This window comes from Poecilia reticulata, linkage group LG16 (genome assembly GCF_000633615.1).
Source record: "Poecilia reticulata strain Guanapo linkage group LG16, Guppy_female_1.0+MT, whole genome shotgun sequence".
In the NCBI taxonomy this organism is placed as follows: Eukaryota; Metazoa; Chordata; class Actinopteri; order Cyprinodontiformes; family Poeciliidae; genus Poecilia; species Poecilia reticulata.
In genome coordinates this window covers 10,440,844-10,572,615 of record NC_024346.1, presented here as the reverse complement: position 1 = coordinate 10,572,615, position 131,772 = coordinate 10,440,844, and the positions used below count along the sequence as shown (strand labels likewise).

General features: G+C 38.5%; 1 protein-coding gene across 2 annotated transcripts; it reads left to right on the top strand.

Annotated features, from left to right (window-relative positions):
- The first annotated feature begins 11,045 nt into the window (after positions 1-11,045).
- On the top strand, positions 11,046-130,333 carry iglon5 (IgLON family member 5). 2 transcript variants are annotated; one of them, XM_017309609.1, is made up of 4 exons: positions 11,046-11,318; positions 122,569-122,647; positions 127,553-127,785; positions 130,146-130,333. In XM_017309609.1, exons 1-4 carry the CDS (start codon positions 11,258-11,260, stop codon positions 130,316-130,318), a joined length of 546 nt encoding a protein of 181 aa, XP_017165098.1. In that variant the 5' UTR covers positions 11,046-11,257; the 3' UTR covers positions 130,319-130,333. The 2 variants fall into 2 exon arrangements, with proteins under 2 accessions (XP_017165098.1, XP_017165099.1); XM_017309610.1 differs by lacking the exon at positions 11,046-11,318 and adding an exon at positions 75,299-75,371.
- The last annotated feature ends 1,439 nt before the right edge of the window (positions 130,334-131,772 follow it).

The window sequence follows — 131,772 nt, the reverse complement described above, 5'->3', positions numbered from 1 at the left end:
TGCCTGCCACTTGGTTATGTCGTTCCATGTACGATTTCCCTGCCAGCATCTTGCACCCTGCTATTATGTGCTGGACTGTCTCAGGGGCCTCCTTGCACAACCTACACCTTGGGTCTTCTCTGGTGTGGTAGATCTGAGCCTCTATTGCTCTGGTGTTTAGGGCCTGTTCCTGGGCGGCCAGGATGAGAGCCTCTGTGCTGTCCTTGAGTCCAGCTTTCTCCAGCCATTGGTAGGTTTTCCTGACATCAGCCATATATATATATATATATATATATATAGATCAACTTAGGTTGCAATAAGTTTTGTAAAATGTATTGTAGTTAGAATTAATCATTTAAATGGCATAATTTCAATAACCCTCTGAGAAATAGGTGGAATGTGAAATAACTAAAAAAAAAATATATGGCAAGAAAACATCCTCACTGGATCTTTTTTTTTATTTTCTAATGTAGCGGTTCTCAACGTGGGCGGTACCGCCCCGCCCCGGGGGGCGTTCAGAGGATGGCAGGGGGCGCTGGCGGAAATTTTTAGAAAAGGGGGGCGCTGGGATGCCTTTGGGGGGCGTTTACTCAAAGGTAAACTTTACACCTTAAATGCACAGCAATGCATTTGAGCAACTTGGTAAAACTGTATTGTGTAACATTAAAACATGATTGGCTGCAACTGTATCAATGGCAGCTCCTCTTCTATTCAGTGGTTGTAGCTTATTGGCGCAGCTCTGCTCCTGCTAGTAGCTTCACCGGCACATCAGTTCAGCGTTACACTGGTTGATGATGTTGCTGAGATTAACTTTGTCTGGTATTTTTGTACATATGTTTTGGCAGTTCTGTGATCATGTTAAGCAGCAACTTATATTAAAAAGTGTTTTATTTCCGTTTGAAAGCTGCCCGCTACCATGGAAGGACAACAGAAAATCGCTCTTATAAACATGTAATTACTAAAATCACGATACTCTTTCTTTGTATCCCTCTGAAAAATGAACCCATTTAAATAAAGAAATCCCTCCATGGGTGATACCACGATAGAGAGCGTTTATTTTATAGCGTTTACACCAGTGCTGTAAGTGGTCCGGTATGAAACGGGTGTGATAGAACAACGGTGCCACAGCACTTTTAAATTTCAATAATCAGAATACCGAAATTGTTTCCGTTGTTTTAAAAGGTTTGTCAGTCTGCCTTTTCCCCATCGATACGCTTCCCAAACGCTGCACACAATAGGGGGTTAAAAAAAAAACTACGCGCACATTGTGCAAAACTCAGACACAGGAGAAGCGGGACATAAAACGGAGTGAGATGTGAATTATGGCATAAAAACATAGAATCCAATGCTGAACAGTGAAAAATCAACACATGATGTGCCTACCAATTTTAAGTTGAATGTTCATTGCATTTTTCATAGACACCTGTGAAAATAATTTCTATTCCCATGGCTTTTTTTGTTCTCTGGGAAATAATTTTTGATGATGAATACAGAAACAATCATAGAAATAAAAACATCAACAATAGTGATAGTAATATTAATAATAAAACAATAATCAGTGCAAAGTAGCCTAAAAATTCTTTGGTGGAGGGCGGTGAGGGACCTGGATAAAGGCAAGGGGGGCGCTGGGCTGAAAAAGGTTGAGAAACGCTGCTGTAATGCATCTAAAGGATAATTAACATGTTCATTAGCACACTTGTACATGGCCTGTACATTAGCCTTCTATTGCAACAGGCTGCAAGATCTCCATTATTATGTTACCAAAGGTGTTTCTAGTGAATGTGACCCCAGCTGGTTCAGATCATTAGCAAGCTTCTCTTGTGTTTATCCCTCACCTTTCTCATGATCTTTCTCACCCCATGAAGCGAGACAGTGAATAGAGCTCCGGACTGAGAGCTATTGGTGGCCATTTCATGTTTAGCTTCTCTCCCAGGTTCTTGCTGATGGTCCCCTGATTCATTCCAGCTTTGTGCAGATCAATTATCTTGTACCTGACGTCCTCTAACAGCTCTTTGGTGTTGCCCATGGTTGTGAACAGCTTGGAATGGAAAACACTGGCAAACTTTTTAGACATCACAAGTTACGGATAGCCTGTCTCGCCTCACTTAATTGAAGCCACAATAAAAATCAGAGGCTTTGTAAGTGAGCAAACTCACAAAATCAACAGGGAATCTCATAATTATTTCAGTATTCTGAACCGAAAGCTTTCTGTTTGCATAAAACTATGGATATAACCGCCACAAAGGCCTGAGAGCAAGTAATGTTGGTTACCATCCATCAAACTGGCCTTTCTGCTTCTACCTCTGATGAGTAATGATGCATTCAGTTCCACTGTGTCCAGTCACACTCGGCTATTGTATACATGGCCGTTATCTGAAGGTACCAAACAAGAGATTAGGTACTTGGTGGTCAAACAAAAGCATCAACAAACACAGCCAGGTGAATAAAGAATGACCAGAAGTTCAAAATCCACAAACCTGAATATATCAGCTTTGTTAAATTATGGTTTTATTGTATGGCTAAAATTGATTAATACCAACTTCTTTAAAAATATCACAGCTATATTTCATCATGAAAATATGCAAGTTATCCTGCAAACTACTGTCCAGACTCTGCAACCAGTTAATTAAACCACAATTTTCTTTCACAAAACTCTTCCAAAAATGTAATTCTCTCTTTTACATGTGTGGATCTGCCTTCTTGGTGTGAATTGCAAAGCTTTTTGCTTTTTTTTTCCCAGTGGTTTTGTTTTCTTTCATGAGCATGGCTATTAGTTATACTGTTTAGAGATTTTACCACCTGAGCTGTGGCTCTCTATTGCTCCTCCTGAGCAAACAAGGGCATCTTGGCTACTTCTCTAAGTAAAAATGTTATAAAGCGACTTCCTAAAGTAGCAGGTTTAAAAGAATTTTATTTGGGGATTTTGGAGTAATGTAGTAGAAATGCACACAATGCTGGTCTGAAGTCTCGTATGTGAAGGTAAAAATTAAACATCTTTTTTTTCACATGCACAATTAAAGAATAATTGCATTGTGTTATTGCCAGCTAACGGTGCATAAATAAACCTTGTACTTGTACCACTAACAGGTTTACGTCTTTGAATGTGTCAGCCAAATGCTATATGGGTCCTTTCTTTGATCAACATTTTGAATTTACTGTCAGTGCGGCAGGATTTGCCAGTGCTGATTGCAACATAGGTGGGTTTATGGTCCTTTTAAAACATCAACTATGGAAGAAACTATATCAAGGTAATTGGCTTGAGCATATTGGCTCCGTAGAAGCATCACTCGGACTGATAAGAGCTTCGCAAGACCAAATATATGCATTTTTTAAATTGCCAATATGCCTATTTCTACATCAAGGGCCGTTTGGAATGATGCACAGAAAGTTGATTCACATGAACATTTTTAAAAGTTTTAAGAGTGAGAACGCAAAGTATTTCTTTTATGAAATCGTGATTTCCTTTTCATTTTGATTTCATAGTAATCATAAACATCCTTGGTACTCAAAAGCAGATTATTAAATTTGGTTAAATACAGAAACATTTTGAGAAGTGTCTCTTCTGTATATCTGAGAAATGACTCGAGTACTATGCCAAAGAAGTGAAAATCAATCCAAAAATGAAGGAAATAATTTTTTCACAGTAAACATTCAAATCATAGAGAATTTATAGATCTGTTTTCTTCAAAAAATGTGACTACTTTGTTTTAATAGAACATTTGCTTTAGTTTGTTTTTTATACATTTCTGTTAATGAATAGATTTATAATTTAGAACCTTAGGATTTTTGTATAAAACCTGTATACAAATCTGTATTTTTTCAGAAGATACCAAGGCGTTCCTAAACATTGTGTTTCTAAGAAATTACCACATGGTAATTAATACCTTGTTTTTGATTGGACAGCTTTGGGTTTTTGGTCTGGTGATTATAATTTATTAGTTTAAGTGACAAAAAATTGTCAACATTTTGTTGCATTTTTTTTTTTAATTGCATTTTTTGATTTTTGAATATCACTTTTGTTTCTACTAATAACAACAGATCGTTACTGCGTTTCAACAGACGCCCAAACCTTGACATTTGATTTTTAGGCCGCATTAGTTAACAAGTCCACATTTTTGTGACTCTGTCTGCTCACAGCAAGGAAGCTGAAGAAAATTTCGAAAAGCCTTCTACATCTTTTCAGCTTGCGCTATGACAACACCATGAAGCTTGTTAACTCTGTTCAAAAATAGCCGGAAAATGGTAATTCACTGAAGTAATGACACACATAGATGTTGATAGGATAACCTTTCTGAAGTATGACTAAGATTAAGTCAGAAGTTTAGTTACAATAATTGGTCAGTGCAGTTAAAAGGAGCCTCACTAAAAAAGAATGTTGCTGAAGGTAAAAGAAATGTGCAAAAAGGTTTAGTCCCTGACACTGCAGCGCTAATTAGTGCTACCATGGAAGACGATGAAGTTCTCAATTTTTGAAAAATCTCTCCTCTTCTGTGAGTAGCTGGGTTTTTTGGGGGCCTTTCTTCAGCAGTACTGTTTTCTTTAAATAGAAGCTGTCCTGTCAGCTGTCTGTTATGATCCAGCAGAGCCTTGTCTGCTTCCCCCTGTCCTTTAGTAACCAACGGGGTTGGTGGATTTGGAGGACACAAATGCAGGCAATTGAGACAGAAGGTGAGCAAAAATAAATCTGATTAATAACGCAAAACGACAACTTTTAAAAAGTTCAGTGGTCAAAAACACGAACATGTCACTAACTAAATTTAAAAACGAACTACGGAGGAAACATTGGAGATTTTTTTTCATAGGATAGATTACAACAGGATTTAGCAACAGAGAGCAATAAAAACCAGTGATGCTGTGTTCCAGTAATTTGTTCAATTTAAGAGTAGCAGGTGCCACATGTAACATTTTTACAAGTGTGTCTCATAAAATGAACATGTTTCCATCATAGTTTATCACTATTGATGTGAGGAGTGGCCATATTGAAACACAAAATCTGTAACTGGGCATAGTTGGAGTTGCTCCCCTTTCTCAATGGGAAATCCAACATCGGAGGGTGGTGTCCCTTCCCAAATGGGGAGCTGGAATTTCCCAGTTCCCACTACAACTGGAATGCAGCATAAGCTTGCATGCTGAGGGAAAAGTGGGGAATTGCATTGAATGCAGGTGTGTTAATCGGTGATTAGGTATTGCTCTGGAGGAGAGCAAATGGGTAAACTGAGGGATGATGAATAATGAACTCAAAGTAACCTGAAGTAGGCAAATACAAACCATGGGGAAAGTAACTAAACACTGGTCTAAGAGAGTTAAATCCAAATGCACAAAGAACAGAACACAAGAACAAACGGAAACCAAATATAATACAATTAATATGGCACAACCACAATGGCAATAACAACTGAATGTGGGAAGACATTTTCTAACGATAATAAACCCAGAAAGTGGAATGCAGAAGAAAACACACAAACACTCCATCAAGTATTGTCACTCTGTTTATGTACAAATTTACCCTTCTTCACCAAACTTCTATTTCACTCTCCTGCTTTATGGAAATGCTGCAACCTCCTGGACATTTATGAGCACATTTCCATAAAGCTGTGTTTGTAGAGGACTATTTATTCCCTTTGTGGCAATAGAACATAAGCACTATTGTGCTTCAAGCAAAGAATTTGCAAACAAAAGTTGAGAAAAATAACAAAAAATAAATAAATAGCAAAGAAAACAAATATATATGTACTTTGTAAGCCTGGGGACAGCAGTAAGGAACCCTAAAATATCTTGTTCCCAATTTTAAGCCAAGGTAGTAGAAATCCAATATCATTTTTTAAAAACTGCTTCAGACCAGACTTTCCTAACTTGTGAACCTGCCTCCTGTCTGCTCACTCGCGTTCATCGTGCTCGGGTTGTCACACAGCTTGATGGGAGCCGGTGAGGTTTGAGGGTAATTGCCTTTTGTAAAAAATCTGAGTCAAAATGCAAATTTGTGTCAACATTTTTTCAGGTGTTCCTATTTTTTGCAGAATAACTGGCAACAACCGATTACAAACAAAGTCTGACATATGACAGGTGTATAAATAATATTTGCAAGTACAACAGGGCCCAGCTGAATCACTGATTGCAATAATGGGAGCCATTAATGAAAGCCGCCCAAGTGCAAATACCATATCTTTTGTTTGGATCTCGGTTCTCAGCGTCACACCAAGCCAATATTTCTATGTTAATGTGGGAGCTGTCCTGCGGCATTTGAGTGGAAATACTGAACTACATTTGTACCGAAAACAAGGAGGAGGGGAGGGGGGGAGGATATGCTGATTAGAGGAACAGCATACCATACTGTGCTTGGAGTTTAAAGAAATGGCATGCAGTTAAGCCAATTTTGAAACGGGGTTTCCCTCTGGCCAAAGACCTGCTGTCTTTACTCTAGATAATGTTGTTTTTATTGTTCAAATTAGCACCTTTCTGCATTCATAAATACAGGAATGTGATATTGTAATCATCCTTACAACAGGCATATAAAGTGCTTTGGAAAAAAAAATACATTTTTATTTTGTTTGTTTGTCACATTTAGATGTTGAATTCCTTAAGAAAAAAATACCAGGCAAAGATTATCTGAGTGAATCCCAAATTTCAAGTTTTAAAAAATGATTTCATGTACTATGGGAAAATGAGAACAGATAACTTGGTTAGGGCCATGCCACAGCATCTCAGTCACATTATCGTCTGGACTTTGACTGGGCATCTTCAAAGCCTTAATTTTTCTATGCATTTATAGTTGGTCTTGCTGGTTGGCTACTGATTACTGCATAAGCCAAGTCTGATTGAGTTTAAGGTCACAAAATGTTGGTTGGATAATAACTTCTTTGAGAGCAACATTTTCTCTTCTGTCAATGTCCATTTTTTGTATTTAGAACTTTTAAAAACGGGTTTAAAACTGCACCAAACTGATATACAAAAATGATAACACAATAAATAAATTATGTCAATAACTGCAAGTTTAAATGTAGTTAATCACAATGAATTTGTGTTAAGAATGGAACTAGTTTTTCAAATAGGGCCAGATTTTTTTTTTTAACCTTAATAAATTAAAAGTCCTCTAATTAGAATTTTTATATACTTACGTTTTTGAGGTCATATATAAAAATAATTTTGATGACCTGAAACGTTAAGGTGTGCAAAAATAAAAGCAAATACAGATGAAAGCTCCAAAGGAAAAATATTTTTTTCCACAACACTGAACTCTCCATGTTCTTTCAGGAAATCACACCAAGATGGATAACAAAACCCTTTCCTCCCGTTTTATAATCTACAACCAGTAAAGGTCAATTGCAAAAGAAAAAAAATATATTTTTTTTCACCTCACCCAAAATAAAACTGTTTAATTACGTGTGTGTTAGCCCTTAGAAGAGGAATAATTATAAGAAATGACCACAGATGAAACCAGTGCGCCTTCACTTACTCTTGTATTGAATGTAACAAACAGAACACAGAAATCTCTTTTTATACAATTCTTAACCTAAGTACAAGTCGACACCATATTTTTCTTTAAAGGAAATCAAGTATTTCACATTAGTTACTTAACAATACTTAAAACATTTCACTCTGAATTAATGTTATGGTCCTGTCAGAAGTAAATTAATAAAGAAAAAAATAGAAATATTTCCTATCAAAATGAACAGTACATTACTTCTACTACTTCATAAAAATCACAAATTATTATTCCCATTTAAACAAATCAAACCGCCGGATGCCGAACGGAACATGTTGCTAACGGCTTACTGCCGTTAGGAGCAGAGCTAAGTAGCTAGCCGAACACTTCGCACATCACATTAAACCAGATAACTCATCCGTCACGCAAAACAAACTAAATGCATACAAACTCGCACATACACACATTCATCCATATCATTCTCCTGAAAGATTAATCAAATTTCTTACCTTATAAGAGAGACAATTATAAGAGAAGAAATGACCACAGATGAAACCAGTGCGCCTTCACTTACTCTTGTATTGAATGTAAAGAGCGCACGAGTCCCCCTAGTGGACTCTTTTGACTATGGCGCCAACACCAAGGACCCAACTACATTCCTTGCACACACCAAAATCAAACCAAATGAATGCAGATAATCAAACAATTGGATCTAATATTAACAAGGTCAAATGGATATACCCTGCAACATGTGCACACTTAAATTATTAAAAGGCTCACTCATTTTGGCTAAGACTCGATCAGCACAGTAAATCTTAACTGTGTACATTTTTTAAAAAAATAGTATGCTTTCAGGTCTAACACCTGGCTGGTTTATTCTAATACAGAAAGCTTCCTCAGGTGTTGATTTAGATTTTTTTTTCTTCATCTTGAGTTTCCTTGAAAAAGCTTTGGGGCTTTATGCCAACATTGACTTTTATTTTGTACTTCTGCACAATGTAGCCTGGTTTGAACCTTTTACTTCATATGTAAAGGTTTTTCTCCTTCCATCCTACATCATATCCCAGATATATGAAGAATACAGTTGTTCCCTGGTCTATTTAAAACCCTAAAAGATTATTCTGCTCTCTTTCACTGACTTATATCTTTCAGCAATGAACTCCTTCTGATTCTTTGGAGGCTCAATGTTGTGTGTGACTCAGAAAATGTTGAGGGGAAAAAAAACAACTGAACTTTATTTGGGGTTAACCATTAGTGAGTATTCATTTTATATCAGACAAGTAAACAGTTATGTTATAAATAGTGTCCTAATGAGTGACTTCAGATGTTCTCTGCTGCGCCAGAGCTAATTATAAGGAATAATATAAATTTCCGGGCAAATCATTCACAGTTTGTAGCTCATTCCAACAACGACCTCACTAATCAGTCCTTAGTTTTATTAATATTGGCCTATTCCTCTTCCTACATTTTTCATCAGAGCCAGAGATGCACTTTGTTTATCCCCAACTGTATTTGTTCTAATTTTGTCTGAATAACATAAATCAGCCAGCACTGCTGTATTACTTATGTACTCAGCAGTTATAAACCATTAATTGGCTATTCTGGGAATAAAAACAAAGCAGTACTCAAAAATGAAAAAAAAAAAAAAAAACACAAAATATGGAAATAACCTATTTAGGGATACTGTATATAGAACGGAAAGGCCACTGTGAGCTAAATAACAAGGACTATGTGATGTTTTACGGCTGTAATGAGCTGTCAGGTGTTTGTAATCTTAGCATAAATATGCGACACAAACTTTTCTGCATTTACCTTCCTGCCTGTGGTTGGCATCACGCTTTTCAATAAGATTACCTGCTCACTGTGGCCCCCTTACTAAGAGCAACTGCCTCTTATGTAATTAGCACCAGATGCAGCAGAGACAAAGAGACTAACATGCCTACAAATGGCTCATTAGTTGTCTACTTCTGCATAAATTGAAGATGTCTAAGTAAATGGGTTTATGTTGGCATCTGTTAGAATCAGATCGTTACAGACACAAGTCAGTCTATGCTCACACACATAAGATATCCATTTTTTTTTTCTCCCACTCACCTTTTGATTGCTGACATTCAACATTTGAGTCATGTCGGGTTGAACTTCATGCATCAATCGTGCAAAGGATTATGACCACTGACTGAGGTGAATAACGTAGATTATCTTGGCACCTGTCGGAGCGAAGGGATATATAAGGCAGCTAGGAAATGTTTTGTCCACCAAGTTGATGTGCTAGGAGAGGAACAAATTGTCAAGCATGAGGAAGTTTGACAAGAGCCAAACTGTGATGGCTGGGTCTGAGCTTCTCCAGCATGAAGATGTTGGACACAAACAACGGCCGGTGTGTAACGTTTATCTGATAGGAATTTGCTTTCTTTTACAACGGTAACATAAAGCAAAAAAAAAAAAAAAAAATGCTGATGTTCATGGATCATTTTAAATTACTGCATAGTTTGCTAATATATTCTGCTAGTATTCTAGAGAAATGCAGGAGCTGATCACAGCAGCAGATATGATGCAGAAATTGCAATTGCGCCTGAATGCTGCAAAAACATTAGCTTTATGAATTACAATATTTGTCACGAACATGCATTTTTTACTATGGTGAATAACATGAAAAAAAAATCACCAAAAAGAAAACATAAGCTCTCCCTAAATCCTTTTAGGGTGGAAGTTTGTTAAGCTACTCTGACATTTCCCCTTGGCTTCCTCCACCTCACCAGAAAAATATCCACATAAATCTTCACATTATGAACTTAAATTCAAGCTGGAAACCTTAGAATGATTACTTTTGTCTTTGGTGGCTGAAGAGCTATACATAGATCCCAGAGAAACATAACATGATTGTTCCTCATCTTTTACTTCAAAACACTAATGAAGGTGGTCATAATGTTCTGCCTAGTCTGCTACAATATGGCTTTTCATCCAGGTTGACCACTGATGTGGGGACTCCACCTGCTCCTGACTCCATCCTCCTCCTCTGTCCCTGTAGTTATCGCGGCTGCCCGCCTGTCCCCCCCAGTGGACTACCGTCTCTGAGTACTGCAGCAACACCAAACTGCCTATAAATCACATTGCATTATCACCGCGCCGCGCTTTGCCTCTCTATCCTCCCCGCCCACCCCGCGCTTCCCATTGGCCTGCTCGGCTCCTCGGTCTGCCTTTCTCTGCGGGACATCGGTGCAATCGTACATCCCGCCTCCTTCCTTGGGGCCAGCGATTGGGGGAGAGGGCCTCTCCTTGAGCTGCCAATCACGCTCCGCGCTGTGCGCCTCGCGCTCAACGCTGCTCTCTGCGACGCGCCGAGTGCGGAGCGAGGAGACGCGCTGCATACCAACAGAGACACATACGGAGCGGCTCGAGGTTTTCTGGCCAGGACGCCACATCCTGCTCCCTGAGAAAAACATTTTCAAATCAAGATTATCGGACGGTGTGAATGTTTACCTTTCGGTTCTCGTGCGTTTTTAGAGACATTTTGCCTGTTCTTCAAGGCACTGAGAGCCAAACTAAGTCTGTCTGGGATATTTGGGCTTTCTGCTGTAATATTTTTTTTCTGACAGACAGAGACATTTAAGAAAATCTCACTCTCTTTTTTTTTTCCTATCTTTTGCGCTCTGTCTCTCTTTCTCTCTCTCTCCTCTCTCTCTCTCTCTCTCTCTCTCTGACGGGACTTATTTAAAAAAGTCGGATGTAGAAGAGTTGGACTTATTTCTGCTCAGATTCATCCAGTGGGTCGTTTTTACACACACAATTCCCGCAGCGGTTCCATAAGGAAGGAATACCGTAACATTTGAGCAGAAAATCAATCAGAACTCCATCATGGGCTGCCCTCTTTTGCGGAACACATTGGCTGGTTTGATCCTGGTTCTTCTGTCTAAAGGTAAGTTTCTTCAGTGAGCTTTTGCTTTTTAATATTTTGTTAATGGTTATGAGGAGGGAATACTAATGGTGATGAGGAGGAGGAGGAGGCTGGGGGTCCAAGCCTGCATGTGGATCACGCGTGTCCGCTGTTTTCCGTTTGCTTACACACACAAGACGTCAAGAAATGCCGTTTGTACGCGTGCACGCAGAGCGCGTGCGTGCGAGCGCAGAGCAGTGTGTAGCTACTAGTAGACGTCGTGGCTTAGCGTGGGCATCGACTGATGCATGTTGAGATGTTTACAGAAGAGGGGAGGAATAGACTCCTGTCCCTCGGTTCTCGGTGAACATTCCTTTACTACGTGACTTGAATGGGCCGGCGGCATCCCCACGCGCACGACGCATTTTGTGTGCAGGAGGGAGGGAGGGATGGGGGGGGGAGCTGGATGGAGTTAATGTGAGTACGGGTCGGAGCAATGCAGAGAGACGATGTTTTTGTTCTTTCCTCAAACCAAGGTCGAGGGAGAATGAGAGATGGATGGAAGGTTTTGGGATGTTAAAGTGAGCTGCCTGGGTTTCCTCTTTTAAGGCTGGCATTAAACATTTTAATTCAGCTCGTCGCAGGAGGCAAGCGCACTTTAGGAACATGCGCCAAAAATTCGTGCCCCTCTAAGAGAGATACGATGGTCACTTAGCATTTTAACAAGGTTCCTACACGTTCTTACTCAATATTACAGAGTTTCCCAGATTCACATTTTCTGAGTTTTTCGTCAGTTTTGCCTATTTTAAAGTTGACCAATGTGTTGGATACAAATAATTCTGTCAGTGGCGCTTGTGCAAGAATTGTGAAAATGGATGATTAGTTGGATGGATTGACACATGGATGTATTGATGGGTGACACAAACAAGGCTGGCTGGATTGATGGATGAATGAATAAATTCATGGGTCAAATTGTGGTGGCCAGACAACGACTAGGGCATCTCCAAAATCTGCAGCTCTTATAGGGTTTGCAGAGGTCAGAATCATTGGTGAACAGGATAGGCTGTTACACATCCACTCACATTAATTCCAACAAGTAGCTACTGAGCCTCAAATTGGTGAAGAAGTTGAAGCCGGTTCTGACAAAAAAAAAAAAAAAGGCATCTAAATCTACAGTGTAGCTTGTTTGCAGACCAGTCAGGGTGTCCATTTCCAAAAGTGCAATCAGTTGGCATGCGAGTATGGAACATAGTCCATGAAGCAGTGGATGAAGGAGGCCTGGTCTGATGAATGACGCTTCATTTTTCAACACATGGATGATGCATTTGCATTCCTTCCCTGAGGGAACACCTGGAACAAAGAGATGCCATTGGAAGGACAGTTAATGCAATGGGTGATGTTCTGTTGAAATGCAGGTGGATTTTTCTCTCACCCACATCATCTACCTAAACATTGACCAAACACACCCTTTAATGGAAAGGATATTGATTAATGGCTATATCCTCAACATATCAGAAATATTTCATGATTGGTTTTAGGTGGGAAAAGTTTGGATTCAAAATTTCCCTAATCTCAATTTAATTCATCATATCCAACCTCCATCATGCTGCTTGCAGGACTTAAAGGATCTGCTGCTAACATCTTTGTGCCAGAAATCACTACACTCCTTTGGGATTCTAATGGAGTACATGCATACATTTAAAAGTCAGAGCTGTTGTGGAAGCAAAAGAGCACCAACACATAATTAAAGAGGTGGTCATAATGTTGTGCCTTATTGGTGCATTTTTTAAAAAAAAAATCAAAATCATCCAGTACGTTCTCACTTTACAGCTGGGCGATCCACGACTCACTAGCTGTGCACACACCATTCTCACCATATCCTCTTATTTCCCTTGGCCCATCAAGCTCAAATCCTCACACCTGTCTCAATTAGTCCTGCCTTAGTCTGGTGGGAAATCAGTATATAAATAAATTACTCTGGCCGCTTAATAACAATAATTGATGTGTCAGTGCAATGCGATATGAGGTTAACAATCTGCAGATACAGACAGGCCTGTACCCTCCTGCTCCTGACTTTCTTGTGGGCAATGAAAGCCCAGCCGGTCATGCTTGGCTTCCTGCAGCAAGCTCCCCGTATCCAGCCCAGGCAGACAGCAGACGGACAGCCCTGCAGGACGTACACACAGCACACAAAACCACAGCAGGCTACGGTGTCACACAAACCCAACCCCACGACAAAAAAAGTGAGCCTCATTTCAGATATCATTTGTCTGAATTTGAAACCTGTGGCATTCTTTTGCGATATGAAGGTGCGATCAATCATCTCAGGCACAGCTGAGGAGTGATTGGACGCTGATGTAAGCACATTGCCTTACATGTGAATCAGAACCATCTCTGAGAGCGATGCTGCCTTCTACTGCAAGGTGCTGTAAGGCCTTTCGCATGTCCATCTATTTAAGGTGGAAAGCATGCATTATAAAGGAAGAACAGAACTGTTAAAAGGCTGCAGCTCAATGCTTTATAAATCATGCAGCAGCAGAACAATCCTTCATATCTGTGGCCCCAGGAGACGTGTGCACACTGTGATTGCCTAAATACTTCACCGACACTGTTTAGCAGATTGCATGTGAGTTATCATTTGCTGTTTAATGATGTAGAAGACACATTTCTCTACATTGTAGAACTATTTCCACTGAATTCTGTTTATTTACTGTAATATTTAATTCTCTCATTCTCAAAGCAGAAATGCGTTACAAGAGTTGCGCGTGTTTTGCACACGCACTCAGAAACAGTAAAATATGATTCAGACCTGCACAATGGCATGCCTGCCAGAGGATTTTTCTGAGCTGCAAAACACCATTAAGCTATTCAAAGGTTTCCCACAGACTTGGCCTGCGAATGCACAAACCACACCACGCATGTGGTATCCAGGTCCTGGCATGCCATCATACCTTTCTCTTTCTCATTTATTTGCCCTTATTACGTGAAATACACAAGTATGGTTAGTCTGGATGAATGGCCAAGCGCCTCCTGAAATTCACGGCAAACTATCTGCACATTCCTGGCACGCACACCGCCTGGGATTACTCAAAACCTGTTTCATTACTGAAATCAGACCAGGCACTGGACATTATGGCTGGAATATATCCATACAAATATACATATGAAATTAGAGAGACTTCTGTTGTAATAGAATACTTTAAATATTTAATGTAGATACTGATTCCATTGCTTATTCAGGAAAAAATGGAGGTAAGAAGATAATTTGTTCAAGATGCAACAAAGATCCCAGCAGAAAAAAGCAGGAAGGGGGGACGTCCGCGGCATCATAGTGGACGTCTTTTGTGGAAGTGTTTCCCAGTGCTCTGCATGTTTTAGATGTTTCCCTGCTTCACTACACCTGATTCAGCTGATTGTAGTTAAGCAAACACCTGTCAATTGGAATCACCTGGGCAGGGAAACACCTGAAACATGCAGGACAGTGTGCCTTGGGTTGGGAAACACTGTTCTATGGGGCCTGTTCGTGTTAAATGGAAGCTTCAGTGTGAAAGAAATATTGTTATGATTTCATGCTCCCTAAAATAGAACACATCCATTCCCAGCACTGCCAGTTTTAGTTTTGGTCTAGAATGAATGTCTGTACTAAAAGCTTATTCATCCTCAGAGTTTATTTCATTCATTGTACAAAGTGTCTCGGGGTAACATTTTTCTTAACTTTTCCTAATTATGGTTAGCGATCATAGTGGTTGTTTCCCCTTGGATTCTGAAGACCTGATTTGTAGCTTCTGATTCAGCAGCTGGGTTAAGGGGTCTTACTTGCTTAACTTCTGAACTCGGATCTTCAAAACAGGATAATTACTCCAGCATTGTGTTTTCCACTTAAAGTAGTTAGGAGTTTACCAGATGAACCACTGCCTTGCAAATCTCTTGCGAGGCAAAATATAAAACAGTATCTCCTTCAAAGAAAGACCCCCAGCAAGCAACGGATCTCAATTTAGACATGATCATATCCAGTAGTTTACATTTTGTTGCAGCTAGATGACAACCAAAATATTATATTTGAATTCATTTAGTTTTATTTATTGTGAACAGCATGCGCCTGTCTTTGCTTTGTTTTGCAGTCAGCTTGATGTGTTCATTTCCGTCTTCTGGTCCTTTTTATTAAGTCTGCCACAACCAAAAAAAAAACTGCATAAAGGGAATGAAAATTATTTTTAAATTACATAACAATTGTCGCCCATACTGGACAGAACAAGACGCACTTAAGATCAAGCTTTTCACCAATATCCTATAATAATCTAATATCTTTAAATGTGTGACTTATGAATTGACATCTTTTATCTATTTGGTGTTACAACTTGAAGAGGAAGTGGGATGAAATTGTGAATGGTTCTTTTTTTTTTTTTTTTCCCCCAAGACAATAGCTGACAGATGAAATTATAGGACCATTTCATAATTGCTAGTAAGAAATAATGATTTTGGATGCAGTATGCTATTGATTTTTTTAGGCAGTTTTGCATAAAAACAATTGGTAGGTGAAATGATGTCTATAAGTTTTGCATTGAATTACTGGATTGTAAATAATTCATAATATTTTCTTCAAATAGACAGGAAAAAGTCGACACCCTCAATAGTTAAGTTATAATTCCATTGGCTGTTGGTTGAAAAAAAGTGTTTAAAATCAGATAATTGTATTTTGGTTCTAATTTTAGAATGAACCTGTTTTCGCTTGTTCACAAATGCCCTAAAATTCCAGTTTCACACCTACATATACAGAGATCATATTACATACATATTGTACTGAACCAGTGCAACAGACGGGTTTTCCTAGCAGCATACTGGAAGCTTCGGTAAGAGGAAGTGTAGAAGGTAGGAACGCAGGTGAAAACACGAGAGGTCGTTTTGTAGCCCACCATCCTTCTTGTTTCAGCAACATATGGAGGCCAAGTGGGGTCAATGAGTATTGCAAATGTTAGCACATAGACATCCCTCTTCATCCTGGATGCTCAATCACACATGCATGCATAAACACACACACACACGCGCACACACACAAGTCCTCCACTGGATCAACAGTCTTGGCTTGGAGATGAAGAGAAGAGAGTTGCCAGCATCAACAGATGCCTCACGCTCCTATTCTGGAGGGGCTTCTGGTTTTTCTCCCTCCCTTTGCAATCCACGGTCTCTGTGAGCTGTTGTTCTCCATGTTTGGCTTAGAAATGCTCTGCTGGTTTGGCAGATTTTTATTTATCTGCCAGTGTTCAAGTGAGAGGGCTATGATTGGTTGTGAAGAGCCTCGGGGACAAGGGTGGAAGGTATAACCAGAACTGAGAGGGCCTGTGGTCTGAAAATTCTCCCCAGGGTTTCTTTTTTTTTTTTTTTTTGGTCTCCCTCTCTTTCTCTGCTGTTGTGTGGTGGTGTGCCACATTTGCTGCCTTTACAGTGAATTTGTTGCTGCACCATTCAGCAGATCAGACCTCAAAATTCTACTGTTTCACAGCAGAGAGATGGGTTGGGAGATGGAAAATAAAGTGAATTTCGTTAATCTTAATTCAAGCAATGTTTAAAAAAATATATTAATTACGTTAAAACACACTAAAGCTGAATAAAATGGCATATTGTGAAGAAGAGGGTTGACTTCCCTCAGATTCTGATGTTTTATGCTTCTTTTCAAAATAACTACAATGATGAACCAATTTGACACAAGTTTTAAGGTTTCCCGTTAGCTGTTGCTGCATATTTTCTACATTTTAAGACACCTCTCAGATGAGGTAGTAAAAAAAATATTCATACCTCTTGAACTTTTTCCTATTTTGTCACATTTCAACCTGAAACTTTTGTGCATTTTATTAAGATTTTATTTGATCAACACACAATAGTCCATGTTTGTAAAGCGGAAGGGGCAAGATATGGTTTCCATACTTTTTTATCTTTAGTAAATAATCATAATGAAAAACAAATTAAAGGTGTTCAGCATTACTTCTCCACATCGTCGTGAAGTTGAAACAAGTTGATTTCTGTATCATGTTGTGGAAATTTTTTTTTCTTTATTAGGGATAGGGAAGCTGGTAAGAGTTGAGAAAATTATTGGAGGGGTAATTCTGGAAGAAAATCTGCAAGAGGCTACTAAACACTTGAAACTGGGGCAGAGGTTACCATTGACTGAATACATATGGATGCCACACCTTTCAGATTTTTGGGGGTAAAACATCTTAACCTTTTCTACTACAGTATTATGCACCAGAGTGTCTATTAGTTAAAAGTTTGGTAAAATACATTTACGTTTATGACTGTTATGTGGTCATATATGAAAAAGTTTAAGATATATGCATACTTTATAAAGCACTGCATTCAGCTCAGGATATAGTGGGTACGATTATTTAAAAGTAACACTGATCACTTGTCTATGAACATATGAGGCACACAGGATTTAAACTCTTTATAGAAATAACACATTTGCAGTCTGAATAATAATAAAGAAATATATAAAAAAAAATTCTAACTTTTTTACTCAGTTTTAGCATCAGTCTTGTGTGTGTCTTGCTCTCTGAATCGGCTTGTGTGTCTGAGCAGACAGCTTCAAGGGTTCTGCTGTCATCCTCAAAAATCGCTCTGCTGCGACTGTCCTGAAGGCCAGAAAAGCTGAGTCGCTTTGAATGGATTACCCCAAAAAATATTTCACTGAAGTCTCAGAGCAGATCTGGATCTGAATGAGGCGTTTGGGTCTGGATCTTGACGGTCTAGAAATTGGTGACCTTGGATTTAGTAAAAATGAAATCAAAGCTCCACGAAAGCCCGGAATCGATGTTAAGGTTGTGTTACTGTGTGCAGGGGTCGGAAAACTTTCAGACTCTTCTGCACATTACTATAACTTTGTGTAAGGATAGATGGGATATATTTGCCATGAGCTTGTAAGAGACTCTCACAGTGTGTAAACCTTGAGTAAAAATACCTGTGTTTTCACAAAAATGTTAGTAAAAAAATTATATGATCTAATCACATGTAAAATAAGAAATGCAAAAATAATTTATCATAATTATTAATACAATTTTAAAACGTATAATAAACACCATCTAAATTTAGAGATGATTTCCTTATCTGTTCTTCAAAGAGTAGCATAACTATTTCAACATGACATTTCCTGGATGATTATCTGAGGTAGCTGGTTTATGCAGAATGCAAAACAATGTTACATTAGTAGAAGTGATGTGTGGTGCTCCTTTAGTTTCCATGCCATGAATGTTGAAGGTTTTTTGCAACTCTAAATATTTCAAAACAGTTAAATTTGTCCCTTTTTTTAGCAAGGGAAAAATGTAGAAACCTTTCAGTCAGCTGACTGGCAGTTGCAGCAAAACATGAGGGGTGCAGCGCTCTGCTACTCAAAACCTCATACGGCTGGAGTAATTTTAGCATTTCCTCTGGTGTGCTAAATGGCACATGCATGTTTTATGGGCTTTGAAACATTAAAAAAAAGGATTGACCTTAATGATGGAAACTACCCCAGGGATTAATATGAAATTAAAGTTACATAAAGCAAATTTCTACATTAAGCAAATTTCTACATAAAGGTTGGCAGGATTCATGTTTCACAAATTGATTTGCCAAGTTAGAACAACTAAAAGTAGTCGAGCGCCATTATTTCAGCGAGAGCTTCATTAAATGGAACAAAGCAAAAACATCCCACCATTTTAATCTTTTTAAACGCATCAACCTTCAAATGGTGCTTTGGGGTTGAACAATGGTTGGATGTTTATAAGTTTAGTCCTTTGAAATGAAGAATTTCAATTTAATAAAGTCAGATCGGGGCCTGAAAACTTGAGTGTTTTTATTAATTGATACTGAGCTATTGTTTCCTATTTTATTGGATGTTTTTTCAGTATTTCTCACAATTTGCATATTGAACACAAAAAGATAGAATGACATAGGTTTGATGTTACCACGGCAACTCTTAAGTAGAAAAGTATTCAGGTCAGTGTGCCTGAAAAAAGAGAGCAAACTTATGATTTGCTTCTTTTTACGTAGGGATAAGATTTTGTAAACTCAAAGGTTCTTGAAACGAGTCCCTGTTACACACCAAAGATTGTGCAGAGTCATTTGAATGATCAGTTTTAAATTACGGCTCAATCATTCAGGTGTGAAGTGGCTATTGTACCTTGACTTTGGTCTTGCGAATGCAGTCCAAGGAATATCAGTAGAGTTGGCAACCTTTGGCAGAGTCTCTATTGAATTTCGGGAAGTCACAGAAGCACATCAGCAGAAGGCAAAAAAAAAAAAAAACCTTAACTGACCAGGCAAGTCTGGTCAGTTAAATGATAAACATAGTAAGACAACAAAACATTTGTTTTTCCATCCAGTCATCCTACAAACCAACATTGAATGAAAAAATCTTTTCTTTAAAAACATATATTCATATATATTCATTGTAGCGTTTGTTGTACATATTCCAAAGAAGTACATCATATCCTCCTAAAAGTATTTTAGTAAGCAGTAGTAAGGATTTCTACTTATTTGTTTGACAGAGATAAAAAACCAATGATCCAGTGACCCTGTGAAATGTCAAGTTAAAGCTGAACTCTGCCCCCAACGATTATGGTGTTAGCAGCTATCGGACTAGAACAGAGAGTGAGAGGTCACAGGTTAAAATCCCCTTAGGATGGTTATCCCCAGTGCCTCTGTGCATAATAGGCACTGGAGCACTGTCTTGATACCGCTGAGATTCCTTTAGTTGGTTTTGATGACCGCTCCAATTGGGCTTCACACATTGGGTTTAGGAGCTTAGCAATTACTCATTATGTCACTGTCGTATTCAGTCATATGAAGAATAATGTCAGTTATTATTCAGATATCAGTTATGATGTATGAATAATAAAACACTTGCTAGTAGTTATGATATATGGAGAAAGGTATAAGTAAAAGTAAATAAATCTTGTGCACACTCTGAAAACATCCATCAATCCCGCCTGCCCGACTTCTAGCTTTGTGTGTGTTTGTGCTGATGACACAACAGGAACAAAGCAACTTTTCACAGATTTTAGTGTAAATCAATGGATGTTGCACAAACAAATGTGGTTGGCAATGCAGGGGTAACAACAACAATGATGCTCTGCAGAACCTTAGCTGGTATGAATTAGCATAAATTCCTGTTTTTGTTTTCTACTTGAATGGTTTTTGTGCATATTTGCCACTCTTGAGTAAATTTCACATTTTGAATGTCTCACCCTAAAGTCTGTAATTTGGCAGTAGATTGTTGCTGTATGCAGTCTGGAATGACTTCTCTCTTTTAGACTGCCGAGTGATCTTGGATTTTTTTATATATATTTTTTTAACTCTTCCCTCTGGGAGTTGGCAGGAGTAATGCTGATGGTACAGGCTGTGCTGCAGGTGCATGCATGGTGGGGCTAACTGCTTGGATTGGGCTGATTATTGGTTTTCCTCTCGGCGATCATTTTCCCTGGGAGTAGCAGGCTATGCAGCAGTTCTGCAGAAAACAGTTGGGACTTGAAAATCATCTTAGTGCAATGCATCGTCCAAATCATGTGGTTTTCATACGTGGATGACTCAAAACGATTGCTGAAACCAGTCGCTTTTCCTAAAGACTTGAAATTGCTCTGATGTTTGATGCTCTGATGTTGGTCCAGCTTTAGAGAATACAAGTAAACACAGCAGAAGGAGGAAACAGACAAGATAGGTCAAATGAAAGATGAATGCAAAAACGTGTACTGATGATATAAGATAAGATGGATGAATTACAATGTTCTCTCATGGAATGAAATCTGGTTAACCTCATGCCTAATATGATGTCACCAGATGCATGTGCATGTGGAACCTTGGTTTTGAGAGAGTAAATTTTATCCTGAGCAAATAATCTTCAGGAATGACATGACGCTCCACAGGCAACACTAAATCTAATAAAGTAGGCTTGATATTTAGACCTCTAGAAATTTAGCCCAATTAAATTAGACTGTAGTCTTGTTGCGACCTTCTTTCGTCCTTCCTGTCTGTTATGTTCAGCAGAAGGACCTGTATGGATTTTTGGCATGACTACAAACATTGTTTGAGTGTTTTTACTATTGCAAACTGAAAATTATAATCTATTATTAATGATGAGGGATGGATATTTTATGAGGGAAAATTAATTCTGGTCAAGGAAGCAATAAGTAATGCCTCAGCCATCTCATTTAAAACAGGCGCACACAGTCTGAGACAGAACAGCATACTTTTGCCTAAATACACACTGAATAATAATTTATTTGGGCTACGGGGAATATGAATTGCACCAATTTCCTCTGAAGCTGTAAGCGGTAAATCAGTGGAAATTCAATAGTAAGTGAATGTCTATGATAGTATTAATCAACCTAAAAATTTTAGGATGTAAAAATATCCTTAACGACTACCTTACTCTGTGAATTATTGATGAGGTGAAACTTTACCTCTTTTGCTCTGAAAATTACCTGCTGACATTTTGAAGCTAGTAACGATTACACGCAAAGTATTGAAACACTAAACCCCAGTCATGTTAATTTGCCAATTTTTTTTTTTTTAAAGAAAACTTGATTACCACAAGCATAAAAATATATATCAGCTTCAGTAAAAATGCACTAAACCACTTGATGATGTAATATAAGCATCTCATTGATGAAAAGTCAGGATATTTCTCTGTGGTCTGCACCAGAATTAAATTTACTATTTTTTTTGTCAAAATATTGAACTTCTCTAAATTTGTGCTAAAGATTCAACCCTGTTCTTTTAAGAAGTAATTTTGTTATATTTCTACAGAAACCTCACTCTGATTAAGATGCCTACTTTATAAAATGTGCAATTCCAGTTTTACTTTTATTTTAAAAATCTAAGTAAATATGCAGAATGCAACACAGCACTAGCTCACATTTTGATTGAAACAAGAGAAGCAGAACATTTAAAAGAATTGCATACACAATGTTCCAAAATGTGTGAAAAGTCTTATAATATTTTTGTTTATTGCAGTTGCATAATATCCCACTAAAAACTTTACAATCATGCAACCTTTGACCTCAGTTAATTTATTCAGTAATGCAATGCGACACAAAATCAATTTGTTGTTTCCATCATTAAAATAGTAAAAACAAGACATGCTGTTTGATTACATCAGAATGTTTTGGCCTTCAAACATCATGAAATTGCGACAAATTTCTGACCCAAAAGAATCAGAACAGTATCTGTGTTTATTATAAACTGCAGCAAAGATGATGGAAAGGTTTGCAAATGTCCAAAGTTCACTGTGAAAGATCTGTAGTGAGACGTGGCATTTCCTCACCATCTCATGCTACATCAAAGACAGATATTTTCTGTTCTACATTCATAAATGTAAATAAGTGGAGTTTGCTTGAAGCCGCTGTCGTTTTAACTGAAACTGTGTACTTTAGTCAGACGGGACTAATAGTGAGCTGTGAGGCAAGCAGTATTACAGATGCTGGTTGTAAAACAAGATAAATGTGTGGAAAATAACCTGATGTCCCCTGTTAAGCATGGTGGAGGATGTGTAATGCTGTGAGACTGTTCCTCTAAAGGCCCTGGAAACCTTGTTAGAGGGCATGGCATCATGGCTTTTTAATTTTGTTTAAAAATGTTCCTGTCTTAAATGTTTTAGAAAATACTTCTAATAATTTATTTCTAAGTGCATTCCTACTAAGTTAAACGTAAATCCTCCCTTTGTTTTACTCTGCAGATGAAGATATTCTACAAACAAGAAGAATAAAACACAAAAAGAGATGTTTCATTTTTTGGCGATGTGTAGAACGTTGCATACACTTTGGAGGAGTGAATTTTACTAGACGGAGCGCTCCGTGTGATTTTCTTTCCTCTATTCCTCATGCCTCTGGTCTTCTTTTTTTAGTGCCGGGGAGTTAGGATCATTCGAAACACAATTCAGATTAGTGCGGGCGGCTTTTCCTGAGGGAGCCTGGAGGGACGAGGGTCTTGCTTTTCTCCCTGTCCTCATTACCAAAAGACAAGGCGCTCTCCAGCAAATCAATGGACAAAGCTCAGGCGCTAATGCAGCCCATGTCTGGTGAAGGGATTCAGCCTTGTATTCATGTGTGTTTTCCATGTCCCATGTGCTGCGTTCGAGGACAAACCTCCCTTCTCTGTGTTGAGATTTTAATAATTTAAATCGTTTTCCTTTGCAGAGGAGAAAACATTTATTTCAGCCAACTTTTGAATCTGTGTAAAATTGTGTGCTTCCCGTGGTTTCATGTTTGGCTCAATCTAAAAACATCCAAAAAATAGAACAAAAGTGTAGAATATGAAAGATTGGTCAAATAAATTTGACCATTCTACATAAACAGATTTGTAAATAGAACTAGAAAATGCAATTGCACTTTATTTAATCTCTGTATCAACTTCACTGTCATTCACAGGCTGCAGTGTACAGCCATATTTTCTTACACTCTTAACAACGTAGACAAGTGCTCTCTAGTCCCCATTGACTTAAGTTCAGTTCAATTCAGTTTATTTCCATAGCACCAATTCAGAACACATGTCACCTCAAGGCACTTTATAAAAAGGTGATTCAGTCCAAGCATACATATCAGATGGGAGAAAACTTATCCGCAGTGGTTCTCCCCCTCCTGGCTTCCCTCAGGCCATGCCGCCCCGGGCAAAAAGCCACTTCATCCATATCAAAATCGGCACTGACAGCACTAACTTTGTTGCTCTTGTAATTATAATTGCTAAGGGCATTGTTGCCATGACTATTTCCACCTCAATAGCCAGTGGTTTTCTACAACTTCCTTTGCACAGACCAAAAAAAAAAAAAAAAAAGAAGAAGAAAAAAGAGCAGCATCAGTGTTTCCTGTCAACAACTCCATGAAGCAGATGCCGGCACCAAAACGCGCCGAACGGCCCACCTGTCTCACGACTCAATCCATGCCAAAGCTGCTGTTCCAGCTGGAGTCGACGCTGCCATGTTTTTTCTCCCTCACATTTTCAGCCTCCATCCCACGCTCGCGCCTCTCATTTTCTGTTTACACAGGTGAAACCGCTGGGTGCAACAAATGCTAAATAATAGTTTTATGTTGTGGATTTTCAGCCTCTCCCGCTGCCTCTGCCGTCTCGTGGCGCTGGAGGTGTTTCTGGGTCTTTGCAGACGGGATGGGAGAGCAACAGGAAGAGAGGGAAATAAATAAAACTGAGGGAAACGGATCAATAAATATTTCAGCATCTGCTCCCTTCACAGAGTTCTCCTGTAAGCCATAAGAATGGAGAGGCTGACACGCAGAGAGAGGGGAGGGATGGATAAAGCGGGGGGAAAAAAGAGAGAGAAAGCGAGAACAGGGGTTATTGTGTTCCAGACTCTTATTCACAGCGAGCTCAGAGGGAGATGGAGGGTGAAAGAGACCAACAGAGAATGGGGATAATTTGGTCCCAGACTTTAATAGACAGAGGGAAGAGGCATGAGTGAGGAGTGAGAAAGAGACACGGCGTGCTAACGAGCAGCACATACCAACATTGTCCTCCAAGGGAACCCAAAAAAGCCATAAGAGATGGCTGCGGTCTGAAAGTTTGGCTCACTATAACAATGACTGTAAGAGTCTGTCCCTTGCTGACTTTCACTTAATTTTAATTCCTGTCAGGAGTTAGCGGCAGACTGTGTGGGAGTGTAGTTTGTGCACCAAGCACTTCGAAATGATAATGAGTCGCTCAACAGCTGAGATGGCCAACGTGTCGCCGTGCGTCGTCGGTGCCAATCATCAGCTGATGCGTACTGAAATTTGCTCGTCCAGGAAACGCGCTACACGCTGCACCAGAAGCGAGGTGCATGTATTTAATGCATGGAGCAGAAACAGCATGAGAGGGGGAAAAAAAGATAGGGGAAGCATATGAGAATGGACAGGCCGCAGAGATGGAGGAGTTATGAAAAAATGATTGAAGGAGGGCTGCGGGGAGACGGAGTGAGGGAAGAGAGACAGATGGCGTGAGGGAGGACGGGGAGGAGGGATGCAAAGACCCGCAACAGGCGGTGATCGAGATGGATTCATTTCGCAGGCAGATGATTAGGTGGAGGCAAAAAAAAAGAAAAAAAATACATGGCAGGTTTATCCTGCCAATGAAAGGCGAGTTTGGTAATATTGCTGCTTGAGTGGGAGCGGTGAAACCTTTTCAGGGTCACTTGTTGTGTGATATTGCGGTGTTAAGGAGCTGGTGCTAATGCGATATGCTGCTGGTTAGGGAGTCATTCCAGCCAGGCAGCGCACCTCTAATAAGACAGTAATGCAGTGCGCCCACATAATAAGCTGTTTAGAGCTTGTCAAGAATCCACAGGTTACACACGTTATTATATTTAGACAGTATGTAAAACCAATGACACATCATAAAAATACTAATATAACATGATCTGCTGTTGGTATATAGAAAGTTACATAATTGGAACAAAAATGTCAAGATTATGAAAGTCATTGCCTTTAGCCTGTGATCATGATACTCTCATCTGCCACTTTATTAGGTACAGCTTACGCCATCTAGTTCCAAGCTGAATGCTCCTTTGTCTTCAGATCTACCTCAACACAGTGTCAGAAATAGTCCATATGAATCTTGGTTGAAATTGACAAAGCATCACACAGTTGCTGCAGATATGTAGGCAGTGAATCTCCTGTTCCATCACAGCCTAAAGGCGCCCAGTGACCTGATTAAAAAAATCAGCTTAAGATGATTGGACCTCTGACATGATAATAGTCTTGGTGAATGCTGGAATGATTATACAGCCTCATGTCATTGAAAAAGTTACGTGTTTTTGTTTTGGTGATCTAATAACCTAGTTGTATTTTCAGAATAATTTTACTAGAACATCTTCAAACATTTATTTTTATTTTTGCTTCGTAATGGAATCCATATGTTTAGCCAACAGTTATTGCTGTCCAAACTGTTCTTTGCAATATTGATGTCGCCTACAGTGATAATAACAGTATGTTGTGCATAATTTATGTTCTCCAGGACTTGCATTGTCTCCCATATAAATTGTGGCATATGTTTTCAAAAAATAGGGACTGGGATTGCTGTGCAAAGACTAAGTATGCAGAGGTGTTTGAATTTATCTGTTGTCACGGATGGCCAAGATCTGCAACAATATTTAGGTAGTGTGGTCTTGCGTGTTTGTTTTGTGCTGTTTATCACAAATTCTGACTAACATCTGTCTATCATGATTCATGTCAACATTTCCTGTTTGTTGTCCATTTTTGTTGAACAAAAAGTACAAATCCTGCTCAGTTGATCATTTCTTTATTTTGCACATTCTCTGTAAACCTGAAACATAGTGGCATCGGTGAAAATCTCATATTTGTAGCTTTTTTTTCTCTTTTTTTTTTAGAAATACAACAGCCTGTTTATCACCAACAACCATGTTGGGGGAAAAAAAAAAAAAAAAAAAAAAACTCTTTCTACCCTTTACTTGATTTGAACTTTCAGCCACTTGCCTTCACCTGTAAATGTTTGTCAAGTGCATGTAAAGCCAGCAACACAAACTCAAACACTACTCCATCATCTGCCGTTGATGTGATGAAAGCTGGGTAATTAGAAAGAAATGTCAATGATGTGTGGAACCTATTGCTTTTATCATTTGTATTCATCCACGCTGTGATTATAGATGTATCACAATTCTCCCGTCGTCAATACAGACACACGTCTCCAGCTCAAGCAGTGAAAATGCCGGTGGGAGTTCTTGTAATAAAGTGTCCATGTTAGCATGACATTCTGACAGAAAAGACTCTGTTAGCAAGGATTTGGATGCGTCAACCCATAAATACATCTACAGTTCTGCAGCATCTTGAAAAGTTGTGATTCTGCTCACCCTGGCTTCTACGTATTAGGTATTGAAAAATTCTTGCACAGATTTTGAGACAGGAATAGTCTTGGGGAAAGACTAGCAAAAGTGTACGGATGTGTTGAAATGTTTGTTTCCATCAAGTATTTTTTTTGCTGTTGCAGACATTTAGCAGGGTTTAGAAGATGATGCAGTTGTATTGAACTGATAGATATTTATGTGTGCAGTTAGATAACGCTAAAAGCTTTTACTGCTCTTTTGCGACTCGAGGAGCCGAATCCTATTATTGGTTGAACTTGAGAACAGTATTTGAATGAGATCATTTTAAAAATTTCAAGGATGTGCTCTGCTTTTAAATGGGACTACAATCTAATTTTCCTGCCTTTATGAATGACAGATATGAATGGATGGCGCAGTCAAATTTATTGAGTAATATTATTCCAAGGATGTAGCTTTTTAATTCCTTTCTAAAAATCAGTTTCTGATGAAACTTTAAGACTGATGTGAATGCATGATAAAAACCTAATCTTCATTACTTTCCTCTACCATCTTGCGTTTGAGCACCAATACATTAAAAGAATCTTGTTGAAAATGGGCTTGTCAAAATGCATGACATTCACCAGATTTCTTCAATTTATTGTTTTCATTTAGTGGCTGTTGGGTCCCAGTTGCGACAGTAGCAGAGCAAATGCTGGGTGTATGAAGAAAATGCAGAGGTGAAATGTTAAAATAAATGTACCAGCTCAAAGGAAATATCTTGGCAAACTTTCCCTACCAAAAGGTTTTATAAAATCAATTTGTCAAAGTAAAAGAACACACTCCTGCCAGTCCTCCAGTCTACCCCAGCTACACATGTAGCAAAGCACCTCATCCCCACTGCTAAGTATGACGGAGGACCTGTGATGCTGTGGGTCCCCTTCTCTTGCAAAGGCCATTATCAAAACAATTGCAAAATAACAAAACTTGAATTGAATATCAAAGTGTATCTGCAAGCAGGTAACTCAGCAGTATATTAGAGGTTTATGAATATTGGTTGTGAATACATAAATTGTTGATCAGCTACATACCATATCATTTGTTCATACTGGTTTTAATAGTGGGAATTACTATTTATATTTAAAGCTAAAATGCATTGTAAATATTTCGAAGGGGCTTATTTTTCACTCGGAAAAATTATAGTTAATGTTTTTATTTCAAGTATATAATTTTAAAAAATCTATATGTGGATGGGACTGATAGTTTTGCATGATTATATAAGCATTTTAAGTCTTTTTTTTTACATAGTAGGAATTGGAAATCACAGATGATGGATGTTGGAGGAGCATCACATTTCTTAGTGGGATATTTTACTCACTACCTGAATCGGGTGCCTAAGTCGAAGGGCACTTAATTCTCTGTTTCAACTAAATAGCAAAGTCTGGACAAAGGACTGGGAATGATCTAGAGTGATTGTATCCTCCAAACTTGTGAAATGTTATAGGAGATGACTAAGGCCTGTCCTATTGACGAAAAAAAGGTTGGAGTTCCAGTGGTACTCTTATTAAAGAAGAAATTGTCTTAACGTTGAATACCCAACTTTACGATAATGCAGTCCTGGAATGTTATGTGAGATACTGTCAGATATTTATACTGTTGTATTAGTGTGCCATAGATCTAAAGCTATTGATGGGTCAGTCAAAAGGCTTGACTGAAATACTAAAAGTAATTGTAGTACATAAAAGCTAATGTCTCAGCATCTCCCATCCCAGAAATGACTTTTTCAAACCGCTTTGTCAAGCCAGCAGAACATCTTCTTTCCTGCTATCAAGGGGGCACAGCCTGTATTGATGTGACCTTTCTCTGGCCAGCAGACCTCCAATTCCATTAAGAAATAATGAAGGTGTCAGAAAAGGGCAATTAGCTGCTTAATGTTGGGAAACAGTACTTTAATGCAACATGCATTTGCTGACAAGTCAGTATAATCCCCCCTTGATGACGCAGATCCACAGACATGTCGTAAGAATGTTTTACAACAGATTTGTTCAGTTTCACAAGGACTCCTTCTGCTGCAGTCAGCAGCTTAGTACAGGTGATTAAAATGAAAATGTTATAAATGTGATGAAATGAAACCCAGGCTAAAGAAAAAAAAAATCATAATGAGGCTATTGCCAGGCTCGTGAAGATTGAAATCTGATGTGAAGAGACATTATCTCAGCCACAGAAGACAAACAGCCCAATTCATGGCTTGTTATTAAAGCCTCATGTATCGTAAACATCTGCTTCATCACATCTTCAGATACCTTTGTTTGTTATTTTGAACGTGACAGCTGTAATCAAAATTGATCTGTATGCTACAGGGAGGCTGCTAAAACTGACATGACAAATGTTGGGCAGAGCGTGCAGGTGTTTTCTGAATCAGACCGACGTGATTGATCCTCCCTTGAATCCATCATGATGAAGCCATATTGACAGTGAGCTTCTATTAAGATTTTCTTTTGACAGTTGAGAGAAAAAGAAAGATGGGTGCTAATCGACTGCAGCGTGGAAAGGTTTGGCTAAAAGCTGCATTGTCATTGGACAGTAGGGAACAGTTATTAGTCTAAAAATGTTAGGGGGAATTCTGCTGCTTGTGCCGGTGCTATTGATTTTCCGTTAATTAGACTTTGTTCCACAGTGTTTTTGCATGGTAAATTAATTTGAAGACCTCAGATTCTGGGTGAACACTTGCTCTTATTATTTCAGCCTGCTAAAGCAATTGCGCAACCTACAGTGCGAAACATATTTGGCTTAACTAAGACCTGATTTAAGTGCCTTACAAAAGTATTCATGCACCTTGAACTGTTTTTGCATTTGTCAAACTGCAACCACAAACTTCAGCATATTTTACTGCGACAATGTGTGGTAGACAAAATCATGAGGTTGGGGGATAGGTTTCACGGTTTTCAACATTTTTACATGCAGATATCTTAAAGATATAATTTGTAGTTGTATTCAGACCTATTTACTCAAATACCACTTAACAGAATATACCTCAATGTCAATACAGCTGTTCTCTGAAGGCCTCAGAAGGCTGTGAGAAAACATTAGTGAACACACATGAAGATCAAGAAACCTATCAGGCAGGTCAGGAGGAAAGGGGGAGAAGCTTTAAAGCGCGGTTAGATTATAAAAGGATATTTCAATTTCACTCTCTAAATGTGTAAAGATGACACTCTCAACAGCAGTTGCAATGGTAAGCAAAAGGTGAGCCTACAAAACTTTGAATTTTCACTATGTCCGAATAGATTTTTGCAAGAAATCATGACAATTATACTTCATTTCTCTTTGATTTCACTCAGATGCAACACTAGGTGTTATTTTCATAAAGCGTCAATGAGATACACAAGTGTTTGTGATTACAATGTAACAAAGTGTGCAGAAGCTCGATGGGTGTAAATAATATAGAAAAGCTGTAAAACGTACTTAGGAAAAACGGTTTGATATTATGAGCTAAATAATAGGTTCTTCAGCCACTCCCTTCTCATTTAAAACCTCATTTCACTGCGTCTTAGTGAGGTTTTTCCTCTCAAGCACATATACATGTCTGCTCTCCTGATTTTGACAGTGGCTTTTGATGTAGCGCAGTAGTTCTTTTTTTCTCTCTCTTTTTCCTAAAGACGGGACTTCTAACCAAGAAACGTTTCTATACAAGTGTGCAGCTCAGGCTGAAAGCAAAGATGGCGTAACGCAAATTGTCAGAGCATATAGACTGACTGGCTTTGAAATGCAGCGCCTTTGAAACTGCAACATTTCAATTCAGAGAACAGCAATTACACAGTCAAACATGGAAGGGGATGGAATTGCATTACAGCACTGTCACATTTATTATAATTCAGTCAGTTTTTTGCTCTGTGCTTAGTGCTCAGCCCTGGGGACCCCACAGGCCTTCTGACTGTGCCCACTCACCCGTTCTTGCTTCCTGCTCTCAGCTCACACTTCAAGACACGAGCGCACAACCTAAGGCCATCTGTTTGCCTTTTCTGAGGCCGCTCGATGCCTATAGGGATGTGGGCATATGTGGCAAAAAAAAAAAAAAAAAGCACCAGCAGACCTGTCAGCCCTGCTGTGTCTGTGCTGATTACCTGGGGACCAAACCACATCCTCTCAACCTTTAATAAAAGCTGTATTTCCCCTGCTGCGGCGGATATTAATGGCCTCATTCATGGCTAATTCCATCAAAGTGGCTGAAAATGGCAAATATTCTCCTCAGACAGGCTGATCGTTCAGGGCGGGGTTTTCTGGCACTTAACAGAATGACAGCAACAAACACATTTTTTGGTGGTTTTAGTTACAGAAGTTTGCAAATAAACACAGAATAATCACTAACTTTTTGCTAAAGCTAATGTTAAACAAAGATTGAACCCAGGTTTAGTGTGGTACAATTACAGTTTTAGCTGTTTTTTATGTCTTAGGTAGCTTCTATGCATAGCTTTGATTTTATAGCATGCCTTACTAGCAGTGCAGTAAAAAAACGTATATGGCCTCAGGCATGTTGTGAACTTTGCACGAGCTAAATAAACAACATGTTAGGAATTGTTAATTAAGGAGGTTTAGAATTAATTACTGCCTTCTGTTTTATCTGCTTCTATTTTTCACTTACATAATCTAAGGACATTCCTTTTTAAAAACAAAACAATAGCTGTGTCTCTCTTCACTATATTTTCTACAAAAGTGATGCGTTCCAGAACTATATTTATGACTTCACTTGTCAACCCACCGTTTCATCCACAGAATAGAACATTTAAATTTAATACTTATCTGCCTTGCTAAGACTGTCTTTAAAAAAGTTGCAATGTTCTTCTTTGTTCATGAGCACTTAGACTAATTGGTGTTAGCATCATAAAAAGAGAAACTTGCATTACATGGATTTAAATGTGCGGAAATTAAGGAGATTTTGTGGAAAGAGTCACGTTATGTAAGGTCGTGTTTGATTTTCTCTCGTGTCGTGTCCATACAGTATACCATCATGTCCTAACCGGGTAAGTAATTTTTCAGTGACATCACAGTCTCGTTGGGTGTGCATATAGATGCATACGCCCCAAGTGGTGGTTTAAGTTTCATCTTCAGTTTCAAACATCCCATGCCAGAAGCCAGTGAAGTATTAGCATAGTGTAGTATGAGATTAATCAACATTATTATTGGGTCATGGTTGGGCTATTTGAGTCGCATTGATTGTGGCAGTAGTGCACATTTGCTGTTTGCATGATGTGGGAGTGCCTCAGCCCTCAAGTGGCATCCAAAATATCTGTGGTAGACTTGCTTCTACAATGGCGATCAGATTGTGCATTCGGGTGATAAACGCACATGAACGTTTGGGCATTATTTTTCGTACGTCATCGTGCCTTGCAATGTCATTTTAAAAACCTGACAGTGTGACCAGGGTTTTCCAGTGTGCTTAAAGATTTTGAGTTCACAGTTTTTTGCGAATCAGAAGTAAGCCTCCAGTTACCTAGAATGAGCTTAATATTAGGTGAAATGTGTCTTTATGAATTAGGCCTCCCTACAAGATCAGGGAGGTGTAGGATAGTTTTTCTGTAGAGTAAAAAAAAAATTATATTGGAAGTGATTTTATTTTCATGTCCTCTCACCCTCCTGATTCCTTGGATTGGTTGTTCACTACTGTCCAACCTACATGCCTGTTTAAGTTGAGGGATTCTTACATTCCCTTGCTTTTCGTAGTCTTCGTGTTCCCAGGACTAGATTCTAATGCAGCCTCCACCCTGTGCTTTCTTAACTTAGTTGTTGGCTATTTCTCCTTACCATTTCTTTTTTCTTTAAGTCCAACTCTTATGTTATTTGGATCCTCTACTCAAGACTGAAATTTAAACTATTTTCTGTTGTTTTAATTTTTGTAGAAATTTCTACAACGTGCCCATTGGGCCAGTAGGAATTGTACTTTGTCTTCCTCTCACAGTGCAAAATTATCCATGTTAGGTTTATTGATCGCTCTAAATTGTTTTTACTGTGCAGCCTGTGTCTTTATGTTACCACGTATAGGACTGGAAACTCACCCAAGGTGTACCCATCTCCTCGTCACTGCTGGTGACAGACACCAGCTCTCCTGCAGTGCTACTGGGATGAGCTATAATGAACGGATAAATAGATTATCCGACCACCTGCTGGGCACCAACTGCGTAGAGCATTGAACTTTTAGTTTAAGACGGTCAGGCTGCATCACAGCAAAAATGTACCAATTTACTCTTTTCTTACACAGTAACACTAATTTATAAATCCTTCATTACAATTCACACAATTTATGTAATTTACGCGTGCAGCACAAACTATACACAAACTGAAGTCTGAACAGTGTCACACAACATCTTCAGCAGATTAGGTTTTGTGCTCAACTGTTGATTTCCTTGTACAAACGATGCCAAAGGACACAGTCTGGTTTTATGCAATGCAGTGATTAAAACTGCAATGTCATTTGTGCTACTCTGTGTTTCTATCATGTAGTAAATAAAATCCCTGTACCAGATAAGCCTTCTGCACCAAATTTAATAGCATATATAGACATATATTTTATTATTACTCGGTTGAAGTAGGAAGCACTCATCCTGATTATGCTGAAAATAAAGTGAATCAGTTTTAGAATCAAGTGTGTATGTATGATTATGGGTATGTTTACTGAACAGATGCCTATTATGAAGTTATTTCCAAAGCAAATTATGTTGTCAACTGATGTGAAACTGGTAATTTATCATATGGTCATATAGTCCTTGAATTTTCCAGTACAAAATCAAAATGTGTGTGTTTGTTCATGACTGTAGAATGAAAACAATACAAAGCACCATGTTTTATTTCACTATCAAGCAGCTTAATGCACTTTCTACAGGGCACCTGGGCCCCATGCTGTAAAACCAGGGTGTCACTGAATGGTTCCCTAATGCATTAGACCTATTAAACTCATGAATCTTCCTTGCCTGTAGTTCAAGAAGATAGCGGAACCTGTTCTGGCTGTCTCATTTGGGGAAGTGCAAGATGAGAGGAGAAACCAGGCTGGAGTATATAAGACCCCTCCTTGGATAGACTGTGTATTGCACAAAGGATGGATAGCGGCAGATTGAGATGGAAGCGGACCATATGGAGGGCTGTGTCCAGCTGTAGTCGGTTGTTTTATTTATTAGCCCTGCCAGGTTGGTTGCAACATTAATTTCATGCCTGTGTTGCCACACCTGCATCTTGAGCTGAGGTTGCTGACTTCAGATAACGCAAAATAAAGAAGCATGGGCTCCCTCTCATACAGCAGGAAAGCTACATGAAGTGATTAATAACGTTTTAAATGTCTTGGGTTCTGCTCTAATCGCTTAAAGCTCACAATGGCATTTTTATCTCACTCCATATTCTCTCACTCTGAGCTAAATATTTTTGTCACATAATCACAAATCCTCATATGAACTACAAGGACACAAGATGTTAAGATGACAAATTAGCTGAGCATTCACCCGGCTTGTCACCTACTTGAATCATGTTCTCTGACCTGCTAGGTTTCCTTTTTCATTTCTCACCAGTGTTGTTTGTAGTCGGTCTTCATAATGTCAGTCACCTGAGTGTTGACTTACAGAGGGAGAACTTGTTCGAGGGAAAATATATTGAATATCACAATCTCAAAAATGACAAAGGAAATAAACGTCTGCTCAACTTGAGGTGCATACGAACCAACTCATAACATTCACCTTTGTTACAAATTGGGTGTGTGTGGGTACAGCTGTGGCTAAAATGGTGAATTGTTTCTGAATTACTGGCAGCAGATTAGACTGAAGAGTGGAAAAGAATCAAGAGGAAGGTCCTCTTGAACCATAATTAAAAGCATGCTCAGATTTGGAAGCTTTACATTTTAAAAACAAAATTTTAGAGGAAAAAAAAAATCAAGTCAGAAATAAGTCTTAGTGGAATGCGCAACATTCTTTACTGTTTCTCAAATAAATTTAGCATGCAAAACATTTGAAGGTGGCACTGTTTAAATATCCACAATACTTGTTACTTTTCGACTCCTATAAAATCTTGAGCTTTGAGTGGTTATTGACAGCAAAAACTGCTCTGTTCTTGGGCTCCAATTCTGAAAATCAATTGACCTAGATATTCACAAAATAAACTTTGATAGCAGTGAGAGAGAGGCCTCTGACTATCGTCTGTGACAGATAACTGCAGACTGATGATAAGTAAAAAGCTAAAAATGGTGCTGTCATTCACTGATTTTTTTTTTCTAAAATGCCAAAATGTGTCTTATAAATTAAGCGGCATATTTTAAGAATATTGCTAGGTCTTTTGCATTCTTTTTGAGTTAATTTCAGTATAAAAAAATATTTCTCATACATCCATCCATCCAAAATAATTTGGTTGTGGTTCTCTGCAATTAAAGCATCTACATGTAAACATCCTTATTTTAACTCTTGAGATTTTCAAAAAGTTGTGATCAGGACCAAATCCATCATGTTCCATAAAAGACAGAGGTTGACCTTTGTTGTCTTAAAACCTATGGAAAATGTAAGAGCTTTGAAATTGACAAGCCAGCTGATTTTGATCAAAACTTTCCTCTGCCCAAAAAAAGTATATAAATGTGAAACAAATATAGTACCAGTGAGTCTCCCAGTGTTTGAAGATAATACGTTAGGTTTATTGACCATTGTAAATTGCTTTTAGGACAGAGTGAGTGCGTGCTCCATTCTCTAAGCGGTGTATCTCTGTGTTACCGCTGGCGACCTGTTCAGGGTGTATCCTCAATCTACAGACTGCTAACAATAGACACCAACCCTCCTGTAAGACTGCTGGGATGTGTTTGTATAGACAATGGATGAATAACCGGATTACTGGACCACCTGCAGGACACCAACTTCAGAGAGCAGAGGTCTTCAAATCCAGCCCTCAGGTGCTGGTGTCCTGCAACTTTTAAATGTCTCTCTGTTTTAACACACCTGCATCTAATAATTAGGTCAATAGCAGGACTCTGGAAAACTTGACTGAATATTGAGGAGATAATTCAGCCATTTGATTTATGGACCCCAGTTATAAAGCAACAAACCAAGATAGAGAGGCAAAATCACTGCAGATACACTGCAGATATTCTGTCCTTTTTAGGTAGCAATTTTATGCTCTTCATTTCAATAAGTTCAATATACAGTATGCAACAGGTATATTTTTTTATACCTGAATGGACCTAAGGTTTTAGAAAATGTGTTTTATATTTAAACCCATGAAAAAGCATTTCTATAGATTTAAAGACACGTGTAGAAAGTTAGGAAGCAGTTTAGGTTTTGTACTTAATTTCTGATTTTCTTGTGCAAATGTTGCACAAGGACACAATTCAGATATTCGTTTTGGTAGAAATGCTAATGCTAAAATAGCAATGTCTTATCTTTTCATAACAATTTTAAGGGCATGAAATTCAACTGTTACCCACTGCTAAATCGAAAGAAGCAAGAAAGGTGATGTTATGTTAGGTACATAACAACTTCACTTTTCTAGATGTGCAGATATGAAAACATTTTTTTTTGCATTGAACTAAGTATTGAGTGTATAGCTGAACTTTGTGCAGCCTGATTAAACAGCTCCATAAAAGAAATGCTATATACAGTTTTGCTACTGCATCTTGCAGAAATTATTCTGTGTGAAGTCTGTCCATTGGATTCTTTTATCCTCTGAGTGATAATTAATGTGAGGTTGGTTGCTGCTCAGGGCAACAAGCAGAAGAATATTTTTCTAGGCAAAAGCTTGCATCAGTGAGAAAGGCATGCTAAGTGCAATGACTTGGCCAGGACAAAAGTTGGTTTGTTTTGAAAATCACAACAGCTGTTAAGTGCCGCACTTTAAAATTCAGAAACGTCTGAGAGGAAATGTATATGCTTGTTAAATTTTTTATAATAACATTAGCTACCAAGCAAAAACAAAACAGAAGGATGTGTGTGTCTTTTTAGGCAGCCACAATATTTGTCAAGAACTTTTTATTCTGCACTCAGAAACTATTGTTTCCCCTCGACAGATTTCCATAAATAAGACATGAACCCGACTGGCCTCTTTTTGTGTCTGCATCAGGATGACCCACCTGTCTGAAAGATTGTATGAGATCGTGATTGAGGTGCTCAGCCTGAGACTCTGAGACCTGGTGGTTCATCAAAACCCTCTGGGGAACAATTCTCCTCTTCCTTTATTTCTCTTTCTTTCCTCCATATCACAAAGACAGACACTGCTAAAAGATTCATGCATGTGGACTTTAGGGTCATTAAAGAATGATCCACTGCAAAGCTGTTTTTTCACCCTCATAATGAAATCCAATATTCATGAAATGGATTTTTTTTCTGCCCGCCAAGTCATTCTAGTCACAGATGTGTGTTTGCTGGTGTATTTGGACTATGTTTGCTCAGACTTGTTAGGCTCGCACAGGTTAATGGTATCCTTAAGGCGCATTTTCAGACCACCCAGTTAATTACATATGGTTGACTGATGACCTCACCCACATTACCTGTGTAAAGCAATGTAGAGTTGGGGCCCATCTGGGCTTTTCTGAGATTGAGGTCAGAGTGAAGACCAGTTAATCATAGCTTTGTTTACAGAAGTATTCTGCTAACCACACAGGGCTTCCAGGTAGACTGTGTAATCTGATTGGCACATCTGAAACCAATGATATGCAAATGTTGACATTATAGGCCTACCAGGCAGAGAAGCATCAACATTTGCTGATGTAACAAAGTTTTTCATACTTTCTTGTGGTTGTGATTAAGAGCCATAATTTGGCATTGGCAATTTAGCAAGTCATTTATTTTTGTTATTACTACAACACTATAAACTGCATTAATACCTGAGGAAAGAATGTGAAGTCAAGAAAATGCACCAGGAATTCACACTATTGCTATATATATATATATATATATATATATATATATATTTTTTTTTTTTTATGGTCTTTATTTGAAAGTGGTCAGACAAGAAAGTGGGTAAATGATAGAGGGGGAAGACATGCAGCAAAGGTTGTCAGGCTGGGATTCGAACCTGTGACTTTCATGTCAAGGGCTAATGCCTCCTTACATGGTTTGTACTTTGCCCCTGCGCCACCCTGCACCACCTGTTTTGATTTCATAAATATAACCAAGGTCTTTATCAGCGGATACAATAAAACTTGGGGAAACAAATACAAAAAAAAATACCTCAAAGCTTATTTGGCCATCTGATTTTATACATATGGTTAATTCTCGTGGGGATCATGGGTGGCTGTCAATAAACAGTAGATGGGTTACACAATGAACAGGTAGTCTGTCATGTGTGCATAAACTCATACCTCACGGCAGTTTGGTGTGGCCAATTAACCTGATGTGCATGATTCTAGACAGTGTAGCGAAACAACCAATATTACACATAAAAGATTCACATAACAACAGCGAGAATTTGAAAACTACACTAAAAGACAGGGGCGTGATGGATACCACTAATATTGCTGTTTCTCAACTAATTTCATGATTCCAGCTTGTTTTTCTGTAAGTTTATGCTCCCTAGGTAAGACAACAAAGTACATGCATTCGTAAATATCCGAATTTGATTTTAAAATTAGATAAATAGTGTGAAACCACTACAATTGTTGGTATAAAACAAAACCTCTCTTGGCTATCAGATTTAAGATTTATATTTTGCTGTAATAAAAGCAGCAGCAGCAGATTTTACTCTACTTGAAAGAGCATCTTGCCAAGGGCCATCTACCATCTGTGACTTGGATGTGTTGTTTTGCACTTAAGAGACTCAAATCATTCAACAAGAGAAAAAATTTAAAAGAAATTTGTTTATTCAGGTGAAGACATCCAAATGTAATTCTCCCATACAACCAAGACCCAAGTAAAGAATATGCCTTTATTCAGCATACTGATTTGCATTTAACAGTTAGATAGGTTTTTGATTAAGAAAAATGCAGCTATTTTTGAATCATGTATGTCTCAGATTTATTTATTTTTCTTTGTTTTCTCGCCCTTAGGCATATTACCTTATCAGTATGCGTGACAAGAGCTGGGTAGTACCTTCACTCACTGAAGGGAGAGGATTGAAAAGCTTAAAAGCTTTTCTTCTCTGGATATAAATGGCCTATGTAGGCCTAATTTAATTTTTAGTGTCAGTAGTCATACTAGATTTTAAATAAAAGCAAGTGAGTGACACTAGTGTTGACACCCCAGGGCAGTATTTGTAGTTGAATATTCATAAAGTCATATGGGGTGCTGTGTTCTGCAATGATGGGAAAAAATAAAAACCCAAAAGGAATTATGTGAAGCATAACAGCTTCTTGCTGCACTGAATTATGCCAGAATATATGAAATCAGATATCAGTGTGATTAAAATTCTGCCAACAAAAATACCCACTATCATCATTGGCATCAGTAGCAATTTTAATCAAGTCATCTTTTTTTGTCATATCATCAAGATATTATGCCACATTTAATCTTCACCACCTTCATTATGATAACCACCAACACCGTTATCATCAACACCGATAATCATCTCAATCTGTCCTCCCCATCGTCTCTCTGTTATCTCCATCTTTATTGCTGCTGTTAATTCCCTGCATCGCACTTGGCTTTCTGCTGCACAATTGTGTTTTGTTGTTGCAGCTACTCAGTGTCTTTTTTTTTTTTTGCTACAATTACATACTCCACTGAAGCAAAAGAGGTAATCCGTTCTCCCACTTTGATTATATTTTGTTGCTCTGTTCTTCAACCCAGAACCACCCAATGAACTCATACTTCTCACAAATTTCATCCATGCAATTTAATAATTTGTGGCATCCGAGCAATGTGAACATTTCTCTTGGGTACTTAAATTCATATTTAACTCTAAATCATTCTTGTCGGGGGGAAAAAATAAATAAATCTGTCTTCTGGTGTCTTCCATCGAAAATCTTTATTTTGAATGTGAAAACTTCTTTCGAGTTTTAGTTTACCAGAACTCTTTTATTGACCCAGCTAGAGGCTAAGACGTAACACTATGTTTACAGCAAGGATGCTCAAATCCAGTCCTCGAGAGCCACCATCCGACAACTTTTAGATTCATTCCTGCTTCAAAATGACTGAGTCAAAAGGCCGAATTCCCTCACCAGCAGCAATTGAGCTGTGCAGAGGCCTGGTAATGAGCCATTTATTTGACCCAGATGTGTTAGATAAGGGATGCATCTAAAAGTTGCAGGGTGGTAGCGCTCAAGGACTGGACCTGACCTTAATGCTCTGTATTTAAAGGGAAGATTGTATGTCACCATGGTGCACATATAATATGAATATTACAGAAATACTCTTTCAAATAAGTGAATCCAGGTGTTAAAATCATCATCATGACCCAATGTGTATACAATCCAACAGGTAGGCAAGACTGCTTGTAATTTGGTTGTGCTTGTAATAACAGATTGAGGCATGAATGTGGTGCGTAATGTAAGATCACGCCAAAGCACATAATGCAGAGAGATAGTGGAGACATGCTTGACAGTACCAGACTGACTGAATAAAAGCAGAAGAGTCTTTCTCAGGATTTTTTCTTGACCCCATAGTTCCAACAATGGAGCCAAAAAATATTTGGGGAAATACCATATTCTCTACTGTGTGGGATCAGTTGAAGGATGGCTGCTTCCAGTTCCAACGTGACTAATCGGAAGTTCGCAAAAGCAAAATAGGAAAGCAAAGGCACCGATGAGCGAATTTGGCTGTGAAGAAATTTGATCGATCAGAAAGAGTTCTGGCAAAATCCCCCAGAGAAAATTTGGGGTAAACTGGAGTGGAGTCAAACGGTCTTCTCCTGTTTGAGAGCCTCGCCTTCACAAACGCTCTTCCAGAAGAAAGAGCTAGTATTTCTTTAAAGACTATTCTAAACCTTGTGGAAAGCCTTTGGGCCATCAGATGAGGGCGGATTTTCTTCTAAAGCCTTTCTTTCAATACTGAGATGTCTTAAGATTCATGCATGAGTTTAAAAGCAATTGACTCAATACATTTGGCAATGTGGCTTTAGTCAGTCCGAATACCTAGAGAAATGACAGCTGTCAGGACGGCCATGCATTAGTAAACATACTTTGGGTTTAACAGATGTGTGTGCAGCATGTGAGCACAGCTTCCTCTGCTCTCATAGGTTTTTCATGAGAAGACCAAGAGATGTTTGTGATACCTGAAGGATGAGCTCTTATAAGGAGGAAAGGTGAATATGTCAAACACTTTTATAAACATTAAGTTACAGCAAGAAGTGGATGCGCACTCAGCCCCAGATGGGACCTCCACCCACATCTGCACCTCAATTTTTGTGACGGTAAAACAATAATTTCTTAGGAGGATCTGTCTACACAGAACAGGAAGCTCATGATGAGGATATCAGTTTATGTTCACTGCTTTGGTTGAACGGCTTAATCTTCTGCTGGCTTGGCTTTGTTTGTATTTGACCGCATTGCTGACTTTCTCCTCTAAACTTCTCCATCATATCATCATGTATATTGATCCTTCTGGCTATATCTTCTTCGTCTCTTCTATCCCCCATTTATGTTGTCTCTTTGCCTTGGCTGTGTGTGTGACGAGCAAGGTAAAGAGCTGCCTTTGCTGATCTTAGCATCTTCATACTCTGTTGTGGTTTCTAGTAATGCCTGTTTCCTCCTAGGAAAGGCATTACTTGGAGCTCCCACGTCTTTTATTCGTGTTTCAAAACCATAGAGCTGACACCTCAAGTACCAAACATATAAAAGTTTGAAATCTTCATCTTAACAGCCGGGGAAAAAAATGAAGTCACACATAGATGATTTCAGGAAGGAAGACATTGCCTCATTAACAAGTGTTTTCTAATTGGCTTTGAGCACAGACAGTCATGCAAAAGTGAGCTTTCTATAAATACGAGCTCTTTTTTGACTCATCCTGAAAGTTCAATAAGATGAATGGGCACATTCACACATGGCACGAGAGACACAAACAACTGAATAAATGGCATGAATAAATTGCGAGATCTTGATATATTTTTCGCCCCCTTTTACCGTTTCCCTTTGCTATTGCTGCCTTCTTGATCTTTCAGCCTCAACAGGGAAAGAGAAATTGAATTAAAAGGCACTTTTGATATCTCCTCCTTGCTGAAGATAAATAAAATGATCAGACTCTGTCAACAGGATGACTTCCGCCCCTCTTTCACCCGTCTCCGCCTCCTGCCGAACACACCCTCATCCTTCTATCTCCTCACCCCCACTCCTCTCCTCTGATTGGAATCTGGAAACCCATTTGCTATCTTGCTCTCAGACCTAACTCAGACCTTGTCAGGTAGTCTGCTCACGTCCCTCTCGCCTTTTTTCTCTCTTTTGCTCTCTCCTTTCGTCTTTATCCCCTCACCGTCTGCTGCGGGCTCTGTGGAGAATTTGCCCAAATTACCTGTCATACTGGCAGCTACGTGTAAATAAGCCAGGAAAGTGTGTAGTTTTTTTTCTATGTCCCCCCCTTCCTTACTTCTGTCTCCCCCCCCCCCCCCCCCCACACCATTCCTTAAAGGCATCTTGTCTCTCTTAAAACTACGAATACCCCTCTTTTCAACCCATCACTTTTTTCCTTACTTCTTCTTCTTTTTTTTTTTTTTCATGCCCTCAACCTCAATCTTCCCATGCTGGTTCCCTGTTTTTCTATTCTGTCTTACCGTTTGCCATCAGGACTGCGGCGAGGTTTTCCAAGCTCTCATGTCTCTTTTTTTTGTAGAGAAAATGAGTTCATTGTGGACTCTGTGGGAGATGTAGCATGTGGAGAATCAGACTTCATCACCATTATTTGTCGTATAAGCTTTAAATAAGAGCAAAAAAAAATAAATACTGTGCTTCATGTTTTTAATAAAAACCTTGTTAGTGCCTCTAGCAGTAACCTTAAATTAGATATATTTTCTTCAAAAAATAACCCCCCACATTCTATTATTTGGGATTCAACAGGTGGATGCTGCTGCTAAGCAGTGAATAAATGTGTTTTTCAACATTTTCAAATGATAGATGGAGGTGGATGTGTTTGAGTGAGTTGGAGGCCAAACTCTGAGGTCAGTTACAGCTCAAGAAGGGGTAATCATCTCTCACCCAGGGTTACAGGGTGCAAAGACGGTAATTTGATGGGAGGTAGTGAAAAAAAACCTAGGAATGCATGCTGTTGAGCTGCCAGAGGAACGATAAAGAGAGCAGCATGGAGAGGGGTAGTTTTTAGACCCCTGTCCTGCTATCAGAGCGAGGCTCCAACAGACATGCGGTGAGATTTATTGAGACTCCCCCACTCACCTCAGACTATGTCAATAGACATTTATCTTCCTGATAAATGAAGGTCCTTTTAGGTAATCTCTAGACAGTTTTAATGACTCTGACTTGTAGAGTGTTGAATTTTGCATCCCCAACATTCAACATTCTGTGAAATAGGCATGCAGCAAAAAAAAAAACTTTATGTCCACATTAGGACCCATTTACTCCAGATCAGAACCCTGCTGTAGAACGCAGGACCTTCAAAAATGTCCTGAGGTAACAGGCAATCTGTCTAGTACGAAGTCATTAATGACGTTATTGAGCTCACCAAATAGCTTTTTCCTTGCAGCTTTCATGATCATTCTGTCTTGGGAATCACATTAGCAATAAGATGTTTCCTCACAATCTACAATTTCTTTTCATAATTTCCTAAAATATTGATTAGAGTTCATCATTAACTTGACGAGATGCAAGTAAGGGACGGACCCCACATCAAGATTAGGACTAATAACAGTGCAACAGTGCTAACAAGTTCACCACTGTGCAGTCAAGACCTAATTAAATGATACAAAAAAAAAAGCATTTGCACGATTTTAAACAAATGCAGACTGTGTTTCTCATACTTGACCATTCAGGCCAAAATCAAGGTCACCTTGCTTAAAGATGTAAAGATTCGATGTGATGCTTGCAAATTGATAACCGGCCCCCGGAGTATTACATCACAAAAGTTTGGATATGGAAATCCAATGACAACACAGCAGATTCTGAAATTTTGATCCTTAGCTGCTGCAGCCCACTCTCACTTGGAATTTCACACTCTGCCTGTTTTTGGGATCAGATTATTCATACATTTGTTAATCTTTTTCACCTCTTGTGGGGGTTATTGGTGTAAGGAGCTGCTGAAGGTTTGCAAAAATGATAACAGCTGTTAGCTCAGGGGGACTCAATCATGAACAGTCACACATCGGCTCACTGTGATCCCACCATGTAGGAGAGAGCAAGATATGCACACTGAGCAGTAACTGTAGAGAAAGCATGGTGTGAATTTTCTAATCGAAGAGCTGGTGATGTATACGTAGGGAAGGAAATACTAATACTCTTATTCTATAGAGTATGTGTTTCTCTAAAAATTATTCCAAACCCAAGCTTCTAATGCCACATTTAACTGTCAATTATAGCATGCATTCTTGCAATGCAATATGTGCATGTTGGAGCAGTCTCCAGAGATGAGTAATGCATTTTGGAGTGCGCTTTCTGTGCTGTAATGATGGGAAAGAGGAGGAGGTATGGGAAGAAAACAACAGGTGCTGTTTTTTTTCTGCTGGATCACTTTTAAACTTTGCAGCTATTTTTCATAATAGCAACAGAATCTTGCAGGAACTGATAATTCTAACTTGCTGCACCGCCAGGCTTCCTCAGAAAATGATTCCATGTAGCAGCATGTTGCTGTCAGTGTCTTTCTGCTTTTCTTTTAAGGCCACCCTCTATTCACATTAGTGTAGTGACTCTGCCAGTCAATCTGCCAGCGAAAGACTGGGCAGAGAAGCAACAGCAAAGACATTAGGAACTGACAGCAAGCTGAGAGAGAGGCCTTTGATCAGGGTAGATCTGCGACTACAAACAGCCCTATTTACCCCGGCCTTCCTGACACACAGCTGGCCTATTGTCATAAAGCATAGGGAGACTTTAGGACAATCTTCCTCACGTCTTCTATGGCCCACTGTTAGTGTGACAAACTGAGGCCAGGCAGGATGTCTCCCACGGACTGCATGCCAAAAATTGTATCTACAGAACAAAAGCGTAAATTAACATTCCCAATCAAATGAATTCATTAAAACCTGAGAACCAGACAGCTTAAAAAAATCTCTCAGCATACTGTGCACTATTGCAAGCAAGGAGAGGGACATGTTTCTCTAATGAGCTCAGGATAAAATTCCCCACCATGCCATGTTGGCTTTTCATGGCTTGATTTCACATCCATTTATCCTCCCCCTCACAGCAAATGAGCTTGAGAATTTATGCTTTTCTACAACAGTGGCGCTATCAAAGCGGAAAGCTGCCTTTGGACGGGAGAGGAGATAATAAAACGAGTATACGGCTGGATCGATACCACTACCACTCGCTTGTGTTGAGGCGGGAGCATAAAGGTGTAACAGAGATTGAAACGCTTGAGCCAGATGGTGAGGCGACATGGTCTTGTAAAGAAGTTTTGTAGGTTTAATTTTCTTTCTATTCCTTTAAAAGATGAATTTAATTGCAAGCAGGTTCACTCTCCTTACCTTTATTGTGATGCATTTTGTCGTGTATGTATGTTTGTATGTATGTATGTATGTGTCCCTGTCTGTATAGGCAGAGTTAGATTGCAGACAGCTTTAACTCTTTGGATTGACCTCCTTTCAGTGCACCTGAAAGCAAATATGCTTTTTCCAAGGACTGCACAAATATCTGCAAACATTTTGTTGCAGATGAATGCAACAAAATGCAACAAAGTTATTTAACTATAACTTCAGTGTAATAGTTAAACAAGCAAAGATGCTATTCAAGTATATTCAGCTAGATTGTCTGTCTTATTTAAGCTTTTTCAAAGAAGATAAGCATTAGGTTTTTAGTTATTGACTTGGGCATTTATGCGTTATGTTCTTTGTAGGCACAGTTACCACGCAACAACAAGGTCCTGGGTTTAAATCCTGAAAATAGACTTTCTGCGTGGAGTTTGCATGTTCTCTCTCTGTGCATATTTTCTGAAACATGTTGGGTTAATTAACTACTTAGGTGTGAATGTGATGGGAGTGGTGACCTGTCCAGGGTACATCTTTACCACCTCTTTCTTATTGCTCCTTGTGACCCGGTGTAAAATGAGCATGTATAGTACAGACATGAATGACAATGCTTTGTAAATGTTAAAATAAGCAGTAACTAGATAAAACTCCAACTGCTCAGAACCTCAAATCAAAATATCATATCAAGGACTACTTGGATGTTAATATCATACATTCATGCCATGGACGTCAAGATCTTTTGCAACTGGAAGGCTTAAAACCTGCATTTTATCAAGGTTTTTTTTTTTTTTCTATAGTGACAGTGGTAAGGACATTGTTGATGAAAACGAGAAGAATGAGGAAAATGTCAGGTAATTGCAAAAATTGCTTGTTCGATAAAACTCTCTGGTATAATAGCGTTTTAATTCCAGTTTTCCTCTGTTACTTTAGTTGAACAAAGATGCAGAAAAGATAGTGAAATCCTTTAGGTATGAAATGGATTTTTACTCCTCGGTAGAAGGAGAGGTTTATACATATTTCTGCATATGTACAACCTTGAGATGGAAAGATAACAGCTGTTTACCCTGAGGACGAGACTTCTTTTAAAACAAACTCAAAAGGAAAGCAACATGTTTGCGCCTTGGCGTAAGAAATGTCTTTAAGCAACAAAGACCTATACTCAAATTTGCTCTACAGGCTAACCACGTATTTGTATTTACTGGAAAGATCCTTAATAATGGGCTGTCAGTGGGATATTACATCTGTAATTCCTGTTATTAGGTTCAAATTATAGATGATAAAATAAATTTTGCAGCAGGCAGAGCAGGTGCATGCAAATGCAAATCTACTGTGAAAATCTAAGCAGAATCCATGCGCAACTGCTCGATGACAATGTTTAGTGTATGAATAAATAAATAAATGAGCAATCTTTCAAGTAATACACTGCAAAGTAACATATTAAAGTGCTAACAAGGTTATTTCTTTAGCTCCACCTAGAATGGTGGTGTGTTACTTTCAGATTCTAGTCACTGGCCTTGCTTTGTCAGTATATCAGCTGGCAGTTTACATTATCACTTCATCTTTTCCCGTCACAAAACATCTAAAGCGGGAAAAGATCAAAACGGAGAAAATTCTTATGGGCACATAGTGGCTTATTTTTGCCTGTCTGCAGGAACCCAGGCTTTCACATACAGCCATGTGAAAAAGTAGGACAGTCCATTAAAATTGTTCTTTCACAAGCGGTGTTGACGTATCAGTGTTTACTTTGTTTATCTCTGAAACAAAACTCATGTAATAACAGGTAAGCACTTATAAGATTAAAAATATATTTTCTAACCAACTTTTCTTTAAAGGGGAGATAAGCAAAATTAGCTTTTTTTCTTTGTTTAGCTTTATTTCATGTGATGTCATGAAATAACATCACATGAAATGTTATTTCATGTGATGTTATGAGTCAAAGTTTTGCGTCAAAGTTTTGCTTTGACTCATTTGAAACTCCAGCATCACACAAATACATGCAGCTCTATTAGACTAGCGGCAGCGACAATTAGCAAACAACTGGTGAAGCTGCACGTCTCCTGAGCTTGTAGACGACATTAATAAATGACATGGAGGAGCATTGTTGTCATGACATGCTGAAGTAGGAGTGTCAGAAAGGGTAGAAACCTTACTAAAGTTTTTTAACAAATGACATTTTACAATTAACTAACTTTGGTAGGAATGTAGATAAACAAACCAGTGTATATCATTTGAATGCATTTGGATAAATTGGACTGATCTATATATCTCTACATCATTGGATATGAATTGAACCTGTTCAGCTTTTAGTGTGCCCTAAGATTTGATTTGTTGCTTGTGCTTTATACATTAACTTCAGTTACAAACAAGAAAATGTGTTTCATACAAGGACGTTTTTTGTTGAACGCAACATTGTAGCATCACTTGTTACTTTTTGAAGGCTGTAGTCCATCCTCTTTTTCACATTTACATTTCAAAGTAGTGTCATTCCACACTGGAAATGAGCACACAGTGGTTATCCCCGTGATGTGTTTTCATTCAATTAATCCACTACCTACTAAGATGCTGGCTCAATATGTTGGCAGTGCAATGACTGGGGAGTAAACGGACACTCTCACATTGGGATTGATTTAGCAAGGCACATCACTGCAGTGCCTCTTATCCACTAGTGTTTCGTTGAATACCAAATTATCTGGAAAACACAAGGAGATTAATGCTAATATCTATTTTAGAAGGTTTGCTGTCCAAAAAAATAGACATGCATGGTAACTTGGAGTGAAATTCTTCGAATAGCAACAATCGCAATTCTCTCTTGGATTTAATGAGAATTAGTCTCTCAAAAGGGTATGCATCATCAAGCCCTGCTAGTCATTTTTCAAATTCTATCTAAACCATTAATGACCCTTAACACAATTTATTTGATATAATTGCTCTGCAGAGCCGTAGAGAGTGGAAACCTTCAGAGCCTCCATTGGATTTAAGAGGAGTTGCCGATGTGCCAAGATGAATGCAATTCGGACGGAACAACTGTGCATTATTGGAGACTAAATTACAAGAAATAAGGAGGCAAAAAATAAAACATTGTCTGAGTCAAAACTAAAATGAGTTTTTTGTTCAAATCGAGATGAGAAATAATGGAAGTGTCAAAGAAACTGGTTGAAAGTGCAAATTGGAGTTACGAGGGGAAGGGAGATTGGTGAGAGAAGATGGTGTCAAAGCTTAAATGATGGACCTATATATTAAATATTTTAAGGGATGTAATGATAAGTCTGGGAAAGGATACCTGCTGCATGTTGTAAAACTCATCACTGCCAAGCAAATGGGCACATTTATATTTGGGATCCACATGGGTTTCTGCAATTAAATCCAAAAGGGTTTCATGTTCATCGCTTGCATAGGTTTGTTGCAGGACAACTCTGTATAAAAACGGGGGTGCCATGTGGGTCCTTTCATGTGGGTTCATTAACTGAATTGTTCCCTATAGCTGGTGCAAAGAAGAATCCCGTTTTGTCATGTCCGCTTCGGAATCATCCAGCCTGATTAAAATCCTTGTAGGCCTCACATACACCACTTGGCTGGATGTCAGAAATGAATAAGAGGATGGCATTGAAGTTGTTAATGCCAATTCTGCAACACAATTGTACCCAGTCTATCAGCCTCTTAAGAATTTAAAGCAGAATATATGCTATCATTCGTCCCATCTTTGCAAACCTTTGCAAATCTTTTTTTATATTTATAAGGGAATAACTGGTATCCCCCTTGGTTAGAGACAGATGAACCCCTAATAAAATGATTGCCATCAACACTCCCACAGAGGATAAACTGCATGTTTACCATGTTGAATGACTTTTACAGGGGAATACAAAATGGTTCTTAGCTGTCCCACTGTCCCCCCACAGGCCAGGGCCTCTCACAGAGGCAATTAGAAATCAAGCAGAGACACAGACGTGTGAAGAGAGGGAGTTGCACGTCTGGCTCCTTGTACCCCTGAGTGAAAACCAGTGTCTGTGACCTTGAGCAAGGTACGCAATTTTCAGTCACTGAGGATGCGACAAGTGCAGCAGTTGCATTGAACAGAGGGTCGTATTGGTTTGAGAGACGTCTCATCAAGCTGACATGCAGATAATATAATGGCTGAAAGAAAAGAAAGATAGAATGCTTTAGGAGAATAAATCTTTTGCCTCAGCACGATTCTCTGCTGACAAGCTCACGTCCTTGGCCCCCGCTCATAGATTTAGCTCATAGTTTTGTGAATTCTTTACAAATGCATGTGTGCATGGAATATAATCAACAATGTGTCTCAATTGTATTTTTGTGCCAGCCAGAGAGAGTTTGCCAGCAAGTGATCTGTGGTCAGAGCCATCCCCCAGGTGTCTGATATCTGATCGCCTGGATTGATCGTCCCAAGGAGAGCATGACATTCAGCTCGTACTATTAGGCCACAAGCTCACCCAACAAAAGGTCTGTGGAGAAACACAGGTAGAGACTTTTGATCTAGGAAGTTCATTAGATCCACCTAAATCAAGTAGATCTAAAGTAAAAAAGAAAACGGGTAAACTTCAAAGATATACAATGATTTTCCAGCTGCAGATGGGTGCCCCCATACTGTGTGTGTGTGTGTGCATATACTGTGTATGTGTGTGTAGTCAGTGCTGGAGTTCCTGTCATTTGTAAAGTGAGTCCCTGGGAATGCCAGCTTCTTCTTTAGATGTGCCACATAGTCTTTTATGAAGACTCCAGCCAGCACAAGTAGATATTCTTATTTATATTAATCCTATAGTGGGTCATAAGGAATACCACTGGTGGAGTGGAAAGCCCTTTGACTTGGCTGTGGTACTTTATGATCACACAGGAGAGGCTTCGCAGCATTACTGTCAATAAGCCTTCACGTTTAATGGAAGCTGCACAAACTGCTGATTCAACTAATGGAATTTAATGACCAAAGTACTTTGTTTGTACACTACCATTTACCATACTGAATGCATCACTGCTTTTCTCAAGTCTCAGCAATTACTCTCAGGATGGTATGAACTTACAAATACTTGCTGATTTCTATATATTTATGTTGTTTCAGCCTGAAATGGATCTGGGTTTTTTCCATACGATACCTATGATAGGTGTTCCATTTTGTCTTCAAACATTTTATCTTCTCTGTCAGTATCCATTACACAACCTGAGCTCTTAGCCTCAGTGCAGTATTTTCAAGGTGTTTTTTTCCCCTTTCCTGATGTCTAACATAAAGAATAAACTAAACTACCAAGTAAGATTTTGTGAAATTGATCCTGGGATAGTTCTATGCTTTATTAGAACTGTTGATACTGATCTTTGTGAATCTGTTCAACGTGATACTTCCCTGTTTTGGAATGCTTTTCCAAATTAAATACAGTGCTGGAAACGGTGTGTGACCTTAATTTGGAAGGTGGTTTTGTTTTAATGGTATGCAGAGGCTACTATGGTGTCAAAATAAAAACATTATTATCTATGCCTACCCCCCATTGCATACAAATATGCTACCATATCATTTCTTTTTACATCCATTGTGCACCAGTAAACAAATAGTTTTGTACCCAGGTACTTAAGCGCATTTAATTTTATTCACAATTTTAGTTGGGTACTTTTGATAGATTGTTGTTTTTATTAATTTTTCTGATCTCTGAGAGACCTATAGTCCAAAAACTACTTTGTAGTTTGATTTGAGTCTTAGGTTGTCATGGATAAGTATTGCAGTTCTCAATTTTCATGTTTAAAATGGTGCGATTTAACAGTTTTAATTAAAACTAATTGATTTTAATCCTAACATATCAGTAATACTAGGACTGCATGGTGCACAGAGTTTAGTATTGCCCTTCTAATTTGAGCATGGACAAAAGAAAGTTTGAAGGACATGCATTTTCATGGAGTGCATCTCTGTAGCCTCTCCCTCTCTGATTAGACTTGATGATGAGAAATTACTACAGTTCAGCTTTGAGCCTCCTACTCAAAATGACTCTCTGTACTGCTCAGCCTAGAATTATTAAAACATACTATTTTGTGAAAATGATTAATTTAATTATGTGCTTTATTGAAGCAAAAATGTATGGTATTTTAATCTGTTTAAGCAACAGGATTCTACCTTATGAAATATTTTTTTTGATGCCGTAGCATAAGCCTGGTTATGTTTGTGTTTATGCTCCGTGCCCTTTCCTCCTGTACTTGTTGGAACCTATTTGCCCTAATTCTGTAAAACTGTGATGACTCACAATTTAAGTTGTTTCAACCGGTGTTCAGATACATAAACAAGTGTTGGTCTTTGGTAGAGTTCAAAGCTTTCAGTAGACTTCAATAATTTAAATAAACCTTTATTTAACCAGGGAGACATCATTGAGATTAAGAATATCTTAAGGCGTACTTGGAAGGCTCCCATCTCTCTCAGTTGGCACCATATAGTCCACAAAAGATTGGTTGTTGTCTTTTGCATCTGTCATAGTGCACTTGACATTGTCTTCCATGATTCAATGAACTTGTAATGTCCAAAGACATGTATTATTGCTACATTTCTTACAAGTCCACAGGCCCAAACAGGAATCAGAACCATAATGGACAGAAACAGGGTGCAGCATAACATCTTCAGTGAATAATATGTGACTACATTAAAATTAAATAGGTTTTAGACTTCTTTAGAATTTTATAACTACTGGCATATCAACTGGTAGGCTGTCTTTACAGATCCAAAAGGGAAGTAGGTTGTAACAAATTGGCAGCATGTGATTATAAAGAATTAGCAAAGGGGTACATTGGCTTTTTCAGATGTTGATGACGCCATGACCACTTGAGAACAATGTGCTCATTGTGTCACTGACCCATCGATTTTAATAATGGCAACATAAATATCAGCTGTAAAATAGACTTTACAATGAGATGAAGGTTACTGAAATGGGAAGAGGTGAGACTGATTAACCAAATGTGGAACAGATGTGGGGGAGCGTAAGCTGACAAAAACTGAGTGGAGAAATGGCAAAAATGAAAGGAGAATATCAGTACAACAGTAGCTAAGCCATGAAAAAAACACCAACAAGAAATGCACTGCAAAAAGACAGTGACTCAGCAACAGGCATAAAAAATGGATGTAAATTAAATAAAGTGAACATTAACAGCAAGATTACAAAATAAAACTGGAAATACAATTTAAAACGGTACCAAAAACAGCACATGAACAAGCTCAAGTATGGAATGAAACATCAAAATGAACAACTCTCAGGGGTATTAGACAACAGTGGCAAGACGGGTTTCCATCTGTTTCTAAAGATATAAACCTTAAAGAATTCAATTCAGCATCAGTAAGTTAAATGTGTGCGTTCATCATTTTGTGATAAAGGCCATCATGGGACTTTGTTACTGTGGCTGAGGTAGGATTTACTGTGATTTAGTGTTACAGCTGTGGTTATGGACTAAAGTGATAAAAGGGTGGTTCAGAGGAAAGACCGTGCCTAAGTCATCAATTTAATGAATGGTCTTTACTTATGTGGTCACTTTTTCACAGTGGAGCTCTGGGACACAATGACAGCACTCACACATTCAGCCGAACATTTTGTTTCCCATTTCTTGTTCAATGAAATTCCCCTGCCAGAGCTCTCTCAGTATCTGCCAACTGGAAAACAGGTCTGGAGAGGACCAGAGCGCTGATAATTTGACATGATATATAATCATCTTATGATATTTTTAATGAAGAGTTTCATTCTGTAAAAGAGGAGCTAATGGTAGGAAATATCAGAGAGCTTTGTACTAGCGCAGGAAGACTCAGTGGACCCCTCCGGGCCTGCATCGGGAGTCCTGGTAGAGGATCCCACAAGACTTCATTAATAGTATCTCTGTTAGCTGACTGATGGGACAGATTCTCTTAATATCAGACTCTGAGCAATCCCCAGATGGCAAAACCTCTTTAAAATGTCAAACCAAAGCAAAGTCATTACTGAAGAATTGTGGGAATACAGGCTAAGTGAAAGAAGACAAAGAATTATATGAATAACTGATGATGCATTGTGTTGCTTTTGTTTCCGTGTGAATGTTCCTTGGTGCCAGTAATGGTATTTTTTTGGCTGGCACTGCCATCCCTTGATACAGCTGATAATGCTGCTTCTATGTTGTGCATTTTTCTGGCCAGCAGCCACAGTCATCAGTGGTAGTTATGCTTGTTTTTGATCATCAGCTGGGAGGGCAGAGCTTCACACTTCACAGCACCTGGTTTCCTCACACCCCCTTGTATCATATACTGCACCCATCTTCCCTGCAGTCTGCTGTGTCCTTCCAAGCTTCTTTATCCACTGTCGCATTCCAGATGTCCAAAAATACAGAAATGTATGACAGACTTGGGTGTGAGTTTTTAGCGGATCAACTTGCCTGGTTGTCTAAATGCTGTAGCGTAACATCTGAGAAACTCTTCAGAATATTCATTGTGAACTGGCCATGGTGTTTCTGACACTATAGGTTAGGCTTGGATCCCCTAAAACGGTAAAAGGTCCTGTTTTATATATGTTAATATAGTCATAATAAATGTGTTCAATGTAAATATATGGAAATCTTGATCCAGACCCCCATGAAGAGGACTTTGCAAATTGTGAATTGGTTACTTTACATTCCTACAGCTGACATATCAAGTTGTCAAATGATTGACATCAGAACTGAGATAAAAGCTATATGAGATAAATGTTAGCTGGTCTAACATTTGTTATTGTAAAAAATCAATAAATGAACTTGCCTTCAATCCTGTTTTAAGGCAATCTTCATACATATTGATAATTTTGATATATAGTGACATTTGAACCCACCAGAAAGAACAGAAAAACTCTGGTTTGTCAATGTCAGAAAAATCCAAGCGATGCCAAAATCAGCCCTTGGAAAAGGATAGCAGCTTTGGATTTCCAGAAGTAATTACCTAAAAATAAAGTAATTTGTTCACAGAAAGAAAAAGCTTTAAATAGGGACCAAGGATTTCACATAGCTTGCTTCTTTCAATGATTGTGAAATGAGGAGATTTCCATTAACAAGAGACAAATGAGGTAATAAAGACACTGTCAAAGCATAATGTAAAGAAATCTCTTCTCTAGAAATGCAAATAAAATATTCCTCATTTCTGCCAACAGCATTCTGTGAAACCTCGCCGTCTTAGATTTAGTGGAGTCGTCTTGACCTTAAATCACACCCAGGTTTTTGTTCAAGGTTATTGCATTTTTCATTATTTTAAGTATTGTTATTGGAAACTGTCAACAATGTAGGGATAAATAAAATGCTGAATCTGAGATATGTAATATAAATAAAAAAGATAATATTCTAGCCTGGTGCTTACAGGTAGGGAAATTTTAACTAACTAACTTTAAGTGGAAACTGTAATTTCCACTAAAGAGAAATTCCTTGCTTCCCAACTTAAACAATGTTGGAGATATGCAGACGACAAATTCCGTGCAGCTCTAATTACCGGATAGAAGTAAGAAGCAAAGAAGCAGAAGGTTCAGAACGAGATGAATAATTTTGTGTTGAGCCACACTGTCTGTGACACGGGTGGACACACAGTCTCAGATGTTTCTCCCTCACCAATGTAATTGCATATGTTTTAGTCAGTACTTATTTAGTCCGCACAGATCAAAAGCCATGGCTGACATTTTCTTAATATGTGTGTGTGTATGTGTTTAGTGAGGTCGCCGTGTCCTTTTCTTCCCTTTCATTACATGCAGAGCACCTACTAAACCTTTCATAATTTGCTAATGTAGCATTTCAGCTCTGGGGTCAGCTGGAATAACACATTTCTCTAAAACGTTTAGTTTTATCCGGGGTTTTGCATGAAAAGCTCTATTTGTGTCCCATTCCAATTTATTATTGGTAAACACAGCAAAATTGCATGAGTCAACAGCTTCAATGAAGACCTGATTTGCATGTCTTCCTCTTGAAAAAGCATCCTCCCTCCTAAAGCGTGTTTTAGTCTGCACCATCTGGTCTTCAGTTCAGTGTCGTATTAAGCGTTGGATCATCTCTCCCGCCCCGAACGGAAGGTTTCAATTTTCATCTCAGTAGTATGTAACGTTTAGCTTCAGAAACCAAGCACGGTAAATTATATGATGCACAGCTACATTTCATCTACTGTGCCGAGCAAATCTTAATGACTGTTTTACAGACGGACCAACATCTATCTTCAGATTTCTGATCCATGTCTTTTAGTTTTCGTAGGAAGAGTGTTTATTTTTCTCATTTTGAAATGCCAGACTGCACAGGCTATAAAATTCTGTGCCACGCAGCAGTCGCAGCAAATATATCTAATGTGTATTTTTATCACGCCTTTGAAAATGGTTGGCTGCCAAGTGGCAGGATAATAAGATGTGGAACGTGCGGGTGAATTTTAAAACAATTCCAATTTTGCCCTCCTTTCGCATTATCATAATCTTCAAAGATGCTTGTCTTGTTCATTTTGCTCATGACCCTGGCAAGTAAGTCATTGAATTTCCTGAAATAACTGCAAATAGGAGAGCCATCATTAAGATCCCCTGTGTGCATGAGTGATAGGGCAGCAGAGACTTCAGATATGAAAGGACATCCAGTTGATGGCTTTGCAAATGATCAAAACTTCACTCATGACATGAATGTAAATCTGTCAAGTTTTTCCTCTTCATTCTGCATTGCTGACTGACCCTCATATTTTGGTCCGTGCTGAGAGTTCTGCTCAGCTGGTGACAACACTGATGTGGGATCAACTGAACCGTTATCAAACCTGGTTGAAAAGGCTGTAAAACAAACTGATAGGACTGTGGTAGCTTGAATTGCCTTTGTGCTGTCGAATCCCACAGGATTACTGTTTTGTGAAAAACATGAGCTTTTGTAATCTATCATTTCTAACCTTTGGGATTCTGGTGTCAATATTAGCTTTTTACAGCTGAGACCTTTTATAAACTACACATGCTAATGTGTGTTATATAGACATTCATGCTAATATACTGCACTTGGTTTTCACCAAAGTTAGCCTTGAGAATTAGGCAGGACCATCTATAATTTTACATTTGTTTGGAGAAGATTGTTACCGATAGTTTATGAAGATTACATTTTAAAACACTGACTGAGATATTTGTGGGAAATGTAAGATGTAGACCACATTATTTTTATAACTTCATTTTACTGTCTGCTTGTGTAAAACAAGAGTTCTCTTAGCCTGGTAAAAACCAGCCTCTTGTTCTACTTCATGCAGTAGGTCTGGACCCTCAGGTATTGAGAAACGATTGCTTGCTGGAGTTTTAACTGTTAAATGGCGTTTTAACTAAAACTCTGAGGTGTGAGACGTTTAACTGAAGTCCTACAAGGGGTGCGGGTTTTAATGTTTTTATCTTGTTTAACCTTTTTTCTTTTGCTTTAAAAAAATAAAATAAAATTCTCTTTGTCTTTCTAACTGTTCATTCAATGTCACATGCTGTTTTTATTTTAATTATGCAAAGCACTTTGAAATGCCTTGCTGCTGAAATGTGCTATACAAATAAAATTTGATTGATTGATTGATTGATTGTAGGCGTGAACTCAGATGAAGTCTGAAATTTTACCCAATCACTAATGTTTCCCTTGCAAAGTATGTAACATGTCAGACTGATGCGATTTAAGCTTACTAGAAATTGCCTGTGCTATAAACAACCAACATGAACTGAAAGACTTTGTTGTCTTCCTCTGCTGCCATTGCTAAAACTGCAGGCAGATTACAATTTTAAAACCGCAGAAAATCAATGTCGTCGTTCACAACTTGTCCTTCTGTTTGCTGATTGCTCCAGTTGAAATTGTAACTGAAAAATCCACTTCAATGGGAGAAAGGCCAGATATAAAAGTGAAGAGAGATTAAAGCCAAATTTTTGAAGGTAATGGATAGGCTAGTTCACCAATAAGTTTTATGTAGCAATCCATGATTGTTTGAGTTGATTTGACGGTTCAGCTACCTGTAAATATGTCTTGCACTTTTTTTAAGATTACCGTTGGTAAGGAGAAATACGACCTTCTTGGTAATACAAAAGAGAGTACAGTTAACTGAAGAATCCTCAGTTAAATTCTCATAAGAATGTTTATGTAAGATTTATTAATAATACAGCAGAAAAAGATAATCAAACCTTATATTATGTTACATTGTTATTCCCTCATCAAGAACATGTCTGGAGTGCTGTTTTGATTATTTCATGCATGTTTGAAAAATCATGGAATCTCCTGTGTCAACCATTCAGAAGGACCTAAACGCTTGCTAATGCAAAGCTCCTCCTTGAAGCTGCAGCCGAACCTCAGCCTCCCAGAACACCCCTCCCTCACGGCTACAGCAATTAGCACCAATTAGCAAACCCCTCACACTCGTAGCTGAATGTTTTCTACTTGTAGTAATAATAATCATTTTAGGATGATGGACTCAGCACTGTTTTGAGAACATATTTCAGATTTATTTTCAACATCTGTTGCTCTAAGATAAATATTGAGCACTTTGTCATCACATTAGCACACACATAATTTTTCCAGAGCTGTAACTAACCAAAATATCTTCTTTTGCTAAATTGGTGGTCACGATTGGTTAATCGGGACCCTTTGATTAGCAGACCCTGGCTGCTGCTTATCTTCCTAGTCTCAATGAAGGGAGCAAGAATGTGCTTGTTTTTTCAACACTACTTCTGTGTTTGTTTGTTTTTTGTTAAATAAAGAGGAGGAAAAAAATCTAATTGGGGACTAATAAAAACCAAAAGAAAACCACAAGGAAAACTAAATCTTAAAATGATTATAGAAGACGTGATTTAGAAAAGCAGAAAAGTTTTTTCTTATTTATAAACTCAAGTATTTATAAAGTAGTGCTTTTTAAGATAATTTTAGCAATACTTGGTTTTGTGTAGTTTTTGCAAAAAAAAAAAAAAAAAAAAAATGACTTAAGGAGAGTAGAAAAAAAAGTATTGCAAAGCTTTGCTTGCAAAATTGAGGTGGAAAGCTGGTTTTATTGTTTCCAGCAAACTGACTGGTTTCCACTTATCCATCCATTGCCTATATGTTTTGTCCTTGTGAGAGATGGTCACCCACATGCACACTATATTGTGAGAGGGGTTCAGATTACCGTACTGTATGCACTCAGATATGACACAGTTTAATATCATAGTTCCTTTAAATTTACAATAAATCTGCTGTTTTTGTTTTTCATTGCCATTTATAGCAAATCCTAATTTTCTACTCTAATTTAATAACTCCCAGCAGGACAATTAGCACCCTCAGTGTTTGTCTCGATGAATCAACTAATATAGAAAGCCATGTTCATTTCCTTTTCCAAACTGATCATGATTAATTAAAATTTGTGAAGCATGCCAGTGTAAACCGTGGGACTGACAGATGTGGTTTCAGGTGAAAATTAAGAGCAGGTGTGTGTGAGAAGATCATGTGACTGGAAAAAGACATCTGTTGAACAGTCACTTTACTGTCGCTTTTACCATAGCGTCATTTTCCTTTTATATGTGTTAAGACTCTGTAAATGACAAAGTCGTTCATCTTAAGTCTTGAAGAACGGAATAGAGTGAATAGTAAAACTCTTAAGGTAAGAGAGGACACAGAAATCACTTCCACTTAATGATTGATCAATTTTGTTTTCTACACTAATATCTGAAGATATAAATGAAACCTTACAGATTTAGTTAATCGCAGTGAATACTTCAAAGTAATTTATTTAGATGCATGTTGTTTTAGTCCACAGAAAACACTAAAACTTTAGTTTGACTGTTATTTGGAAAGTAATATTAATTTCACTTTAACAATACATTTTTGTATTCAAAGTTACACACTCAGGATAATAAAAACCTTTGCAACTGTCTTCTAATTTAAATGTGTTTATAGGAATGAAGTTCCTTTCTAGCTGTAGGAACAACCTATACTATTACTATTTTTTTAATGTTCCTCAAACTGTCTGCATTGCTTTTGGAGGTGTATCAATAGACCCATGTAACAAGACAAGAATTTACACAAAATTGAGAACATACAAGAATATTAACTATGTATGTTGTTGAAATGTAATTATTGCTTTAAATCTAGAAAAATATTGTTTTGCAGGATTCTCAGTGTGTTATTTCTTTCTGAGTAAAAATGGTATTTTTGTTGTTGTTTTTTTTCAAGTCACTCAGTGTTCTTGCTCTCTCAGCGCCCACAAGCTTGGTCTACTGTCTTTGATTTGTTTAAATTCACCATGTCATGTCTTCCAAGCCCATCTTAACTTTACAGCTCATCGTGGTTGTGGGTTACCTCTTGAAGTGGATCCTAATGGTTGGTCAACTCAAACCCATATTCCATGAAGATCTGGGATTATCTGGAATTAAAGTACAATCCAAAGGCTCTAGAGGTTATCTTACATTAAATCAACAAATCTCGACTCCCTTTTCTTTTTTGTCTCCTCCTTATAATTTGACAAACTCTAATGTAGTTGGTAAAATTAGAAAAAAAATTGTCATCTTGTGTTTGTGTGTAGTGCAATAATAATAGTATCAACACAACACTTTGATTTACTGTTTAAATGACCTAAAAGGCTGAAAAATAAATTAATCGGCAAATAATCTTTAGGCTGAATCAATGAGCTGCTGCTACAACATGTTAAGCTATTGTACAAAAATAAAAGGCTGCATGCCTGAGACAATTATTAGATGTCTTTACTGTAATTAACTCACCCACTAGTCTCTTTGTGGGTTGTTCCTGTCGGTCCTTTCAGTTTGAGACCGTTTAATGCTGTCACGGTAAACCCTTTCTAAGAGATACTTGGAAAGCATGTGCACAGCCTGTCAAAATGTAACACGCAAGTTCAGGATTTGTGTTGTGAGATCTGTTAATGAAATATATGCATTTAATCTCTTGTAAAGCTGCTTCCCGCAACACAGCAATGATGCCTTTCCAATTATTTATCCAAAACAAGGAACGCCTTTAATGAAACTGGAGAGAGTGAGGCAGAGTCAAAGCCGAAGCAGCTTACCTTAATACCTGCAAATGTGGTATAAGTTCTGCTTTAGGACTTGGTGAATTACAGTTTGAATTAAAGGACACAGCTTGGGACAAAAGAAGCTCTGACTCACTGCACATAAAGCACAGTTCCACCTTGCGGTGCAAAAGCCTAAAAGTAGAAAAATGCTGTACAGCACTTTGAAGCGTGTCACCGCAATGACAGAAATTGCTGTAGCGGTACAGGAGATAAATAAAACACAAAGTTGCTAGAGCACAAATCAGGTCATAAGATTGTAATTTCACTCAATATCCACACAGAGGACAAGGTAACAGGCATTAAATCCTTCTACACCTGGCAGCGGGGCATGTCCAACTGGCTGCCAGTGGTGTGGCAGCAGCAGCAGCAGACCTGGGAACTAATGCCACATGCTTTTCCTTCCTGCTGGGAACACTGACATCGAGGCTTATTGTTTTATTCTGTCACTTACTCGCTTCATGGCTGCCATAATCTAATGCAATTTAAGCCACTTAAAATTTTCTTACAGTGCACATTTATGAGTTAGTGCTGCCTGAGTTGGCCTGGTTAGGGACCCTCCTGAAGGACATCGTCAATGTCATACTCTCACTGCTTTTATGACTTACACACCACTGTGTTTTGTACTTTCTTGTGCGAGGGTTACTTCGTGTTGGGAATCCACTATATGTGGCTTAAAACCCATTTGCAGGCTTGAGCGTTTGGTACATAAGAATAGATGTTGAAATATTTCAGCTTCTGCCCTGGTGAGCGGCATGTTCTGCTTGGAAACTAATTTGATCCCCTATGGAAAGTCATCTGTGTGTGCATATATAAATATTTACAGTGTCTGACCCTTTCCATATTTCTTCTATTTTTAGTCATATTTCAAGCGTGATTTAATATTAAGTAAAGATATGTTCTAGAGGTTAGACTGTTTTCAGATTTGTGTGGCTAATGACGTTGATCCACAAAAACATGACCAGTCGTGTTGTTTATAAATTCAGTTTTCATTTACGTACAAATAGCTTTTGTGTTTACTCAGGTTGTTGTTGCCTGATATCAACATTTTAATGGTGATCTGCAATATTTAAATCTGAGGAACTCGGTAAACCAATAAGAATAAGAAAACTGTAAGGTTAGTCACATTTCTGTACATATGTGATTATTTCAATTTTTTTTTTGACTAAGCATTAATATTAATGCTTAAATCTAATATTTCACTTAGATTGTATTGACACATTTTGCTAATTTCTTAATTTGACATAAAAAGTACAGGAATGTTTTCTGCTGCTGATGCCTAACAGTATCACAACAGTGATGACTTGAATGGCTCTTTGTAGCCCTTTGTTTTCACAACTTTTGTTTTTCTTGTATTGACTGGACCGTGCAATGCACTACAGGAAAGGAAAGTAAGAAATGGATTGGGAAATGAAGGCACTCATGCTGTCCATTAAATGGCAGAGTTGTGGTTTTGCAGTAACGTCCCACAAGCAGTAGCAGGGAGGTTAGTTATTACCAGTAGTTAAACTGTATTTGTTTTTTGTGAGCTTTCATGGGCTCATTTAGGTTTGATCTATGCGCTGAGCTGTCCTTTACCAATTTATGCAGCTAATTAATTTATAGCAGGGCAGAGTATGAGCAGATATGACTTTGCATTTGCTTATAGGAGTACATAATCAATACGGCAAACTTATAAAGTGACTGTGAACGTGCAGGATAAATCACCTGGTGAGAAAACTTAGCAGCAAAAAAGACAAGGAGCAGAAAACAGATTTATCTGTCCTTTTAGACAGTAAAATGTGATGATGATCTTTACACTATTGCTTTTTCTGGACACTTCTACACATTTTCTTGTTTTATTGCCTCCATCCTCCATCCCAGTGGGCTATCGTACCAATGTAGCGCTTGTCAGGGATGGAAGAGAATATTCTGGCTGCAGAAATTCACATCGATCTACTCACCCTCAGTCCACACACAAAACTGCTGACTTCAAGCAGAAAATAAAGAGACAAAAAAAGAAGAAAAAAAAAGTCAACCCTCAGGTCTTCGTGTCCTGCACCACCCTGTCGTTATCGCAGCCATCAACACCACCGGTCATTCTTTGGTCTCTCGCTCTTCTGCGTGATTATAAATGCAGTTTACGACTGATTTTTAAGCAATTTGCTCAGATCAGATGACAGCCCCTGGCTTTTCTCTCCTGTTCAGCGTTATTTTTTACATCCCTACGTTACCCATGCTATTATCTAGCTTTTTTAAAAAAAGTTTTTCCATCCGTCTGTATATACATTGTAACGTGAGCAAAAATAAAAAGCACAAACTTGCACACATGTGCCCATATATTCCATCAGTATCTCGATCCCCACCATTTTGTGCATATCAGAGGCTCAGTCATCAAGGATTAGCCACAGACTTGATCAGAGTCATAGCTGTTGACACAGCTGATTCTGTCACATGAGGATTTAAAAGCGCCACTTAATAACACACATGTCAAGGCACTGAGCCTGGCGTCATTTTCAGGGCAAACTGAATGCTCACTGCATGGGCCTCTTGGAAAAAAAATTATTATATTTTTTTTTAAGTGATGAAAGCCCCGCACTCTACACATCCTTTCTGCACCGCCAGATAAAACATTTCAACTTGTCATGTGTGATTTACCCGTTGACACATGATCCCATCATCTGCCATTACCTGCTGCCCCTCAGGTGTGACATTATTCCAGTCAGTGGATACAAGTTCCAAAAATACTTTAGTTCATGCAAACTGGAAGCAAAATCTTCACACATCATCCACTATTGCGACGAAAAGATTTTGTCTGTCTATGGGTGTAATGATACATTCAGCTTATGTGATGATTAATGATATCAGTTTTTTGCTTTAAAAAAGTTTTCACAATAATCTGGGGAAAAGTAAGAATCCCAATTTTTTGTCTGTTTCTAGAAATAAAGGTTTCATAAATAAATCACAGGCAGTGTTTTAGGTTGTTTTCATTCCTATGAATATTAATGGCTTTCTTTGCGTTAACATTTCATTCAACACAGCCGTCTCCCTGTAACCCCTTTACTTCACTTTGTCTGTATGTTTATTCGCTCAGTTAAATTGGATGTATGTTGGAATAACCCATCACATATTACAGAAAGTGAATCATTTCTTGATCATAAAAGCTGCCAAATAGCTGATCCACTTCCAGGAGAATTAGCAAAGCAATTAGTGAAATCTTAAGTGTGTAAAAAACCAGAAATTGTGTATTTTAAATTCTCACACTACAAGCAAAGGAGCATTTTCTCCTAAAAAAAAAGCTCCACTCGGCTAATAGCATCCCCTTAAGGAGGTGGTGATAAGTGAGCACATCTAGCACCCTGCGATAAAAACATGTATTAAGTGAAAATAAGAGGATATTACCTTTGAATAAATCAGTTTAAGGCATTAGTCATTCTATCATCTTCTACATTATGCAGCAGTTTAATAAAAACATTCACATCTCATTGATTTTGAAAAGCCCTTCAAACTGGATTCTCCCCTAACACTGTCACGTTTTGCTGAGAGATACGGGTTTTGCATGCAGGAAATATTTTTTTCTGTCTCCTTCATCACTTCTGCACCTGCTAAGTTTGTTGTTGAATTGAGGAGAAGTTCAACCTGACACCAGAACATCGACAAACTGATTGCATTTGCTGAACTTAATGGGTGTGTTTGGAGCTGCATACAAATAGTGCATTCTATTATCCAATTCTGTAGAAATAAAGTCAGCCTGTGCAAAACAGTTGCAAGAACTAGAGGAAACTCCACTACTTTGTAAATTGTCCTCCTGGTATATTTTCCAGGAAGTATGCTAACAGCTTCTACTTTTTGTCAAAAAATTAAATTGTGAAAAAATGTTTATTCCCTAGGATAAAACCATTTACCCAAGTAAGGATTTAATTCACTCTGTTTCAGCAAATAAATCAGTGTTTGCACTTTTAGACAGCAACAGCAGAAGGGTATTCAATGTTATATGCCTTGTATTTGTTTGAACCTGTAGACCGAGGCACTGTGATTTGATGCATTGCAATATTAACTGTTCAATAAGCAAGGCGGGAGCACATTTTACATTTGGTTTTTCATCACACGGACTTAATTTATAGAGCCTTTTCATCAAAGCCTGCACCAAGCTGCAAGATCAATGGGCGTCATGTCTCTTGATGTAGATTGATACCGGACGGCGGGAGGAATGGTAGCTATTCTGCTCGTGTCTGTTTACAGTTTTACATGAATCTAAGCTTTTAGGAGTCGGAGCTTTAACTCTCCCCGGCCGCGCTAAGACACATCTGATCCCCTCCTTCACTTGGCTGATGTCAGTCGTATCATTAGAATAAATGAATCACCATATTGCAGCCTCTCTACTCCTTCACTTCATGCATATGAGAGGAGGCGTCTGTTGGCAGAAACTTGTGCACACTATGTGGTGTTTTATTTCCCATTTATTGACCTCTGCACATGAACACACGCATTTAAGTTATTCAAATGTAGTCCAAATTCACACAAATGAGTGTCTGTGTTCCTGGTTAGGCCTTCCAAACGAGGGCCTAATTAGTTAATTAGCTTGTTACGCCAGTTGCTCCCAGGGCGACCGGTGTGGGCTGGCTGTCATTTACAGCAGGAATAGCAAAAGAAGGGCACCAGTGAGGGACTGGGAAAGGAAGGAGAAGAAAAATGTGGTGGCTACTTGTTGATTTATCAGAGTGTGTCGACATTTCATGCTGTGATGGTCGCCGTTCCACCCTCCCACCCCCCCCCCGACCTCAGCCTCATAGCTGAACTCAGGGTGAAAGGGTGACTTTCAGTTAGCAGAATGAGTCTAATTAATCAGCAAGGAGGTGATCTGTAGTAGGAACCAGGAGCGTTGCCTGCACGACACTGTGACAGAGCGAGGTATTTTCGCTGCTTGTGTAACCATGTCATGGTGACCTTCATTCCTACAGATGGTCTGGACCAGAGGTCACACAGAAAGCTCATAATCATTGTCACACTCATTATTAAACATTGTTGCTATCTTTTTTCTACACTGGACGTATTCCAAGTGGCATGAGTATTATATCTTTATCTGAGGTATTTGTCAGCACATGTCAGCGATAGTCTACAGTGGACTTTATTAAAATTTTATCTCTTATGATTCCTATCATAAGATATACAAGCCAGGGTTTCAAATATTTACACAAGATGTTTTTTTTTTGTTTGTTTTGTTTTTTCTTTGGTGGGTTTTTGATGGAGCAAAATTCTGGATGAAAACTTGAAAATGATTACGGTATACACAGTCAGACCCAAAAATACCTTTACATGACAGTTACAATATTAACTGTCACATAAACTTTTATTTGAACAACTCAGGTGATTTTAGAGAACAGAAATATTTACTTCATTACACATATTACTGATGCACCTTCCAAGACATATGACTCAACTCTGTACCTGAGGAAATCGGGTTCAAACATACTAAGTATAAACTATGTTTTCAAGTGAGGTCCCATGTAAAACACCTAATGTTCATAACTATGGTAAACAATTATATATTGACAGTTATTGATTTGTGCATTCACAGATATGCTGGTTGTGAGTCTGTCATGTTCCAATCGGTTACCACTGATGAGGTCTCTTGACACTATTAGGAACATTAACATGAATCTATTATGGTAAACAAGAAAAAAATATTAAGGAATGACAACACACACCTTTTTGATATGAACAATCATTTTGTTAAAATTAGGGAGCCTTTTTGACAAGTCTTGCATGTGCATTTGTTTTTTCTTCTTTTTCCAGAATTAAGGAAGACATGCTTGTTGGTGTTCATGGCTAATAGAAGTTGTAAAGGATCTAATCTTCCTCTGTCTCCAACTGAGAAGCTTGCATAATTGTGCGATTAATAAAAGAATTAAGCTGGTATATTAAAAATGCTTACACATGCAGTTTCTTATAAAGGTCACAGAGTTTTATTTAATCTTTCTCACTCAAATGGAAGTCAAATATGAACATAGAAATCATTAGGGTCAAATATTGTATTAGGAAATAAGCTATTAAACTCTCATATAACATTAGTGGTGTCTTTGGGTGATACAATGGTCCTCAGTGGTAAAATTGTCTACTCTGAAGAGCTTTAGACTACTTTCTGTTGGCCACAGCAATGCCTGCGTTGCAACAGCTTAATTAGTCTGCTCTCTGATTTTGCTAGTTCACTTATTTGCACAATGTGAAAACGGGAGGAAATGCACATGAGAGCATGTAATGACATGCAAATGTAATATGTACTATGTGGAGAGCTTGTTTGGTGTGTGCGTCTGCACTGTTTATATGTATGAGGTGTGGGTTTGAGTTACTGGAAACAGCGTGGGTGTTGATGGTGCATTCATATTGGCAGTGGACTCTGGCAGGTCTCCCTCTTTAGGCTAAAATGTTTGCACTTGACTAAAAGCAGAACACCCACATGCTCACAGGCCTTTCATAACTACCTTACTGTTACACAAGTTGAATGCTGATGCCAGCAGCTTCGCGGGATTTCGTCTCCTATTTCTCCTTGTTTCTTTGTTGCGATAACGGCATCATAGAACGTTTCAGAAGCAAAGTTCCACACACGATGCTACAAGGGCACAATTATTGTCAGATCCATTGGCTTTCTATTCATCACCGTAGCATTGTGTTTTGTTTAATTGACTGTGAACCTGCTGGTGTGCATCCAGCTTGTGTTCGGCAGACGCCAGGCCTCACAAATGAGTCTGGGGGGAAATAAGATGAGGCAGTGAATTAGCCAATTCGCATGCATGTCAGAGTACCACATTTAGTGTGATAGCGCAATGATGGACTTAAAAGACAGCGGGAAAAGAACAATCTGAAATATTCACGACAACAAGACTTTCTAATTGACTCTTCACTTTTCTTCAGTGTTTACCATTAGCTCAGGGGAGGCTATGCCTTGTGTTTTTGTTTTTTTTTTCCTTTTATTCTGTTGCATGCGGAACCAATTTGTCACTCCAGAACTAGAGAGCACTTGAAAAAAAGAAGTTACAGCTGGGACAAAGATTTTGAATCAGTCATGTGGTTTCAGTGCTAATAGCTGGTAATTGTGGTCCATTTTAATCTGAATAATTGTGGCTTATAGCTAATAAAAAAACATTCCAAAAATGTGTTCTCAGAATTTTATGTTTTTATATCAGACTAATTAAAATATTTATTTAGTGTTGGACCCTGGATCAATGTAGATACTCCATCATCTGGGATAAGAAAAGACTTCAAGTACTACATTTTCTTGACCCGGGTGAACATCTACACAAGTCCAGTGGCCTTGTATTGGCCTTCTACTTAGTACTTAAGTAAAAGGTCACTGGACTTCTGAACTGTAGTTAAGAGCCAAAGAAGTATCTTGAATGAGAGGTGAATCATCTTCAAGAAACATGAGAAGTTTAGTTACCTTCTATTTAAGTACTTAGTATTGTCCATTGATGACACAGTATATTCATTAAGTACTCAGCATGTTTCTCAAAAGGGTTTGGATCAGCTAAGGCTGCTAGCAAATGAAGTATGGCCAATACATAACACAAAAAACATGTTTTGGTACTTTGGTACATAGCTCCGCCCATCACCTAGCAACTCAAGTCGAGCGCCAGGACGTTTTTTTTTAGGTGAATAGAGGTAGTATTAGTAAAGGGGCCTCCTCTAAATACAACAGAAGTACCACGTGCACAAACAATTTGAATGTTCTGTCAATAAAAGAATGGACGGTCTTTTGTATTGGCCATCTGTGGCTTACTTTCCTTGTGAAGGATGTCAATTACTACTGTCATGTGAACAGTGTTGTCCATGATTGTGTGTCCCATAACATAATTTCTACATTAAGAATGCTGTTTTTATTAGTGCTATCTAACATTCTGATTTTCTAAAAACAAAAAAAAAAAAAAACTGAATGCTGATATTTCTCATTTTGAAATATGTTTGGAAAAAATCAGTGAAACTATATTTTATTGAGATGCAGCTGCGCTTTGTAAAACTTTTTGAACCAACAATCCATGTGAGCACAAGAAAAAAAAAATGCACAGCGTGATTCATGTTTGTGTCTTTTATTTATTTTATTTAGCTGTAGCTTCCAGAAAAAAATGAGTCACTGCATATCTGCAAAAAGACAGTCTGTGACATAAAGTGGCACGCAGGAGGTCACAGGTCACTGAGTGTAATAGTCCCCGATAAGCAGAGCACTCAGGGCAACCCATGGGTTTGCCTTGCTTGTCGTGGTCAGTATGAGCTTGGGTGTGCGTACCTGTGTGTCTCTGAGTGTCAGAAAAAATACTGTAAGCCAGTGTGAAAGGCACACAAAGCGAGTGGCATTTCCCTCCTACTTCCTTTCTATTTTAACTCTCAGCCCATCAAATGTCCTATTGCTTTAACATCACTTTGTCACTTCCTCCACAACACCACTGCAGGGCACATTTCATTAGCTGCTATTTTCAGCCGCAGCCCTTGTTGTCTTCCTCAAATTATACTTAGTTATGAGCCTGACTTCAATAATTCTGTCAGGGTTTCAGTCTCTTTTGACCCCTCGCTCAGAAGGTGGTTCGTGGAGTTCAATCATGCGTTGGTTCCAGCTTGCTGCCTGTCGCTCATATTGACAGGTTTTGTTTTTTTTTAACGTGTCCACACAGTGAGTGGTCTGCCACCGTGCATTTTCATGCTACCAGAAAATGGAAATAGCACTTGATTTTCCATTCTGAATGACATTAAAGCTTTACAAGTGTGACTTGACATGGCAGGGTAGATGTGCTAAAAGCCAAAGGAGGGCCTTTGCTCACAGTGAGGGACACAGCATCCGTACTTCAGGATGAATGTTTTCTATAAGCTCTATAAGTTGCTGGGGTTGTTCAGATAATTAGCAAATTAAGTGGTTTCTCTGTGTAAGTTACTAAGCCCATCATGTTTGCCTCCTAGCAAGCTGATACTGACAGACATGCATTTAATAACTATAATTAGCAATATCCCATTTTCCCTCATTCTGACAAGAGTTCATCTGCATACAAAAAGGCTGTTGTGTCAAGATTTATGTCCAGGCTAATCCATTTCTTTTGCTGTCAGAAACCCCATTATCCATATAGATATGGTGAATCTTATCATATGCACTGCATCCATTCATGCAAATGGACTTGAATTTACATAAGATAAATTATTATCTGCAAGAATTGTTACCAGTACTGCACTATAGATAAGTTTATTTTTTAATAACTACAATTATAAGACATGTTAACACTTTGCATATATGTTCTAGCATTCATGACATCAAATGATCTTTCATGTGAGTAAATTTTGCCAGTGTTTCACTGGCCAAAGACCAATGACATAAATTTACTTAAGTTTTAAAAGATAAATAATTTCAGGGTCTTTCCCCGCAAATATTTTTAGAAGTCAGTTTTTCCTTCTTAATCATTTAAGTTTCTAATAACATAATTATAATGATATTGTCTGCATTTAAATCTTTTTGCTTGAGCCTACCGGAACCACATGAACATTTCGGGACTTTCTCTCTTTAGAACATTCAATTTAAAAAGCTGTCATTTATATATTGTTGTGAAAATGAATTGGATATTTTATCCATGACTCTAAAAATATATACAAGCAATCTTGTTAAAAATGGTGGCATCAATCATTGTTGAATTACTGAATGAAGCAGACAGGAAGTTATTTCATTTCAATTAACTATTGATATTTGTGTTTTGATATGGTTAAAACCAGACATTTTCTTTGCTTAAATTGTCATTTTCTTTGCTTAATTTGTGATATAGGGTTTAGAGGCCTTGTTTATTCTTTCTCTGAATCAGACGACGCTAACAGCAATAGAAAAAGATGACATAAGTTTATTGATTTTGTTGTTTTTTTTTTCCGAAATGACCCAAAGTCAATCAATATAGGATTCAGTTCGAGAGATGTCGGTGGGATCTTTGCTATGATGTTACACCAAAGAAAGATGTTGCTATGATTCCACAGTCTGACAAAGTCTTGGGTTAATATACAAAATAGACATAAGTCAGACACTGAATCAGAGTCATGTCTTGAATCTTTAAATACACTTCTAAGTCAAGTTTCAAGTAAGCTGAACTCAGGTCTTAGGTACAAACTTATGCGAAAACTAACATAAAACAAGAAGACTGGAAAAAACCTGCAAAAGCCTTAAACAAAAGAATTCACACGAAAGTGAAACTTAGGTGGCTAAGGCAGGACAAACCACCCCTTCCAACTTGAGAAACACGTAAGTGGTCAAATTAAGATCTAGTAACTTTTCCTAGTTTGAACTGATTTGACACACACCAATGACAGCAGAACTGCACCTCTGGCTCAAGTCCTGAGTGATTTGCAGGGCCAGTGGAAGAAGGTGGGCTTATAGAGACCAATAACAAATTAAATTGTGCCACGTTTAAAACTCCTGAATGAATTTTACTGTTAGACTACTTCAATTTAAAACTATAAAAAAGACACTTCAATAAAACAATAAAACAGAAGGTTAGTTCATAACACAAGCTCAATTTGTCGGCCCTCTCTGTTTGTAATTATCCATCAGAAAGCATTGTTTTATCCAGCTTGATTTTAAAAAAATCAAAGGCTAATTATTTTTCAAGGATTGTAGAACTGTTCCATTATTTAATCAATCTAAAAACATCTGTGTTTCCCTAAATTTGTAAAGTTTTTAAGCTGTTCATAATTATATTCACAGTCAAAAGGAACTAAATCTGTGGTGCTACCTGTAAGCATCCACATGTTCTAGAAACAGGCCTGGCGTACTTGTTTTGGAAAGACTAAGCACAGAACACAAAGGAAACACTGAAATGATGATGCTTAAAGGAAATTGCTGAGTTTGTTAAAGGGAAAACAAACTTTTTTGTAAGATTTCCACAAACAATCAAATGAGACATCAAAATATGAGTCAATTATCAATGAGTGATATCAAAACAGAAAAGAAATACTAGCATACCAATACAGATGAAATCTTCCACATTGTCAATCCTGAGAGAGATGTATCAGCCAGGTTCCATGCTGTGCAATGTTTAGCTTTAGACATGCTTTTGTGTTTTACCAGAATCATTTAAAAAATCATTCAATTCATCAGGAACTTTAAACACATTTCTGTAGCTGTTTAGTGCCACAGGCTCCCCCACAGCCAATTAATCTCTCTCACAGCCAAGGACAAATATTAAAGCATTGTGTGAAATTTTCTTGAAAAATTGCACGTAGTGCTTGCTGCAGCAATCTGTGTCTTAATACAGTCATGTTTTCCCAGGCGTGTGTGTGCTCCCAAAGCTGTGTCCTGTACAGTTTGTTTTTTTCTTTTTTTCCCCCAAATCTCGTAATGTATACCAGGCTGACAGGCTGAAACCCAATTAATTTTGTACTGGAACAAAGTCAGTTGTTTTGTAGGAACAAATTATTAGCAACTGTCCTGAAAAAAATTATAGAAGAGACTCCAGTGTCAGCACATAATGTAAACATGAAATCCACTTCCACTGTTGAAAGGTTACGCATTATGATTAGACATTCTTAAGGTGAAAAACTGTCTAAAACATGGAATTAGGAAGAGAAATTAAAACGGACAAAATTGAATTTGCTAAAAAAAAAATATTCAGGGGAGCACCTAGCACTCTTATCAATGATAAAAGCCATCTGGAAATTGATGAATATGCTTCTCACATGTTTAAAAGTTAAGTGTTCTTTTTGTCTCCATAAAGGTAGTTATACTAAAGTACAAGTCATTACACTTTAGCATTTGCTCAAATTTGACCATAACATTTTTGAGAAGCATGCCTGCCAGTTGAGCTTATCTAATGTCTGGGATTCTGGGATGAATAAGATGTTTTTTGTTGTTTCTTGCCTGGGATTTAACATTAAATGAAAAGAGAATCACTCCTTTTCAAGAAAAGACATTTAAAGTGACATAATGACATGGTGCGGAGATGGAGGTCAAATTGTATAAAACCAGCTGGTTGTTAACTGCTTTTTATAAAGCCACTTAAGAACCATAGTGAATACTGGAACCACTTTGGTGGTAAAACTTGATTAACCGCTTCAAACAATGCTAAAAGGGAAAATTCACAATACTGTCCATAAATGTCATCTTTCTTTTGAAACATAATGTAAAGCCTGTTATGAAAATTGTATATAAAAGATAGCGTAAGTAGAGCAAGGAACATATATTTCCCATAAGAACATCTACTGCCAATTATTTATAAAGTGAGATCTTCATTCAAGTGTAGTACTGTGCAAATCTTGAACAAACATTTTTCAGTTCATGCTTCAACAATAACATTAACAATTACATTTCATATAAAATTATTCTATTGATGACTTGGTTTGTTTAATGCATATTAAACTAAAGTACAGTATGCTATGTATTTTCATCATTTTAGTGCATTTTAGCAATTTTAACGAAAGCAAAATAAAGTAAAAATTTACTTCCAGTGATATTTTGAAAAATGTGGGGCTAGTACTTTAGTATGTGTTGTTCCATCCATCCATGCATACATACATGCTTTTTCTGAGAGTTACTAGGTTACAGATATTCAAACCCTTTTAGGATTTAGGATCTGCAATTAGCCTAATATGAATATTTTTAAACTTGGGGAGTAAATTGGAGTATGTGTTTGCTTTAAAACTGAAGGCTTCTTCTCTCATAAAAATCTTTTCAGTACATTAAAGAACAGTAAAGACAAAGCAGATTATTTAAGTTGTGCATCATCAAAACTAAAGTTTTATGATGATGAACATCATTTTGTTAACAGAAAATTTAGGACAGAAAATCTGTTACATTTTTTACGGATATATTCCTGTATGGCTTCTATAACTGTACAAATGTTTGTAGTATATTCTGGTAACTGGTTTGAAGGTTACGTGGGAGATCTGTCTATTTGTAGCTCAAATAGTTTTTCTGCAATACCCTGAGCTTTAGCCCTTCTGAGCCTAATTTATCTGAAAAGTGAAAGTGAAAAAGTGAAATCATTAGCTTTCATTTGTTTATACAGCTGGAAAGGTTTCTTTTGAGGACAATTATGTCCCAGATCTTTTTTTTTTTCTTTCCACAGAGCAAATCACCACCTGGCATCTAAGCCTTCTTAATATCCACGCCTCCTGGATCAGCCCAAGCTGTGCCAAAAACTCATTAGAAAATCCACTAAGTAGAAATGAGTGTCACGGGACAGTAGGAATAGGGAGTAAGCGATACCACAGACTTTACAAATTTTAGTGAGCAGAGACCTCACATACATACAGAGGCAGTGTTTTTTTTTGCACGCTTGAAATTGCACCAGTCTCTTTGAGCAATACACATGGGTAAGCATTAGTGTAGTGACAAAAAGACTTCAAAGACTGATCCTCCAGGAAACAGGCTGTATCAAAGGCAAGGACCATCATAAAACATCTATGTTAAGACCTGCATTGACACATAAAACACCCTTACACGTCCTATGAATCAAAAGTACAGTTCATCAGTACTGCCTGTCTACCAGTGCATACGTAATGAGGCAGCTATGGTCTGCAAAGCAGAAGTGTTAACACGCTTGAATGCACTAATTAAAGGGATCACTGTAAATCATCTCTGCGGCTGCTTAGCGGTCGAACCCTCTCCGACGTTCTGACCTTTGCCAGTCAACTATACTCTTTGCACCCTCCTTCAAGACTAGTTCACTAGATTCAGGCTAACAAGCTATTAGACCGTCCAGATGGCTACGGTGGCAGAGGAAACAGGCTTAAACGAGGCTGGTTCATTGTTGGTGTGGACTTTGTGTGTGGCAAGATGTCTGAAACCATTTTTTCCTCCCTGGGAGCTGTCTCAATCTCATAGTTGCACGCTGATATGAAGTGAAAAAGAGAATTCCATGCGTTTTCCTTGAAGTTATTTCACAGGCACTTATAATTTCTTTAGAGGAAGGAAGAAGAAAGCTGATGCTTCTGCTGCTGTAGTTTCCCCCCATTCCCCCATCACAGGCACTCCAGAAAGAAAGCAAACTGGAACAAAGAGACAATTGGGACAAGCACAAAAATAAATCTTATTTAATCAGGTTTGTTTGCCTATCTTTCACTGGAGGTGTTTACTTCTTCCCTTTAAGACAGGCAAGAGCTCTGGCACAAGCATCTTGCTTATCTGTTTTACCCACGTTAAGAAGTAATGCCGCTCTCCGAATGAAGAACTTCAGATGCTGTTTAATTATCATCTCATTAAGACATGTCTTCTGGACTTAAAAACCAAATTGGAAGAGGCATTGAAAGTCATTATTTAAATGACCAGTTGAATTTGATAATTAAAATGAGGTGTGGGAAGGAAATGAGGAAGCCAGTTGGATTCTCAGGAGGAAGTTGGACCAAACCTGGTGCTGGCTAACCTTTTCCTGGGAGATTGTCTAGCCCGTAGAGTCCTCAACATGCTCCCACAGCTGCAGGCTCAGTAGGAGACCCCGGCACTAGAGTACCAATTTAGAGCCAACTTGGATGATTGATTAATGGAAATAAGACTGGCTAAGCACATGGAATGCTGAATTTCTTGCCAGAAGAACTAATTGGTGAAATCAAACAATTCTGCAAGAGGGATACTGGGTTTCAATGAGTTTTGCAAGCATTCCACCAGTGTTGTGGTATGAATACATGTTGAGTAACATGAAGGAACAACACAGAAGGGTCAAACTTGGGAGTCAGTTTTCCAGCCCCCAAGGAAATCAGAGTTCTTGCCTCTCAACAGAGAGAAACCCTACTGCCTGTTTCAAAAAGCACTTCTATGTGTGTTTTCTGAAAGGACTAAGATGACATGAGGAGATTGAAGTCAACCCACCGCTGTTACATCTCTGAGGTTTCGAGAGAGGTAGTCTCAACCCTGTAATGGCTGACTTAGGTAAGGGTTTGCCAGCTTTGTGTACAGTTTGTTTGTAAGGCTTTATATTTTTCCTGCTGAGTTGCACTTTTTGTCTCCTTTGGTTTCACAATGCCAGCTTGATTTTTAAAAAGCTCTTGGGCATTGAACGTGGCCACTGCGATTGATAATTTATGAGCAGCCGAGAAGCTAAGAGCGGGGCCTGTGTTTACAATTTTATGATAGAAGTGTTTTGTGAAAAAGAGGTTGACTTGTGTAAGGGCTAGCCTCATTCAGAACTCAAGGGTGCCATGTACTGATGATGAACATTTTGTGCAACAAGCTGAAACGCATATTTAAAGCACACCAAGTATGCCACAGCACAGTGCTTCATGTGTATTATTTTTTTTCGAAGAACAAAGGGAATAGGTAGTGGTGAAGTGCAGCAAGGCAGAACGGATCTTTGGACTTCAGCTAAGAAGGCAATTTTCTTAAATTTTTTGTTTCATTCCACATCTATCGGTAAAAGTTTGAAAGCTTACCCATGTGTGGGACAAGATGACCTTCACTGGCATTTTACAAATGGCAAGAAACGGCTTAGATTGTCTTTGCACCTCTTTAATGGAATTTCTTTGTGAAAGGTTTGTGTTAGGTTCATAAACACAACTATCATATTCTAATTTTAAAAATAAAAAAAAGGACTTTGATTTTTTGCACATCAGTATCAGGCACTTTGCCACAGATAGTGGCAGGACACACTGGTCTGGGTACCATTTAACCCGCATGACACTCCCTGATTCACACAGGCTGCCTGACAGAAACACTAAGTGAACTGACAGTGACTCGTGGCAACATAAAGTCTCATTACAAACAGAAAGGAGAGAAACCCCACATAAACATCCCACATTCTTTGGATGTATGCAGGTATAGGTTGGATACTAAGTTTGTTCTGCACAAAATCATTCCTTTTTAGCTGAAAACGGAATAACCTTTAATAAGAGTCAGCGAGAGAAATGTAATGAATAGAGGCAAAAATGGTCCATCTTGCAAGACCTGAGTGGGTGTGTTTGACTTTTTCAGATCAATAGCTCCTACAACCAAGCCATGAAAGAGAATTTGTGAAGCATAAAGGGCAGACATGTTGGTTTAGTTCCAAGTGCCCAACCTAAGTCTAGTAATCCTTCAGTATGATTTTCTTTGGCAATTAATTTCTATTATTTTTTCATGCAGGTTTGCAGCTCTTTGCTAATTGTTGTGTTTTGTAGTGTTTACTAATCTAAATTTTCTTTTTTTTTCTGTGGTGCTTTTCACCTTCTTTACACAATTACATTTCTGTATGTGTTTCAGTAACTGTTCAGCTTCCTCTCTGGCCCCCTTTTACTAACTCCACACACACATCCATGCACACGCGCTCACACACGCGCACACTCTGTGCCACAGTGCCAGCTGTGTGATGAGCCAGGGGGCTGATAAGCAGTGGTCAGCTTCTCTCCAGATGGCAGCCTGAGCATCAGCTGCCTGCGGGGGAAGGTGGGCTTGTGTGTGGTGTTGGTATGGGAAGAGATTACAGCCTTCATGCAATTCCAGGTGAAAATGGGAGCACACAAAAGAAAATCAATTGTCAGCGGCATGCTATGGTGTGACTGCTTGAGCCACTGATCGACAAACACAGCCAACTCTGTGCTGCGTGGTTACCAAGAGTGACTTTGTTTCACAGGTTGGATTTTATGGAATTGGTTTCGCAAGTGATGTGCTTGCCACCTCCTATGACATTCCCTTGTAGTGTTAGGTTAGTGCATAGGTGTCCAGCCTCAGACCTCAAGGGCCACTGTCCTGTCCGTTTCAGATATGTTTCTGCTCCAACATGGCTAATTCAAATGGTCCAACTAACTTGGACCTTCTGAATTAGCTTCTTCAGCGTGTTAAAGTTTTGCAGAAGCCTGTTAATGAACCATCATTTGATTCAGTGTGTGTTGAACTAAGGCCTGGTAAAAACCAACCCCTTTTTCTTTGCTTTGCTTTGTACAGGTAGTCTGGACCCTCAGATGTTGAGAAACGATTGCTTGCCAGTTGCTAATGTTTGGCCATGACCTATGTAATGCGCCAATTCGGCGCAATGAAGCTTATCGCACATTTCCTGCACTATGAACAACCATTCCTGACTGGGAAGAGAGAAGCTGAACGAGATGGCTGTTAATGTTAATTCAATATTTGGAAGAGTGGACTACATGGCTTTATTCACTTCCTCTGCTGCCATTGCTAAAACTACAGATAGTCTACGACAGGGGTCACCAACTCCAGTCCTCGAGGGCTACCGTCCTGCAACTTTTAGATGTGTCTCTGCTCAAACACACCTGGATCAAATTCCAGCCTATTGCAGAGTGGAATGAATGCTGGTGAGGAAATTCATTCATTTTGGAGCAGAGGTGAATCTAAAAGTTGCAGGATGGTAGCCCTTGAGGACTGGAGTTGGTGACCCCTGGTCTACGATAAGAAAACATTGCAGAAAATTGACATTTTTCACAAGTCCTCCCTCTGTTCGCTGATTGACCCACTTGAAATTCATTCTGAGAAATTGAGCTCAATGGGAGAAATCCCAGTTGGAGCACTGAAGGGAGATGATAATTAAACGGAATTGCGTAGGAAAGTAATGGCCAGACAAGCAGAACTAACAAAAGGCGAAAAAACTTCCTTTGAGGACTGAATTTCAACCCCACTGGCTTAGTTGAAGACGCCTCAGTTGGATTTGCCTCTGTGATCTAAACATGAACAATGCTGCTTGTTCAGATTAATCACACTGGTTTTGTAACCACATGATTTTGTCAAATTACATCTAGAACAAAAAAAAAAAAAACATCCTCCCACAAAATTTGCCTCATCATGAATCATCAATGTGCCATCATATAGCAGTATGTGATATGACCCCATTTCTTTTAATCTAAAAAGGCTGTTGTTTAAGCTAACGTGCTCAGTCACAGTCTTTGCTTATTTCTGTGGGTATTCACAGCAGGGTCTAAATGAGGGGCCAAGGTGAGGAAAAAACTCTTAAAACTCTGTGTTTTCAAAATTTTCTTGTAGAACTCCTCAGAACTAACTTTTTAACATATAATTAAAATATGTTACCGATGCTTCTTCATTAAAAAAAACAACAGCATTTGTTTGCAAATTATCTAACAGTAAAAAAAAAAAATTAGAGATTAATTGTGTTCCATGCGAAGGCTCAAACCATTTTCTCAGATGCCTACCCCCTCTTGAACACCCCTTCCTCTTAAATTTGAATCCTAACAAGGACTAAACTCTCTCAGCAGCTCCTACATCCACTTCAGACAAGGCTTGTTTTCTTAGAGCTGTCGGTGGGAAAAGCCAGTGCCGGCTATGGAGGGTCTCCAAGGGACTTGTATGAGAGGCGTATGAGAGAAAAGGCAGTGGGGGAGTCAGAGTGGAAAGTGAACGTTTGGGAGAGAAAGGAGGGAGGGAGGAAAGAGAGACCCCTTGTGCATAACAATGAGGAGACCATTCAATTAGCATCGCTTTATGGCCCCTGATGTTGATTACCTCAGACAGGCCAGCAAGTCCCATCCTTTTACTGATTAAAACCAAGAGGAGCCCAGCAACGAGACACTCGTAAGGATTGGTCAGACGTTGGAGGCTTTCTAATTTCTGTTTCATAAGTAAGGAGAAACAAGGTCAATGTATGCAGCGAAATATAGCCCACTTGTATTTGTCACTCTTACCACCAGGTAACAGGATGTAAATGAAACACAAGCTGAAACAGTAGTCACTTTGTGTCTTTTTATAATGGCCCTGATACATATGTCTTATATAATTCATCTCTGCAAAGAAAAGTGGCGCTCAACATGTGATTATTTGCACTCAGAAATGTCATTACCCCCCACAGAGTAATCAGGCTGGCTTCCAGACAAACTCTGTGCTGATTGCAAAATGTGTCAACCATGCCAGTCCTTGATGATGGGCTGCCTATGCAAGAATTATGGCGGATTATTCCCAAATTAGAAACTGGACGCAGTTCAGCGCTCTCCAACTCCAACTCAATGAGGACAACAGTAATCTTAGCTACCACTTAAAAGCAAGCTGATGTAAAGAGTACTGCATAGAGTTTTACAGTGGAAATAAAATATTTCTGGACATTACTCTATGCTGTGTGATGTAATACTTTGCTCTACTACTTGTTGTTCAGGATAAAGTTGCTTGGGGCTACAAAAGCTTCAGAGACGATAGTGAAAAGAAAGCAGCATCGCTGTCTTGCACCACTAGTGGCCGCTAGTAATTCATAAGAGCATGCATTATTATATTCACCTGGCTTACAAGTAAGACAGGTGAATGCAATAAACACTCATTTACTCAATGTTTGTCTCACTCCTTGTTAATGGTGTTGTGCAACAATGGGTTTGCTTTCACTATTATTAAGTAAGAGTTGGTAACAAAATTAGTAATTTAATCAAAACAACTTATCTGTAAAATGTAAGAATGTATGAACAATTCCAATATTTTGTTAAAATACTTTATTCAACAAATTCACTAAGCTTGTAATACAACTAAACTAATAAGGGAAATTAAATCAAAGACTTGAAGATAAAAAAAAAAAATTAATTAAGTATTTGTTTTATTAAATAATTTGCTGCACTAGAAACCTATACCCTTTAGATAAGTGATTCCTAATGTATCACCTAGCCACTGAAGTGACTTAGAGGGATTGCTAAAATTGTGCTGCATAGCAACACTAAGTCCGACATGTAATTTTAAGCACTATTAATATTAATAATGTGTTTATGAGCACCTATGGTGGTGATCATGACTGGTTGTGACACAAAGTAAATAGTGGCTACTTTACTTTTAGCATTAGCAGACAGTTTAGCTTCCCAATTAGTTTTAGTAGGTGAGATAATGAAAACACAATTCCTATCAGAAATCAACTTATTGGCTATATCAAAAATATGTTTTAATCAAATGTGATAAAGGTATAAATACATCTGTGTTCACTATATTGTATGAAGATGTGCAGCACAGTATAGGCACCCAAACTGCCTATACAGTTTGGGTGCCTATACAGCCAAACTGTATGACATCTCTACATGAGACATGTCAAAGACAAGGATAACTTTATGAATCTATTATTAATGGCCTGTCAGCTGGCCAGTATATAGCATACCATATAGTCCTACACATGGCTCAAGACATTAGGGCAGCTTGAGGGTAAGTCAGATGCAGCAAGGAAACTTGTTGCACAAAGCAAAGTGAGTGTTCTCAAGTGCACATTTAGCTGATAAACTGACCATGTGTTTACAAATGAGTTCACAGGGCAGCTTGCTGTTTTTCCAAGTTGAAAATAAAATGCAACTGTTCCCCAACCAATGGTCACTGACCTTAAGAGCACCTGTAAACATCCCCATAGATGTGAAAAACTGATGCGTAAAAGCACACTCAAAGAAAAGTACAACTTTGAGTCCCACAGTGTTCTGACCTTCATCTATAAACTGGTGTCCAAACCCATGCATCTAAAACAAGTGCAAACCTGTTGCAGCAGCGAAAATAGCTTACTGATAAGCACCTCTGAACTATCACATCTCAAAGCCCATCACCAAATAATAATGAACTTCTTGCAAATAAACGATTCCATGCATGTCATAAAGCACAGGGGAAAAAAAATTTGGTTTTCTATTAAGTTTTTATTTTATTTTTCCTGCAATAGCAGCATTAATCCTTTAATTTTACACTCAAAGAAATCTGATCAAATACTTACCTAATTCTTTAACATTATTTTAAGACCATTTGCAGAGCTTTTGCTTCATTTTTCTGACTGAAAAAAGTTCCAATGACCATGTTAATGCGAGAAAAAGGGCAATGACCAGGGTAAGCGGCCTGTGAAAACATGTCAATGTATTTTTTACCAACTTGTATTAACAGAGTTTGCTGCTTATTTAATTATTCATCCCAAAGCCGCTGACCCACTCAATTAAATTTCCCAGGCTTCTGTATTACATTTTTCCTTTTCTTCAAGAATGCAGAGGAAATAAAGCAATTTCAATATTCAAACAGTTGCAGGGAGGCATAAACAAGCGGAGGAGAACTGGTAAATGTGATTGCCTTGGTAATTAGAGACAGAGGGCGAAAAGCAGTGGATGAAAGGGAAAGGGGAATGGACGAGCGGATGCGTTAGTCATATCTGAAACGCATTCGTGACAAGATTATGCAAAAGAAAAATAGGAGGAGATTACAAAGGGGCGAGAGGGGAGGAGACAAATGGGAAGTCGTAGGAGGACGAAGAAACTGGATGTGGTTTCGTAGCCCTAAGGTGTATGCTTAGGCTCCTGTGACCTCAGAACTGAAAGGCCAGAGGATTAGCTTTTTATGCTTTCTTTTAAATAGGTTTGTAAAGAAAATGGAAAAAAAAGATGAAATAACTGAAATATAAAGTAAATGTACAGAGAATGCTTTGTTGGCTGTACAGTACAAATATTCTGTGCATGGCAGCTGCTGCTGGTGTGGAGGTTTCATCAATAGTAACTTGCTGTTCATAAAAGCATTTTTTAGTTTTTCAGAACGAGGAAACCTGTCAACCTCCCTGTGGGGTCTCTCATGACCTTTTCTGCCATGGCTTTGATGGAGGTCAAATGACAGCGCTTGTGTCTGTGTGCCTATGTGTGAAGTGCCCTTGGTTGTCCCTTTTGTGTGTGTATTTAAGCATTTTTGACCACGGCATTCTTATTCCTTGTCTGGAGCATTGGGCTAGGATTAAAAGTGAATTGAATTGGCTTTGTTCTTACATCAGTGACAGACATAACTGGCTTAACAGAAGTATTTTTGTCAACTCCAACTAGACTTTCCTTTAGGAACTGATTCTTGGACCTATTTGTTTTTTTTTCCCATTGTGCATTTTCCTTTAGTGCTATGCAGGTCACAAACTCTGCAATTATATGTCCACTGTTGCCACTTCATTGCTTAGGAAGAGAGATTGCTGCAAAGTCAATCATGTGGTGCAATTGTTTGGCTTCGTTGCATAGATACATTTCTACCAAGTGGCTTTCTAAACTGAACAAGATTCTAAATGTTTTTACATTTAGAATCAAATTTGATCGGGTGCAATCAAATCTAATCTTTCTCTATATAAACTGGGCCAGATTGTCTTGTAAAGCATGACATTAGTTTTGAAATGGCCTTATATTAGATAAATTGAATTTACTCCAATAAATTTAACTCTGACTTAAACCTGCATGTGTACCTATAGGTCACACGGCTCCGCCGAAGCTCATTCAGCTGTAAATGCTGGCAGCGTTGGAAAAATAAATTTGAAGAGAACACGGAGAGGCATGTATCCAACAGTGTCGGAAAGTGGGGAGTGGCTGTTTTGATGTGGGGTTGCTTGAGGTGGGGCTGGCAGTGGTGCGATGATAGCAGAACTCGAAGGAGGCCACTGGCAACCTGCAAGAAGGCGGCAAACAAGATCAATGACACGGCGGGTGCGGCCAGAACAAAGTGCTCGGGCCCTGTGTGTTGATGTGTTGGAAATTGCATCTTCAGGAAACATGCTTGATGAGATTGTGGGATCAATAGAGAAGGGTTGCTGCCAGGCTGCTGAGCGGCTGGAGAGGCAAGGGAGGAGAATATGGGCCTGAATGAGAATCGCAGAGGATATAGACCAAGGCTCAGTAACCTCTGTCTGATGGTCTAATACAATATGTCACCTCACCCACCAGAGGGGTTGAGCCTGTAAGGTTGGGGGGGGGGGTGGGAGCTTGGCTGCAGTAAAGACCGTTTAGGTCTTTGGAATACAGAAGCAAATTGAACAGATTCAATTCCAGCACAGCAATCTTCGGATTGGCTCGGAGGCTTTAACCAGGCTGGGGTGTGTAATGGACCTGCCATGCGTCCAGCAAATGTAAGTGATGCCACTAATCAAATAACCTGTCTCATTTACATTAATGCTGCACATTAATGGACTGTGAATTAAGCCTGTAGCAGCACACTGGCACCTCTGCAGATGGAGACAAACAGAAATACCAGGAATACAAAGGAAGTTGGTGTTTAAAATGACTTTACAGACATTTAACCATATGCAACATGCAAACACTTTTATTTGCTCTTCTTTTCATCCCTCCCTCCTTTCTCTGAGGCACATTGAGAAACACACATTGTCTCTCTGAAACTCCCTGATTACACAGTCATTCATGAAGTCGCCGTACACACATGAACACACTCGCACATACAAAACACTTGTCCAAGTTAAGCAATGCTGCAGAGATTTTTTTCCCCACCCCTCTTATACAAGGCTGTTTCTATAGCAACAGGCTCCAGTTTCTTGCACTCAAAGGGGAAATATACAGGAAGTATAAATGCCTCCAGGGGCCACATTGGGGTCTTTCTGTGGGGGTGGAGTTAAAGGGTCAGGACTCAATGAGGGACATAGCTGCTTGTGGACAAACTTATACTAAGTACCACTCTTGAAACACTGAAGAAAAAATGAATAATTACTTTCTACGATCTTCATGTTCATCTCCCTGACTTTTGCTTCTCATTCAGATAAAGCAGTTTATTTAAACTCATCAGAAAGATCAGATTGACATCTCAGCACCTCCTACAAAATGTGCTGCCATTCAAGCAGGGTCAGGAGATATTTCAACCTCAAGGCCTAACAAGGATGTTGAATGTGTCAGGAGTTTATGCACGTTTCTTCTAGTATCTGCTTTCTGTCTTTTCTTTTTCTTATTGAAATTCTCCAGCAGGTCTGTTTCTACCCTCCCGCTGGGCTTAAAGATTTATTCTGCTCACTTTTTGAGCTGGTTTCATGGAAGATTTATCAACGTCTTACCTATAATCTCGACAGCGGAGTGACCAAGGCTATGTAAGTGCTGAGGAATCCTTTGGTCCTGAAATACATCCCCAAGCATGGAAAACACATTACGTATGCAGCACCATGCAACTGCAGCTTGATTATCTGCCGCAAGAAAAGTTTTTATTTTTTTTATCCTTCTTCTTTCTCTGAATAAGGCTGTCTGTTTTTGTTGTGGAAAGACTGCCTGAAGGGGACAGGCTGATAGCTTGGCAGTAGTACTAGTGAACTGGGGCCATTTTTGCACCTCAATCCTGCTTGACTTAGTGCAATATTATCATCTTTTTTCCCCCTCACCTCACTTTATCTCTAAAGAGATTTGCAGTATAACAGTGACACAGATCTAAGCTTTTGTTTTCATAATTGTGTTGCTCCTGGTTGCACTGACTTTCACGTGGACTATCGCTTTTCTTTACCGTAACTTTTGCTCTTTATTTTCATTGTCATCTCTTTGCTTTCATCTCTGCTGGTGTTTCACTTTAAAGGCCCCTTTTTAGCATCTATTTCAAAATAACTGTGACTGGCACATTCATGTGCAATTTTATCACATTTTTGCCGTCTAAAAAGAAGGATTTTTTTTTCAAAGCAGGTATTGCAATATATTTCTCTGGCAAACCTGCCCTTCATGTTTGGGTTTCTTTACTTTAATTCAGTTCTTTTTAGTGATTCTAGTTTAATTATATTTATTAACTGTGTTTAGATATTTTTGCTACGGTTGGATCCATTTCCTCGTTGCCCTGTTTATTCTTCCTTGTCTTTTGCTCCCACTCTCTCTTCACACCTGTGGCCCATTAGCCAATCAGACCCTGTCTATTGGTCACTCTTGCAGTATTTAAATACTTCTCCTTGCTGGTTCCTCCTGTTATATCTCGTTACTTCCCTGTTACTCCTGTATTGCTGTGTCCCCTATGGTTTTTATAAGTTTTTGTTCATAAATTTTTTATTAAACTTTCATCGCATACTTGCTGCCTTTCCCTCTCTGCATTTGGATTCATCACCACCACAAAATGACAAAAAGTGCATTTAAGTTGGATAATAAAAAAATATATATATATGATGTGCATGCATATCCTTGCATTAAAAACAGAAGTTAAAATGACAGTAGTAATTTTAGTTGAAATGAGAAACTTTGCAAATAGCAGGGATGTAAAGATGTATTTAGTTTGTCAGGAGCAGTGATGGTTATATAGTCTAACAGCTGCTGAATTGAAGGATCTGTAGTGATGCTCCTTTGTGCACTTAGGATGCAGCAGGTTGTTACTGACTTTAAAGTAATATGTAAAAAATCCAATTGAAAAATGCCCATGTTTTTTTATGAATGTATGTTTGGTTGTTTTATTAAATAAGAACTCTTCAAATTAGGAAGACAATCTATATTGCAATTTTAGTGATCAAGGGAAAAGTGTATTACAATGGTTTTAAAATAAATAAAAAACTATTACTTTTTCCCCTCACAATTTCATAATCTTTTTAAATATGCCATCTCTACAAACGATTTTAGAACCTTTGTTTCTTACCTTGTTTCTAGACTTTCTGTCTGTGCTTTTTGACTCTCATTGTGAAGGTTTGAAGTTGTGGTTAATTTCATCAACTGTCTTTCAAATACCCGTTCATCAAACTGCCTTCACTTCACATGACTACTGCAACTGTGGCAAATAAAAGCACATTGACCTCAATTGGAATGACATCCAATAATCTTACAAGCTAGAAAAGCCCAGATAATGTGAAAGTCGACATGCATTCAGTGAGGTTAACTTGCTTATCATTAACCGCTATGCAGTTAATGGTTACTGGACATAGACTACTTTTGTTAATCAGCCAAGTTCAGCTAAATTACTAAATGTTAATGGCCATTGTTATTGCAGAGTGTTGTGATGTGCTCAAGACTCTTCCACACCACACATCTGTTAATTGAGCATTAGCTGAGTGTGTCCTAAAATAACATGTGGACTACATTAAGTCTGATTTGCTTTGTGGTCCGTATCAGAGTTCAAACTTTGAAAATGGCTGATTGAAGGTTTACACACCTAGCAAGATTGTATGCGCAGGCTAGTGTTGAGGATGCTGTTCAAGTTCAAGTCTACTTAAAGAAGCGATGAGAACTGTAACAAAGATAGACATTTTCTTCTTAGTGTTGTGAATTAAAAAGGTCAGATGGGACGTGAGGTTATAATTAAATAGGAGAAAGATTATATTTCTTTTAGTTTTTATCATGGCTTCCTCACCTCACGCTATAATTCCTATACCCTTTTTGGGGGAAGGTTAAAAGCTCCTGGCAGCCTTCTTCCTGTGTCTACTAAAAATGTCAAAGTAACGCTGAACTATTTGGAGTTATAATTAGACAATAAAGACTGAGGTGAACTGGACTCGAACATGCAATTTTTGAGCCACCTGAATATAGAGAGATAGCTCTGCTCGCTCTGTGAACTCTGCATGAGTTAGCTGAAATCTGGCAGGCCAGTTTGGAATTCCATGATCGACTTCAAAACTTTGAAGATGCCTCTGACTGGCATCTTTAAATTAGTTTTTCTGTTTTTGTCTCCTAGTGCTCCCTTGAGTCTGTGAGATTCTTTTTCTTTCTCTTTTCAGTTTTTTTTTTATGTTTCATCTTCATGTCATTTCTATTTTTTGCCCCATTTTGCCACTCCTCTAGGTAACCTTGTTTACCTTTGTTCTCCCTCAATCAGACTTGGATGAGCCCAATTTTTCTGAACCCTTGTTCCTTACCGGGTTTCTAGTCTTTCTACGGGAATGAACAAATCTGATGATCAATTCTCTCTACAGTACACACCAAATTGCCACGGAGTGCAAAGATCAGCTGAGCCAGTCTGTCTGCCAGCCAATTACAACGCCACATCACCGACACTGCTGTTGCCACCCCCACCTGTGTACCTCTATGTTTCCATCCATTTCTGTCCACTTCCTTCTTCTGTTACATGCTGCAATCTCAAGACTCTCATTTTATCACTTTTAATTACAGGTTGTGCCAAAGGTCTCCCTCCTACACTTGATTGTCTTACACCTCCAACCACTCTATCAATCCTCCAACAGAAGTTTACCCTTTCCAACTTGTTCCCAATTATCACCCAAGTTGCTCTTTTTTTTGCCCGATTGTTCCTTGACATGTTTCATCTTTTTCTTCCACATACACAAGCACGTCAGATCCCTGCTGAGCTCCCAGTCCTCTAGATATTATTCACTCTCCTCTAATTAAATGCTGTCTCATATAAACACCCATTTTGTAGTACTCTGAGATCTCCTCACGGAAGGTGTAACAGTCATGTAATGCATTCTCATTAAATACGTATCTCTTGCATAACATGGGCCCAAGAGTCCCACTGTTACTTTACACTTCTTGCGAAGAAAATCATCAGGCCTCGCATGACACATTTGACTTTGAAAATTTCAAACCCAGCTGTTAGCACGCTTAGCGAAAAATGTCATAATATGTTTTTTCCTTTCAAATCTTGCTGGTTTAGTAAATTTAAGGTTATTTTTAACGCACTCTGTGATATTTACTACTTACATACTGACTTCCATACCACCAACATCTCATTGTAGGATAAATGAGATGCTTTTGCACAAAGCAGTGAAAAGAAATGGACACATGGTTAAAGTTATTATTTTAGTACGGCATGCACACAGACACTGACCTTTTGGGCAGTTCTTTGTAAAATAGCCTTTGTCTAAAATCTTTTGCAAGCTCTAACATTTTTTTCCAGAGTTGACCTACATTTAGGTCCATTCAACTTTATGTCAGCTCTGACCAGCTTTCCAACTGTAAAACAAAAATCTCAGCATGATTCTCCCTGCACCATGTTTCATAGTGTGTGTGGTATGAGCAATGTTAGTCTTTATGGCAATAGTTAATTTTTTCCAGACCACATCCTTTCACATGTTTGCTATTTCCTCTTCTTAAATGAAACTGTTTTTCTTTTCTTGCCACCCTTCCATAATCTTTACATTTGGGAAGTGCACAGTTAAGATTTGGCTGATAATTTCCCACTTGAAATGTGGATCTCTGAAGCTCCTCTAGAGTTGCCTTTGGCTTCTTAAATGTTTGTTTTTTTTGGTTAATTTCCTCCCTGCCTGGCTCGTCATTTCAGGTGGATGGCCATGTTTTGGTATGTTTGCAATTTTGCAGATGATAAATTTAATTGGTACTTACTGAGACATCAAAAGCTAATATTATTGCTTTATAACCTAATCCTGTTTTAAAATTGTTTACGTTTTTCCTGCCTGCGTTTTTCAATGGTTGTGATGATGACATTTTTTCAAAACTATTCTCTAAGAAACCTCTGATACCCTCCCAAAGTAGCTGATGTGGTTAAATTACACATATTATGTTGACTCTATTTACAAATGAGGTGATCTCCGAATGTTGTTGCACTGTACTACTGTAATGGTACATTTTTAGGTACCTTTACCAATTTCTAAAAAAATGTTGCTGTTTAGGCCCTTAGCACTCCTTCATTTTTTGTAAAACCGTGGTAGTATCTGACATGTTACTCTACCAACAGAGTCACAAGGTCAGTGGTTAACAGCTCTCTTGAACTAGCTTGCTTCCTCCTGAAAACCTTATTTCTCAACATATTACAATGTGAGAATGTAAACCCAGTGGGCTTACAGGTTAAACACCAAGTTCACCAGTTAGGACTGTTTACATGTAAGCATGCTTTGAGGAGGAGAGGCAAGATTGATAGTTTAGTTCAAGAAGATTGTGTGAAATGCAATCATAGCTCCAAGAAAAAGACAGAAGCCTTCTCTCAGCATGCTGTGTTTCTGCTCATTATAAAGCTGTCAAAAGAGCAGGCTGAAAACCCTCAAACCCCCCTGTCTTACGAATAGTCAGAAACAGGGATGTTGAACAAGGCTTAGCCTTTCTGTTCTGGTGTCAGGTTGTGTTAACAGCAGAACACTTATTTGTCCCATTCATCTGTAGTGTTTTTGACCTCTTATCCTCTATGTGCAGCCAGAAGCCTCCCTCTGACTCCTCACCTCAATTTGCTGCTTCACATCCCAAGACCAGTCGAACCTCCTGTTTCAGAGGTTCCCTTTGATGTAAAATTTTGACCTGGAACATTTCACGAACAACTTATTTTCAAGTCATTTCCTTGATTTTCTATTGATTCCAACCTGGCCTGGATGCGTGGAAAAGGAGGGGGAGAGAGACAGGAATGAGGTTGGTGGATCGATGTTGGCTTCACTTCTCTTGGGTGTAACTCTGAATGAATTTTTTATGAAGGCCCTTTACCAATTCTGTTTTCCCATTCTGAGTTAATGAAATAAAACTACCAGAATTGTTAGCTTTTTTATTTTAATCCTAAATACTACCACAAAATTGAATTTTCCATGCAACGTTCAACAATTTCCATTCTTATTGAACTTCCAACCGGTGTGACTGCAGGATGTCAGTCGTTATTGGAAATCACTGAAGGACATTAATTCGTAAGCTCAAGGCCAACTTTGGAAATAATTAAATCAAACATCTGTGTCCAAAGTAAATATTGGGAATGTTCTGCACAGCATTAGTAAATCTTGCCCTGCAGCCATTTCTCTGCTTCTATGTACACCTGAGATTGTAGCCACGTTGCTGCCTCTGAAAATGGACAGAGAGCATTTTCTGCTGTAGCCATACAGTCTAAGATGCAGGAAGACACTATTGCCATACAAATGAGAATCACAGATGCTCTCCCTCTTCAAAATACAATCAAATTGACTTGCTGTGTATGCCCATGTAATCAGGAAACCCTGTAATTAATTAAGGCAGGGTAGTAGACCTTAAAACCTTAATTCACCAATGGCACAGCTGCATGTTGCAGTCTCCTCGGTGTACTCTGCAGCTCCATGCTTATTCCTGGAGTGACTCCCTCACCACCCATCCACCATGGCTTTGGCCAAGCGTGCAAATGGCAAATGGACACTGGGCACCCCAGCGGTCCTTTCAGCCTATGTCTTATTCATGAGCAGAGGTCGGTGCGATGCTCCTCGTCACACACCATGTCAGAAACACACTCTGCCCTCTGCACCGCAGCCCTGCTCGCTCTGCCTCTCCATACCTCTTCTTACTGGCTGAAAACTGCCATGACATTTTCACTTTATGTGCTGCTTTGCTGTTATCCTGCCTTGCAAGGGAAGGTGATAATAGAAATAGCCAGCCGTAATGCCAGGAAACAGACTGCTGAAATGTAATCTTGCGCAGAGCCCAGCCTCACAGCTAGTTACCGCTACTCTAAGCTGCTGAGTGAATACGATCATATAATTACTGGTGCTGTTTCTGTTTATTGCAGCACATCAGTGTGGGGAATGTAATGTAGTCACGCTTTGGGCAGAAATGCAAGACTTCACATCCCAACGAGCGTCTTATAAAGAGCAGAGAATACAGCAGAGCAGGAGAGGTTAGATGATTACATGCTTCTGTTGTTTCATGAAGATGGGTCCAACTTCCCGGTCATCTGTGACATCAGCAGTCTGACATTCAGGATGAAATGTCTACTATGCAGCTCTTGCTCTACTAAGCTGGTGAAGTCAATAAAGTAATAAAGCCATATTGGGCACTGGGGCTTTGCTTAAAGGTCGGGGCATTTTTGGTGGCCAAGTGAAGTGAATGTGGTGGTTGTTTAGAAGATGGTGACATTATCAACAATAATATGGGAGCTCAAGAGAGAACTAATGCACTAATTACATTAATCTTTAGGGGATAAGTACAATTACGAGGACTTTTCTCCTTTTGACCTCATATTAAAGTAACAAGATCAGTATTGGTGCCCACCTGAGACTTTTGTCTCTTAACACATTAGATACATATGCTGAGATGAGTGGACATGAGCCTCACTGAAGAATTTCACCTTTATAGCGTAGTGGCTTGATTTTTTTCTTTTTTTTTCTTGGAGCTGACAGTGTCATTGAGAATCAACTGATCAATTAAATTTTAACACGCCGCTAGTGATGGCCTCTCTGCTGGTTTTAAACATCCAATCTATCACGGCTGAGCCGCTCCCCTTTTCTGCTTTCTGTCTTCTTCTGCTAAATGGATTGGGGATAAAATTATCTCTTGATTAAATTTTAATTAAAAAAACGGTTAAAATTTTCTCTCCTGCTTTCCTCAGCACTCTTAACAGACAACAACTGTTCCCTCCAGGTGGGTAGCATCTCACTTCGATGACTTAGAAACCACTCCGTTCTCTCCTGGGATGCTGATTATTTCCCAGCTTCTTTTATTAGAACAGTAGATCAGCACAATTCCACTCCAAAGAAGAGGGACATTGTAAAACCCTTTTTCTTCACACATTTGCATTCTGGATACATAATGTAAAGATCTTGACTATTCTGGATACTTTTGCTTGAGTGTCATATCTCAACAGTTAAGTCCAGTAAGTCCAGGAAAATCAACTCTAATCCTCTTCATCTATCCAGCTATGACCCTTTTCGTGCTGACTTGGTCTTGCTCGAAGATTATATCTTTTGACCTTTGCCTATGCTCTCTGTCTTGCTCTGACTAAGACCAAGGTCAGGTATGTGCATATCAACACTAACGTTGCAGAAAGGGGCTCATCTTCTCAAATAGCCCCTTCTCTGAAGTCACCAGGGGTTCAGAATTTAATTAAGAAATTGAGTAAATGATTCCCATTTGGGTAGTTCTACCCACACCGGCTCCCCCTGTGGAGGATGGTGGGAGTTGTATGTGTTTCTGTGCACCATCCAATTTCTCATTCCTCTATAAACTCCATGGTGCCAAAGTATGGGGCACTGTTTTTTCTCTAGTGATGTCACATTTAGTTGTTTGTGTGCATCAGCATTCCTCCGTGTGCTTTTGTCCGGTCATCCTCCGGCTGTGCTGCTGCTTCTTAATGACCCGTGCAGTTCCTGGGAGCCCCGGTTGTCACTGCGTCGTGACTAACAGCCTGGGTAGATTGGCTACTGCCAAAAAGCCCAGCCCCGGCCAAGCCCCCCGTGTGCATCAGCCTCCATCAAACACACACAGACCCTCATGCATCCCCGCTCCCAAAAAATGCACACCACCATTTCTCCTGCTGCTTAGATTCTTTCAAATGTGTTTATGTTGCTATGGATGATTGCCTGAAGACGTCATTATGAATTGATGTGCTTGGAGTGTGTACATAAAGGTTGAACGTATATGAAAACTGAGAACGTGTGTGTGTGTGTGCATGCGTGTGTAGGGGGGTGTGTGTGCGTGGGGGTGTGTGGGTGTGTGTGTGTGTGGGGGGGTGCGTGTGTGTGTGTGTGTGTGTGTGTGCATGTGTGTGTGTGCTGACTGGACATATATTACATCTATGTGAAAAGCTGAGATTGATTGTGCTGCTATAAAAGACTACAGCTCAAAGGAATTTTTATTTTTATAGCATGGGATAACACCAGAGCTTTATTAACCTGCTTTGGGCCGCAGGGCAGATATGAGTCCTCTGTCTGAATTCCTGTTTTTGATTTAAATGCAGCACCAAGTAGAAAAAATAAATAAATTCAGAATGCAGATGTAAAATTAGGCTTGGTTGTAGTTGATAGCCATTAAACAAGGACTCAGCATCACCAAAACTGACATTTTCAAGACCATAATGAATATCCATGGCATGATTGCCATGTTCTTAATATAAAATAAGCAGCAGTTGGGCATACAAAAATACAGAAGACATATGAGAAATTAATTTAATTGAAATTGGTTCTCATTTTCGTACTTGTGTGACAAAATTCTGTTCAGAATTTTTTTTTGCTTTTTTTGTGGAAAACAGCTCTAAGTACTCGACTTCCAGCAGTTAGTTTTTCAGCCAGAAATCAAGATGGGAAAGTCTTTAGGACCAATTGTTAGAGATTGTGAGGTAGTATGTACTGTTGGACAAAACTAGTAAACTACCCTGGCTGAGTGCATGAAGATGATGTTCCACACACACCTTTTGTTTTTTTCGGGGGGTGTTTGGCTTCTGTTAACATGAAAAATAAAATAAGATGTTGCAGTTGCAACCTTTCATTTCCAAAATTGAGAATCATAAGTTATTTTTTATCATGATGTTTAGTACACTGTTATAAACCACACATATGAGAGAACATCATGAACTGTGCTGCAGGGGGAGAAGTTTCACAGGAGCTTGATTTGGTGTGTCTGGTGGACCTTGAAGGATGTGTGCATAAACCAGTGTCTTGCAATCATATGACCGTGGATCTACTGTTTGATTTTCACCTGACCATACTGGGCCCTATAGTCAATAGTTCATACAGTTATACCAAAACTGGAAAATAACAGATCCCAAAAACTGTCAACTGGTTCAATGAGTCTAGATTTCAGCAGTGAAATCAGCAGGATGGTAGGGTCAAAAGAAAAAAAAACTTTTAAAAGCTATTTCACAGAGGACTATACCACAACGCATAAGTTGTTCTTTTTCTTCAGTAACCTCTGCATTTTTCAGGAACTAATCCTGTCAGATATCAATCTCTAGGATATGGTGTAACAAGAACTTGGAATAATGAGTGTTCAGCCACAAACTCTGCTGCAGCTGCGTGATCGAAACCTGTCAAAATCTCTCAGAATGTAAGAACGCCTTTTTGAATCTCTGTCAGACATAATTAGGGAATTAATGCAAGCTTGGATCTAACCCGGCACTAGTAAGGCTGAATAAAGTGGTTGATGAGTATACATTTAAACCAAAGCAGCATTGCCTAAGGAACATCTTAAACTATTACAGTTTTCACCTCAGAATCGTATCAAACTATCAAAAAACAGGAAATCAGAACTTCTAACATAAAATGCAGCAAAATCTAATTTTCTGTTTAGACTAAAATGTAACACAATGCCTCAAGACTACAGCAAAACCCTACTGAATTAATGCCAGTGAACCAGGATTCCTCTTCAGTGAGACAGGCACACAAAAGCTTGCCTTGTCCAAGACAAAAAAAGAGTTGTCTCAACACAGAGACTTGGCTGTCTTTTAGCAGAGGGGAAAAAGTAGTCAGCTCTAAGATTGCCATCCCTACACTTGGGCAGGGTGATGAACTTGTAATACTTTGGGCTTTCTTTGTCAGTCAGTGAACTGTGGGACCCTGTCAGCACAGCTGGTATCATGGGAAAAGAGCTCTTCATTAAAATTCCAGTAAGACAAAGTACATCTTGTCTGCAGTAAAACATGGTTTAAGGGCGCTTTTAATCAACAATTGAGTCAAATATGTGTAATTTGCTGCCAAAATGATTGTAAAACAGATAAGAGTCTGGATTCAGACTCAAACAGCCTTCAAGGGCAAAGATTTTAATGAACTGTTCCAGAGTGATCAGAAAAAAATATATTTTTAAAGCTTAGTCATACAGATATAATTTTATTGCTGAAAGTACTGATAAGCATGAATGGCTGCAGAATATCTATCAAGTCAAGATAGGGTTAACATTTACAAGTATCATCTTTAACCCTTTGTTTTCCCATTGTATTTTACTGATGATTTTTTCTACCAACTATTTTCCAATAATCCTGCTGGTTATGTAATATATCAGAAATTTTAGAGGAATTTAAATAGGACTGGGTAAAATATCTGTTAAAATGTGTTCCACCTCCTTTTATAAGGAATGACAATATTTAAATAGCATGAATACATGTATGTGTTGGTAGAGCCAGCCCAAGGCAGAAACAAACTAAGCAGCTGACCCCTGAACTTCAGCCCCATAAATGCTTAAAGTTTAAAATGATGTTCTCAACAGAAAGAAGTGCCAATAAATCATATTCTGTCCCGTACAGAATAGGTATGTATTATTCATGTGCTCATGCAGGGATAAAAACAAACTTTGTTTTGTGTTTTTCATGTAGGTCAAAAATTTTAATATCAGTTTTATCTGACAAGAACACCTTCTTTCAAATTTTGGTGGTGTCCCAAACATGGCTGGTACCAAAGTGCAAATGGTACTAATTATGATTTCCTTTCAAGAGTAGCTTTCTTTTTGCCACTATTTCATAAAGGTTGAATCTGCAGATTGTACCGCTAATCGGTGTAATGTTGACAGATTCTTCAACATTTGCTGTCAGTCTATGCAGTTCCTAGTTACTTCTGTGAACAAACATCTCCTTGTCACGCTGGTCAGGTCAGATGAATGTCTTTACTTGGTAAATATCTTGCTGTACTCTTGTGTGAATACTGTGAAAACAATTGGTTGCACTTGACTTTATTTAGAGTTATAGGATTATAGGGTGCTTAATACGCATGCCTTCAGCTTTTTATGACAAAATGTTTTGAAACCCGTGTTTCCTTTTGCTTTCCCCTCACAATTACATCCTCCTTTGCATTAGTCTCATAAAATGCATTGGAGATTGAAAATGTAACGTAACATAATTTAAAGTTCAGATATTATTTTAGGCTCTGTAAGATTACACATGTGACTGAGGTTGGTGAGGGATGAGCCGTGTGCTGCTTTGTCGAAAGAACTTGTGGTCAGAAATCAAAGGGGATTTTCCATTGACTAAATTCAAAGTGTACCTCATATAGCTACATCCCTTCCCATAACGGATTTATGCAGGCATAAACAACCCTTGGAGATATAAAGAAGGACAAAATGAGAGAAAGAGGAGAGAGGAAGAGAGAACCCTCACGTCCTTTTAACTGGATCCCATAAATCACAGACGGTTGCATGGCAGGATTATGATGTCAAATAAAAAGTTGTGTGTGTGCACTCCCCTATAGCCTGTGTCTGATGTGATATTGCTGACGATGGGGCAGGTGGAAAGGCCTTGACAAAGCATTTGAAGCAACGTTCAGTTGCTGATGAAGAAACGATACATAAATCCACCTCATGTGGGGTGACAGCTGAGCAACTTGAAAAGGTTCATCACCAAGAAACCGAACAGGTGGATTAAAAGCTGAAACAGACGTGTAAAAATGTGCGTGTGCAGTAAGAGGCGGGCACAGAACGTGTTTGCGTATGCGTCAGAGAGACCGAGGCTGTTGGAGGAGAATTTGGATGGTTTAGTTAAATTATCGAGAGGGAAAGAAAATAAGGCTGGAATATGATTCAGATATTACAAGAGAAGTGAAGTGGGAGTGTGTTTAGAGGCGAAAGAAAAAAAGATGGAACGAATATGAGTGAGGGGAGAGAGAGTCCATCACAGATCTCTGGTTGCAGCCTTCAATCAATTATTAACGGCATGCAGATTAGCAGCCGGGCGACAAACGATGCAGTGATGACTGTCAGTTCCCCCGCACTGCCGCCTACCCAGGGAATGGGCCAGAATGAGAAAACTGCAGGAAGACGATGAAGTAGAAAACCAGAGATGGGAGAGAAATTGTTGCAAAAAAAAAAATAAATAAAATAAAAGCTGAGAAAACTTCTTTTATAGCTTGTTTATTCCCTTGGGAGATAAAAATGGGAGAGACAATGTGACATTATTTGCAAAATCTGAGAAAATTAAGTTGTCACATGCTTCCATATTTAGGAAACAGTATAGTTCAGTTTGCCAATAGGGTCTCTGAAGAAGGATATCTGGAGGCCAAATCGTTTGTTAGAAAAGTGGGGGATTATAAAGTCTATTGTGCTGCTTTCAAATGTTTGCTTGTTTATTTAGAACAATGCTGCTAATTAATGAAAATTATTGTTTTTTTTTTAAACAGTGGCTCTTTTTAATCATCTGGGGAACAATCAAGGCACTTATCAATAAACAAACAAAAGTCAGAATAAATAACACTTTTTGTTGATTAAAAAAAAAAAAGTATTACTGAAAATTATGAAGCAGTAGTCATTGCCATGAAAAATGGCTCCAGCTCTATCAGATTGGATGGAGAGCGTTTGTGAACAGTAAGTTTTAAGATTTGCCTCAGATTGACGGTTACATTCAGGTCTGGACTTTAAATAGGCCAATTTCACAGTATTTTTTTGTGATTGCTGATGCATTAAAATGAGCAAAACCTGAGAGTCACGGAGACAAAATCCAGGCCAGATTTACCCAAATATTAACACAACATACAGCTAACAGCTTCATACGTTTTGCTAAACACTGTGATTTGCAGAACTGTAAACATGATTACATACGTTTGACACTGAAATTGTTCGTAATGTGTCTCTCTTGATACATAAAATCAAAGTATTTTAATTGAACATACCTATAAAACAGTTGTTTAAACAAAGCCACCAGGTGTGCACTCACGTGAATAATTAGAGACACATTCTGTTCTATTTGTCTGTGATGTAATGCTAGTGAATATTGTTTAACAATTTCTCTGTGTAAATGCTGGGAGTGCTTTTAGATAAGCACAGAGGTATTCTCACAAATCAAACAAAATCAGATCATATGATGTATGCGTTGAAGTCTGGACAAGCGAATAGGGATGTTGATCTTTGACTGAAGTGTTGTACTTCTTACAAATAGTTTCAGGTGTTTTGCTAATTCTGTGAAGTGTTATGAAAAACCCTGTTTTCTAATTTGTGCTTAATCAATTGAAAAATATGTAAAGCATAACATTCTTGCCTCTGAATTATGGTTAAGTAAGCTTGTGTGACACTTCATCCATACATTATTACTCTTCAAATTCACAGTTGTGCATTACTTTATGTTGCCGTGTGACATAAAATCTCAATTACGTACATTTAACGTTGTGCTTGTATCAAAACATGTACAGAAATCTATTGCTTCTTTTGCAATTCACTGTAGATGTGAGATCATAATAGATTGAAACACCTACACAGAAAATTATGCACCAGAGAGAGCAGGTAGTCTTAAATATGCATGAGTAGTCTGTGTCATTTCCCTAAACAATCAACACAAGACCAGGGATTTTCTACATCCTTTTGTATCGCGAGCAATTCATCTTAAATGTCATCACTATCTAATTGTATCAAGCCAGTTTTTTTTCCTGCAAAGTTTCCATGTAGTCATTGCACTTAACATCTGCGGTCTCTGTGTTTGAGAACAGCTCTCACCCGGGGGGCTCTGAAAGCAACCAGCGTTGTCAGGGGAAATGATGATTCTGATGACGAGGCAGTTTGTTTGCAGAGGTTAGAGAGACAGTTGAAAAGGAAGGGTGTCTGAAATAAAGTGAGTAAATCAGGAGAAAACGCTTCAAGGGGAGGGATTGCTTGGCCTTTAAACGCAGAATTGTAGATCTTTCAAGGGCACCACGGCTGGGACGTCTTTGAGTAAGCACAATTAACCTATGTGCCCAATGGTACTATACATAGCTTTCTATAGAGGTTAACATAAATAGTGTTGAGCAATGCTGTTTGAGCATGTTATATCTCCCCAAATTCATAAATCATTCAGTGTTACCTCAGGATGCGTTGACCCTATAGGGACATTCAAACTAGACAGTACATTCCTTCAGATGACCCAGTATTTACAGTACTAACTCTATTTATCTTTTATTTATGTTTGAGCTGTGGACTTGCTGAAGTAAAGTAAACATGATCCCCTGCTGAGGCCATCTCAGGATCAGTGCATGCACCAATTTTAACCGTGTATTAAACCAGTTTCCTCTCCAAAAGGAAGTGCAGATTCAAATACATCAGGCTTTCGTTACTTTTGCCACATTTACATTTAAACTGGAGTTCAACAAACTGGGTTAGGGTCACCAAACACCCTGCCATATACTTAGCATGTTGGACTGCAGCAAAAAAAAAAAAAAAATGGCTTGGAAAACACAAAAATCCTCACACACATACAGATTTTACTTCTGTAAAATAACCTTCCCAAAAATGCTGTCATGTCTCACTTTAGAATCAGAAACCTTTTTGCTAAGCAACAGTGATAACCACCAGTCCAAATGCTGACCAGTTGCGATCATCATTCGTGATAATGCAGAATTTGATAGGTGCAGTGAACAACTGAAACCTCTTAGCAACTTTTAGCTTCCTTCATACGCTTTTTCTGATATTTCTAAAATTCTATCATGTAAGTTAATATAACTATAGTCAGCCACATGTTTGACTACCACTCAAAAGGTAAAAGTGTAAAAATATATACCCATCAAGAAAGCAGGAGTTTTAGTCTTTAGTTTATCCCCGAAAAAAAAAAAAGTTTACTTTGGAAATAATTGTATGGATTAATATGGCTGAATACAGCTGAATTTTCTGAACTTCAAAACCTGTTAAAAAAAATAATATACATAACACCTTAAAGCAAAGGGAAACTCTACTTTTTTGCTTTGATTTATAGTTGTTTTTCTCACAGTCCAAGGGCAGAATGAATTAAGCACGGAGTACTGCGAGCTATATGTGGGGCAAAAGGAAAGCTGATAAGGCTGTGTTGCCGGTCGGAAAGGTGGCAAGAGTAACTCAAGGGTTGTTCTCCTTGCCCAAAGCCAACCCCGCAGGGAAAGAGGTTTTAGACTCACCAGAAAGAAACAAGGATTTGCAATTAACTGGAGTGCCACCTTGGAAAAAAGATGATGAGAGTGTGGGTGTGAAAAACAAAAGACAAAATTTCTCTAAACCTCAAGAAGTGTGTGTGCTGTGAACACCTGCCTGCCCGAAGCGTGCACATAATTCCATGCAAAGGAGGAACGGGGGCTTAAATGAGAAGATATTCACACATGTGTTTCTAGCTACTTTTTTTTTTAAAGAGAGGTGTTGGCAGACGGTCTGCTGCTGCACCGTTTTGTCTTCCTTTCTCTCTCCAGTTTGTTAAGCCAGGGCCCTGCCACCAGGGGCTGCCTGCTGCACCATCTGTGGCTGCAAAGTGCCCAAAATTCATTAGTGGAGAGAATAAGCAAGATGAAGAGCAAATATCTACCAAGAGAATACCACAGATGGAGAGAAAGGGGCAGGAAGGAAGAAGCGGGGGACCAAGAGGGCTGCAGAAAATGTGTTTTGAAGCTTTTTTTTTTTTTTAAATGGAAAATCTTTCTCAAAAGAATTTTTGAAGAGTTGCAATGAGAGAAAGGAAAAGCAGTAGGAAAGAGTGTCAGAGCAGAGTCAAGTAGGTGCACTGAGAAAACGAGTGCAGGGAGAGACGATGCAGAGCGAAAGAGAAAAATGCGAGGAACGGAGTGAGGCAAATGGAGAAATGAGGCGGAGAAGGAATGACAAAAGAGATGGAACCTCTAGGGGATGGGAGCCAAAGAAGAGGAAAAGATGACGGAGACGAAGGAGGAGGAAGACTAACAGGGGGTCTCTGCGTAGAGGGGAGATGTGCTTTGTGCCTGTCAGAGTTTGACTAAAGATCTGGATTTGTGTGACACAATCTTCACCAAATCTCAGACATCGACATTCTGCCTGTCTCTGTCTTTATCTGGGGAGTTCTGCCTCTCATGCTCTGTTCCCTCTATCCTCATTACTTGTTCTTTATTTTCTCCCTTAAGCCTATTCTGTTCTTCGCTACACTGAAATTATGACCTGATGATCTGCCATGGCAGGTGACTGGCGCAGTTTTAAAGCCGTATTCACAAAAAACGATCAGTCGTTTGATTTTTAATCACTTCTCCAAAACTAAGTCCTCCTCTGGTTTCCAACATTGTCATCGTCTTTCTGACACCTCCTTTATCTCCCAGACCAACCTCCTTGTCCCCCAGCTCCTTTTCATCCTCATCATCTATCTGCAGCGCTGACTCATGATTCCCACGGGGCCAGTGAGGTGACAGGGATCGCGGGCCTTTGTGGAACTTGTATGCTTAGATAAGCGACTGAATTAGACGTAGGAGAAGATCAGCTGTGGCACTGCCGGGGAGAGGAGATGAGCAACTGCTTATGTGAGAAGATAAGAACAGAGGGAGCAAAAGAGGGGAGCCGAAAAGCAGCAGAACAGGAAAAGAGGAGGCAGCCTGGGTGGGATGGAGCAGAGAAGTTATTGTAGGAGGTGTTAGGAACACAGATGGAGGGAGTAACACGATCTGATAGTTGCAGTTGTTTTACTTTTTTGCACTTTCCATTTTATATTACCCTTAAGATTTATTATGAGTCATGTATTTTGTTCTTTGTCAGACTTTTGCTCCCACAATGTACTGTTAAATTACAACCCCAGCAGGCTCAGGAGATAGTAACAAAGATGTGTCAATGCATTTTTGACACTTTAACATAAGTGCAACATCAGTTCTGCTCATGTGTGACCTAATGTTCTACTGTATGAATGTCAACATTCATACATTACTGTGACCAAGTGGAGATAAAACATATTTCTACTTATTGAGAAAAATGTAATATCAAAAGTATATTTACATTTCTGTTAAGTTTGTATGTAGTACAGCTGTGCTTTATCCATTTACATAAGCAGACTGGCACCGATCTGCAAATAGCATTTTTGGAGAATAAAAAGTTTACACACAAGCCGCTCAGTGGTTGGCACTGTTGCTCTGCAGCAAGAAGGTCCCATATTTGAACACCAGACTGGACTTTGATTGGCAACTCCTCTGTGGTGTACCCCGCCTCTTAGCCAATGACTATTACAGATAGGCCCCACCTGTAGAACAAGCAGTTATTGAAGGATGGATGGCTGGCAAACTCTTTCACACATATCCCGTATTGCTTTATTTGCCAGAATTGTGAACTACAACAACAAAGACAGTCTTAATCACAGCCATAAGCTTCACTCAGAACAACTCACTTTGCTTCTTTGATGCTTTGTTTTTGTCTCTTTGCATCCAGGCAATCACAACTGTCAAACTGTTGATTATTTTGATTTTATCAGCAGTCATAATCATGTTGGAAAAAAACTCCAGTGAAATTATAGAAGTTTTTTATTTTTTATTTTTTTTGTTTTGAATGTTTTTTTATATGAACAAATATTGTCTATAAGGTTGGAAAAATAATAAGAAAAAAATATCGCAATGCTATGAAAAATAAAGCAAACTAAGCTGACTAATCACTGATTATGCTGTACATTGTTCTGATTTTTCATCAATTTGAAAGTTAAAATGTAGACTTTCCAATTATGAACAGAACCTGAGAGAACATATGTGAGGTCAGACAGAACTGCAGTGAGAACCAGAGAATAGTTCACCTAGAGATCATCTGAACAAACAAGAAGCAGGCAGGCAGGAAAACTGCTTTGCATCAAACTACTTTTTCTTATTATGTCTCTCACAATTGGAATACATTTCCAAGTAACATTAAGGGCATTTCATTCTCATCTCATTAAAAAAAACATCTTTAAAACTTGGCACTTGGAAAGCCAAAAATGTCAACACTGGGTATATGCAAAGATATATAGATTTTAAGGTTGTTTTGTGTATTTTTTATTCTATAGATTTTGTGCTACATATGCATGATGTTGTACCACTGTAACTGTAAACTTAGTATACAACAGGGTAAACTACGACTTCTTCCAGTTCGAATTTTCTTGTAGTTTTCTTCTTCTGCGGATTATTTTAGACAAACCAATTTACCCACCAAATGGTCATTATAACAAACTAGGAAAAAACAGACACTCTTCTCTTCTCTTCTGTTGTTTTCCTTAAGCAGCCACCACAAATATCAGGTTTTATGCTGTGATGCCACAATGGCTTGAAATTCAAGGCACGATTTTAAGCCACAGTTTCAACAGCAAAATTACAAACCACAATACATTAGCGTAATTATTGATGCACTATGGTTTTCCTTCACATGATTCCTATTGCGTTATAAATTAGATCAAATGTGCATTTGAAAGCAAATTTTTGCCACTTAATGGCCATTGCAGTATAACTGGGATGTTCTGGAAGCAGTCGGTATGGAACGTCAATGAAGGCAAAGCCTCTCCAAAGTTTTGTTATTTGTGTTATAACTACTTATGCTAGCTCTACCAAACAAGGCTAAGAACTTGTGAATAGTTCAAGTTTAATGGTCCTCTTATGTCACCTCGGAAAAAAAATGGGCTGTCTGATTTAAAAACGTTTAACTAGTTTCAAGAAGAACAAAAATGCTGGAGCGACCAGAGTTTTCTCTGGCAGAATAGAGCAGAAAGTAATGCATCACCAAACCACCCCACACTGGCATTCACTTGGTGACAATAGCCTGTCCACTAACCCCTTGATTACAAGAAAGAAAAAATTGACTTCTTGGAAAAATATCTGGTCTGTCGTGGCATGGAAACGAAATAAGTGTGTCACCATTTTCATCTTTTATAAAACTGCAGTGCTTAAGTAACAAGCACTGCAGTTACTTGTTAACAGTGCCTTAACACTGTTAAGGCACTGTTAAGTGCCTTGTCTGTTAAGGCAATGACTGCAGCATGTTGCGTATCCTGACCAACTAATGTCAGGTTCCTATGCTTATGTTGCTTTATGGAGAGCTAAGCAGTAATTCTGCTCATTAAGGCCTTTAACATTAATACTACTAAATTTACAATGTACCTATTGTATGTTTTTGCTTAACTCGATTAATCAAAGCTAAAACAATAAATAGATTCAATAGACAGCATTAATAACAGTATATTTATATATCATCAATTCAGAACAAATTTCATTTAACATTGTGTTAATATACCTTTTCAGTTCTATAGAGACTTCGGTTTAGGAGCGTATCCTCCCAAGACATCAATGACACTTTCTACTGCTGGTGGTATTTTTAAGCAACAGCTAGCAGGGAATTTTGGGAATTAAAGCCAAATTTGTCATATTAGATTTTCTCTGGCATTCTTTCCCACTGACAGTAGTTTTCAAATGTAGCTGTAGCTGTAGGCAGAATTGTTATTGGCATCTTCATGTTAAGCCATTGTTTTTACACCACCGGGGGTTTCAATTCGACCGTTATTAGCCTCATTATAGAAACACTGTGAGCACAGACACTAGCCTGGTGTGAATCCAATCAGCAGTTCTCATGCGGCTAAGGTAAAAAGTGTGACCAGTCTTTTTATTTAAACATTCTCTCACATTCATTGGGTCTTGGTAACCTTTCCAAAATACTAAGACAGCATTGCACACGTAAAGATAATTTTAGTTGAGCATGTGATAATTACCCCAAAAATATATAAAAAAGAAGAAATTCTTCTTTTATTGTTATGAAGTTGTTAGATTTTCTTTAGGAGTCTTTATAAAGGATCAGAATGGAGAATAATAATTGCAGGAACTGCTGAAAATTAAGTTTAACTTGTTATATCTGGACATGTTAGTTGTGAGTGAGGGTTGTTTTTCATACAACAGAAGTGAAATCAGAAAATGGTTGTTAGGCATCCGTCTCAAACTATGCCACTACACAGTTATCTGAGAAAAAAATAAAAATGTAACTGCAATACAGACAGTCTGTCAGTTTCTATGTATTCATGAGAGTGTGAAATTGTTCTGCATCAGCATTGTTATACACATGCAAACATAAACTTTGCGCCGTATTGCAAGAAACAGAAACTGACAGGCTAATGCAGGGAGAGAGCAAAGAAACTGAACAAACAGCAGGGCAGCAAAGACAGAAACAAGCACAAAACAAAGTGACACTTTATACAGTCCAAGACGGAGCATCAAGGGATTAAAGTTTGTAAGAATGTACTGTATATATGTCGCTTTGCAGAGTAGAATAAGATATATATTTTTAAAAGAATATCTTACCCTTAACAGGATAAAGTAAATGTTTAAGATTAGATTTCAAAAATGTTCTAAATGTGACATCTTATTCACAGGCAGCTCACAAAATGAACAGATTTAGCAAAGGTAGGTGAAGCAGATTGCTGCAAAGTGGGTACACCAGAGAGAGTAAATTACATTGCCACAGAAGAACTCCTGGAACACTCTGAACATAAGAGATTCATGATAAATTGCATAAAATGTAAAATAATCATTTCTGCTATTTTTCCCCTTCCCTTAATAACCTTATCTGTGGCCTCTTCTCTTCAATCAAAAGTTTTTTTTTTCTTTTAATCAGGAGCTGAATGTCATGAGTCATGCATAGTCATGGCTTTCTGGAGGTTAGTGTTGATTTTAATCTTATACCCCAGACGCTTGTGCAAATGCAGAGAGTAAACATCTGGCTAATGTTTTCTCGGGTCATTTGCAGAGGAAGTTGGTGCCACTGTGTTATGGAGTGAGGGAGGATAATGAGGCAGCTTGTAAAAGGTTCAAAATTGTGTGATAAAAAGCAATCTTGCTTATGACACAGTCGCTTGCACTTGTGCTTAATAATAATAATGAAGAATGGCATGCAAATGAAGGAACATGACCAAAAGTTTCTTCTATATCTACAAACTGGAGCTATGAAGGTTGTTGCAGCACATTAACAAATAACTTATAGAATAGATATGTTCATTCCAAAGTCATTATGTCCTGCATAATTTTCAGTGACCTTTGTCAGGCAGCAATCACGGCCTTTGTCAGAGTATTTTCTTTTTGATTCCTGCACTGTTATTTGCATTGAATTATGTCTGTTCAAAGTGATTTGTCATACCATGATGACTCCTTCATAAATTGTGACCTAGGTGACCCAGTCTTTGTTTTCACAAATGTAGAAAAAGTTTCACAAATGAATCATGTTTCAAAGAATCTCAATCCTTGCCATTGCCTTCCTTATGCAATCAGTTCAATTCTCATCTCCCTTCAGTGAGCAGTTGGACCTTTCTTCTCCCATTGACCTTTATTTCTAAAGTTGTATTTCAACTAGGCCGACCAGCAAACGGAAGGAGAAGTTGTGAACGATGGTGTTGATTTTCTGAGCTTTTTCAGAATGTCCGTCTCCCTGAAGTTTTAGCAATAAAGAAGTGAACAAAGCTGTTCAGTCCATGTTTTTAACACCTCCAAGCACTGAATTAGCATTAACAGCTGCCTTTTTCAGATCGCCATGGTTGTTAATGAAGCATTGTGTGTGCAATGCTTTATAGCATCAAACTTCTACATCATGTCAAACCTAAGCAATTGAGAAATATTTTACACTCCCATAGAATCCACATCTCCAGCAAGAAATTGTTTCTCAACCAGAGGCTGGTTTTTAACAGACTAATGTGTAATTAGCTTAGAATAATTCAGTCCAGGTTTCACCAGCTGTTAGATTTTGAATTTGATTTAAATTTAGTTTTATTACCATATTTTCTTGCATCATAGCACACTTGCAATGGAAATGTTATTATGTGTTACAGGAAGTAAAAAATGTGCCAACTTAGGGTGAAAAAGCGGTTTTATTCATTTTAATTACCACTCTATGCAGCTGCACCATGACATAGCAAGTTAGAAGTTATTTTTATGTAAATTTGCAGGTCAAAAACATGAGGATGTCATTAAAAGTTCTTTTCATTTAAGTAATTCAGTTCAAAAATTAGATAAGATTTCTTATTTACACACATGTGAATTTTAAGGATACACTTGTGTTTTTTCTAAGGCTATAGCTGACTGCCGATGGATTTTCAAAAATCTGACATAACGTTTCATAAAGCCCTCTGAACCTCAGGCATATTAAATAGTTTGGCTCCTCCGTAACACTCATTTTTCTATTTAGTGCTGTAACATTGAGATATTCAGAGAAACCAGAAATAAACTTTTTGATGATGATCTAATTCATTGAGCTACACCTGCACATGCACTAGGTTGGTATTCAGATGGTTGCATCATGTGCTTACTGCACAGAAGTCAAACTGTTTTTTTTGTGTGTGTGTTTTTTTTTTTTTTTAGCTCATTTGCCTATATGGGAAAGAAGTGACAGATATTGTTTCCAGTGCTTCAGCTTAAGGAGCACTAATCCAATTTACAACAGCTCCAAGCAGGGAACCTTCTAATAACTTAAGGAGATGTATGAATTTGTTTATGTTTGTTAAAGTGCACTGAAAATTAATAAATGCCAATGGGAGATATGCAACCATTTCCACTTGGAAAATGCTACAAGAAACTGATGTTGTGATAAATGAAAGGCAAATTAGCTTGTGGCATTGCATTTAATTACACGTTACTTCTGTCACAGTGTTGGTTATGCTCCTTATTTCCTCCTATTGCTTGAGAGCCTCAGGCTTTGGTAAAGCCGTCTCACTGGGAACACAAGCCAGCTGATTCATAAGTGGCTCAATCCTCCAGGACCAACATAAACGTACAGCTTAGCTTTGCCCCTAGTGACTGTATGCATATTTTTTTTTCTTCTCAAAACAACTATGACACTTTAATTCACCTTCACATCTTTGCTCATCCTTTTTTTTTATCTTGAGTGTATGCGTGTGTGAGGTTTTTTTCATCATGCCATTCACAAGATTCCTCTCAGTTTTCCTCAGCTACAAAGATTAAATGGCCTCTCTATTGATTGCCACTTTCTGATGCACTGGCCTCTCTTAAACACCAAAAGCTCCATCACCCACGATGAAAGAAGTGGCTGGAGGGTGAAAATGGGGGCAGACATGTTTTGAAAGTCTGAGAATATTTTTAACTCAGAGGGCCTCTTTTCTCATCAAGATAAGAGGTCGACCAGTGAGCATGAACAAGACTATCATGTTGTCATAGGGAATGGGGGTCTTTCTGCGGCTGAGCAGCGGCAGTGTGATGGTGCTGCCAAAAGCTAGCTGAGATGTCATCCGCCTCCCATCTGGTGTGAGACAAGGACAGAGAAAGGAGAGCTTCAGGATTTGTAGAAGGGGAGTGCATGTTTCCCAGTGAACCAAACAGAACGCAGAGGAAATTCACATCAGCCAACTTCCCTCTGACTTTCAGGCACGAGCTCATGGTGTTGGTTAAAATGTCTGCCATGTGGCTCCCAGCACGGCCGTAGCCAGACATAACTGGCACGGGGACTGGGTGTGCCGGTTCCAGCTGCAACGAGTCACAGTAGTGCAGCAACAATGGGAAGGGCTGCTGCGATTCCGGATGCAAATAAACCTCTTCCACAGCTTGTAAGGATGACTGTGGGCACAGCCAAGCACAATCCTACTGCACACAAACAAAGGGTAAGTGTGCAAACACTTGTAGAGAATTGCAGGCTCCCACACACAGCGTACAGAATCAAAACACATTCAGAGATTTTAAAAACCTCTAAAACACACAATGCACCAAAATGGCTGAAGATGTGATGTTAAGCACAGACCATGACAAAGTGCCAGGCAAAATTAATCTTTCCACATATGACATTACAAAAAATCTCAGTTTTTTTTATAGATAAAAAAATACCTAAAACACCTTTTACTCTGAAGTCACCTAATTAGTAAGTAGAGTGTGTAATTTTATCTCAGAATAAATACAGCTGCTCTGTGAAAGCCCTAGAGGTTTGCTAGAGAACATTAATGAAACAACGTCATGATGAAGTGGAAGGAACAATAAACGGACAGGTCAGAGGCAAAGCTATGTTTAACATGCAAATTGTTGTCAACCAAATTGGCCCGTTAAGGCCAGTATTCATGAGCGGAGCAGCGAGGAGGTTTCTGGTGTCTTTTGGAGGAGCTGCAGAGATGCACAGCTCCAGAGAGACACTATGTCAGACCCCTGCCACTCCACAAATATCCAATTATAGCGAAGTGATCTGAAGAAAGCCCTTGTAGAATGAAAATGTTATTAATGGTGTAAATCTAACAATAGACCCTGAACATATCCTCCCTACATCGACACATGGCTGTGTCAGCATTATGATGTTGGGATGCTTCTCAGAACTAGAGACGGGGAAGCCGGTCAAAATTGACGAGAAGATGGATACAGTGATAATTACAACGCAATCCTGGAAGAAAACTTGTTATAAGCTGCAAAAGATTCCAAACTGGGTCATAGCTTTATCTTCCATAAGGACAACAACTCTGAATATAAAGTTTGATTTTGAGCAAAGTATAATAATTTCCAGCATTTCAAAGCCTTACATCATTTTACTCCCAGTTTACAATTATCCTCTGCCTACATAACTCCTCAGCTTTTTACCTGTTTCTACTAGAGTCATCTAATGTCCAATGCATTCACTTCATGTAACAGAGACATCCAAAACTTGGAGAAAAACAGTTCTCATGGACCAGGATTGCCTACGCCTTGCCAGTGGCATAAAACCTCGATAAAACATGAAGCTTGAAGCAGAAATATAAAATGAATATTTAAGGGATATGAATGCTTTTGAAGGACATGGCAGCAAAGGAAAGGAGTTAGCACATTTCTATTTCCTCAAGTAAGACTTCTTGTTTGCACCAAGTATTACTGGTGTGAACTATCCCTGCAGCTCCTTACCTCCAAGCACTGGTCTTCTCCCTTTTCTCTGTTCTGGCCCCTAGACTATTTCCCAACTTTTATCTTGCACCTTGCACTTCCATCCTTTCCTCCTCACTTGGATCTTATGCTTTCATCGACACGCTCTTACCAAACCCCCTGTGATGCAAGTAGCAGAACCCCAGGACAAGCAGCCTAGTGGTCTAGAAAACATTAAGACACACAACCAAACTAAGTTGAACCTTAACATTACCGAACAATTAGKGGGGGGGGGGGGGAAACACGTTAAAGATTTTGTGCATACATTATGAACAATTACCTATGTGCATGTTACATCCTACATTTTTGGCATATTTCCTTTTGGATTCACTGGAGATTGAATTAATATGAAATTAGCTGTGCTTTTCCAGTTTTCTAAATGTTGTTTGTTTTGCTGCTCACAAAAGCCGCAGAGAATGACTTATTTTAGATTGCTCATTAGCATTGCTGCTTCAGACAGCCGCTAATTGCCCTCCATTCACTCATTACAATTAACCGGTCTTATTGCTCTGTTTGAGGATATTACATGTTTCGCATTTTTCCACACAAATATGTCATCAGAAAGAAATGAATGGCGGTGGAAAAATTAATAAGCTAAGTCAGTAGTGGTGGCTGTAAGGCTCTTGCATGGAAAAAAAATGTGAAACAAAGAGCAAAATGAAATCTTTTATTTAGCTCCATAATAACTGGAGACTTTCTTTGGAATCCACTGAATACAGTACATTATAACTTTGGCTTTGATGGAAATTGCATGATTTTTCTCTCCCAAATTAATGGCCAGATTAACAAGAGAGTCTCTAACTCCTCATCTCTCATCATAAACTCTGTTTTCTCATTAGAGCAACTTTTCAAGTGTTCCATAAATGACCATTGTCAGCTTGGATTGTCTCCTCATCCATTTCACACACATACTTCCCAAACACTCAGCTAACTTTTGCATGCCTCATTCCCTTTGACTCCACTTTATGGGCAATAGTCCCTTTAAAATAGAACGGCTCCCATGCTATTACACTTCTTTGTCACCTGTCACCACAAGCTGGTAATTGCGGTTTTTATTGTAGCCTCTAAAAAGCTCAAGTGTAATATACAGTATGAGCTTTGCTACTGTGTGGAAATGTGGCCACTTGTTTAGTCTCACAACAACCTACAAAGAGAGGCCTGCAGTGGACTAAATGTGATTATTTAGAGTTTTATACTTTTTGAAGTGTAACAATTTGGCAAGTTCTTCATAGTTTAGGAGTAGATTCAACGAAATAAAATTCTGCTCTGGTCAGTGCTGTTTATAAGTGAATGGTGAGAACAGTGAAGTAGGTTCTACCTCAGAAATGCATAGAAGACTTATGCAATTGGAGATAAAAGAAGAATTGAGTTATTTTTTTAGACTGCCCTTCTAAAAAGCAAAAGAGTATTACCTTTGTTAGGATTGTACTAAAGGTTTTTATGCGATAAAACTGGCAACCTGATAAACCCTCATTTGGGGAATTATAACAAAAATGGCATCATATTGCAAAATCATGCATTTACCTCTCTACTTCATATAAGTCTGAACCAAAAAGTGGAAAACAAATATTCCACAAAAAATCTTCTCTCATACTAGACACTAGTTTGAACACACTTCAGTATGATGCTAGGGAGAAAGCAGACTTTTCTTTTGGCATATAAAATGTAGAAGAATAATCCTCCATGTATCCCCCTGAACTTTTACTCTCCATTCTTTTAACTCATGAGACAGAATGACATAATATAGTGGGCTCAAGAGACTTTATCTAAATTTATGGTGGTCCTTAATGGAAAAAAATAACTGAAAACACGTCAGTTTTGTCTTTTCATAGATGGAATAAAGGTCTCATAAATCACAATCTGGGCTCTGAAGGGAACCTATTATGCAAAATTCATATTTTGCATGGTTTTATACTTCCATTTGGGATTCAATTGCTTTTAAAAACAGCCCAAGCACTTGAAAAAACCAGCCAGATGTTTACTGGCAATAAGTTAATGATTTTTAATGTCTGGAAAAGTAGCCTTTTCACAAAAGCTCCTGATTAAGTCACAACGGGCACTGAGTCATTACCTTGCAATCCAAGATGAGCTCCAGCACATTTGGTCAGCTGGTTTTACCAATGTATAGTGGCTGCTGGAAAAGATAAGTCCTTTTTGTTGACTAACCATGCAGAAACTGCTCACCATATTCTTGTTGCCAATGCAGGAGGGTCTACATCTGCTTTTCAAAGATGTGCACTTGTATAATTGTTGGCAGCCATTTTCATGTACGAGTGTAAATGTTGAGGTGAGGGCGTGTCTGGCAGCAGTTTATTTATTCTGAAAGGAGCTAGGGAGAACTGATCAGGCTAAAATCTCATTGTCTAATAGTGATTTTGTGCAAAAAAAAATTTAATGACATGTTTTGTATAGCCCATGGACCTATACGTTTCAAGGAAGCATAGTAGGTCAACTTGAAGTAGTCTCTGTTGTGGGATTACCTTTATACGTTTTATTAGTTAGATTTCTTTTTTTGCTGAATTTTAAAACAATTTACAAGTGTTGGAGTCCTGTTTAAATCATGGACCCATAATAATATTTTACACAAAGGCTCTTTTCAGATTTGCTATCGACATACACGCTGCCTCATCTGGGTGTAAATAGACAAGCCTTAGAAGTAACCTTTACACCACACACTAAAATCCATCCTTAGTCATTAGATCACGCTTACATCACATGAAATTCTAATAAACAGTCTTGTCACAGATTGAGCTGTCCTCTTAGTAATCAACAGGTTTGCTACATCCTTTGGATTACATAATTTTTCAGAAATCAAAACACCCAAGTTTTATCTCAGTTTCTTTTCTTTGTAGCTTTCATTCAAAGTAACCTTAAAGGAAATGGACAGAGAGCAAGAGGGGTGGAAAAAATGCAGCAAAGGTCAAAAAGTTGCCAATTACTACTACGTCACTACTGGATGGCCGTAGTGATGACCAATGACCTTCATTTATTGGATGACGATTCTACTGCTATGGAACTTATTGCAAGTTTTTAGGATTATTTTGGCCAAAAGCTGCTTAAGTTGTCCTGTGTTGCTTAACAGATGTGATACAAGAGAGACATTCTCACTCTCAATCTCACCACGGAGAGAGTTTAACCCTTAAAGAAATCAGAGCAGTGGAACAGCTAACGGCTCTTCTCCATAACTTTATTAGTTATTGCACACTGTGATCAGTAACATTTTGAACAAGCATTCTGCATATACTGAGATTTTGTGTGTTGCAAAAATATTTTCTAAACATAGTGATAGCAGAGGGTCTAAGGATTTGAACTAAGAAGAAAACCCTTTACAATAAGAATCTAAATTGTTGTTCAGTAGTAGTCAATTACTGACAGTATAATCTACTAAATATTACATAATCTACAAAATAAATGTTTGTTTATTTCATTATTGAGTGACAGTCTGCCAATGGTTCTTGCATGTATCCCAGAATGTGTTCCAGGATGGATCACATTCAAAACCTCTAAACCTTTGCTGACTTCAGAAGCCAGTCAGAGGAAAATTGCGCTCAAGGCATCTTGTGTGTTCAATTCTGATTTAGTGCTGTCTTTACACAATCTGACTATTCAGAAGGAAAATTATTACCATGTGTGAACGGAGCATTTTTTTTTCAAGAAACAAATTCAAATGCTGACACCACCTGGATAGTGGGTTGAAGGACAAGAAATATTTTTACATTTCAATTCTATAAAATAGATTTTTTGAAGTAAATGTTTGCAACAATCTATGCAAATCTGTTGTTAAATATGTAGTCAACAATTGGCTTGCCATTGGCAAAAAAAAGTCATTTAGTGAACATGCTTTCAATAATGTTTAACACTGAGTGTTTTTTCCTCTATGCCACTTTGTACATCTGCTCAAAGTCACATTGTGCTGATTTTCTGTGGTTTTAGCTGAAGCTGCATTTAATTGGTATTCCAAAATCTGAAATTTAATCAGGATTGTATTTTTTGCCAACTACATAAAATCAGTGTCATAAATAGTTTTCTACTGTTCTTTGTCTCCTTATGCTCATCTGTGCATTAGAATAGGGATAGATATTAATAATATAAATAATTACATTATTCTTACCACAATGGCACCATAATGCTGTAAAAACTGTATTGTTTGTTTAATACTGAATTTGTCTATATGACTAGACTGTATTGAATTGGTTTTATTGTACATTTCTGGACATGAATTGAACATAACTGTTTTGAAAAGCGCCTTGTGATTATATTTGTTGTGAATGAAATTTATCAAACTGATGAGTCATGTTTAAACACGCTGTACTGAACTCCCTGACTCCATATTAACTCCTACATTTCACGGAATATTAAAGTGATCTTTATAACCAATTAATAGAAACAGGACTTTAGTTCATTTTTTAAAGTACCATTTTTATACATTACATTCCCAAATGGGTTTTTGTGCAGATACCTGTAATACCTTCTGATGCCTACGGTGGCAGTAGTTTATTGAGGCCTCTGTTGTCTTACCTGGCTGGGTGACCTAATTGCTACTTAGCCTGTTGTTCTTTATGTCTTATTGATGTTATTGGGCTTCTTGCGTAGCTGGGATTGTATTCCATTTGGTTGCTTTTTCAGTGTGTGTTTCTTTTTTAAAGCAGTGTCAACACTACCCCACAAATCTGTCAAATTACCAGTGCACAGGGTGTATTTAAGGGAGTCTACAGGGCCTTGTGTAAGGCAGGCGGGCACGCGTGTCTGTGAGTGGACTCACCGGGAAAAGGAAGTAACAGTTTAACTACGATATTGATTTCGAGAGTGCTAAGGGGTTTAGATGTCAGTTCAGGGAAAATAGGGGGTAAAAGAAAGCGTAGCAGGGCTCGTCCCAGGTTTTAGCGCGCTTGGGTTTTTCTTCCCTAGCCACGCTTGATTCAGTGGTAAAGATCTGTGGCTGCCCATTGAAGTTGTACAACTGCTGCATTGAGTACTGTATGGCTCTGTGCACTCTGCAGTCCTCTATTGATTGATGTGTGAAGAGGGATTAGTAGGTGGGAGGAGGGAGGGAGAAAGAGAAGGAGGGGAGAAGATGCTGGGTTGGAGGAAGTGACTGGAGGCAGAATTGTGGATGCAGCATGTGTACTATGAAGAGAAGCCAATGTCACATCTTTGGTAAGACACGAACGGGTAATGTGCTGCATTTGTTTACATCATGATTCAAAATGCGTCTAAAATTTAGATGAGTTAAGCATTATTTCTGTGTCAAGCAAAATGACCTTGAGGGACGAGCAATGAGGTGTCAAACCAAACTTCTTGATGCATCTGAGCAATCCCAGTGGAGCATTTATGTCAGAATAAATCACAGTAACAAAGTACAATTGATTTAGCTATTTCACTAAATTCCTCTGAAGGAAAGAAGCATATTTACTGTAGGAGGAAAAAATGACGTTACCAGACAGATTCAAAACAATTTATCCACCCTGACTTCCTTGACATTTTTTTAGATTTCCTGTCAAGAGGAATCCTGCCGACATCCATTTTGCCTCACAAGCAGTTGTGAAAAGCAAGCGACCCGTATATTCGTCTTGTTGAGCTGTTTGCACGAGGCATCCAGGTGGTTTCTCGCCACTTGCCCATCACTCTCTTCCTGCTCTCCTGTTGCTCTGTCCCTGACAGGTGGTACCGAGGGTGGAAGCAGCCAAGGAGGGGAGTCTGGGGTTTTATACATAGGGGTTGAATGAGTACTGAAGTGAAAAGGTGGTTAGAAAAAATGAGGGCAGGAAGAGAGGTGGACATGGGGTTGGATTTTGGCTGTCCAGAGTTAATGGAATCAGACGTGGAAGAGAAAGGGATATCGGTGCCTGTTAATGTTTAATCCCTCATCCCCAACCCCTTTGTCTCCTGCCTGCGGCTCTGGCATCTGATAATCCTTGGGCTGCCTCTGTTCATCATCAAGGTGTCGAAGGGAAGGGCCCCTGTAAATATTTAATTGGCTGCAGTATGCCGGTGTTAATTATGCGGGTGTGTCTCTCTGTGATTTGTTCTCTTTCCCAGCAGCACTTTATCCTCACCACAGCATTTAGATGGCTTTCTATTGTTTCTTTTCTCATTGCCATTTATATTCACAGGCTATTTTTATTTGGTAAACCTTGCGAGTACCTGGTTGTGCCCCTTCTTTTTCAGCACTGCTTTAATTCTTTGAAGTGAAGACCAATTACTCTGAGATTTTGGTTCATATTGACATATCAGCACACAGTTGCAGGGTGTTTGTCAAATCTCCCTTTCCATCCCAAAGATGCCCTTTAAAACTGAGACCTGTCACACAGAGAGGAGGATGTTAGTTGGTTTTAAACAATTCCACCTGAACTTCAAAATAATCACGCCTGTCAAAAATATATTTTTGCTACTTTTTTTTTAATTTTTGCAAATTTTACCATTGGTTTCCTGTCCTCATCTGGCAGCTAAGTGTGATATTTTGTCTGACGTAGTTTCAGTATATATGTTGATGTTCCTCATACCTTGATTGCAACGAGTGATTATTTGACCTACTTTTAATGTTGTCATAGTCCTTCACAAGATATGTTCTCCTTTTTGGAGAAAAATTCTATTAAAGCAGCTTTTAAAAATATATATTCAGACTAGTCAGCTTTACCATGTGTTGATGTCCAAATACATTGTGTTGTTGCCATGTGATTGGCTGATTAGCTAACGTGCTCTTGAACAGGTGTACCTACTAAAATGGAAGGTCAGTATGCCACTATTATGTCGGATTAGATTCCCCTGCTGCTTTGACTGTGGTCACCATTACCTCATAATTCCCTATTCCATTACAGCTTTTCCCTCCTCTCAGTGACTTTCCTTTTCAGGTCCTCACCTCACCCTGGTTATCTATCTTCACCTCTCCCTTCCACCTTGTGCTGCAGTGCTCTTCTTCTTCTTTTTAATTTCAAAAACCACGGCAAACCTCTTTCAGACGGATTATTGTTATGGGCTCCATTGTAACCTCTGCGTCTTATCCGTCATGACACCAATCATGTCTTCTGAAGTAGCGTCCCATTCTCCGTATGTTTATGTGATAGTCAAGGGCAATGCGATGCAGATAAACAGTAGAAAAGCAGCCTTTCAAGGAGTTTTCGAGGTAGTTGTGCAGCTCAAAAGAGCGCATCGCACAAATTTCTGCCTATAGCAAGTGCAATTACAAACAGGCTCGTGTAAAAGTCAAGAGAATACAAACCATATAAAAGATGTCTGGTGGTGAGGGAACAAGCAGCCTTGCAACACTTTGACAGACAAGAAAAAGTGTTCTGGAGACAAAAAGAAAATAAAAATGCAAGTGATGGGATAATGGTTAAACATCTAGGCCAGTGACAGATAAAACATTATCATCAGATGAGCCAAGGATGTTTTTGCTTTCGCTGTGTATAGCAGAGCTGAATAACCATTAAAAAAAAACTTGCTTTACAGTGAACAATAATCTGCGTTATTGTCTGCCTGCTATGCCTGCATTTTTTTTTTTATGATGTCAAATTTAGGCTTGAGGTTCATAACTTTGTGCAGATAAAAGCCTGAGGTGTTTGGCTGAATGTGAGCATTTGTGCCTGTCTGTGTGTGCTCCACTGGTGGAGGTTCCATTTGTGTGCAAAGCAGGTCGTGGCAAGGACAAGAGATACCATTCGCCAAACCAGACTGTATCTGCTGTAGACAGCAGCAAGAGGGGAAATTCAATATGTTGGTGGGCAACAACATGAGAGGCCACTGCGGTGTTCGGCAGAAACATTCTCCAGCTCTGTTCTACATTGGTATTTATCATTTGTTGTCAGATTATTTTTTTTTTTTAAATGTTGACTCACCAGGTTTTGCTCCCAGTTTTGTTTCAAGAGTAATAAAATAGCAAAGAAAACAGTTTTTTCAGTTTGTGTTTCCCCATTTAGAGTGATGGTTTAAGCTTCCTTGTTGGCAAGCATAGTCCCTTTTGGTGGCCAAGACTCCTGAATCATCCTAGTGGGTGCAGTTCAGCCTGTTGCCAAACCCAGGAAAGAGCAGGAAAAATGAGAATTTAAGACAGTGATCTAAGGCTAAAAAAAACCCCAAAAAGACTGCTGAAGGTGACAGAGATGTTTTTGCTTTTGCAGTATGAAACTGGTGGCTGCTATCTGGCTTCATTAGTGCTTCACTTCTTGATATTCCTTGTAATTTGCAGCCAACTTTATTAGCAAAGGTTGGTTTCCAGACATACTGTCATTCAGTCAAATTATGATTACCTATTGTTTTATACTGCCTAGTTAGTTCATATTTCTTATTCATTTAGAAAACCTATAAACAACTCTGGGGCAAAAAAACCAAAAATCATGTAATATTATTTAGTACATCTTCAGCTGCTATCTCAGTAGTTGTCTTTTCGTTGTATTTTCTGTTGCAACTGTATACCACATAAATGAAAACAATCTCAAACTGGCTAATGAATATTCAATTCAATTTAGCTCAGTTTATGTACATAGCACCAATGCATAGCAAAGTCTCAAGTACAAGACGCAAATGTCTGGTTCATACAGAGAAATATAAAATCAATTTTATCTAATTATTACTTGCATTTCAATTGGATTCTAGTCAAACTCAATTTATCAGGCAACTTATGTTTTCTATCTAAGGCATGATATCATCCATCCATCCTTTGTGTATACCTGCTTGTGAGGGTTTGGTGATTATCTTCAGCAGTCATTGGGCGAGAGGTGGGGTACGCCTCTCAACACACAGACACACAGGACAGACAACCATGGGCGCACACACACATCTGTTCTGCACTAGTTTAATAGCTGGTTACTTTCTCAGCTTACCTGAATTACATTAAATAGTGTTTCTTGTCATTTTGGTCCACAGATTTGCATGAAATGACCTATAAATCCACGTTTTATGGGCTTTTAAACATACTTCAAAGTTGTTATTTTTTCTGCTAAATTGAAATATTTTTTGAGAATACAGAACTGATATTCTCAGAAAGATGAGAGGGCTGAGTGGTCTGACTCATTTCCTGTAAGTGCATCCCTGACCAGCCTGTATGCACTGACCAACCACTCTAGTACGCAAGCGGTAACTCTTGTATATTAATTCACTCTGACAGGAAAGTAGAGCATTAGCAAAGATTATTTTTTTCTCACACCCTGACTCTGATGTATATATTCAGCTTTAATAAATTTTCACCCTTACAAACCACTGACTTCAAGGTTATCTTTTTTTCCCGTCTAAATAAAATACCTTGAGATCATTCTGTCTCATAGGCATATCTGTAAAATTTCCCTTTCCAGTTAAAAGCTTGTATAAAAATCTAACCTTGACACTGTGTGTATTTTTATCATTGGTCCTTGACTTCTATTGAGAACCAACAACAAAAACCATCTATAAAAATGCAGAACTCTGTAGCTGTATGATGTTTATTATGAAGGGGACAAAATGGTTTTACCGACGTTAACACACAGCAGTATTCTTATCCCTCTAGTGTTCAATGATTTTATCACAGCAACATACACCTGCCAAGCTAATTGTGATTATTATATGACAGCCTCTCAAAGGGCTGCCAGCTGTAACAGTCAGTCGTTTAATCTTTCTCCAGATAACTTTGATCATATCTCCATAATCGTCACTACTATCTTTATTTTCCTGCATTAATGCGTTGCACAAAACTACAGCCCAATTCTTAGACTTTTTCTTTAATCATTAGTGACAGTTGAAATTTGGAGACAGTTTGGTGTTCCAACAACCCAAAAAAAAAAAACTAAACCCCACAGATTAAAGGCGTGGGGGGCATTATGCAAAACTGACTTTTGTGAGCTTTATGTCATGTTATTATGTCATTCCCTCATCAAGCACATACCCAGAGTTTTGACTCAATCATGCATGTTTTAGGGATCCTTGAATCTTCAGTGGCAGCCATTCATGGTGCCTGCAATTCTTCACCTATCTCGCCAAAGTTATTCCTTCCAACTTCAGTCAGGTCCAGAATATCAGACCTGTCACAATAAATGCACTTTACAAAATCTGCCAAGCAAAGGGATCAAATATCAAGTCAGAATTTTGCCTTTTCTTACAAAATGTAAGTGGCAAAGTTGGCATGCATCGAAGAATATTTAGATACATATTAGTGAGGATGTACAGGTGAATCTAACAATAAAGTTATTTGTTCTGTAGTTATAGTGTCCTAAATTGGTTCAAACAGTTCATTTAAGACCTAGTGTGTGACTTTCATGCCCATGATGAGTCCATGTAAACTTCACAATGGAACTGCATGACACTTTGTAAGGAAATCTCAGGTACAAAAGCTACTGAAATCCCAGCATTTTTCATAGGGCACCTTTGTGGGAGGACAGAGGTGGTTTCCCATTGCTGAAATACAGGTCTTGTTTCACTGATGCATTCAGAGAGAGTGGCAGAGGTCAGAGGGAGTTACACAGTCCTGCAGGTGAGTGCATGAATCATTGAGTGGGGGTTTTCACATAAAAGTATTTGTGTGTATGTGTCTTATTTCCAATAGGAAATATGAAGGGAATCTTTTCTGATTTTGATGTCACCGTGGATTCCTTCACCGTGTGGCGGCTTGCGTCATTCTTTGTGTGCATTCACACGGGCTTGTCTGTGATTCGTCCAGTGATTCAGTGTGAGGAAGAGGAGTACGTGGCAGATATGTTGACCTGGTTATCATGCTATGCAGCGCCTGGAAGAGAGGAGACCGGCTGATGCATGACTTGGATTTTGAGGTGCCAATCGAGCTGCGAAGCTGGGAATTGAGTAGGGAAATGGGAATAGCCCCCCTGCTGGTTTCTAACCCTCGCAGTGTTGTTTGGAGTTTGCATTTATCATTCATTCTAGCAAAACAAGTGCACATGTGTGTTTGTGTGTGTAGAATGTGTTTGCCCCAGCGTTATATTTTATTACAGGGATCATCTTTTCTTTATGTCTGTGGCTATAATTGCATCTGCGGGATGTTTTTTATGACAGCGTTGTCACACATGTCTCCAAGCTCTGGAACTGAATTAAATTAACCCAAATAAAGCCTGGTGTGTGGAGTACGGAGCACTTTAAAGGTAACAGCTGAAAGACAGCTGACGACTAAAAAGCAGGAAGGATGAGCTCTGGTTAAGCATTGCAGGATTATTCCACAGTATTAAAAGAAAGAAAACCTAAAACTTGTGAGCATTTTTGAATGTCAAACGCAGCTGCTAATGTACCATGCCCCTCCTTCAAGGCTTTCGGGGTTGGAGCCAGTTCTCAGATCTTTGGCCGGCCTAGATAGCAGCAGCAGCAGCAGCAGCAGTGGCAACAGTAGCAGCACCCATTAATGCGATTACAGCTTTTAGTGAGAGATTTTCAGGGCCAATTTTCTTCCGAGGCGTCATTAGTTTGTCCTGTTTTCTTTCTCCCTGTTGGTATGTCCGCAAACAAGAATATACACAATCAGTCCCAGCATCTGCCGTGGGCATCGCACGGAATGAGACGCACACAAGTCATTCCACACTTGAATATACAATTACACATGAAAGCATATAGCCTTCAGTACCATGCTCCATCCATACAGGCAAGCCAAACCTAATTTACATTTACAAAAACACAAAAGAGCCATAAAATCTCACCATGAAGCATCTCCTCAAGCTTTTGTTTCCTCCGTTCCACCGCCGTTTTCCCACGCACACAAGCCCAACCTTTGTTTCTATCTGTTGACAGCATGACACATTGGAAAACACACTCTCACTCACTCTGTTGTAAACAATCTTACTATGGTGATAGAAAATTTATCTCCTGGCTCCTTTATGTTTATTCCCTAACATTTTTTTTATTTTTTTTATTTTAAGCATCTACGCTGCCTTACAAAAGTATTCAAATGTTTTTCACATTTTGTCACAATGCAACTAAAAACAGCAGTGTATTGTTATATAATTTTAGTTAGCGGAGATGTAGAATTGAAGCAACATGATAGATTTGATCCAGATGAAATGTGTGTGGTCTGGATTTGTATTTAGGCCCCTTACATTAATACCTTCTATGTTGTGACATTTTGGGTATGTCTCTACTTCTATCCCAGTTCCAAGTCTTTTTTACCCTCCAACGGGTATTCTTCCATAATTACCCTGTGATTCGCTCCACTTCCCCATCAACTCTAAAAAGCTCCAGTACTCATGCTAGGCATTATACTGTCATTTTGTTTGTCCCAATGTCAAGGAATAGCTTGTGTTTATAAGTTATAAGTTGAAATTATAAGTTCAACTTATATTGAAATTATAAGTTGTTCTTTAGTATCAGTTGCAGTACTTCTTATTATGCTTTTTAAGAACCTTTTGATTACTGATGCAAGATGCCCATTATAATATGAAACCCTCTCTCATTATTCTGTGTAATCAAATAATGATTCCTCAAAAACCCATGTCTAATTTAAAACCCAGAGTTCTCATCTTCTTAGATGTGCATTGCCATTACTTCTGGCTTTCATCTTTAGCAGGTTCTCATCTGCCATGCTGAGCGTGTCGCTGACTTCTACTTAACAAACCTTGAGGTGCTTCTTAACACTTCAGCGCGGCAGCTTTATTTCATAAAGTCACCATTTATTAAACCTCAAGGCTAGGTCCCAGCAAAAGCCTATTGAGATATTGAGGTCATCTTATGGGAAAAAAGGAATAAAAGATTCCTATCAAAGATTGACTGAGCACACAAGACAGCATATTCAGCGTCCTGTTTTGTTTCAGCAAAGTTAGAATAGAGAGTGCCACCTGTCCTACAGGGGGAGCTACCTGGCATGCAACATCACACCCATCTTATGAATGTTTTGTCTCTAATTGTTTGCAGTCCAATGAATTTTAGCACAGAATTTATGCCAACTATTTAAATCCTTTCACTTTTTTTTGCCTGACTAAGACACTCAGAGATGCCAACTTTGTTTTTCCACTTCAGCTAATGGCTTCCAGGATGTGTTTGTTCTTGTGAGAGTTGGTTGATACAGTATATGTTTGTGCTTTCCCGTGCGTGTGCTCCGGCTCCGTGTGTGTATTGGTAGGCAGGATGAGCATCCCTTCTGTTACCGTTGCTGTCCCTTCATTTCACGCTCCGGCAGCTCCGCGTGAATCCTCTTCCCTTGGCTCATTATCAGTGCTGTTCAATGAACGCACATCCCACCAGAATGCTGGGTAAAACCGAATTATTATTCAAGTACGGGGGTCAGTGCAGACGTTACGGCTCTCTTTTTGTTTTGTGTAGTTATTACTTTTCCTTCAGAAGTAAGTGAGCAGGATGCAGGACACATCGGTACTGCAGATTACTTGTTGAGGTATTGAATCTTGAAGCACCTGAGCTGAGATTGATGAGCAGCCGCGGAGCGTCTGGTGTCATTATTGGATGCTCATTGCACTCTTCTCTCATTTCTCTTGGCAGGGTCCAATGTGCTCGGAGCAGAATTCGGCCACCTGCCGGACAATATTACAGTGTTGGAAGGCGAAAGCGTCACTTTGAGGTAACTCCTGTTTCTACACCTGCACCAACTGATTACATAAAAAAAAACATGCTTGCCCTTCTACTGCCTGTCATGCATCTTTAATTGCCAAGTCTGTGTCTCATAACTTCAATTAGAAGTTCTAAAATGTGCATTTTTATTAGCTCTGTCTGTGTGGCTAATTGAATAATATTAAACTTTTAAATTCAAGTGCTAACTTGATTTATAGGCAACACTAAAGGGCAAAGATGTGCTGAATGTCTTGAAATAAATGCATCTTACATCTCCTATTATATATATACCATACTAGTTGGATAGACTATCCACCCTCAGATCACTGACTTGCTCTTCAACATTTTTTTTTTTTTTGGTTTGAACACTAGTCATCTACATTCTTAAATCTGTCAGACATTATCTTTTTTCATGCAGCAGCTAAGGCTAATGTAAGAAATTAGAGTTGATTCCCTTCTTGGTTTTGACTTGTATCTGATCAGTTTCTCCTCCCTGCTTCTTTTATTTAAGAAATATTTCTAACATATGGTCTCTGGAGTGGATCTCGGGAACATTTATTAAGCATTTGTTATCACACTTCTACTCAGATCATCAGTTTTATCTGCAATCCATTCAGAACACAGCAACCAGAATTATCTCTAAGTTTAGTAAATACACTCACTTCACTTCAGATTTTACTATCTATACTGGGTCCCAGAAGATTAAAACACCTGGATTCACCTACAGGGCCCTAACAGGCCAGGCTCATAATAATATATGTTGTTTTTTTTAACCACAAACAGAGCTAGTTGTTTCTTTTTGTGCCAAGCCTTGGATATCCTGGTTTTTCCTCCAATTAGATTGAAAACCAAAGTGAGGCTGGGCCTTTCAGTCTGTAGTTCCTAAGCTGTGGAACAGTTTGACCTTGAAACTTTGTTTTGCAAACTCTATCAGTGCTTTTAAAAAACAATGGAAAACTTTTGTATTCATTATTTTAATTGTGTATGTTTATATTTGTTTCACATTTGATTTATGTTGTTGTGCAGCACTTTGTGACACTTTGTGTACTGCACTTCTGTTTCGGTAAAAGATGCTTCATAAATAAACTTTATCTACTTTCCACTTCCTTACTTACCAACTAAGTCAAGTTATGAGGATTATTTTAGACATGTTGCAAAATGCTTCGGCATGTGCATCCAAATCTTGAACTGGTATAAACCACTACTGTGAAACTGTCAAAAAGCATAGCACAATCTTATACTGTGCTACGCACAGTTATTCTCTGTACTGGTGCAGATTCACTCACCGTGACATGCCGAATGCTCAGAGCAACTCAAAGTGCAATTCTGATCTACTTTTTAACTAGGCAAACTAATATTTATTTGACCACTTGGGGATGCTAATAGACTATGAGCTTTCATCTCCAGCTCATAAAGTCTTCCAAGGAAACAAAAGAAGATTGTGACAACAAGACAAATGTAATTTCTCTTACCTGATGCAGTGGAACACAACAATATTGAGTACAAGCAAGTTGACATGACAGGACTTAACGCTCCACTTAATTTTATTTCCACATGTTTAATGCATTTAAGACTTGTTTTGAGGTACGCCAACATGCATAGCAAGCAAGATAAAAAAATATGACAGCAGCTTCACCATGCGGATCACGGGCAAACTCAATTTGTAAGAATAACTTACAGTGCAGGATGCACTCATCTTGCACTGTGTAATATTTGTACCTTAGGGAAGATTTCATAAAATGCCAATGGTGATTTCATCGAAAAACTATTTTCTCATCTCTGGATACCTTTTCCTTAAATAAATAGTTGGATTTTGTTTTAGTGTGATACTATGCTACTGCCATAACAAATAATTTATTTTAGAGCGTTAGGCCCATCTTTTTCAGAGGAGTCAATACATTTGTCCTTGTCCATGGATGGGTGAACAGCCTCTCTGTCCAAGCCACACCTATCTTACTGTGTGTGATAAAGTAGAAATCACAGCTTTCCCTGACTCCCAACTGAGGGGAGGAAAAGAGCCAACTTGCTTTTTTTTTTTCCCTGGCTGTGACCTGGCTTGGCAGTACACTCAGCAATACCAAAAAGACCTCAGTCAACATTACTTAAATCACCTTTGAGTCTTCAGATCTCTAACAAATATGAACAAATTTGTCTTTTAGTTACCAGGCTTTTTCCCTTGAAAGAAGAGTCGACCTTACTTTAAAATCAAACATGGTGTTGTGAAGCCAAGTACAATTCTGTCAATATTTGTCAGCATCAGCAAGTCTCCACCAAAGTTGGAAATCAAAGAAGCAAGATCTATATTGTCATCAGGACATGAAGCCTGAAGCTGCTTTATTGATGTTGTGAAGTCAAATACATGAGGTTTATTTTAAGCAAAAGACAAACTTAGGCAACAAAACAAAATAAGTCAGTGTGACTTATTTCTCTTTCATTCTAAGTTATTCTTACATTTTCAATGACTTTATTATCAAGCGTAAACTACATTTCCAGAGTTGATGACTGCCACATGGATTAATCAGCGCAACTTATAATGAAAACATATCTGCTTGGTTATAGTCTGTGTTGGTCAGTGCATAGCTGTTAAACAAAAGACTTAACTGCTTTATTTTCATGCAAATTGCTTATGCCCAAGTGGCACAAATACTTGTGTTATGCCTAAGACAATGCTGTTGTGTTGGCTTTGATGCGGCCCATTAAGATGAGGCTCAGTTGATGTTATTATGGTGCTCATTTCCTCTGGGCATGCAGTCTCATTGCAACAGCATCAGTGCAGAAGTGATTAATTTTAAAAATAGATTATTAGACGATGTGTGTACATAGATAATGAATTTTTATGGAGGGATTTATCACTAGATTGTCTCTCCATTTAAACCCACAAGCTACAAACAGTGTACTAATCTTTATGAGTAGGATAAGAACGTGGTGTGCTTTTAGGTCTCATGTCGACCTGAACATCAGATCAGTGCCTTGCAGTCTGTTTGTTTTGCTCTGGTTGTTATGCATTGTGTCGCTTCTTGTAAGTTGGCGAGTGATCTACCTCAGAGATATTTATCCAGGTCATATCAATTAAACATGAGGACTTCAGATTGTTGGTTTCTTACTAGTTGAAGCTGGTTAAGGACATCTAGTGGCCAAGCTAAGCACTAGATGTCAAAGCTTTGGCATTTGTGTCAGGCTGTGCACAACAACACAAAAGCAAATTACAGAGCTCCTGCAAAAAGTGCCATATTAGTTCTCATTGTTTGACAGATTTTTCAATGTATTGCTGTTAACTTTAATTTAGGGAGGAAAACTACTTTCTTGAATTGTAGACCAAATAGGTTTTCTAAGATTACTTCCCGACAAAACAAATTACTAAGCCGCGAATAATGTTATACAGCCTCTTCTCATGTAATGTGTTGCTCACAAGCTGTTTTCTGACATATGACTGATCTTAGACAGCCAAATGTGTTATCACTTCAATCCCTTTTCTCCAGGAATGCAGCATAAAACGTTTGAGTGCATTGCAGAATAGTTAAAGACAAATTAAAGAACAAAGGTTGCAAAAAAAATGTAGCTAGACAAAGCAATGCTGATTCAGCAGATAGGGTCATTGAATAGTTTGATGGGAATGATAATGAGGTAAATGATGTGCTGTTGCCTTTGCAGTCACAGCATTTTTTCTTAAATGAACAGAGAGCGCTCGCTCATTCTCATCGAAACAGCAGCAACAGACGGGTTATTTTTAGAAGAATGGAGGTCGGGTTCTTCTGTAATGCTAAAAAGTTTTGCAGAAAGCTGTCCAAGCATGCAGTATAAACACAATCTGTTTCATACAGCTCCTGACATTTTTCTCATGTCACAACTGCAAACTTTTAATGTATTCTAGCTCTGCTTTATGTAATAGACCAACACAAAGTTGAACACAATCGTGAAGTGGAAAGAAACTAAATTTTTGTAATAAAACTTGTGAAGACCTCATGGAGCACTGTTTGATGCATTTTCTGCACATAGAAAGACAGCAGCTCAACTCACTTATTACCAGAGAAGTAATTGTGACACGCTGCAGAGAGCTGCACGTCAGGTGGGACCATCTGTGGACGGGATAACTTATTTCTTTATGCACTGCAAAACTCTGGGCTTTATAGATGAATGATGAGAAGAAAACCAGTGATGAAAGAGGCCACATTATGATCATGATGCTTTTCATCAACAAGAACAGAAAACCTGGTCACAGATATGGGGGGTAAATATTAGGCAGTCTTAAAAGACAACATGTTAAATGGAGTTAAAGTCCAGACCTAAGTTCAATTGGTAATCTGTGCCCAGACTTGAAAGTTGACATTCATACATTTTCTCCTGTTATTCTGACTGAAGTTGAATTATTTTGCAAAGAACAGACAAAAAAAAAAATCAGTCTCTGTTAATAGGTGTGATAAATATACCCAAGGAAGACTTGTAGCTTCAACTGCAGTAAAAGTTAGAATACCAAGTTTTGGCTCAGGTGTGCTGCATGTATATGCACATTACACTTACTGTATTTTTGCTATTGAAGATTTATAAAAGCATGTGTTCTTAAACTAACACTTAATAAATAATCGTGCTTGTCTATTGTGTACAATTCCAATATAATACATATTAATACATAGTTCATATTTGAGGATTGTGGTTTTAATGGGAAAAAAAAATGTAGATTGTCATTTGGTATATATTCTTCTGCAAGTCATGTTTTTTTACTCAGTTCAAATTAGAATGGTCTGTCTGAGCTCAATTATTGTTTTATATATAAAAAAACAACAATATATTTGTTTATCCTCTGAAGCTTTGACTGTGTACAGCATGTTTTGCAAGAAAGATGATCATTTTGCTGCTAGATGTTATGTTTTGAAGTGAAAATCCTGCCACTTAAAAATCACACTCTGCCATCTAACAGATGTCAGATCGACGAGGAGGTGACCCACAAAGCTTGGCTGAACCGCTCAAACATCCTTTTCACGGGGACAGATAAGTGGTCCCTGGACAAGAGAGTGACGCTGGTCAACACCAGCAACAGGGAGTTCTCCATCCTCATCGACAAGGTGCAAGTAACAGACGAGGGACCGTACACCTGCACCTTTCAGGCCAACAACAAACCCCGCATCACCCACGTCTACCTCATAGTCCAAGGTCAGCAGCTGAGATGTGACAACTGAATTTTAATGTGTGGCAGTTAAATGCAATGAATGATTAATAGACTGATGCATCCGGAGTCTGCATTTTTTATGTGTGGTGCAATTTTAGACATTAGCTATGCAAATATAGTGCAGAAGAAAAGTTTATCATACACTCATTGTTGGTAAGAACTTGATCAATGTTTGACTCTTAATAATGCATTTGAAATGATCTTTTTTTCAAGATGGAATTAATTTATTACAGATTTTTTCTGTTATTTGAAAACATGTGTGAAGTAAAGTCAAGATTTACACATACCAACCCGTTAATATCTGATCAAATGTCCCTCAGCAAGTTACCGACAAACAACTCAGCATTTATGGCCAGCCTTATCAGCAATCGTAGACTTTTTTTTTAAACTGGTTGGTTTACTGGAAAGGATTGATCTTTTGTGAATAGTTCACATGTCTTAGCAGGGTTGAAGTCAGCATCATTGTAGAAGTTAATTTAGCTGCTTTATCTGTCCTAAAACCTGTTTTGACGAGTGTTTGGGATTCATGTTTTCAGCATTTTGGTAATGAGCGAAAGTTAAGTTGAAGAATTTAGATGTGGCCATCTTTCTTCATTATGTAAGCAATTCCACCATTATAAATGACATCTAAACCAACACACATTACAATAAACTGCCCTCATGCTTGACAGATGACATGGTATTTGTAAGTTTGAAATCCCAAGCTTGACTTCTTAAAGTCAAGGTGGTCATTACTACCAGAGTTTTACAACAAATAAACACTGACAGTAACTGCTGAGTGTAAAGGAAACACATTAATTTGTTTTTTAGATGGAAAACTGCTTTAAACGTCCTGATTTTTATCTCAACCTTATTGAAAATCTTTAAACTGCAGTTGAAAGTCAGGTCAGGATGAGAAAAATAAACCTTCTGATAATAATATTATTCAAATATCCTGCCAGAAATATGTCAGAAGTTTGCTAATAACTTCAAGAAGTGTGTGGTCAGGCTCCAACCTGGTAAGGAATGTTTAACAAAAATTAGATAGGGTGTGTTGATTTATCAATTTAAGCTTGTACGTACTATTTTGTAATCAGTATTTCAAATGTATCAGAATTATTATAAAAATTCATGCCAAAGGAAGTATTTCAACTAAACTAAACTATAAATGGTATTATTGATAGAGATTGCTATGATACAAATATTTAGGTTGTAATTACAGCATAGCAGGTGACGGGGAATATGAAGGCGTCCGGCAGAAGAACTTAAATGCATTTCATATTTTGTTTCTATAGCCTGCTAACTTTCCATTAACCGTAAACAGAATTTTGGGCATGCCACGAATGAATGAGCATCTGTGTTGAGTAGATTAAATGCACAGGAGGCAGTCCAACTGTCTGACTAAATACAGTGACTGTCAGCGTAGGCTCATGACTGAGGCTCAGTCATCACGTCAGCAACTCAGTGTAGTGAAACTGACTGATTTTGAGTGACACAAAGTATTGATGCAGGACTGCCGGGAGGGCCTCACACCCCCTATTTACAGTTTATGGTCTGGTAAATTGTTGTATTCATATAATAGTTACATTGCCAGCAGAATAAAACTACAGATAGATGTATTAGTTACGTTTTGCTTAAATGTAAATGATAAGGGTTGGTCACAGGTGAATATAAGCCACTTTACTAACACATTTAAAAGCAGCTATGTCTGCAGGATCTGAAAGCTGGCAAGGATGACTGTTTATGTTCAGCTCCAGGTTGCCTCCAATTGAAGTCAGAGCTTGGTAGTACACAAAATAATTATACCCCCGAGCAGTAGCATCACTGCAATCTGTGCTTTATCACTGCAAGCCTTCCACTCCAGAAAGAAATAACATGAAAATCCTCAGTTGATGTTACAAATTTCTGAGCCAAGCTCATTAAAAATAATGATATGTGGTCATTTAAATTCAAGGCCCATCATGATATCAGACTAAGAACATATGTAGTGCACCAGTACTTTGAGTTTAGGGTCATTATGTTAAAGGAATACAAGAAAACAAAAATTCCTCCAAAAGTGAGTAACCTAATGGATGTTCTTCCCAGCTAAGGATGAAATGAGATCAAGTGTTAGAAGGAGGGCATTTTAATGTTCATTCGCAGGAGCTTAAAGATCTATTGCATTTTAAGTAGATGGTCGACCATATTGTTGCACAGTTCAGTAAGCACCCAGGCGCAGATCATTAATCAGCTGATTGCCTGTCTGTCTGAAACGCAAAAAACCTTAACACCTTAATAAACTGCAAGGCCAAACCTTATCAATAATTTATGAGAGTGAAAGGTGATTTTGAGGTCGGGTTTTAATGGTGAAATCTTGTTTTTTCAGTGCCAGCAAGAATCGTAAACATCTCAAAAAGCGTGTCGGTGAATGAGGGAGAGAATGTAAACCTTTATTGTCTGGCAGTCGGCCGGCCGGAGCCCACAGTCACATGGAAGGACCAGAAATGTAAGCTACTGATTCTTGTTTTCTTGTTGTCACATCCAGATATCTTATGTTAACACCCTTGCCTTTATCTCCCAGTCTATACGCTCATCCCTGTCCATATTCAGCCAGCTGAAGTCTATCCATGCTTTCTTTTCCAACCTGCAGGCTTATCAGCATTCAGCTTGCGTCCATCTCTTTATCCTTTGTCCCTGTGTCATCTCTCTTAAATCTAACAGTTTATTCTGTCCCCTGCCTAAATCATTTTGCATTTCTCCTAATGTTTTGTCCTGAATACCCGCACATTACACGTAATTATTCCCACTGCACCACCTATAATTGTCGACATCTGTCTTCATCCACCCTTGCAGCCTGCGCCACACTGGCCGCACGGCTACACTGGGCTTCAAATCTGACTTTTTGCTTCTGGATGTGTTTGAATTCATGATGATGTCATGAGTGCAGTTTTTGTAGCATACAAGCTCACATCTTTGTTGTTATCAGTTCAGACTGAGACAAAACAATCTTTGCGTTGCCTCTGAAAAGTGTCAAGTGTAAAGACTTTACAGCTCTAATTGGGAGCACTGATTTTATAGCATCATACATAAAGATAAAAATGAAAGGATCTGTTTCTGTACTCCGGCTTCCTCCTAAAAACGTGACAGTTAGGTTAATGGTCTCTCTAAATTGTCCTTAGGTGTGAGTGTGTGAGCATGGCTGTGTGTCTCTATGTTGCCCTATGATGGTCAGCCACCTATCCGGGTTGTGTCCCTTCATCTCAGCTTTTTAACAACTGGAGGCAGAAACCTGTGAAGCAGCCTAGTGGTTCAGCTTTTGAAGCTGCTGTGTGGTTTGCCTGATGGGAACTGTTTAGTTGAGGACTCTCTGACAGAATTCATGTTCCTATAACTACGCTAAGCTCTGAACGGAGGATAGAGTTCACTAAATTTCTCAGCTCCCCTCATTATCCTTTGCTAGGATATCTTGTCTGTAATTTTGAAACTACAGTTCTACAAACACAATGCGTGTTATGGTTCGGGGTTTAATGTTCAATATTTAATGTTCCTCGGTTTTAAGTTGTACAAAATTGAAATATTAAGCTTTGGATAGAGTGATATCTGATTCTGACAGCTGACTTGAACATGTGACGTATTTAATGGACACAATGTTTTCTATGTATCTCTTAGTCATTCAGCTCACCTAGACGTACAAATTGCTTTCTCTTTAGTGTTTTGAAGAGCTATAGCATTAAAGAAGAATGCCTATTTCTAATCTGTATCATTTTTATTATGTCATTTTCTGCTGTTTTACATTTTTGTGCTACTTTATGTATTGCACTTTGTTCGACAACATTAAGGCAAACCATATTTGATATTAGTTTTATTGCATCATGTTTCCAGCAGTGTTCACCCTCACGCTGTCTACTGCTGGATGATGTTTTGCTTTAAAAGTTGTTTTGTAGATAACAAACAGCAGCAGGATAGTAATAGCAAATAGGTCAGTGTGAACAACTACTGAAACATACAGTAAT

Bases quoted from the DNA above. Each gene is read 5' to 3' on its own strand.
- iglon5 (XM_017309609.1), top strand. From the start codon at position 11,258: ATGGGCTGCCCTCTTTTGCGGAACACATTGGCTGGTTTGATCCTGGTT. The intron at 11,319-122,568 runs GTAAGTTTCTTC...TTCTCTTGGCAG, and splicing joins CCTGGTTCTTCTGTCTAAAG to GGTCCAATGTGCTCGGAGCA. The intron at 122,648-127,552 runs GTAACTCCTGTT...GCCATCTAACAG, and splicing joins GGCGAAAGCGTCACTTTGAG to ATGTCAGATCGACGAGGAGG.